This window comes from Anser anser (genome assembly GCF_964211835.1).
Source record: "Anser anser genome assembly, chromosome: 2".
Lineage (NCBI taxonomy): Eukaryota > Metazoa > Chordata > Aves > Anseriformes > Anatidae > Anser > Anser anser.
Window position 1 is genome coordinate 160253801 of NC_139721.1, and position 144179 is coordinate 160397979.

General features: G+C 44.7%; 1 protein-coding gene and 1 long non-coding RNA gene across 4 annotated transcripts in view; one reads left to right on the plus strand and one right to left on the minus strand.

The window, feature by feature from the left end:
* LOC310893809 overlaps positions 1 to 183 on the plus strand; it is a 4399-nt gene extending 4216 nt beyond the window's left edge. For all 3 annotated transcript variants that reach the window (XR_014579323.1, XR_014579324.1, XR_014579325.1), the window contains one exon: positions 1 to 183. This exon is cut by the window's left edge and continues 301 nt beyond it. This is a non-coding gene — a long non-coding RNA (uncharacterized lncRNA).
* Positions 184 to 25483: 25300 nt separating this feature from the next.
* On the minus strand, positions 25484 to 120518 carry WNT3A (Wnt family member 3A). The gene is made up of 4 exons (XM_083824702.1): positions 118958 to 120518; positions 70015 to 70256; positions 37369 to 37634; positions 25484 to 34118 (listed from the first exon to the last, which is right to left on the minus strand). Exons 1-4 carry the CDS (start codon positions 119026 to 119028, stop codon positions 33639 to 33641), a joined length of 1059 nt encoding a protein of 352 aa, XP_083680828.1. The 5' UTR covers positions 119029 to 120518; the 3' UTR covers positions 25484 to 33638.
* Positions 120519 to 144179: the final 23661 nt, after the last annotated feature.

The window sequence follows — 144179 nt, forward strand, 5'->3', positions numbered from 1 at the left end:
CCACCTTTCCCGAGGAAACTCCTGTTGATTTTCCAAAGGAAAGTGTTTAAAGGTGCCCTTGCTGCAGCTTTCCCAGGAGAGCGAGTGCTTCCTGCTCAAGGGCTCTTCGATCTGCTGGGGAAGCACCCAAAAAACAAGCAGTGGGGGATGAAAAACAGATTAATTCAGAGTAGAAATAAGGCAGAGTTGGTGTTTTTCAGACCACCTGCTTCTCTCTAGCAGCTCAGAAAAGCCTTGTCAGCTCAGATAAATGTCCAGTTTTTAAACAGGTGAGGTTTGGGATGTCCTTAAACAGACAGGTAAAAGATGCTGCAGTGAAGCCCAAGGACATCCAAAGACATAGCCTGACAGAGGGGTCCTTTGGCTTGTGTTGTGCTGGAGAGCAAAATAAATACACATTTCAGCCCCTCAGCCCCTTTCTGAACTTCATTGTTTTTTCTCTCAGCCATCACTGCCTGCTGAGTCCTCCTCTGCACCTATGGTGCAAACAATGGCAAAACAAATCAGTGCAAAGCAAGAATTATTTACTGAGAATCTTCCTACTGCCTTAGTTTCCTATTTACACTTCGTGTGCCTCTTTCTTGTATTATTTTTATTTCCTTTTTTCTCTCTCTTTTTTTTTTTTTTTTCCTTCCCCTAATGATAGTACCTTTAGGCCAAGTATCTTCACCTAGATCTATGTTCTGATGTATAACTCCTATTTAAGGCACCTAATTCCCATCTGCCCTTTGAGGGTCTGGAAATGTTTATGTGCCGGGTTGGTTTGTGCTCAGCATGGCCTGATCTTGCACAGGCAGGTCAGGAATACTGACACAGAAATAAATTTGGAGATGGGTATTACAGTCTTAGCATTGACTTTGCACCTTTCCAGGGGGAAATGCAGGTCTCCATCTCAGCAAAACTTTGCTGTGTCCTGACAGGCTGGTGGAATCAGGTGGTGGGGTTATTGCTACTAGCAGGTTGGCTAATATATATATATATATATATATATTTGATCTGGGCGGTGGGATCTCAAACCTTGGAAATAACAAGCATGTGAACTTCAGCTCATGAGCTTAACCCCGCTAGAGCAAGGAGGTGGCCAACAGGGTTTTATCCTGCACCACTTTTCCTGAGAACAAGCAAGTTTTTACAAAACAGCCATCTGATCACTACTTCTACACGGCAGGGATTTCCAAGGCAAGACTCTCCCTTACTCAGTGCTGCCTTTTGCCCTTTTGCCAGCAGGATACGATTCATACTTGAGGTTTCAAGCAGGAACAAGAGGCTAGATTAAGCCTTCACAGCAACTCGGATTAAAAAAGTTTGTTTTGTTTTGTTTTAAAGCGTACATCTACATTGCAAGGGAATTCCCTCGGCTTTTGATAAATGCTTTGAACTCCCAGCTGTTCTTAGGGAGAGAAGAAACATCAAAGACATGTCTGCAAAGGCTGTTTATGTACCTGAGAGGAGCAGAGCTCCATTCTTCTCCCAGGGTGCATCATGAGGCTGTGAGCCAAGTGCACCCAAGCACCTTCAGCCACTACAACGTGAATTTTCATATTAAGAAGGCGGTGTTGTTTCTGGGATTGCACAGAGCTACAGAGCAGGTCTTCAACCCCAGTCCCTGCTGGACATCTGAATAACAACCCCAGTAAACAGCTTTCCTGAGCATGCCCTGCTCGTTGAGAGGTCTACGTGTACAAATTGGGGTGGGTTTTGGTGAGTGACCTGCATGCAGAAGTCATGGCCTTGGTTAAAGAAGACCACAAGAGAAAGATGGGAACCACCTGGGTCACCTGGCTGTTGTGGCTTCTCCGGGGAACCCAGGAGAATTTTCTGTTTCCCGTGATGGACTGGCCTTTTTATCAGATTTACGGAAGATGTGAAGCACTATTCCTTTTATCACTGAACTTGAAAGCCCCACAACTCTGCCCCTGTTGTCTCAGATGCATGCAGGACCTCTGCTAGGTCCTTCCACAGACACTTGAATGTATAAATATTAATATTTTGAAATGCCACACAACAACCTTAAATTGCTGAGAAAGACAACCAAAGGATGGCTCTGAGTTTGGGGCAATACCTACGGGTGAAAATAACTCTACTTTCTGCCACAGATTTCTTGGATGGCCTTGGGCGGGTCACTTAAACTCAACCATTGATTTTAAACATTGGAGCTTGTTGGTTTCCTTGTCTCAGAGAGGCTGAATGGGAATAAGCAGGTGAGGCCAGAGGGTTCAGACAGGGAAGATGCTGGGCTGTGAGGGGGCTTGGGCTGGTGAGGAGCCATCTCACTGCTGCGTGAAGGCAGTGTTCCCCCTGTAGAGAACTGGCCACAGCTCCCGAGCCTTTGGTCCTGTGTTTTTTTGGGGAAGGAGAAGTTATTTCTGCAGCTAGGGAAACAGAAGTGCATGATTTATCATGGGGAAAATCCACAGCTTCTCCTGCTGTTGCTTAAATAATTGCTAAGGCTGTCGTGGCACAAGGTAGGAATGAGTTAGAAAACAGCATCTATTTCTTTTGAAATCAGAGCTTCAGCAAATGCTTCCTGCGTGTTGTGACTGGAGAGATGAGCTGCCCTTTTTCATTTTTGGTTCCTTTCATTTTCTCCTTTTTATTTTTCTTCATTTCGTGAGAAGAAAGTGTTGCTTGCAGACAATTAAGAGAAATCAAACTAGGGGATATGAAAGTTAAGGGATCTGATTATGCACGTGAATTACTTCCCAATTCCAGGGCTGAAATGACTGGGGAAAGGAGGAAAGTGGACAAGCATGTGGGGCTTATTGGGAAAGGAAAGGTGTTCAGGGATCTGGAGCAGGTCTGGGGAGAGATGCTAATACTGGGTTGAGACCCTCTGCTCAAAGAGCCATTGCAGAGCCATCTTGGTGTTTCCTGACACTTTTCTTTGTGCCCAGCCTCAGGGAGGGGAGTGCTGGGTAGCGTAGGGTTAATGCACAGCTTGGCAATGGGGTCTTGAGGAAAGCCTGGGGTGTGTTGAATTATTTTGCCCCTTTTCATAGGGAATGGAAGATGGAATGGTTGAAAATGAGGGGAAAGAGCAATAACCTTTGTGTTGGAAAAGGCTTAAAGACAAAAAATAAATTAAAAAAGCAAAAAAAAAAGCAAAGCAAAACAAAACAAAAAACAGGTGAAATATTCTGACTTGGAAAGGGGTTGAGGACAGGGAAAAAGAGGAAGAATGCAAGAGGTAGGGGATCCGGCCACCTGGCAGGACTTCCCAAAGCCCCGGTGACCTCTGAGATGTGTATCCACACCTGTGCTGTGCTGATGGGTGCTGACACCCACAGACTGCAGCTCGCGGCTGGGCAGCTATGCCCACCACCACTTAGCAGTAAAGAAAACAATTTTTTATTCTCCCTGCCAGAATGTCTGGGTTGGGCTGTCACCATCAGAGCAATTTTTCAGGAGCAGATGCACCAGGTGCAGTTCCTTATACCTTCCCCAATAAGGTTCTACCTAAATTTGGGGTGAAGGGGAAGGAGAAAGGGGTGGGAAAAGGGTGTCTGAGTTACTTGGGATGCCTGAGTCTTCACATAAAGCATATGAAGAACCCATGCGGATCCAGGAGGTTGGATCCCGGGTGGTGGATCTGACCTCCTGGGCTTTGTGCAATGATACATTTGTAAATTTGATGTCTTTAAATGATACATGGGGTTGCTTCATTTAGCAAAAGTCCACCCCCAAAATAAGATAAAAAACACTAACAAGGACTGTGGCTTTGAGAAAAACAAAAGCAACGTTTGTAATCAGCTAAATGAGTGGAAAGAAAAAAGCTCGAAACTGGTGGATATAAGGTTGGTTAGTTTTTCCAACCATTTTAGACCTTCATTATTTTAAAAAATATTTGTTTAAAACACTGAAAAAAAATATTTTTTATAACCAAAATGACATTGAGTCTTGTTAAAGATCAGAATCTATATCTCATTCATTGGAAATGCTGGAATGAAACATTTCCATTTTCCTGTGATCACCCACAAACAGATATTTTTTTCCATACAAAACATAATGAAAAAACAAACAAACAAACAACAACAACAACAACAAAAACACAAACAAACAGAAAACCCAGATATATTGACCCAACCTTGCGATGCATTTCAGGACCAGGGATACGGGTTGGAAAAGGATGTTGGCTGAAAAGAGATGAACTTTGCTGGGCTCTTGCTTTTGATGCAGGAATTACCGACTGTCTGCAGGAAAGCAAGAGGAATTTTGCTACAAAACTTTTGGGTTTGTTTTATTTGGGGACAGATATTTGGGGCAGCTGGCTGCTGTGCTCGGACATCCCCAGCCCCTGCGCGGCATCCAGCGATGCCCGCCAACATCAAAGGCCGAATTATTCGCCCCGGAGTGTGACATTTGGGAGGAACAGCCCCAGCTTGGGAAAACAGCTCCAATAACCCCTGCCGCAGCGGTGGGCATGTATAGATATGCAGGAACGCGGTCCCACCGGGCTGCCCGTTATGGCCGTGGGGTTTTGTGCACGGGGTGGGATGCGGCACAGGGAGCTTATTGCCGTGAAAGCCACCCTGGCCCTTTTATATGGTCATTAGGAGACCTGAATGGGGGAAGCTGATGGGGCTTCTCACGCCTCCAGCCCAATCCAGCCAGCAGCCCCTCTCTCAAGTACCTGCTAACAGGTCGACTGCCTTTGGTCTCAGTCAGGTCCCAGCGGAGACCCAGCACCATTTCCTAGGCTAATAGGTGTGAGGGGAGCCAAGAATTTCACTCTTTTTTTTTTCGGTCTTTTCAAGGAAGGCTATAAACCTCTTGTGTTCCTCCTCCTTCTCTAGGTTTGTTTTTCTGCTTCCCCCCCCCCCCACTTTTTTTTTTCTTTTTTTTTTTTTCTTTTCCCCCAGGTGGTGTTAAAAGCCAACAGGCTTCTTTATCTCCCGTTCTCTGGGGATGCTAGAGCAAATCCACATTGAGGGCAGTCTGGCCTCCTTTGGGTCTTCCCAGGTCCTCACAGGGACTTTCCCCACCTTTTACTACGGCAGATGATGCCCAGGCTTGGGACAGGGTCCCCGTTAGGACAATCCTCATTGTCCTTCGGGTTGCAGGAGGCTACTGTTGAACCACTGGTGGTTGGGAGGGAGGACTGGACTGGACTGGAGCCTAGTGCCTGGCTGTAAACTAAAGCAGCAAAACCAGGGCAGTGGACACCTGATGAGCAGCCTGGCATGGGGATGGTTCTGCTCTTCATCTGGTTATTCCCAAAGTGGTTGTGAGCTGTTTTCCCAGTGCATTAGGAGCAATGAGGACCCAGCCTCAAATTTGAGTGGCAAAGAGAAAAAATCCCTCTGTGGCACTTAGAAAAACTCAAAATGTCCTCCTAAGCAACTTTTGGAGACTTTTCCTACAGAAAGGCTTAGACCTTGTAGAAAAAAAGCCAGTCAAAAACTGCTGAAGAACTTAAAAAATGTATAGTATCAGGGAAGCCTAAAGGAGTGCCTTTCTGACCTGGGTAAGGCAGGTCTCGTGACAGCAAGGGACACTCTGGGGTTGAATAAAAATATAAAAATAAACTCCTCTAACTGCATCTCTCCCCCAGAAGAGAAATAAGCACTTTCCATTTGCCCTTGGCTTCCCTCATCCATTTAGACTGGAAGATCCTTCAAAGGGCTTAGATGCTGCCTGGTTAGGGCCATGCAAGATAACACCTTTGGGAACATGAAGCCAGGGACACTGTCCCTTAAAAAAAAATCAGAAAAAAAGAGGGTGGATTCTTAGTGGGGCTTTTAAATACCATTTTCCAGCAGATATTAATGTTTTTCTTGCTTGCTGCCTGCAGAGCAGCAGATCTCACCCCGGTTTTGCTCCATGGACTGGGTTTTGGTCACCTCCGTGGAGGTGAATGGGATGGGTGGTGGCTGGGGAGCTCTTGGGGAGGCGCTGTCTGGGGTGCGGTCTGCAGGGGGTTAAATGTATTAGGGTGAATACCTGAGGAATTAATAATGATTTGCTGCTCATCGGGCAGCCTTCCTTGAGAAATGTAATGCAAGAAAAAACACGTTGGGAAATGCCAGAAAAATGCAGTGAAAGAAGGAGCTGTGTGTTTGGGGGGTGTGAAGAAGCAGCCGGGGACCTCGGCTGGGCTTGGCCAAGAAGTCTCAGTGCCTGCTGGATGGGGCCGCCCAGCACCCCCAGGGCCTGACTCTGCCCTCGGTGCTGGGAAGGAGAGGCATGACCATGGTACAACAAGCATTCGTGCCAAGGATGGGTCATTGGTGTTCCCATCAGGGTGAAGGAGAACGATGCGAGCCCAATGCAAGCTGTGCACAGTCATCATGTAACCTTCCCATCTGGGGAACTCCTCGCTGCAAGATACTGCTGTGCTATTGGGGGAGGGGGGGGGGGGGGTGAAAAAGAAGAAAAAAAAAGAAAAAAAAAAGAAAAAAAAAAGAAAAAAGGAAAAAAAGTAAAAATGAAAAGAAAAAAGAAAGAAAGAAAAAAAAGCTTCAGAGAATTGATAAAAGCATCTGAAAGTTTGACAACCCTTTGGTTTCCACCAGTCCCACATCGTCCTCCTCAGGCCAACTTGGGTCCCACCACTGACTTTCCCTAAGGTGGGGCTCTTGTTAGCTTGGGACCTGCTTGCTAACATATTTCAGCCCCAAAAGACAGGACACTTATCGTGCACTTCCCAATGGGTAACTTGTAATGGCAGAGGGGTCCAGAATTGCATGATTTTTTATTTTTCCTCCCTTTCTGGATTTTTTTGAGTACCTTCCCTGATGGCTAGGCAATCCAGCAACACCAGCACAACCTGCTGCTTGCCTCTTGCTCTCTTCTTCCTCTTCTTCTCCCATGTGAAATGTGAGGTCTGTCTTGGGCAGGTTGGACACATCTGTCTGTCAGTGTTGAAGCATCCTCCTCGATAGGAGAATATCAGAATTAACTGAATTAACATCCAAGAACCTGCACTGACCTTAAAATGGAGAGATCAGACTTTAGCCCTTGGATTTGCAGAGCTGATATCCTTCCTATATGACTTTTCTTTCAACCACGGGTCCTGTGAGAGAAGCAGGGGAAAAAAAAAGCCAGGACAATTTGTGTCCATTTACAGATCTGCGGTTCAGCACTCCAGCTCATTCTCTCCTTTCTAATTGCTACTTTCTTCTCTCTGTTGGCTCCTTTGTTTCTCTCCGCAAGCAGCCGCAGCTTTCCGATGGGCCATTCCTCCATGTGCTGCAATGCTAATTATTCCTTCTGCCCTAATTGGGTTTCACATATCACTCCTGGCCACACAGGCCACGCAGCGCACAGGCGCGCGCTCTGCATTCCCACGATAAAACCTCCCCACGGACACACATGGGATAACACAAAGCCACAGGATCCGGGCGCCCAAGAGCAAAGCCTGGTCTCCGTCGTGCTGCCGTCGCTTCATAATCATGCCATCTTAATTAGAGGGCTTCCTGGTCTAGAGATCTGGTGCACCAAATTTGTCCCGCTCACGCTGGACCTAGCGCTTTTTAAATTGCGGAGATCGCAGTGGTAGCCATGTCCACCGCTGCCTTTCTTGATGTTTATTGTGTCCAAAATACGTTAAGTGGAAAATGCTCAAAAAGGCTTTCCTGTTAATGAATGATTTGCAAAAATCTCCCTCTTCCAAAAGTGACCGATATTCAGTGCTGATGTCATGCAACAGCTCCCATTCAGCCAAGCTATTGAAACCAGTCCAAATTCCTGCGAACTGTTAAATCTTCTTTAATTTCTCCTCTTTGTGTGTATATAAGCTGTGGGGGTTTTGTTTGTTTGTTTATTTCCCTCTTGCGGAGAGTGAGTTTTAATTTCATTTGCATGTTGGGTTGCTGCTCTTTTTGTATTGCATTTAATATATTCAGAGTGTTTGGGGAGCTTGAGGTTTGGAGAGTGAGATTGTTTCCATTGGTGAATGTGGCTTTCAGAAGAGAAATGAAAAAGATGGGGAAAATAAATTCCACAAGTACCAGCCCAGAAAGCTTTTTTTCTGTATTTTTACCAGACAAAATCAGTAAAAAGCCTGTCTTTCCCTCTTTTTATTATTTTATTTAAAATGTATTTGCTGAACAGCATTGGCTTTGATAAAAATAATTGTTATGATGGCAAAAAAAAAAAAAAGAATAAAAATCGAAGGGTGAACGTGGACAGGTCCCAAGGAAAGATTAAGCACAAGAATGCATGAAGGCATGCAGATCCCATCCACAAATAGGTTGGAAAACCTGTGCAGAGGGGCTCGTGCAAAGCTCTCCTTGCAGAGCATCGAGTCTTGTGTGTCCGGATGGTTTTGCAAACAGGGGGCTATCCATGAGGGTGAAGGTGCATGGGACTGGGACACATCTGACTACCACGTTTTCTGACATATACAGCATTTTCTTTCTGATTCCTCCTTCCCTCTCCCCTCCCCAAATGTAGTGCTTTACAATGTGGCAATTCTAATTTCACCTTTTGCAGAATGAAATGAGCAATATTTTAACAGTGCTTTCCTGCAGTTTGAGGAAAGAGGGAAGGAGGTGAGCATGTTGAGGATGCTCCTCTCTCCTAAAGAAGGACTTAGGTTTTTTTTTTTTTTTTTTTTTTAGAAAAAAAAAAAGCAGCTACAGGAAGGCTCATTGCTGGGCAGGACGGGGCTGTTTGACCTAACTGTATCCGGCCACCCTGAGCTGGTGTAGTTAAAAGACACGTCTTGCTCCCGTGGGAGCCTCTGCGATGGCATTTGGGAACGTGCAGCAAAATTCAGGCTTGTGGACAGCTACAAAACAAATGAGAAATATCCACAGAAGGAACCTTGAGGATTTATTTTTTTTTTAAATGTTTCTACCCCCCAAAAAAAGACCTGGGCGAAGAGCTCATCCACTACATGGCCACGGAGGACCGGAGGATGCTCGGGGCTGCCCGGCGCTGACACGGGACGAGGGCCAAATGCCCGCGTTCCCCACTGAGCCCCGGCCCCGCTCCGAGGTGAATTCCTGGGGACAATACGAGCCCCCCCCCCGGGGAGGATTGCGTCCCCTCCCCGCAACTTGTGTGTGTGGCACAATTAAGAATTGATATGCTCGATATGAATGGGGATGCTTCAAAAACGCCTGAATAGAGCCCCGAGCCCCCAAAAACATTGTTTCCAAAGTCCCCCACTCAGCCTGGGAGGGAAAGTTTGTGTATCAATCTAGTTTTATAATAGTGTAATTTAGTGTCTAGGCCCGGGCTCTGGTGGTGATATTGTGCTGGGATGAATGAGGCGGAGGGCTCCAGGCTGAGCAAGAGCTCGAGGACCCGGCTGCCTCTATTCAGGCCAAACTAATCGGCTTCAGCTCAGCTCTCCGCCAAAGCTCCCCTCTCAGTAGTGGGTTTTTCTCTGGGTTTTTGTTACTGTTTCTTAAAGAGCTCAGCTGGCTGCTGAGGCTGAAAAGAATCAAATTATTAAAGATTTTGTGGAAAATCCAGTGAGAATGGGCCCATGCAAGAATAATAGCATTGTGCCACCGTGGGCCATTCCCAGCTTCCAGTCGGGAGAAATTGTCAACTCTGTCTTTGTTTTCTTAACCCTTTCAATGGAAACAAAATAATATTTAGCTCAGCACAAAATACCTTCTTTTTCATTTCTAATCCTTTCAGTTTTTCTTTTTTTTTTTTTTTTTTACCCTCCTCCTCTTCCTCCCTCCCTCTCTCTCTTCCGCTCTCCTTCGTTTTGCTGCCTTTCCTCTCAAATAAATTTATATACCCCATATATTTGCCTTTGCCTTGCCAGTTGGCCAAAGGGGCATCTGTTATTGGGAAAGCCCCTTCCCTTTTAAACAGGATGTAAAATGGGTGATTAAATCCTTTATTAACAGTCACCACAAGAAAAAGGGAAGAGGAACGGGAAATGTTTTCTTTCAAGCTTCTATCTTTAACATTTCTTAATGGTTATTAAATCATTAATATGTCTTTCAAGGGGCTGGCTGTACAGCATGTCGTGTTTCTAGATGTCCATACATTTTAAATTTAGAAGAGGTTTTCATTGGGGTGTTGCAATGTGATTAAAGAACAAAAAGGAAACGTCTGTCTGTCTGTCCGTCCTCCATCCATCGGGGAGGCGCAGACAAGCAATTTAATCTCTCCCCTGCTCTTTTATTTAGGGGCTAAGCAGCTTTCCATTTTTGATTTTCTTGTCACTTTCTCTGCCGCGTGCGCCGATACTCTGTGTGTGGAGGAGCTGCATTGTGCCGGTGCCAGGAGGAGAAGCTCCCCGGCCGCGGTGGGGATGTTGGACCAGGGCTGGGCTGCAGGTCTCGCCAGGCATGGGAAGCTTGGCTGCACCCTGGCTCTGCAGCCTGTGGTCGTACGTGCAAGGAAGGCAGAGCTGTTGCCAGCTGCTCTCTTGGTGACTGAGCCCAAGAAGGAGGAGGAGAGAGAAAAAAATAATCAGAATAAACATTCTCCATACCAGCCTGCACCAGGTGACTCAAAACCCAAGGCTAGATATGCCCCAGTGTAAAAATTTGTTTTGAGATTCCAACAGTTAGGAGGAGGTGAACCGGACGAGGCTGTAACACACCCAATTATACATTGATAGCAAGCCTGGCATTAGGGTATGGGGGGAAAATTAAGGGACAAAAGGGTACTCACTGTTCTATTGTGGGAGATCCCCCTAATCAGGATATTCTGCCTCAACTTTGCTCCGCTCTAACCTATTGACAACAGAACTAGGTCATCTTGGTGAATAGGGTAGATTTTCTGCCGCCTCACTGTCTTTGAGGCTGGAAGGGATTGTGTGTTCAGTGTTACAAACAGACCTTCTGTCTTTATTTCCCGACCAGCAGCGCGCCGCTGAACAAGGAGAACTGGACCAGCCTTTTTCCCCCGTAACAAATGGAGGGTCCCATCCAAGCTGGCCTTGCCAGTTGGCTTTCGGACAGGGGAAGCTTATTCATGTTTTTAGCCCTCAGCCAAGTTCAGCCAGGAAGCCTGAGATGTTTTAAACTGGGGGGAGGGAGGGCGAGGGGATCCAGGGCTCACTTGCCAGCTAGGAGGAGGGAGGAGTTGCATTATTTTGGTATTTTCGTAAGTTGGGTCTTTTTTTTACACATTCCCAGGGATAGAGTTGTCTTTCTGTAGTGCTGGCATAAGGCTGGCTTGGGAAGGAGGTGCACAAGGGTTTTCTTTTTTCTTTTTCTTTTTTTTTTTTTAATTCTCAAGAAGATAAGTCCACCCCTGCTTGCTTGAATCACCTGCAATGGTGGGAGAAGAATGAAGGATGTGCATTGAGGTTGCTCGTGGTGAGGGAACTCGTAGGTGAGTCACCATCAGTGTAGGTGGATATCACACTATGGTCCAAAACACTAAAATGTCTTGTGATGAGCCAGGCACTGAGAAACTGTTGACTTGCCCTCCTTTGGGGAAGATGCTTTTTCCCCATCGAACCCTAGGATGTTTCTTCTCCATCTGTCTTCACTTCAGAAAAGAACTGAGGAAAATCATCATGCTTTCCATCTGGATGATGATGTGGTGTCTTTGAAAAAAAAACACTTGCACCACCTTTGTTGCTCCTGGCTCTTTTTAAAGCATGAAAACACCCTCATATCTTTCAGGGTAGATAGTATGAATATTCTTGTCTAAGGAATATCATTACCCCATCCTAGAGAGCCCATAGACATTGGATCATGGACTTAAACCCACATTCCTAATTAGCCAAACCTGATCTCCTTATTATGAACAAGAGGCTGGCATCCTGGATCCTTCTCTGCCCATTTTCAGGCATGATACAGATATATCAGCTGAAACCTCCCTAACAACCACCTCACGTGGATATTCAGGAGAGCCTGTGACTGGTCCTGTCCCACCATCAGGTGCCCCATGGCTTTCTCCACTGTGACTCCCACCACTGACCCCACAGCCACTCCTCTCCACTTCTTTTGGGCATGTCAGAGTTCAGGATGGAGGGGAAACACCTGGATGGAGCTAAGCATGGATGACTGGTCAAACAGCGTTTGAAGAAGCAAAACCTTCTTGAGGACAGGCCTCATCCAGATGGCACCCAACCTTCCTTTTCACCAGCCTGGGGCTTAGATGAGGAGGGTCAGCAGAAGAAGGGATCCTTCTCAGTCTATCCTGTTTCTTGTGGTCATCTCTAACCATCCTCGTCTGTCTGCTGTTGGAGACTGGTTTTGGGGCTCTGCAGACTCTTGGTTTGATCCATTAGAGCTTTCCTTGAACTCTGGGATACTCATAGAGCTGCTACAGCTGGTGTTTAGAATATTGTAATACAGGAGACAATGTGTCCTAAACTTGGCTATATGCCTGGATTAGAAATTAAAGGCAAATAAGGCAACCTAAGCTCTGGAACTGCATCAAAGGCAAAACCAGGCTAAATGGGAAGGATCCAATTTCACAGTTAAGTTTGTTAAAAAGGTGGGTGGTTGTTGCCGGTGGTGCACACGTCCCTTTATTAACAATTTAAAAATGAAAGGTCCCTGCCTGGAGATAAGTGGAGGATCAGACCTTTTCCTGGCTGCCTTGCGACAAGTAATGCTCACTCATGCTAGGTTCCTACTAAAATTGACAGATCTACTCTCACGCAGAAGGACTGTCCTGGATAAATAGAATATAATGGCAAAGATGATGGGAAAATTACAAGGATAGCAATTAATGTTTGGTAGACTCAGCACAGCAGAAAATAACGGATAAATCTATCTCTTTCTCTTTCACTTGTGAGTAGTCTGCGAATGAATAATTCCTAATCAGAAATTATTCATCTGCTTGTTCACACAAACATATTTTTCATTATGAGTAGCTTCTGAATTTCACTGTAATAAATTATACCTCAATATGAGCCTCTTGCACAGAGACTCTGCTCTCCCTGAAGCATGCACTGGAGCTTTTGCATCCTGGTTAAGGATGACTATTTGCAGAAGAGAATTTGATTGATTATTTTATTTTAGTTTATTTGGTAAAAATCAAAATGTCATCATTAAGGTGTAATTTGAGTTTGTAGGGCTTCCACTGTCACTGTTGTGATGTATATTTCACTTACAGCTTGTTCTTTGAAATGTAAAAAACTGCTCTGTAAATCCTTAGAAAAAATAATAGTTTTATTCAAAAAGACTTTTTAAGATTGTTTGCAGTGTTCACTGGACATGAATTATAACAGGTTCCTCCTCTATCTACATCAACATCAGGATGAACAAATATGACTACAAATAAGCCCCTTGTACCACATTTTGTATATATCTTTGTGTGCAATGTAGAATTATCAATACCTTCTGGCTGATTTTTTTTTTCTTGCTTATGGTAGTTTGTGATTATACTGCAAACCTTCTGTGTCTGGACTTTCCTGATGTTTCCATTGTCAGCCATGTGATAAATGAGTTGAAAAGAAAGAAGAAAATCTTTTCCCTGGAATTCTAGTTCTCAGAACTAGGCTTGAGAACAACTCCCACAAGGACTCGGAAATCAGAAAAAAAATGACATGAATCCAGCTTGAACTATTTCTAAAATCTCATGACTTTTAAATAGATCTTATAATTTTGGCGGGGAAATGATTGTAGAGGTTGGGCTGCTTGGCAAGGGCAGTACTGCGGTATGGTACATGAAATGGTCCTGTAAACAAAAGGAGGTAATTAAAATACATTTGCCAGAAAAGAGCCCAGATTTCCCATGCAACGTGCAATACTCTCTACACAGCAGAGCTTTTCCTTTCTGTGCTCCCCTCAGCTCCTTGGTTTTATCATCTCTCAGTCAGAGGCAAGCAAGACAATAGACATTCTTTGAGAAATTCACTACAGGGGATATGAAGCTAAGGTCTGTGGTGCCAGTTTTACATCTCCTTAGGACTTGTCTTCGTGGCAAATGTGACCGGAATAGCTATTTTTGAATTAGCTTTCTATGGTGCCACTATTCAAGGGGAAAGAGATTTTATTCCAGATGAATTACCCTGTTTAGGAAAGCCCTTGTTATTTCGCCGTTAAAATGTGTATGTGTAGAACAGCACATGATAACGTACAGAAATTGCTGATCTGATGAAGGTCAAGAGCAATGTGGCCATATTAATGCCATAGTCAGATTGTGCCCTTATCTGCAGCATCATGGTCATACACCCAGAAATAATAAGGCATTCCTCATTAAAATGTAGTTGCCTAAAAGTAAGTCATGCAGTGTGGGCTGGCCACCTTGCCTCTCTCTACAGCTAATGGGGTGAGAGGGGCTCCTCCAGGCAGCTGTTAATCTCACCTGTTTTGGAGAGGTAGCTTAGGGTGGGCAAACTGCTTTCTGTAGGCATTTGCCTCTCTGCTGGTTAGAAAGGAAGCCAGAGCTTAATTTGAACACAGACTTGCAAGAATGGTGATGAAACAAATCCTTCTTCAGGAGACTTCTATTCTGAAACAGGGGGTGGGACTCATCCTACTGATTCAGATCAGGGGACATATCAACTTTTCAGGGGCAACACACCTAAGACTAAAACTGTTGCAGTACCTGTGATAAAGGCTTGAAATGCCAGCGAGCCCTCTGAATCCAAACTCTTTGCACCTTAGTTCAGTTGCATAGCTGAGCTTCTTAGAAATCGCAACCTTCTTGTATATTTCAGCACACATTTACTTCTTGGCAAGCAGTGCCTTGTGTGGCTCAGCTCCCTCCGCCTGCATCCCTTGTGTTAGGTTTAACATGTGTTTCAAAGGATCAATTGTTTTTTGGCTCCGGTTGGCAAATTTGCCTCCATTGCTTGCTAGTGACCTGCCTTCATAATCACCCATCCTAACCCTGGTGGATGTTATCCTTCTGTTTCATCAGTCACATGTGACCATGTGAGTGATAAAACAATACATCATCAGCAGCATCAGGAAGCATCTCTGAACCATGGAACCTCCATGTCACCTGCCCCAGAGGACAGCTGCTTACCTAGCTTCCACCACTTACGCAGAAAATGAGGAATCCTAACAGTTTGTGTTGGGGAACAGAGGGCGAGGGATGCCCTCTAGTTGGGCCCTCAACATTGTGGTGAAAGATGCTCTATAAATAAAAGGGAAAACCAACACTACAATAGGATATAGGGCACTCAGAGTTTGCCAGGAGGGGGAATATCTTACATAGGCCATCTGATACCCCTGGAGCAGAGAGAAGTGCTTCTGGGTACACAAGATCTTCTCCTCATCTAGATTAGTCAAAATTAGGAGAGATCAGACAAATTAAATAGGCAGATTAGATTGTGCCCTGTGGTGGTAAATGGTTTTCAGCCTCCAAGCTGTGACGTAGACAGAGCCTTATCTCATCAAGCTATGCTCAGAATGAAGCTTGGGGCCTTTTCCAGCTACAATTATTTGTACCAGCTCACCTTATTTGAGAAAAAGTTCCTAAGGATGTCAAAGGACATTTCCAGAGAGAAGGGTCTGCAAGGTCAGTCTGTTGTAAGACCCATTCCCTACACAATATGTGGATTAAATGTTTTTCCTTGTTGCTGAAAGGCATCTTACGAGGATTAGATTGAAAGACTGGCCCTTGGGATGAGGGGACTCAATCCTTGTGATGCAATTCCTTGTGTAACATTGGGGAAGTTATCTGACGTGGGTTTCATCTCACATAACACTACCTATCAAAAATTAATGTCTAATTCAAGACAGTCTTTCACCTTCTACAGCTAAAGAGATCTGGTTGTCCAGAAAGTGATTTATCGCACCCATCTCAGAGGCAGGGCAAGACTGTAAGCTCAAGGTCTGGCAAGTCAAAGTCTCATTTCAGCAGGCTTTGTAGAGTGAGATGTGCCCATCTGTCTCTCCCGAGGGCAGCAGGAGATTGATACCTAATTTTGAGAGGAGCAAACTCAGGTGAAATTACTCCTCTCAGTTTCTTTGTGCCTCTGCTCTTCATTTATAAAATAAAGAGCACTTCACTGCATCATAGAGAAGATGTGGGGATAAATATGTTAAAGACGATGAGGTGCTCATATGCTGTGGCCATAAAGCTGGAATAGCAGTGTAGGTTAATTATCCCATCTTCTGGTTTGCTGATCAGTGGGTAAAGGCATGCAGTTCAGAAAATGGGATGTATGCAACAAACCTCATCCCTATTCCTGTATGCTCAGTCGTCAAAATCAGATGTCACCACTGGGAGGCATCACTGGCAGGAGAGAGTTTCAGCCACTCTCATGAGTTAGACTGGGGTTGGTGAAGAAGCCAGCTTGGTCTGGGATGAGGAGGTGTTCCAGCTTGCCTGAACCAAAACTGACTTGGGGAATTTTTGTAGGCATTGCTTCACTATCAAGAGAAATAGCAGGGCAAAGTGGTTGAGAACTGTTGTCATGGTTTTACTGTTGATGCCTTGTGTGACCTCATGGGTAGGTTGGCCTGTCCTTGTGCTCTCACTGGGTCCTCTGCATGCTCAGCCCCTTTGGCTGAAGTGGAAGGGCTGTGCTAAAGTGTTTTAACAGAGCTAAGACAGTGAGGGCTGTTGGTCTTTGCTAGGTCTGAAAAATCATGTTAGAGATTAATAGAGATGAGGAGCTGCTCTACTTTGTCAACATGCATGGTGCATTGTCAAATTTATTTGCTGATGCATTGTCCAGGCGCAGGTAAAGAGTGGATGAAATCTCCTGTTGCCTTGTTACTTGCTATTGCCCTCTGTTCATGGTCATGTGTGGTGGGGAGGATTTGCAAAAGGGAAATACTTGTTTACACAAAACAAGGTAATGATGACAAGAGGAGACAAAAAGTCTTTTCACTCTTTGAGAACTGGAGTTAGAGAAGGAATTTAACCACCTCCTTTGACTGTATTTTCCTCAATGTGCCTTCCTGAATCTGCCTGAAGTAATCATCTAAAAGCCTTCTCTGGCATGGAAGGGTAAAGAGTACGTCACTACTGGAGCACTTTTGACAGTTGGTATTTACAGCCTACAACACCTATTACAAATCCTGTACCTTAGTGAATCCCATAGCAAAATGGGGATAGTGATAGTCATCCAGCTCTGTGCAATAGTTCAGTTCTTGGGATGCCAAGAACCATGGGAAGATCATATAATGTGGTGCTACAGAGCAAACAGAAGCTCATTTTGGTCATATTCTTCTCACCTGTTATTTTATCCCATGAGTAGACAATTGCAGACCAAATTCCTAAGCTGGTGAGTCTTCAGGCTTAGAGTCTGGGGGTATTAACGATCAGTGAAGGTGCATCATCTCCAGCAATGCCTTGGGCCTAATACCTAAAGATCTTGAGAAGGTTTCTACATCAGTCCTGCAGTGGAGGATTAGGAGGAATTACTGACTGAGTGCCTCTTTTGGATTACTTTCTGGCTGCTGCTTTAAATGTTGTAGCTCTTCTTTTAAATCAGCTTTTGATTCGGAGTGTTGCATGCATTAACCGATCCCCTGCCTTGCTTGAACCTCCGCTGTAGAGTACAGAAGAGCTTCTTATGAAGACTGGTTGGAGAAAAAAATCCTTTTGCCAATGTTTTGTTAAGAAAAGAAGAAATCAAGACCTCACTGATCACCATGCTTTGGACGTTTTCAAGGTGAAATGAGAGAGAGCAGAGAGGGCTGGGGTGAGAGATACAGTCCTGAAGCCAGGACTGGAATTCGTAAGAATTTGCTTGTATTCCCTGATTCCCTGCAACTCCATGAGATAATTTTATTCTTCTGTAAATTGTTTTTCCATGGTTTATCCTTCCTATTTATGTTTCACATTTTGGCGGGGCAAAATACTTGTTATTAAATGCATGCCCAGTACCCAACAAGTGGTTTTGACATAATAAAAGTTAATAAAAAAAGCATTTTCTTGAGACTATTCTGGCAAAAAGACTCCTTAGTACCAACTACACCAAACAGCTTTGTTGCATTAACGGTGTGCAACATAGTTTTGAGATTTGAGCCCTTCTGTGTTTGCATAGTCCATAGCACAATGAAGACAATATAACTGTGGCATTCAAGCTCTATCTGAACAAAATGGTTGAACGCTGTGTCTGCTGTTGCAGTGTAGCGAACAATAGGGACCTGCTGGCTATTGTCTTCTACCAGGACAATGCTCACGCAACTGCTCACATGCAGTTCCCAGAATATTGATGTTTTTGCCCAAAGGGTAGGAAATAGAATCTTTAGACCAAAAGGAATTGAATCTGATGATTATAAGAGGTTGTTTATACAAAAGTCTCAGACCTAGACTTGCCCCTGTTCAAATCTATTTTCTGCCATTGTTTCAGCAGAGTAAGAGGTGAGAACTGTGCTCAGTTCATTTCAGATCTGTCAGCAACTTCCAGTGAAATCCACTGTTCAAGATATCAAGAGATCTGCTGTCTTGTCAGACACATTTTTGACATGTTTTTGCCCCACTGAACAGAAGGCAGATTTGTTATTGAGTTGGGATATGTGATGGTGTGTGATAGTGCTGCAGGTGAACTGAGTGGCATGATATCTGAAGATACACATTCTTTTTGGGACACCCACCTAGCAAAGACAAGTCCCAAGAGGATGTGCTTACTTGCAGAAAATTATTCAGCCACCAGATGTCTCTCCATGCTCCCCTGGTGAACAAGGAAGACAATACTGGAACTCCAGTCATATAAGAAAATGTTTATTTATGGTTTGTAACTTTTCTTTCTTAAACATCTTCTGCCAGAAGTTGGCTTTTCACCACCTCAAGAGATACTCTGCTTCAGGGGTGGGTTTTGATGCATCTCCCTAGGTTGAGGGGACTGGAACATATATTCTCTGGAGCTTTGTGAATCAAAAATTTTTGTCTGCCCGTGGCTAAACATGACAGCAGTGTTGAAAGATTAGCAATAAGAAGGTCACTTAGGAGGTCAGAAGTAGAGGAGCTTTATGTGGACTTTAATGAGAGATTTTAAGAACAAAGACCACAAGTCATTTGGTAACCCAGAACCTCTAAATAAATATGAAAGGGGAGGTACTGTAAAAGCATTGTCATTGCTCACAGTGTCTGAGATGGACTGGATGGGCAGCATGACATTTTAGAATATTCTAAATGAAGGGGGAAATTGCACTTTTCTGACACTAAGAGATCATAGACCAGGAATAAGTACACAGCCCCCTACATCCTCACAAGTTGTGAATGACTTTGTTCCCAAGGGGATAGGTTATTTTATCTTCCTTGGTAGTCAGCCTACAGCAAGTTTTTTCTCTTTCTTCTTGGTGTGGTCCACTCCACCTACCCCAACATATTCCTGTTTGTCTTTGAAAACTGCAGTAGGAGTGGAATTTGTGGCACTTGCAGACCCACAATTTGGATTTGCAACTAGCACCTGAATCTGTCGAGAATACCTCTCGTGGAAGCAAAAAGACAATGCTGCTTTTACGACTTTGGACCTGAAAGAGGAGTCCACTCACCACCTCTGGCATACTCTGAAAGACTCCTTGTGACAGGAAGGCTTAGCAAGACGAGCGCTGGGTTTGAACTACCTAGATTCCTTTCAACCGCAGAGTCAAAATCCGGCTGACTCAACTCAAACCTTTTGTGCTTCTTCAGCAGCTGAGTAGAGTCTGTTCAGAGCACTCCCATTAAGGATATATTGTTTCATGGTCTGGACAGACATTAAGGCCATTTGGGGGTCAGAAATGAAATTTGCTTTGGCATCTCCAGCTACAGGTTTCTCCCTAGTCAAAAGTGGACTTCACTCTGCATGTCCTGTGATTTTCAAGAGCTTTTCCTTCTTATGGAAAATATTGTAGATCTCTAAAATTCTCAAGGAAATCTATTGTTGGGCCAAGAGCTGGCATGTAAACCTGAGGGGTCCAAAATAAATTTGTGTATCAAAATTTAGTTACCCAATACAATGCTATTTTGAAAAATATATGCATTTTCTTTAGTGCTTAATATATATATATATAACTTTTTCTATGTTCTACCTTCTCTCCACAGTTGAGATTCCTGCAAATTTGAGGTGAGGCTTACAGTTCTGGGAGAGTTTCACTTGCCCTAACTTAGGCTTCTAAAAGTTAGATGCCTAGGTCCAAGTTAGTCAGCCAAGGATTGCTTTGTAGTGAAGGGAGAAGAGAGTCACCCCAGAGGGAGATTCATCTCACAGCAGACATCTAAGGTTGGTCATGCGAATCATCAGCTGGACATGTCCTGATCTCTCCCTTGGCTGTAAAGAGCTGTTAAACTTTAAAACTGTTTAAAGTTAGGTGAAATGAACCCAGTCTTTAGGTTCTTTAGTCAGACTGAAAGAATAAATCACCTTTTTCCTGAAAGCCATTCCCCCCTGAAGTGTAGGAAGAATATTACTGTCTCCCAAGTTTGTTTCATGGACATTTACATCTCAGTGAATATATGATCAGCTGAGTTGGATCAGACTGCAGGTTGTGTTGGCCCTGTCTCCTGTCTCTGACAGAGGCCAAGGGTAGTGCCTGGGGAAGAGCAGAAGAACAGGACAAACAGAGGGTGATACTTCCACTGGCATATGCCCAAGTTCCAGCAACCTCCTGCATAGAGATTTCTGATTGAGGAGTTACATCTGAGCTTAAAAAAATCCTCACACACTTTTCCTCAATGAATTTTGTCTAGCTGCTTTTCAAACTCAAGAAAATTTAAATATCCACAGACCCCTGCAGCAGAGTTCCACTATGTCAAGCTATGAGGCATAGCACCTTCTTCTGTTTCTTTTTGACCCTTTGATTGCAGTGGATGTCTCCTAGCTTTGTGAGAAATGGTGGGTAGATGTTCTATACTCACCACTCAGACATATTATCTTCCCATGCCTGGCTGCTTCTAGGATTATTTTTTTTTTGCAGTTCGCACGCTATGACCTCTGCTTACAGGCAGTTCCCACCTTCTTTACGCCAGCAAGTTATAACCATGTGCTTGGTGAGCTAGCAGAACTCTAGCTTTTTTTATTGACTTGCACAAATTCCAAGCCTCAAGTGAAAAAAATAATTTCTTTGACATCGCATGTCTGATAACTCTTGCTAAAAGGTGGACCTCATTTTCCTCTAGTTAAGCCAATGTCACTGTTACTATCTTAATGTTATTTTCGCATTCAGATGGTTTAAAAGACATCTGCTTGATGGGTACGGCTTTGTGCCTTCCTTGGATATGGCTGTTATGTGAACAGGCAAACTGGCTTAGGTAACCTACAGTAACGGCTAGGAGGTATTTTTATATGTCAGCGTCATTGATGGATGTAAACAGGGTTAGGTAAAAACTGATCACTTGGCCTTGGAAGTCCTTTAGAGCAAGGTCCATTTTCTCATCCTGTGTTTGTACATCTCCTAGCATGAGGGGTAGTCTTCAGGGGTGATGAGCACTGGAGACACCATCACAAGACAAGGAGTATGATTATGATTGAGACTATCATAATAACAATAACACCCAGATCTCATTGTGCTCTTCAGATATTGAACCCTCCTAATTAAAGGGGAGGAAAAAAATAGTTTAACAAAGTTGCTCAGCCAGCCTTTCAGTTGCAGTTTATTCCCTACGAATTTGGAGTGTCTGCTGCCTTTTAATGTGTAACCTTCCTCTTCCCTGCAGGAACAACATCTGCTGCTGAGACAAGGTGTGTCAAGCAGTCCCTGCCAGCCTGTAACAGCAGTTGGGCAGCCAGGGAACTTATTCAGAGCTCTCGAGGACCACTCAATTATCATTCATTAACAAGTCTAAAGGTTAGCTCCTTGCCAGCCCTCTATGTGCCAAACTCCTCCTGGGTGATACGGCCAGCAAGGAGAGCTTGGGGGATAGTGTTCCCAGTCCACATTTGAACCAGTAACAAGTGCGGTTATTGATTTAGCTGTTAGCATCAGCCAAAGTCTTTCACTTACTCGCTTGAGGGCTATTTACTTGTCCTGCCCACTCCACCTCGTTGAGACGCCCTACTGTCCCAACTGACAGGGCTGAAACCATGCTCATGAGAAATCTGCAGAGTCCAGCCTGCTATTCTGGCCTGAATTAGTAATTGTGGAAGATAAAACCATCTGCTGGCTGTTTGAAGGTGCTGTGTGTCATTTCAGTCTACCTGTGAAGGTGATAAGTCTTTGTCAAAAAACCCACCCATCTTCATTCACACAAACTAGCCAAAGGCTACTGTGCAATCTCAGCTGTGAATTTGAGTCTAAAGAGTGTGTGGGACTTGAATTACTTCTTTATTCTTGAAAGCACTTGGAATTCAAGTGTATTGCTCACCAGCTACCAGTATGAGAAACAGAGCAACAATTTCAGAGGAAATATTTTTCTTCTGGAAAGCAGCAGTTTGTTGAAACCAGAGTTCCAGTAAGGTTGCTCAAGACAAGGCTGGAGCTATCAGTCACTCAGGAATGGCTGGTGACTCAGCTGGGGTACTGGCTCCATGCTCAAGTCTCTCTTCTGTCTAATGGGGAGGGGAGCCTTGCACGTGGATTTCCATATGCTGCCTGTTGTCCTTGCTGCGTGGCTGTTCTGGGATAGTTTTCTCACTGAAGCTATCCTGTTTTGCATAAAGACCTTGATATTCTCTGGATGAAAGACATTGCCTGCATAACCCAACAGCATTGACTAGGACAGAAAAAACAGGTTCAAGACCTCAGATGCTTGCATGAAAGATATTCTCACTACAACAAGGTGGCACCACCACTGTTTCCCACCATAATCTTGCATATCCCAGGAAAAAAAAAATAATCACAGGACTAGTTCATTTCTCAGATATCAACTGCTGGGTGAGAGACACTCAACATGGCCTTGCTGTGCCTCTTCCATGACAAAAGGGCACGCAGTTTAGGGTGTTAGCAGATGCAGAAACCAGGGAGGATGGAACAAGGCTTCAAATGGTCAGGCTCAGAGCACAGATCTATTTTAGATGACTCTTAAAATCTCCCTAACCCTGATGTCCTTGCATGAAGCCAACTTGAAGAAAAACCGAGCTGACCTCTTCTTAACACTACCACCAAGTTCATTAGTTAACACTTCACCTGTTGACACTCGCAGGCAAATCCCAGACCGGATTGTAGCCCTGTGGAATGCAAATCTGGCTATGTGCCTCCAAATGACTGTACGATGAGGAAAAAAATTCCACACCTGCAAATAAAAGAGATCAGTAAGCAAATTCCAAAGCCAGGCTGGGTAGCAATGAGATGTCAAGGCTTTAAAACTACATTGGGTCACAGCTTCTTTCTTCATGGCCTGGTTAGCTACTGGTCAGGAATTGCTTTCAGCTGGTTTTAGCAGCTTCAAAGCATGCTGTGTTGTACAAGCAGGATTCAGCTTGCAGATTAAAACTTCTAAATTTAGGCAGAGACTCTAAACTCCCTTTACAACCAGTGGAGTCTGAAGTTTCAATGTGCTTTCCTAAACACAGGTGTCTGGTACCATCTAAGACAACTCCTGGGTCTGCACCTGCCAATCCAATAGGTATAGGTCTCCTAAGGGTCTGTAGCACTACCTGTGCCAAGACCAGGTGATGTTGCAGATGCCATAAGTGATCTAGGGCAGCTTTCAGCCATTATGCTGAAATTAAGCTTTCTCTAGGCTTTACAGACAAAAATAGAAACTTAAAGTTCACACTGGGGGACATTTGGCTCAATTCACTCGCCTGATCTTAATTGTCTGTTGCTTTTGGCACATCTTGGGCTATCTGAGACATCTTCCTGGAGCTGCCAGACATGACACGGATCTGCAGGAGATCCACGGTGGTTCTGGGAGAGCACCTGGAGGACAGGCAGGATCCTCCAGATTGAAATGCCTACAGGGCATTGATATGCCTCTTTGTGGTTCTGTGGGCACCTACATTTTTGTGTTTGAGTCTGTGAGCTGAATCCCACTCCTTATAATCAGTGAAGCCTGTGTGGCAAGTCTGCAACTTTGTGGAGGCTTTGGATACCTTGGTCATATGCAGATTTGTCTGACTGGAGGTGGCTGGTTTCCACCAGACTGGTGCACAGGCACAAGGACACTGGAGGCTCTCAGAAGCCTTGGGCTCTGCATGTAGAGACCAATTTGCACATGTGCTATGGATCTGGCACATCCCAGACTTGTTTGAGTTACTTTTTGTATGTGACTGGGATACCTGTGCATGGAGAGAAGTCATGAGAGGTGGTGTGGTACTGCCAGTAATGAGGCATGGTTTGGCTTAGGAGGAGAAGTCTCATCAGTCTAATACTGACTCCTTGCTGGAAGCCAAACCTTCACCCAAGTTCATTCTGCTGTTTATCAAAAAATTGTCAAGATCTCAATTCTGCTATTTACAAGGAAGCTAGGTACCTAACTCCCCCTGTGCATCAGTCCTTATATTATCCTTGGGGATAGGGTCAGACCCCTGGCTTTGAGTATCAAAGAGCTGCCACTTGGTAGTGGAACAGTCTTAGATGGCTTCTATGAGTTAGGCTGTCATGGCAAAGCCCTCTGACATGGCTAAATGTGACCATGGTTTGGCTGTGCTGCCCACCTGTGCAGAGGAAAGGGACTGTTCTGCAAAAGAGAGGACTTCCGCATTTCATCCCAAAAGGTGAAAATTCCAAGCCATGGGGCAGCAATGGGTTATTAACACCAGACTTTCTTCTTTAGTTCATAAAAGGGCCTGTAGGGGTTAAGAGCACATATGCCCCTCAAAGTAAGAATGACTGAGATGTCCACAAATTTCTTATTTTTTCCTATAGAAGCCAAAAGGGCTCTTGCTTGAACCAGGAGAAACAGGCAACACAGCTTGACAAACAAACTTATCTCAAGGGCTCTTTAATAAGAATGTTTATAATTTATTTCTGGAAAATATGCTGAGTCCGGTATGCTGAGAGTCCTCTGTGGTGTTTGACCTGTGTCATTTGAAACAAGGTATGGGTGTAGGTTTGGGGAGGATGTTATGTCTGGGGCATCACAGTATGCTACTTTTCTCCCAGAACCTTCCAACCTTCCCATTGGAAAAGTTCTTTTTTTTACTTTTTTTCTTTTTTGTTTTGTTTAGTTTTGTTTTATTTGTTTGTTTGTAGATATGCTCATTTAGAATCGCTGTAGAAAAATAGACATCTTTGGAAGGTGATTTATACCATCTCAGCTCTATGCTTTACATAAACGGCATAAATCTCCAGATGTGCTCAACTCCCTCCTTTGCCTATAAAGGGGTCATCAAGGGCTGGTTTGAAGAAGATGTCTGGTCTGTGAGGGCTGAAGCTGGGTGGCTTGAATGTCTCTTAAGTAGTAGCAGTAGTTCACCACGCACCAGCTCTCAGTCATCAGTAACCCCGTGGTTGCTCTTTGTCCTTCCCATGTTTGAAGCCAAATGCATGTCTTTTGGCCACCTTTCTTCATGTTATACGTGGACTCCTGGAAGGAAACTGGCTCCCTGTCCCAGTGATGCTCATCTGAGAAATGGGCTCATGGCAGTTTGAGAGTACACGTTTTATTCTCAGCTGAATTGACATTTACCACACAGCAGGGCATGGGTTAAATGGCACCAAATCAGATGGCATCTCTTCTTCCAAAGAACATGGCTTCTGTCCTACATGGACAAGATGTATATATTTCTTTCCTACCTCTCCCCAATTGCATTTCAGCCTATGATATGGAATACCATCCCATCAGAACTGCAGAACGGTTGGAAAAATATCCAAACACAGATTAAAATTAATGCTTTTTTTTTTTTTTTAATTTTCATTATAAAGTTAACACATCTATCAAACTTAACTGGTAACAAAAAACAGTTACAAGACATTGCTAGTGTGCTGTCAGTAGAAAATAGGGTAAAAGCCAATGAGGTCACAAGCACAACAGCAGAGCAACAACACTGTCCCGATGAGTTATTTCCGCAAATATATTCTCTTACTAATATATACATTTATTCATAAAATAAATAATCATAAAAAAATCATCAGACTTAACAAAATACTGAGGAAAAAAAAGGTGACGATCCTACTTTGTACAATAGCTTTGGAATTTCAGGTTGTATCATACATGCATTCTGTACAAAGGGGTGCTCAGGTGGGGTAACGGCAGGGGCAGGTTGGGGAAGGGTTACAGACAATGACATAGCTCTGAACAGGGCAGTGTAATCAGGCAGACAGTCTGTGGGAAGGGAAAGCAATAGTGAAAAACCCACCCGCAAGAAGATACTTGTCCTTGACTTCTGGACAAGCATGTTTCGTGCCATGGGGAAATCCCCTGTGGTACTATAGGGTTGTGTTTTATGCCTTCCACACCGCTAGTGGGCTTGTCAGGTAGTCCAAAGCAATGAGAGGTCCTGTTTGGGCAGGTTTTGGCCTGGGAGTGACAGAAATGATGCTGTAAGAGACAGAGATAGAGTGGGTCTGCACTGAGACGAAGAGGAGTAAGGCTGAGCTGCAGTCAGTAGGGGACAGGCAGGCAGTGGGGCAACTGGGTCTGGAGGAACGCGCATTGTTGGGAATGGAGGCTTCAGTGGGGAGGATTTGATCACATACAGGAGGATTTGGGAGGTTTTGGGAGCCTGCCTCGGGAAGGCTTGGGCCTCTTGTGCTTTGCATGTGGTAGCAGCAGGTGGCAAGTGCATGTTGGGAAGGGTCCCTGACAAAACGGTGCCTTCCCTCAAAAACATGGGTGATACTCAGCTGCTTGCTAGCCTATGTAGCAGATGTGCCTTCAGGCTTTTTGGTAGAGTGGAATGAGTGGTGAGAAATAAATAAATACTAATAAATAAGACGAAACTTGGAAAAAGAAAAGAAAATGAGGAAGGCATCTCCTCACACCTTCCCCACTCTCCATTTTCATGCAGGGCTGTCCAAGACCTCCCTTGGTCCACAGAACATGTATAAATAGAGCAAGGTCTGCAGAGACAAAGTTAGGTGGAGAAGATGCTTGTGACTGTTGTGTCTCAGGAGCTTTCTCTATGTGGATGGTATTCACGTAACAGCAAGATTTTGCCTGTAGATGACTTGGTGGGAGTTATCCATTTTCATTATGTGCTCACCAAGAGGAACAGCAGAGATGCTCCCTTGGGGTCAAACCCATCACATACCAGTCAGTAAGTTGGTTTCAAATAATTATTCTTCCAGAATACATCCACCTTCCCTTTGATATGCTTGTAAGTCTGGCATTATGGAAATGATGCCTCCTGATTTATGTCTAAGTGAGAGTAGAACTGGGCCCACAGACAGATTTCCATCTTAGAGTCTCCAAAGACATGAGTGTTAGGCACCTGGAGTGGGGTCCAGCTCAGAGACTAAGATACACAATTGTAGATGTCTGCACGCATGTGTCTCCATGTGAGTTAGATGTCTAAACGCCTGTATCTGATGGAAATTGTCAGCACGATCAGTGGGGCCTAAAGAATGGTTCAGCTTGCTCTACAGCGGACACTTACATTTGGCCAGATGAAGTGCTCGCTAGCCTCCATTGCCAACTCACTAGGAGATCAACTGAGTTGCTCATGCACACGCATCTAGTGCCATCTGGGATGCCCTGGGGTTTCTGAGACATCTGCATGTGGCTGGCAGATATGCCACAGGACTTAAAGGGAGACCACACTCTTCCAGAGCAGCTGCTAGAAGCCAGTGAGGTACCCTGGGGCATTCCAAATGACTCTAGATGCCTATCTTCAATGATTCAATTTAACCCTAGATGCTATGTTTAGGCAAATGGATCCCACCATCATTGCTTGCATGGAAGTTCAAGCACCGAGCTCACTTGTAGGTACCTACATTTAAGCCTCTCACTTTATGTTCTGAATCCCACCCCCTGATGCCAGGGAGCTAGATATAATGGCCTCATGTTTGTTCTTGAGAGGATCTCCCCCTCCAAGGTGGGGACACATCAAAGATGTCTCTGGAAACTGCAGGGAAGGGGGAGCAGAATGACTTGCCCAAGTCCACACAGCCACCATCAGCGTCAGGAATGAGGGCTAAACACCCATTTCTCTAAAAGGAAGCCATAGAAGCCTCTGTTTCCAACACAATGGACACATCTGCACCCAGCAGTGGCTAACAGAGACCTGAGGCAGCAGGGTCCTGTCCCCTGGCTGAGCAGCGATGAAGTGCAGATCAGCAGCTTTTGTTGGAGCACACAGGAGAGGGCAGGGAACATGAGCACTGGGGGTTAAGCCATGAAGAAAAACAATTGAGCAAAAAGCAAGACAGATCCCACTGCTGCTGCCCCGTGAGATAAGGGAAATCTAGAAGAGAGACTTTCCCATACTAAGAAGTCCCTACCATAACAGCCAAGTTTCAGCTTGGAGGGAAGGTGGAGAACAGAAGAAATACAGCAATGAAGAAGAGATGGGACCTTCTCCCACCCAGCCCGCTTTCTCTTCCATCGTCTAACACTCTCTCTACAGCTTTTCCCCAAATATCTGCCTGGACACATGACTGACAGACCCGGGCAAACCCCTCACCGTGCCATTGAGAGCAGAGCATCGCCTTCTCAGTAGCCTCAGCTCTCTGCAGGTCTCTGGCAGAGCCAGGAGTAATTTTCTGATGGGCAGCTGATACTGTTTGTGAGTTTTAACCAGGCACAGTGGCTGGTGTCTGCAGACCAGTTTGATTTGCTGTCTTTTTGTGGCCCTGTATTATCTTCCTGAAGCTTACTGTTAAGGCATCAAGGGAAGGCTAGGGTAATTTCCATAGCACAGGGCCCAGAACTCGATTCACAACTCCCAGCTCCTGCCGTGTGCTCATGCTGTAACCCAGAATATCCCCTGGAACATCAAAACCCAGATTTTCTGCACTGAAACCTCCCCTTGAAGCTAAAAATTGACCCAGAGCTTATAGAATGAGGAAGTGTTTCTTCTGTATTTGAAATTAGGGGTGGGGAAATTACAAGCGTATGAAAACACATGACAAATGTATTACAATCCATGGACATTTCTGTAGCAATAGAAATGAATGCACTGAAAACACCCAGAATATTTCAGATTGAATACCAGACAAAATTGCTCTATGAGGATTAGCTAACACAGAAATCCTGCAGTCCCCAGCTAAGACTACAGTACTTCTGTTTGCGGGGCTGGTGCGACTGGTGCAAACTTGGAGATTTTTGCACCAGGTTGCATTTTGTGATGTGGCTGTCCTTGCAGTGCCTTCCCAAGATTAAATCCTGACTGCTTTGGCTGTGCAAATAAAGCCCCTTGTAAGCAGTGGAGACAATTCTGGAGACTTCAAAAATATTTTGGAGAAGACAGTCAGTGCAATACATCAGGAGTCCAGTAACAGAAAAGTCATGCATTCCCCTCCCTGTGTTTTTATTTTCTCTGAGAAAGAGAAAACCCCAAATTCTAAAACTAAACCAAGACAACAAAAAGCTCCTAAACTTTCCATTTCTTTCACAGAAAGAAAAGAGGTGAGGCCAAATTCACCCCTTGCATATAACTCTGTTGACTTCAATGAGGTTGAATGCGGAACTGATGGGCCCATCAAACCCATCTGTTCAGCTAAAGGAAAATTTGGATAGCAGCATGTAAAACGAATTAAATTATGTTCCTTTTTATTTTTATTTTTTACATCTGTGTTACTTGGCTGGATGATACCCTTTCCCTTTTCCCTGGTACTGCCAGACACATCCCTGATACAAACCATCTGCTTGAGGACAAACCTCACCACATGTGAAGACTGAGGGAAAGGGTACCATGGAAAATAGAATATGAGTTGGAAATGAATGATCTTTTCCTTTTGTGGAAACTGCCACAACCTGATGTGGAGGGGAAGTTTTTACAGAAACCCACTGCCAGGCAATTGAACAATTCAACTGTCTACAACAGGCATCTTGTGTCCTTTTGGGTACCCATTGGTCTCTGACGTATCTGCCCAGATTTAGTACACATGACACAGGATTGTGGGAGTCCTGTGACATTGAAGCAACAGCTGTATCCCAATGGGATATTTTAGGGCACCTCAAATGTCACTAGATGCTTGTATTATTGAGTGAAACCCAAAGTCCTCTCTGTGAGGAAGGCCCTACCATTCTGAAAGACTTGGAGAATCTGAGGCAGAAGAAGACTTTGGGTTGTATTTAGACCGTTCCCTAAATGAGGCCCACCGTAGCCGAGATGATGGACAGGGAGGGACAGTACCTCACCCTTCATTGACTTTGTCTTTAAGATTATTGCAGTGGGAACCCTGACATGAGACACCAAGAGTAGGCAGTGGAGTGGGATCTTAGCTTTTCAAACACGTTCCCTGAATTCATGTGTATAAACTAGCAATGCCCCAAGTGACTTCTCCAAAGCCGTGGGGCCAGACGCAGGCCTGGCATGAGTACTCAGCATTCCCTTGCTCCCAGACTCCTGGCAGGCTCTCTCTTTCCCCTCCACATAAGTAGGTGGAGACAAACCAGGGACTAGGACCCTCAGATGTACCTGGGTTCATTAGCAGAATTCACACATATTTTTCATTGACTTCTGTAGCAGCTGCTCAATCCCTTACACTATACAACCCCTTACTACTATTAGTAGATGACTAATTACATAATAACACCTAACAAATATGCATAGGTTTTGTTAAAAATCCCTTGAATGGGCTAGAAGTCTCCAAGCACTGAGCCTGACCCCAGTTTTGAATGAAGGAGTACAATTTCCAGCCCATTTCAGCTGATAATCAGATTGTAGCTTCACCTTCTTGACTCATGGTGGACTTCACATCATCAGACTGTACCCAGTCTGAAAGTTCATCATCTAGTATGAGCTCATCAGCTAAAGCTTTCCTCCAGGAAAGACAGAGGTTCATCCAGAAGGCAATTTACCAAACCTAGCTTAGATACCATCCTAGGCTATGATGAATCACCTTCTGCACTTATTTGTGTCTTGCCTTTGATCCTAGTACAAAAGTAGAGAGTAGAAATAAATTCTACTGCTGCAGTCAAAATCTATTTGTTCACCTTAAGAAGCAATTGCTCAGGAGATGCCTAGTTGTTGTTGTTTCCATGCTTCTCAAAGAGCTTCACATGCTAGTGATATTGAGCTTGGTTCTGGTGAAAATGCAAAAATTGTGAATGTTAGCATGCTGTGGATGGGTTGGGGTTAAAATTCAACTCCCGCATGCAAGGAAGCCAAATCCTTCAACCCATTTCTTCACTGGCATGTTGTAAAACAAGGAGTTTGAAATCACTCTGTTTAAAGATATCAGGGTAAAATTAGTTGCGGGTGTGGTCCTGCTGAAGTCAATGGACCGACACAGAACATGATCTGCAGTGATTTGCATCCTCACTCTTGGGGCAGAAATCACTGACACAAGTCCTTGGCACGACATGTCTAACATCTCTCACTGTGACTGCTAGCACTACATTATATTAAGTAAACCAGACTTAACTTCCCTTGTCTATTTTTTTTTCAGTTAATGCCTTCCACATTCTATGTCTTTTCCTTTAGTGTTTTTTTTCTTGACAGCTTGTGTTTGAATATTGGTTACTGTGGCAATTTTCCCCTGCAGTGGCCTCCTTCTCTATTTGCTCTAATGATCAGATTTTCCTTTTCACCAAGATAGTATTATAAAAATCAGCCATATTTCTATTCATTGGTTCATCTTTGTCTCAATTTTTAGTGACCTATTGCTTTCCATCAGCTGATGTGTGATCACCCACTGCACGCAATATTTACATGTACAGATCAATCGGTTTTCTCCCCATTTCTTTCTTTGTCTCTCTTGATCTTTCCTTCTCTCCTTCCCTCCCTCCTGTATCTCTCCTCTCATTTCATTGCAGCTTTTTTGCAGAGCATTAACAGAAGTGCCTCCATCAACACGCAAACCTTCCTTGTGTCCTTGGGCACAGCCCTGAGACATAGGGTGATGCATAAACTGTACCAGCCTAGGAGTAGTCCCGGGAGACGCCATGACTCATGGAGTCAACCCTTGGAGGCATCATTTCCCCTGTTTTCTCTCTGATGGGATTAAGTTCTATTCGCTCCCTGTCTCTTCTGCATACTCTCTCTTGAGTATGACTGGGAATAAGCTGACTCGTTGGGAGAGAAGAGCCCTCTGATTTCTCTACACAGATATCCAGGTGTGAACTAGCTAACAACCATCATTACATTGCCATGCTCTCCATGAAAAGACTCTTATGGGTCTCTGGGAGTTAGATCACAACCCGTCTCCCTCTCTCAATGAAAAGAAAGAAAAAATGCCCGTCCTTAGTCCCTTTCCCAAGATAGGAACTCAAGGGTACGAGTAAGTCAAGGAGTTCGTAGGGCAACTGCATCAGAGGCTAAACAGGCTACCACTCCATGCTTGATTCACCACTCGTTTATGCCGGTATTGACCATGAATAACTCAAGCAAAGAGCAGAATTACAGTGCTGTAAATACCAAGGAGATGGGCTGAGATTCAGGCCTGATACCCACATGGCTGTAGGAAGCCCTGATGCCTGCAGAAGAAGTGAGAGGTGTTTCTGTAAACTGGCAATCCTGATCTGATATCTGAAGTAGAGCAGCGTGCAAAGAAGGGCAGTTGGAAGTGAACAGCGGAGACAGGGCAGCACTGCACAGTTGGGATTTGGCTCTGCGTCCAACCTCTGGGCTCATTCAGAGTCTGGATTCCATGCATTTTAATCTGGGCCACTTTTAGATATGGGAATGGCTGTAGAAATTAGGCGAGGAACCAAATTTGTCTAGAGTCTGAAACTGTTCCAACTTGCGGGGGGTGAGGGTTGGCTCACCATCACGTAAATTACTGGGTGACAAACAGTCCTTCAAAGTCATGTTCCTGACAGACTTGTGGTCTAAGGGTTTTGCTAAGTGCCCGGGGGAAGCCTGCATGGGGTGCGGAGGGTGGATGGACTAAGTGCACTTTCCACTGTTGGTGATGGTGTTCTGTAATGAGGTGGGAGGAATAAACACTTTCCCTCTCCTCCTCTACTGGAACAAGCTGGGGTGCTCAGGAGTCAGATATCTCACTCCCAGCTGCCCAAGGAGAATCACCCTGCACCGCTTGTTTTTTCCGAGGAAGACTCGTTGGCTGAGCCACAGCTGGAGCACCACGTCCATTATGGGACTGTCTCCTTCTCAATGCACAGATCGAGTCCTCTTCACTTCACTTACCAGGCACTGAAATTTTTTGTACCATGCACATCACCTGTGTGCCAACAGGGCATTTGCAGGAAACCATCGGCAGTCCTCTCTCTTTCTCTCCTTTTCCCTTTCCTTCTCCCTCCCTCCCACTCTATAGGTGTCACTGCATCCTATGTCGAATCTGGCAGAAGCTACTTTGCTAAAAAGTTCATGTGAAGAGCCTGTCCACTCTACAGCTCTATAATATATTGGTAGACTTCTCTGGTTCCAGGGCAAAAGCAAAGGAAAATTTGCATTTTTTTAAAAAAATCATTAACTTATCTGCTTTTATTTCTTTTGCTGCTGTTGTTGTTGCTCATATTATGCACAGAGTCTGGCCATTTGGGTATGTAGATAGATCTCAGAAAGCTTAGTGCTGTTGTCCAACACAGCCTCTCCCTGGCTGAGGGAAAAGGAGATACATAGGAAGATGCAAGTCTTTCAGAGGACACTTAATCACACAAGTCACTTCAAGTGGGCGAGAGCAGAGCAAATCCATGCTTTTGCTGATGCTCTTCTTTCCGGCTCTGTGTCGTCAGCTAGTTAAAAAGCCGCTGTCTCCTATAGGATGCATCATTGTGGCGTAACTTGTGTGACTGCCAGATGTACCTCGGGATAGCCCAGAAGTCATTAGACCTATTCTATCCAACCAGTTTTAGCCTTTATTTTTTTTTTATTCTTTTAATATCAAAAAGTAGACTCCTCTCATGTCTGCAACCTCAGAGGAAGTAGGCTCAAATCTGTTTCTCCACTTGGAGCCCAGCAAAGGGTTTTGCCCAATTTATTTGCATGTGTGGACATCGTAGACTCGTATGCACTCCTGGCAACGGACATAGCAGCACCAGTGAAAGATACAGTGGCACTTCTCTTTCCGTTTCTCAGTCCTCGTGTTGTGCCCACGGCCGCAGCACAAAAGATCGCAACCATCAATCCCGTGGGAAGTGACATTACAGATCCTGTCACGGGTCCCGAAGGAACCTGTCTCAGGGTTGGGCTCACAAAAGTTTGGTGAGTTCTCGTAGTAAACCAGGTCCTTCTCAGTTGGAGCCTTGAAGAAGTTGTATTTGGGCCTGAGGGTCTCGACCCAGCCACGGGATTCCCGATGTTTTTCCACCACCATTTCAGAAGCACTATCGTACTTGTCCTTGAGGTAGTCACCGATGACCCTGAAGTCTGGCTGAGACCACCAGCAGGTCTTCACTTCGCAGCTGCCTGAGAGGCCATGACATTTGCACTTCAGATGCATGAGCTCAATGATAGACTGGAAAAGAGAAGGAGAGGAAAGGCAAAGAAGAGGGAAGACGTTAGTCTGTAATCAAAACACAAATCATTTTGCTATTTAGCCAGGATTTCCTAAAGAACTTGGAGTGTTTTCATTGTTATACTTGCACACTTGTGAACAAGAATCACCTTATCCCCCAGTCAGTGCAGTGCACAGATACTGGGTCTGAGGCAAATAAAACTTTCACAACTTTATTATTTTCAGTGGCTATCTCTGATTGCCACCCCAACTTTAAGCATCTATTGAGTGTTTTCACTAAGGGCTGAAGTGATCTGTACACTCTAATTTTTATCTTATTGATGTTCATGTGTGAGTATTACAGTATTGTCACCTAAGAATACAGTTCAGATGCGTCTAGGCAGAAAAGCAAAGAACACAAAAACCTACTAAAACAAATGTTTTCATAAGTGGAATATATAGCTATTCCACTGGAAATTAAATAAATGAGAAATGGCCTGAGCATCCAGCCCAGAGTTCCATCTTTTATGTATGTTTTCACGTTTACTTAAGCAAACAATGTTCTAGCCTCTAGGCTATGTTCAGAAACCTGAAAAGTAATTTATTTTTTATTTTTAAGCCAAACGCACGATGTTTTTAAAAACATTTCAAAGATTCTGAAAAAAATTCTGATTCAGAATTTTTTCATTTCAGAAAAAATTCTGATTTTGAAAGACTCAGACTTCAATATAAAGAACTGTCCTTGAGTAAATGGAAAGGTGATTGTTGAGCTTAGAGGTTTGCTGTGTGCTCTCACTACTCATGAAATTATTCTAAAGGTTTTTAGAGGTGTTGCCCTCCAGTATTCTGAGGTGGGAGACAAGCCTTATGCAACTTACTTGATAATCTGCATTTTCAGACTGATCAGCAAATTTCAGGGTACGTGAACAGACTAGTGCCAGCCTGAGTCCAAAAGATTTGCCATGAATCAGCACCTTGATGTTTACCAGGTGCTTTCCTGTGTTATTTACGGAGTATCACACGCCGCAAAGGAGGTTGTAATTAGCGATGAGAGAGAACCACAAAATGTTTGGTTCATATAATCATGCTGAACTTAATCAAAGCTTCTGGCCTGGTGGTAGGGTTTGAGTTCATAACATGAAACATTGCCTATGGCTCAGGTTTAGCTGGAAACACTTGAGCATGGAGGCCTGGAACAGCTACTCCATGAGTGCTGGCATGGTGAGAATGACAAACACTAGTGCTTTATAAAAGAAAGGATTTCAGATGGGACATTTGCTCCCTAATTTTTGAAATTTGTAAAATGTCCAAAAATAACCCAATGCCAACATCCTGTCTAAGCCTGAGATCACAGGGATGTTTGTTCACAGCTCAATTTTTCCAAGGATTCTCACTTTAAGGCAAATCCCTCCTTTCCACAGCTTCTCCACAGTCCTCTTTATCTCATTAGCTCTCCCAGTAACTACCACCAGCAATGAACTTTGAGGTACCTGGAATAATTTGGGCCATTGCTTGAGGAAACCACATTATTTCTTGTATTCATCTTCATTATGGACAAGTTTTGTTTCTGGTGGTATTTTATTTTGAAAGATTGTACTCCCTATTTCAGACCAGCTGTCCTGTGGTGTGAGGTGGGATAACAGCGGTTTGGCCACCCGAGGAGCTCACACTAAAGTCCTAGTAAGGACAGAGGTTTCCTAGCCCTGTGCAACTGTGCTTGCTTTGTTATGGTTCATGGCACAGTCCTCCTAGGCACATGTAAGGTCTGCTCCTGAGGGAACAAGACCACATTAACCTCTTTTGATTGCAGTGAGGTATCGTTTCTTCCACTGCAGGATGAACTAATTCAAGTTTACTGCATGAGGAAAAAAAGCAGTTATATTACAGGTGCTGTGGAATGGCCTCCATTAGCAAGAGCTTTGTGATTTAATTTCACAAATTGTTTCTCATAGATTAAGTTCTTCAGGCATTTATGGGGTATTCTTGAGATGAAAAAGAGAATGTCCTGTCATTGGGATTTTCCCACCTTACAAAGAAAATTCACTGCTTGTGGGTCAGTCACTGTGATGAGGACAAGACTTAGTACTTTCAGTTCCCTTATATACTTTTTGAGTCTATACTTATATGCTTTTTGAGTCTGAAGTGAAAACACATTAGTTGGCTTTGTGGTATGGTCAATGTTTAATCAGGAGGCATCAGAGTCACATTCTCACTCATTTTCTTTAAATACTCTCTGGGAAAGAAAGCATTGAGAAGAGGGGCGGTGGAAAATGCTTCCCTGCTCTACCTTACTCTCAAGTCTACAGGGCAGGGTGGTGGTCCCAGGGGAAAGGACCCCAAACCACTGGGCTCTCTGCAAGGGATCCTGCAGGATCTCACCCCATGGACACCAGTGATTCAGCCTTCTCCGTCCTAATGGGACTCTCTAGACAATGTGTCCAGAGTGGTACAAATACTGGGGACTTCTGGGGCACAAGCTGAGATGTCTGTAGATTTTATAGGTCCACAGTATAAAGCAATAGGTCTGCAGTTGTACATTTGGGTACCTAAATCTCACTTTAGACGGCAAAGTCCTTTCATAGGTAGGCCTGGTTGAACATTGTCTGCCTGACAGTTGCACTCAGACTTGGATTCAGTTGCCTAAACACAAGTACCTAATGCCATTTGTGAGCTCCATGGGTGGCCAAGGCATCAGATCAAGGCGGGCAGAGGACCTGCAGACCCACAGTCTTTCCCAGTAGCTACCCACAGACAAGCTGGATGCTTCAGAATACCTTTCTCAGGTTATACTTAAATGCCTTCACATAACCAGCTGAATCTTGCCCATAAACTGTGGTCCATCTCTCTTAATTTCAGATGCCTACAGTACGAACATCTCAGAGCTCTCCTTCCTGAAGCCAAGGGAGGGAGACAGGCATCATTCAGCTGAGATATTTCAAATGTCTACTTTCAGCTGAGATGAAATTCCACCCTAGCACTGCCTGTTTTCATCCATTCACTACAGAGACGTCTGTACAACTGACTCCAAGGTAGGCATTTACTCTGAGTGGGTGAATTTACTTTTAGCTTCCATAGACTAGGCATAGAGAACCGTTGACCACCTCCCTGAAAGAACTTTTGTGGGGCTCATATCACCACTTCAGAATGTAAACCAACCCAGATGAGGTATGATTATTCCCTCAGTTCCCTCTGGATGTTCAGTGCAGGTTTCTAATGTGGCAGGTAAGAAATCAGTAAAGGAGATCGAGAAAGTGAAAATAAATGTCCTTACGGTCCTTCCAGCTTCGTTGTTGTGCCTGTTCATGGCTGACCGAGCATCTGGTCTGTTCTCCCGGGCATCAGCAAACTCCCGAGACACCATGCTCCCAAACTCCACGTCCTCGCTGCAGCCTCCCCATTTCCAGCCTTCCCCTGGAGAGCCTTTGTGGCGAGTGTCACAGCCGCAGATGGTGGCCGAGCCCTCGGCGCAGGATCTGGTCACTGCGAAAGCCACTCCAGCAGAGGCAATGGCATGGACAAAGGCTGATTCTCTGGTAGCTGTGAAAGAAAGAAATCAAGGAATAGTGGTCAGTGAAAGGGCTATGTGTGGCTGTGACCAGAGCTGTGAACGCCTTTTCTCGAGGGCATAGCAGAAGGCCAGGAAACTCTCCTCTGTGGTCCACAGATATTGCCTTATGGAAATGAGCTCCTGTGCAGAGAGGACCAGGCTTGATGCAAACTCACTGAGGTCAAACAATGCATTTTTGACTAAGATCTTAGGATGGGTCCACGGCAAGACAAAAAGCAGTGGAAAAATGAGTTTCACAGGGCATACAAACTATATTATACAGTCCTTTGCTGGCAATGCACCAAGTAGCCATACACAGAGCTGCAATGTTGGCTTCGGATGTGTAGAAGCTGGGCCATGAATGCATATCTGTGCTTAATGCCTGCAGTCACCCTTCATGGTGGGACCAGCACCCACTGACTGGGATTGCTGCTGACGGCTGGAAGGTGGAAAAATGTCAGGGTGCTTTGATACTTCTCTACCCTGACTGTTATGTAAACTAAATATTGTCCCCACACTCCACCTTCATTTTCCTAGCCTGGCAAGCTCACCCTGGGACAATGTTCAAAATATAGCAACTTGCTTGCACCAAAAGCTTGGTTCACTAGCCTAATGAAGACTGCTAAGGGGACTGAGAATGAACTTTCCTTTTCGGCCCATTGCCGCAGATGTGGGATGGGATCAGCCAAAAGATTTCATAGTTAGGGACTGATGAGTCTTAGTCTCTGTGGAGACCTTCCTTCACAGACTTTTGTCATAGCTAGAGCTGGGAGGAGGAGGGCAGCTCAGTTTTAGTATGGCTTTCTTGGTTTCCAATGCTTTTTCCACAATGTGCTGAAATGAAAACCAAAATACTTTGAAAAACGGGAATATACAAAATTATCACCGTTTTTTTTTCTTCCAATTTTCATCTCATTCTGTTTCTTCACTCACTTGAAAATGACCTTGGAGTTCAACGCTACACCTCAGAAAACACCACTGCAATGTTTCTTGGCTTCAGCAAAATGACGTTTTTATCACAAAAATGGCTAGTCTCAAATCCTTGAGTTTGATATAGTTCTAAGGAGACAACTTTTCTGATAACTTGCCTACCTTAACCTCATATACCCTTACCCACAAGAGCTATAGGTCTTGCCTATAGACCAGGTAGCCAAGAAAGAGTGCTGTCTGACGCCTTTTGAATGATTAGGATAGTACAGTGAATGGACCCAAGAAGGCAGGTCAAGTTTTCAGCTGATGCAGCTTCACCAACTTCCACTGAGCTTTGCATCATCTTACGAGGTACCTCCATAAATCCTCTAAAACCTTCATTGGACCACATTTTGCTGATCTGAGCTTTCCCTGGGCATTTTGGCTTAATATTTACCTTCTAGATGCTTCCAGGTTTTACTAACACATGGACAATTTAATATGCCAAGCCCCAAATCCAACATGTTCTTGGGGGGAAATCAAAACTGCATGCTTGCAGAGAAGTCTCGGCTGGATTGAAGGCTTAAGCAAGACCTTTTGCAGTGCTTCTTTGCTTTGGGAAGACTACCAAACACAACAATATGCAAATCAAATAATGTGCATGAACTTACAAGCCGAAGGTATGAGCAATGTCCTGGAACACGATGTCAGTGCGCACTGTGAGGTTAGTAAGTCACTGAGGGCTGGAACCAAAAAAAGGAAAAGACAGGAACCCTCAGTTCCACAATGTGATTTTGAAAAATCCTTGTTCAGCATCTGTCCAGCCTCGAGGATCTCAGCTACCCACAGCTGTGACCGTACAGCTCCTGAGCTGTGTGAAAACTTGGCTTTTGAGTATGACTTGGCGAGTCCAGTTCTAACTGGACTGGGGACCTGGCTTCTTGCCCTTGCTAAAGCCCAGCTGGGATCCAGAAACCAGAACTCTGGGGTGGAGGTTTGACATAGTGTCTCTGAGGACACTGATGGCCAGTGCCTGGGTTTGTGAAAGACAAAGGCTTCTCATAGCATCCAGTCAGATAAGCTGGTGGGACGAATCCCATCACCCTCCAGCAGAGAGGTGGAGGATATAGCTACCAGGGAACAGCTGAAACACCTACTTCCTCCAACCGTGGCCTAGCTCATCTCGAAAGCTTTTGATATGATGTTATACCACAGACAGGAGAGGAAGATGATATTTCACCCCTTCTGCCCGATAGCTGTGGTGGCTAAAGCACATTGTTTGTGCAGGCTAGCTCTCGTGGCTCGAGAATCACTCTTTTTCCTCTGCTCAGTGGGAGAGGCCTGATCCAGGCCTTTGGTTACTTGGGAAGGAGCTGCAGGCGCTGAACTGGTGTCTGCAAATCCCCTGGGCCTCACCATGCTAGGACTGAAAAGAAAGCAGCTGCAGTCACAGTGTTGGTACAGAAAGCCTTGTTCTGTGTGGGTTTGAGAGGGGTGGCCCTAGGTTAGGAGCCCACAGGTCCTGGATTCTACTCAGGCTTCGGCAGCAGCCATGGGCTCAGAACGGAGCAATGCAGAGGGTCTGCAGTACTTCTGCATTTATCAGGACTTGGGCATGGCTGAACATGGGGTTACAGGAGCACAGCTTTGGTTGTAGGTACCCAGTTCTGCCCAAATTGCAGGTCCGTTACCTCAGCTTTCCACTGGTGCTGGCCCTTACAGAAAGCCTTCAACTCCAGGAGGGTATTGATAGGATTTGCCTTAAGAAGTGCCGATTATACTTGTCTCTCCTCTTCCCAGAAAGAGCCCAATGCCTTTTACAGCCTGTATATGCGGTAATCACTCCCCTGCTTTTGAAATGCAGCCACCCCTGGGGTGGAGTGCAGCCACCACTTAACAGCACACAACAGGAAGCAAATAGCATTGTATCTGATCGTAACTACCTGGGGAATGTAGGCAGGCAGAGCAAAGCTGAAATCTGGCCCCGGGCACTGGGGTTAGGAGTTTGTCTCTTGAGAAAGTTGCAGCCGATCTCTTAATGACTGCATGAAATTAGGGCACTGGGTTTACTTCTCCTACCCCTAACTTAAGGCAGCGAGTTCAATATTGACGCAGATGGAGGAGCGCCATTGCGTGAATCATGTCCTGCCACCTACCAAGTTATGGGACTGTCCTCCCATTACTAAGCAGACCTGACCCTGTTGAGCTCTGGAGAGCTCCCCAGGTTGTAGCCGGAGGCGGTGTGGCTGCAGGAATGGAGAAGGAGTGTATAGAGATACAGATAAGCAGAAGGAAAGCATGCACTTGTAATGGAAATGAGGGGTTATTAAGGTGCCATATAAAAATGCAAGAGACTTAGCAAAGATAACAGGAAAGTGCAGTATATTTGTCAGGTCGCCTCATTCCTCTCTGGGTGGTTCTGGTAGCAGGAGACAAGCATCTCGTTATGACTTGAAGAGAGCTTCTGGAAAGTCATCTGGCAAGAGAAGGTTAATAGGGACTAATACCTCACGGAGATGTTGACTTAAGAGCATTTTAACCATTTTGTTTTCAGTGCAGCACAAGGTCACCAAAGCTCTGGCTTCAGCTTGTTTAATTCCTGCCTGCTCTTGAGTTTCCCTGGAGGGCTTAGAGACTTGGATAGCTGTAAGGTGCCCCATTTTGGACCCTTTTAGACTGGGTTGCCGACTGGGGAAAAGAGTGCTGAGGCTTACAGAGGGCCTTGTGGGATGCTTTACGTGTACCCCCACAAAGAGACCTCTCAAGTCACTGGTCACTTCTGGAAATTGCTTCCTAAGAAGCCCAGTCTATGAAGCTGAGAGTGAATGGTCCATGTAGAACACCTCTGACTGCCCTCTTTCAGGATGCAGAGAGAAATGGTTGGGCAGTTTCATTATGAGAATTCAGAGGTCTGAGGATGAGGTGAGCTAAGATTTGATTTCCTGCTTTCACACAACTTTCTTACATGACTTAGTCAGTCTGTGCTTCTGCTTCCTTATCTGTACACCTGAGAACAATCCTGCTTATCTCCCCAGAAGCCTGCAATGCTAAATTCAGTGATGTCTTCAGAATTGTGGGCAGAAGGTGTTGGAGCCAAACAAAGGGTCATCAAGATGTGGAGTGAGGAAGGCAAATGAATAACCACATAAATATTTGGACTGTCTATTATACGAAACTTGGTCTCATAGGTTCTGCTGCCCAGACAGTGACTTATTTTTCCTGAACCTTTCTCTCAGTGACTAAATGATTAACCCCAGGTCAGGCGGATATCCCAGATCTGAGGCAGGAAAGACTGTGATGAAGCAGAGGGTTGAACACAATGGTTCATTTTGTCTTAAAAAACCTACAGTCCATTTTTACCACCTTTGTACAGTAGCACTGAACCCTGTTCTCCCTACTGTTGACACCCTAAATCTTTCCTTCCTCTCTGCACGGTTGTCTGGCGGTAACAGCAAGTTCCTGGGAGAGGGCAACACAACCACTGTCATATGTGTTAGGAGCTGAAGTTGCAAGTTCTGTGTCCTGGATCACAGCTTGAGCTAGGCCATTTCTAAGAAAGGGGGCACTACTGCTTCTGCTGACTTCTCTTTAACAGAAAGCAATGAGATCTCTGTGATCTTAGAAAGAAAGACAAGAAAGGAAGGTGTCTTGCTTGAGGTGGTTCTGGGCTGCACATCTTGCAGGGAAGGAAGCAGGTCTCCGCAGCTTGGAGAACAGGTAGTCAAGCACTAGGGATGGACCCTGCTCCAAGGGCTTCCCACTCAGCACCTCACTTTTTGGGATAGTCTTCCTGAAGGTGCGGAAGCTCCTTAGCACCGGGAACATTCATGTCTCCAGGACAGCTGCTCACTGTGCTCTGGGGAGCTAAACCTCCCATGCCAGCAACTCTCTACTCCCCTTCTGGGACCTAGCCACCATGCCTTTTAAAATATGGCCCTTTGAGTGAAATACTGACCTGGTGCCTTTTTGGGATGAACGACCTATAAACAGCATGAAAAAGAATAGAATTGTCACAGATTGCCTCTGGAAATGTATGACAGTGAAGGAAAGAGTCTCTAGATCTTAGACACTCCTCCCAGCGATCATTAGTGTCCCTGCTCTTGAACAGAGGATCCTTCCCCTAGGCCCCCACCAGAAGAGGATCTGCAGTGGTGTGGCTGAATACCTTGAAGTTATGACACCATAGACTTAAGCGATCTTGGAAGAGTCCTTTAGTAAGCAGGGTAACATGGAGAAAAAGTGGCATCTGCTCTACTGACTGCAGGGAGGAGGCATGCTGCTTTCTCTCTGCTTTGTTTTTCAAAGCTAAAAGAGTAGAGAAAGCTACATGTTGTGTCAGCTATTTTAGACATCCAGGCAACTTGTTTCAGAAACCCATCTCTGAGGGGTGGAAAGTGTAAAGTGTTTCCAACATTTGTCTGGTAGGGCATGCACCCAGGGAGTGTGAGAAAGGGTTTATATTCCCTCCTTGGCCTGAGGGGATACAAACCCACAGCTCTCATGCTAGGATTTGCACAACAGTTGACACTACATTGACTCTGGATTAAAAAATTAATCTAAATAAGAGACTAGTGCTTCTGGTGTTTGGAGTCAGCACAGCCCCACCTCTTACACTGGGAGCCTGTGCTAATGGCTCCATCTCATTACTGTGGCTGGGGGTCCTTCTTGCAAGTTAGACATCATGGGGACTACAGAGGAGAAAAGAGTTGTCCAATGCAGGAAGACAGTGAGGAATTTGTGAAGTGAGCTTTGAGAGATTTGGAAGCCCAGTATTTGTCTCAAGCTAAGGTGGATTTTGTTTGGCTGTGGTAGCAAGAGGACTGTCCAGCTGCTGTCAACACACCATGGGTTCCTTCTCAAATCCATCAAGAGAGCAACCTTACCTAGCGGTGGGAGAAGAGCTGTGTCATTCCCTTGTGGAGAGCGTCACCCATAAACGCCTCGATGGTAAAAGCTAAACCAAAAGGGATTGAATAAATGGCCATGTTGTACAACTTTGGATGGAGACAGAGGATGCCAGAAGAGATTAATACCAATGGATGTTTTGAATCTGGATGCAGGAGCTGAAGTACTGATGGAGTAAATGTCACTGCCTGTTACTTGTTTGCAACTACATTGAAGCCAAGGCTGGACATGGTCTCATCTCTGAATGAGATGAATTCTTCTCAGAGGTACTTTCAGCCAGATCCTCATCAGATATTAATAAGAAGGTGACACTCAGGAGAGCTGGGGTTTCTTTAGGCTCACATCAACAAATACAGCAATGCAGCTACCTTCTGAACAGCAGAAGTGAAATCCAACAGGACTGGTGAGCTCACAAGATCTGCAAAAACAGATGCAGAGATTGATATTGGCTTATACTAACATTAATGTCCTGCTTGCCCTGAAATCTGTGTGCAGAACAGGCAAGACCACCTGCAGCAATGCAGCCTTTCTTGCCCCATGTACCAGGAGAAAATTCTCCAGTCCTCTCAGCCCAGCCAGCCTCTGTGCAAAACCTGCCAACCAGCAGGTCCCTCCGAGCCAAGAACCAAGGGTTCAGGACGTGGGGATGATGTCCCCCACCTTATGATGCTCTCTTTGCACTAGACCAATCCCTTCCTCAAAGTCTGATAAGGAAAGACGTGAAGGGTCATATCTCAGATCATAGGACATGTTTTTCCCCAGGGAAAGGAGGAGGAAAGGTGAAAAAAATGTTTGAAATCTCTCTCTCTTTTTTTTTTTTTTAATGATGATGACAAAGAAGCAAATGGTTTGCCAATCAGAACTATTAAATATTGGCACTGCACCAGGTGAAAGCAGAGAACAGGGAACCCCTTGGCACATGTTGGCTGACAGATCCATCCATGCTGCCTGCTGCCCAAGTGCTGGAGGGGAACAAGCATTGTTCCCATAGTAAAGGAGGAGGAGGAGGATCACAGAGGTGTCACGGCTGCTGTGAGCCTGACATTGCTTGTGGGGAAAATACTGGGAACGTTGGAAACAAAATATTGGCTCTCACAGCCTCGGAGGCAGGCGAGCTTCAGTTTCACTACATTCCTCCCGATTGTAGCAATAGAGGATCCTATCTCAGATAAACCAACTGAAAGGGTTTTACATAAGCTGGATGGCTCAGCCTCAAGCTTCCTTTTGCTTTTCTCCAGAGAGGCCCCTGTTTCCAGCATTCATGTCCCCCAAACCAGTCCTGCCAACCTCAACGCGTTGATGTCCTGCTACAGATTCTCCAGCCCTGCCACTGAAGTCTCTTCAATTATCCCCTTAACTGAAAGGGGATGCTTTTACCAAGCCTTCTGCTTGTTTTTCAAGATGCGCCTTCCATCCTGAAAGGTGTTGAGCAAGCAGAGGCCTTGGACATTGGCCTTGGCTCAACACAAAGATTAGGGCGGAGGTTTAGGTTGGATATTAGGTGAAATTTCTTTGCTGAAAGGGTTGTGCAGCATTAGATTAGGTTGCTCAGGGAAGTGGTTGAATCACCGTCCCTGGAGGTCTTCAAGAAATGTGTTGATTTAGAACTTAGTAGCATGGTATAGTGGTGGACTTTAGTACTAGGTTGGACTAGATGATCTTAGAGGTCTTTTCCAACCTGAATGATTCTGATTTTATGATTCTATGATTATAAAAGCAGGGGGGCAAGCCAGGCTTTTTGGAGGGAGGGTGAAGCAGAGCACATTCCCAAATTCAACAGCATGTGCTGTATTCATACTGGTTAAACTTATACTGACTATAAAAGGTTTTTCAAAGTCAAAACAGTAGGAAGAGATCCTGAGCTTGCTTAAAGCTTTAGTTTCTTTACTTGGTGTCCCTCCAAATCTAAGTGCCAAGTAGCCAAGTGCCTTGGTTCTGACTTTCTGCTTAATCACATCAGTGCCAGTCAGGAAGGTGGCTGTTGAAGTCCTTGTTGTTACTCTGAGATGGCTCTGGAGGCTTCAAGAAGACTACAGAAAGATCAGAGCCCTGTGACTGCATCACCGAGTAGGTTACAAATGCTGAACAAAGTTCCTCTCTGTACACGAGCAACTCTGTAACTTTTCCTCAGTTTCCTCATTTGCAAAAATATACAAAATTAATATCTCATGCCACATAATGAAACGCTCAGGGATTCATTCAAGTGGTGTTCTTTATTGGCTAACACCTCAGACCAGATCTGACAAACTGTCCATGTGAGACAGAAAGTTCAATTTATACCCTACAGTTGTATCGTTGAGTATTCTTTCAGCCTACAATATTACGGAGGAGAAGGGCAAAAGAGAAGACTTTTCTCTTCACCCTGCATGATGCCTGGTTACCCTAGGAGTGGTGCTCATGCTTGGATCACTCCTCTTGCATAAGGCCTTGCAGGAAAACATCAGTACCTCAACCTGCCGGTGTGCTGAGCTGTGTAGGCCTTCTTATGAGCACCTTGTCTGGGCTTATAGCTGCTGCAGGTCTTGGCAGTAGCTCTAGGACTTTGCAGAGCAGCTCTGTGTTGCACAGGGATGATGTGTCTAGAGCCATGCAAACCCTTATCAGTCTTCTGCAGAAGAGCATGATTGCATGGGATCCCTTGGGCAAGAGGAATCTGAATGACAGCAGATCTAAAGGGATGCAGGAGGATCACCGAGTCCATTCCCCTACCATTTCTTTGTAAGATGACAGTCTCAGCATAGATTTACAGACTGATTTGAATGGTTTGGAGCCATATGCTGGTAAAATCCAAATACCTGCTGCATTTGTTAGGTTTATCTTGGGTCCCTTAGTTGTTAGCAGCATTTCCCAAGTGGGATTCTCTCTGAGTCTAGAGAAGGCTGCTTTGCAAAAACCCCAGTCCTTGGGGGCTGCAGGTAATCAAGACTTTCAGGTCTAACCCCAAAATGGGGTGAAAGAAATGCAGCTCTCCCATGCCGGGCTTTGGAGCACCCACGAGTGGAGCAGATCCCACAGCCCATGCTGGGGATCTATGTGACACCACAGTATCTGCCCTTTTTCCCAAAAAGTCATGCCAACTCTATGCCCAGCTGATTCTGCGCCGTTTCTCATCAAAATCCAGCTCCAGGGTTTGTTTGACTTTTTTATCCTTTTAAAAATCAGGCCTCAAAATGCAAAGACTTATGCAAATGCGAAGCATAATAACAAGAAGCTAACCACACTTTTGCATATCTTAAAGGAAAGGTTAGGTTTGGGTCCCATCTGTGTTTTGAACAAAGTTCTGATTGAGTTCTTGTTTCCTCTGAACCAGCATGCTAGTGTCAACACATCCCTGGGAAGATGAAAGGCCCTAAAAAGACATTTGATCAGATTAGCTGTGATTCAGATCATTGGAGGGAAATTATTAAATGGGCAATTCCTGCCAGGGAACATGAAGGCGATACAGATAAGAGGGAACGCTGGATTGAAGGAGGTCGGATGAACACAGTTTGTAAAATCCTGAAGGCCAAGTTCCCCTAAAACATGTGAACAGTGTTTTTTTTTTTTTTTTTTTTTCCTGCTGGTTGCTTATGGCTGCCCTTGCACCCAGCACACTGGGGCTGCAACCTGCAATCCCAAACAGGTAGAGGCAGATCGTGGACAGCCCGGGAGCGGGGCTGGTGCGTGCTGCCCGCCTGAGCGGGTCGGGGTCTGGAATGCTCCCGACAATTAGCCGCTGTCAAAATAACCCCAGGTGATCGCAGGTAACCAGACCCCCAAGATAGGCAAATCAGCAGGATGGCCTGGTATCAGTAAGCCACGTCTGATAGCTGCAAAGCAAACATCCCCTATCGCTCTCCCTATCGCCCTATCTCTCTGTCGATCTAATCGTTACCGTGTATGTCTCCCTACCTACCCTGCTCAACCCAAGCACATTTTATCTGTCTTTCTGTTGGCTTGGTCATGTGTGAAACGCTGGGCGGCTGATCCCCCCCACCTCCCTAGATGCCTTCTTCTGAATATTTCATCTCCGTCTCGAGTCCTGAAACAGCGCGCTCCTCTCAGCCCCTTGAATTACCCTGAGCACTTGTCTCCCAAACGGCCTGATGTCCCTGGAAGGCTTTAGACAAAAGGAAGCCGTGTGCCAATTGGGGGTTATTAGCAGAGATACACCTCGCTCATTGTGGCAGGACCGAGTCCTTAATGAAAGGGGAAGGCAGAAAAGGAGTGGGGAAGGACTGGGCTGAAATTCTCTGAGGCGCCTTCCAGGTTAAAGGGATCACCGGGGTCCCTCCTGGCCTGGAAAAAAAAAGGCAAGAAAAAAAGGCGAGCCCCAAAGACCACTATGCAAAACAGCCCCGCTGGTCAATAGGATATGGGGAAGAAAAAAAAAATAATTGTATTCTGTTATCAGAAGCAACATGGTCCAACAAAAGGATTGCCTTCGCCCACCTGAGAATGGAATGCGAGGCTCCATTTCGCTGCTCTGATCGTATTTGACAGCCCCCCTCGAGACTGCCTGGTTGGTATGGCAAATCGTCCTTATTACCTGCTGGGGTGAATGAATCCCCCTTTGTGCTGGCACTGTCACGCTGCATTAGGTTGACAATGGCCCCAGATATTTTATATGAAATTTGCCCTCACTTGTGATTAGCCAGCACCAACTAAGTCATAGCAACCTAGAACTATGCATTGGCCGGGCCCCGTTGTCGGCCGAAAGGGAAATCCCTATTCAAATGGTTTAATAAAACAATCTAAAGGGCGTGTGAATCGTGAAAAGCATTTTCACTTTTCTCTTTAGCTTAATCTCATGGTCGCTGGGATATTGTGCTCTGAGCAGACCCCAGCAGGGTGTGGGCTAAGGTCCCCCATCAACTTCTTTTACAGCCTCCTTTTCTGCGAGTTAATGATATACCGGTGTGATTGCCTCCCGCAGCAAGAAGAAACACGCATTTGATGAAAAGGATGGACCTCCTAACACATCCTAAATGGCAACAATTTCTCATCCAAAGGTCACAGGTCATAACCTGGATTTTGAATCACCACCCAGATCTTTTTCAAAGCCTTGCTAAAGCTGGGGGATTCTGCAAGGCCATTTTACACACAGACACACACACACAGAGACACCGAGTTATCTCTGGAGCTTCCCGCTCTGCTTGAGGCTTGAGCTTAGTGTTTGGAAACAATTGGATTTTCCCATTTTTTTTGCCTACAGTTTGCTGTCTTTCAAGTCCTCTCAAACCTGGATTGCAACACAGAGAAAAGTACAGGAAAGGGATGGGCAATGCAAGGTGCTTCCTAAGCAGCCCTGAGCTGCACCCGGAGCTTGAGCAGCACCCGGGATGCAAAAAGAGGAGGGGGAAGGAGAAGCATAGGGTTCCCCTTTGTGCTTTAGCTCCTCTTTCTTGCCCTGGCTGGGGAGCAGACGAAGGCGTGGGGTCTCTGCAAGGCTGGGTGAGAGCTGTGTGCTCCTCTTAGCAGTCACCTAAACAGAGGAACGTGTTGCGTCTGTGGAATGAGGCTGGAAATCCCCAGGGAAACAAGCTCCCTCATGAACCTCCCACAGCTGAGCATCTAAGCCCAGAGCCTAGGGATGCATGGAAACAAAAAGCAAAAGGAAAAACTGCACAGGAACTTGTTTTTTCCCCTTTTTTCTTTCCTCTATTTCCCCCCATCCCACCACGAAGCCCAGGGCTGGAGGGGGTTCCTCCGTTGGGCTATATTCTCCCTCGATTTTTCCCACCAGCGCTCAGCAAGAAAAGAGGAGCTGCAGCGAGCATACAAAATAAGAACAGCCCATGCTCTCACCGGGGTCCCTTTTGGCTTTGGAAATCCATGTTAGCCTCTCCCAGAAGGTGTTCACACCAGCTGTGGTATGTTTCCACTGCAGCTATCCACCTAATTGTAAGCTATCTGGGGCAAGGAGTGATTTTGTTATTATGTGCTTGTACAGTATTTAGCACAATGGGTCCCTGATCTCTGCTTGGGGCCTCAGAGTCTACTGTAATACAAATAATTAACCATAATAGAGCTGGGCAAATATCTTAATAAAACCATGGAATCAATTTGAGGCAATTAAGCAATTTTTTTAGCTTGCAGAAGTTTTTGCTTTGCAGGCTCAATTTGGAGAAGGGAGTGGGTTTGGGTGCTGGTGGAACTGCAGGGGAGCTGCTCACCCCCCAGCAAGCTTTGGCAATATTTTTTTTTTTTTTTTTTTTGTGGGTTTCAGTTTCACCCTGTTGGGGAGGCAGAAATGTTTTGTGCAGCTCCCAGAGCACAACAAAAGCCATTTTATAAATAGCTCGTGAGAGGAAGCATGGTTTGGAGGCCGGATCTGTGGTTCCTGAGGAATAAGGGTCTCAGTTTTAAAAAAAAACACATGATTTCAGAGCAGCTCATGTGCCCTGCCCCTGCCTCAGTTGCCCACCTGTGAAATGGAGAGCAATCAGCCTCTTCCTGCTTTCTAATCCCAAGCACTTGAGGACACAGCTAGTTGTTGAAGCAATGGGGCTGCAACCCTATTTAGACAGAGAGGAATAAGAAAATTGCAAAGCCCGGGACACAGACTGGATGATTTACAAGCTATTATAAGCCAGGACATAAGCTCTGGATGACAGATATTCTGATTATAGTTGAAGCTCTCGTACAATTTGCAAGCGGAAAAGGGAGCTAAATATATTGAACACTTGTCTAAAGTTGTATTCAGTCTGTACTTGTCCATCACAGGGGAGTGCATGTGAGGACATTAAGGCACGGAGCACATCTTCTGAGGGTGTGCAAATGAACAAATCTAGCAGCTCTCCCGGCCAGAGCAGTAACCTCAAGAATGGAACTACACTACCCTTCTCTGAAGGAAATAGCTGTGCTCCTCCATGAACACCTCTGCTGGCCAAGCAGGTGCAGACCTTGAACTTTGTCACCCACAAATCTTATGGCAATACACTGCTGTGCTATGGCAGTTTGGCTAAGAAAAGTCTGTGAAATATGATCATAGAATCCTAGAATCACAGAATCATTTAGGTTGGAAAAGACCTCTAAGATCATGTACTCCAACCTTTGACCTAGCACTGCCAAGTCCACCATCAAACCATGTCTCTAAACTCTTCATCTACACATTTTATGAAGACCTCCAGGGATGGTGACTCAAACACTTCCCTGGGCAGCCTGTTCTGATACTTCACAATCCTTTCAATGAAGAAATTTTTCCTAATATCCAACCTAAACCTCCTCTTGTGCAACTTAAGGACATTTCTTCTTCTCTTATCACTTGGCATTTGGGAGAAGAGACCGATCCCAAATTAACCTGGTCTTGGGCCTGGACACGGAGAAATGGGTCCTAGTACTTAAACAATGAAGAAAAAGATCTGCACCACAGTGCTTTCAAACTACAGCTCACCCTGTACTGTGCGCATGTCCTAATAATGGTTCATTTTAGCTGTTGTGAGAGTTAGCCTATTATTGCCCAGAGAAATTTTGGATACCTCATCCCTGGAGGTGTTCAAGACCAGGTTGGATGAGGCCCTGGGCAACTTGATCTAGTGGATGGCATCCCTGCCCATGGCAGGGGGGTGGAACTGGGTGATCTTTAAGGTCACTTCCATGATTCTATTCTGGTGAACTGAAAATGTCATCACATTGACTGGGGAAGCTGAGCAAGAACATGCAAGGATACTTGGCTAGGAGACCACCTGGCAATCTGACATATTCATCATAAAGCAAAGAACTCTTGGTGAATATAAGTGCACAGAAATGAGATAAATGGAAGTTCTTCTTCAGCTTCACTGTTGAGTGATAGGCAGGAGTTAGACAGTAATAATATCAAGAATAGAAACCTCATAGCTTGTATCTATTTGTGATTTAAACCACTGAAGCTCTCACACAAACAGTGTCTAGCTTGGCTCCACCAGTGTGAGTGGGCTACTTGTCACGGGCAGCTGTCCACCCACGCTCCTGTGCCTACAGTGAACATCCTGCCTGAACATCCAGCCTGGGTTGGGAGAATGGTGTGGGTTTTCTGATGCCCACCAAGAAGCTTGCAGAGATGACAATTTCTGTTCCTCACTGCGTCACACAGATATTTGAGCTGGTGACCCCAAAACAATTTCAGAATTGTGGACAGCTGTTGGTAGTGCCAAGCCTCAGTCTCTTGCTACATGATCCTTCCCATAATCAAAACTGTAGCAGAGTTGTTGCAGCATGAGATAACTACCTGACCTAAAAAAAAAAAAAAAACACACAAAAAAAACCCTGCTGTTGAAGCAAAGGATACCAAACACCTCCAGAAAACTCTTTCTCAACCATCATTTGTATTCATAAGACAAGCCAATTTCATTAATCTTGTGCTTACATTATTTTGCCCAGGTTTCTTAAGCTCAAATAACACCCACCTACCTAATTAGAGAGAAGCAGTTTTCTCGCCCAGCCCCGTGTCATACGCTTGCCAGCCCTCGTGGTGAGTGGAGCTGGAAGTGTGCAGACTATGGAGATGCTCTCTCCTATGGAGATGATCTCTTAGCCTGAACTGCACATGGGTTTTACCCTCCCAGGCAAGGAAAACGATGGGCACCCAGAGTGTGCATAACCGCCAGGTGGTGATGGAGGGCTCTTTGAAAAGGGTTGTGAGTGAGTGGGAAGAAGAGGCAGGTGCTGTGGGTTTGCTTTCACAGGAGAGATGTAGGGTTCCAGCTTCCATCTCTGTCTCTGGGTTTGTCTATGTTAACCCGTCTCAAGCCAAATGATAATATTTGCTTTGATGAAGCATTCTCTTCCTCGGGCTATACATCACTGCTATAGTTTCTTCTTCTCTTTTGCATTGCAAGTCTGGTCCAGAACTTTGCCAAGCAAGAAAACTTGCAACTCCCAGCTTCTACTTCTTATCCTCATTGCTTTTAATTCACTGAGTGCCTGTTTGCTCATGTGTCACCCCTGCCTTCATATCTGACAACTGGTCACGATGTTATTCCAGATTTTGCATTATAAATGCTCCTGAAACTCTGCTACAGGTTGTCAAAGGGCATCCACACCCCACAGCTATGGGTGTGGGCACTCCAGAGCTGGTGGGAACGACGCATGACCCCTCACCCAGCACATTAACTTGGATGGGAAGGAAGGGTGATGACCTGTTCTGCTTACATGGTCTTTGGTGACTTCAGTGGGAGCGGAAGGCATTTACCAAACTGCTGGAGGAACCCAGTACCTCAAGGGTTTACTGGCAATGCACATCGCTTTCATCCCTGCCTGTCTTGCAGCAACAAATCAAAGTCACGCATCCTGTGGCCTCTTGGGATGGGAGCTGCTAAAGATTCCTCTCTTTCTATTAAATGTAAGCTCCCTTGGTGGCAACGCTGCTACCGCCCTATGTAATGAGTGGAGGTAGATGAGATGTGAAGTGTGAAAAAAAATAAAAGAACAACCAAGAACCCTCAGGAAATGTCTTTGAAAATCAGTTACTGAATAAATCTGGTAAAGTAAAAAATATAGTTTGGCCATCAGCAAAACAATACAGGGCATGATTCTTCTCTTGGCCTGGTGTAAATCAGAGAAACCTTTACATAATGTCATGGAAATGGCAGAAAAGTTAAGCCAATGTTATCGGGGGTGCCTCTTGTTATAGAAGTCATAACATTTTCTACAGAAAAGCTTATTTTTTCTACTGAGACACCTCACTTCCTGTAATTTTGCATGATGCTGATGTCTAGAAGCCCCTGCTGAAGTCAGGTCTTTGCTCTGAAAGGCAGGCACCTTACAGTTAGACTGGCAGGCTCAGCCCTTGCTCCTGAAAACCTCAAAATCATCAAAATCAGACCTGGACCTTGCACCTCTCTGCCCAAAGGCAGGATCCAGTCTGCCTAAACTATCCCTGACAGATGTTTGTCTAACCTGTTCTCAAAAACCTCCCAGGTTGGAGCTCCCACCCCTTCCCCAGGCAATCTGTTCTCGTGCTTCGCTGCCCTCACCGTTAGACTGCTCTTCCCAAGGCTGAACCCCATCCCCGGCTTCGATTTCAGTGGACATGGAGGAGAACTCATCAAACTAACATGGGCAAAGCAAAGAAGTTGGAAATGGAAGAAAGAGAGGAAGAGGATGGGATGCTGTGAAGTTGTGCAGCATCGGTGGCAGAGCTGGGAGCAGAGCTCAGGTCCTTTCACTCTGTGACTTGTGCCTGAGTCACGGCGTAAGCGAGGGAGCCCTTACCTTATTAATCCCAGTGGGTTCCCCTCTTTTCTCCTGGCCTTTTCTTATGCTCCCTCTTCTCACTCGTTTCCGTCTCTCATGGTAATTTCCTTTGCATTTCAGCATCTTACATGTGCCCTCGGAGGGAGAGGGTGTTGTAATGTACGCAGTCTTCGGCTGATTCATCCCTTTACTTACACATGACTAACACTCGTGCTATTTGTCTAACTATTTCAATTGATGCACATTTAATACGTAAAAATTTAATTAAAGTGTTATTCATAAAAAAAAATCTGGGCCAATTTATTTTATTTTATTTTTTGTTTTAAATACCCAAAGGGGATATTCTAATTAGGGACTAGATGCCAGAAAACAGTGTCAGATTCCACCTCCCCTCTCCCCACCTCTAATCAAAGCAGTAGGTTTTGATATTATAAAGAAAAAGCCACCAAACCCACAACAATATTTACAGGCATTCGCTCTGCAGGTGCAGAGATCAATGCTGAGAGAAGCTGAGAACTTCCAGCTCTCGGTGGAAACCCATGGAAGTTGCTCCGTGTCTCTGAGGAGAAGCCAGCTATGTACCCAGAGCCAGCTCCTCACCTAATGGATCTGTGCTAGTGCTTTGATTGGAGAATTTGCTGAATCTTTCTAATCAGCTTGGTCCTGCAACCTTTAATCATGCAAATGGCTCACATCTTCAGTGCAGCTCCAGACTTGCCAGTAAAAAGGCTTGCTGCAGAACTGAGTATGGAAACGGGAACTGGGATTTGTGCTGGCACAACAAAGTTTCCGACGACTATGGGCCTGAAAATGCATCCTTCCAAGTGGATATGTCTCCAGAGTTAGCTGGGAGGTGTAAAAACTCTTGGGCTTGCATATTGCATGGCCCAACAAGTCTCTTTAGTGGACAACGTAATTCAGGAGTCTAGCAGGTATATTAGTATTTCCTGCTTCCAGGTAGGCAGGGACAAGGCAAAAAAAAGAAGGCAAAAACTGGCCCAAATAGCACAGCAAAAGGCATCAGGATTTGCTTATCCTAAGAGGACCAACTCGGTTTGGGTCTTGGGAAAAGGCTGAGATCAAACCACTCAGTCTACAGTTTAGCATCATCCAGATCTGATTCACAGCCTTGTTCAGAAAATCCGGTCTCCAGCAATTTCATGTAACTGTGTAATAGAGGTTTAGTTCAAAAGCCTGCCCAGGACAACTCCTCACAGGAAGGCTGGGTGTGCTGTGCTGTGCTCAGGGTGTGTGGTATAACAGCGTGGTATATCACTGTGGTATAACAGAGTGGTATAACAGCGGGGACACAAAACGCTGTGTGGCTCAGAAGGGGCTGCTACACCAGCCAGTGCCGGTGGTGGTCTGTGGCCTCTCTATCCCTTCCCAGCCTCGTGCTGTCCATCAAAAACCACAAAAACACCACCCAGAGCTCTCTAACAAACCTAAGACTTCCATCATGAAACAGCAAAGCCTCAAAAACAGCGAGAAATGTTCAGTCACTGACATCCCAAGCAGTCACCTTCACCCTGAGCCTTCATCTGCTCAGTGGATGACATCTGCCCACAGGTTTTTGAGACCTTTTCAAGGCTTCTCAGGACTTGTGGAAGTCTTGAAAGGCCTCACTGTCATTCCAGATGCAGAAATATCTCTTTTCCTCCAGCTGGAATGCAGGTTCCCGACCCACCCCGAGGAAGTCACTGCTGCCACGCTGAAAACGAGGCCTGTGGCAATGCCGTGTGTCACCACACATAAGGAGCAGTCCCCAAACCCTCTAGCAGCAGGCTGCGGATGAATCATGACATTCATTCCTCAGGGAGATCTCCAAGCCCATTTAACTCAATTAGTTCAGGCATTTTTATGAATTTGTTGCAAAGGCTCAGCCATTTGTGTCTCCAGAGAGAGATAGCAGGGCACCTGAAGTATGTGCCGGTACGTGATTTACCTCTGTGCCTTGCAGTACACACGTAGGAGCTGTTAGAAATGCTAATACAGGAACACAGGCCTCATCTTGAAATCTGAAGGGGGGATTACAGCCGATGAGTCCTCATTTACTTTTCCAGAAGACCAGCAGAGATAAATCTGGCTGCTCCTTTGCAGGGTGTTAAAGGGGGATTTCCTGGTGGGTGGGTCTCCTCAGTGGGGCATTATTGTATTGGCAGTGGGGCGGGAAGGAATGGATTAAGAAACTGGCGAGGGGATATGGAGCCTTTGCATGTGTTCACAATGGATGTGAGCTGGGGAGGGTGGAAAGCTGTCAGTGGCCTAAAGGAAATCAGGTCTGGGTCCTGGCTTAGGACTGACCACACGGTTGTTCCTCAGCTGAACGGTGCTCTTCAGAAATTCAGCTCCCATGCTGGGTCTGTCACTGGTCACCAGTGTTGTGGAGGCTGCTGGATGCCCTGCTGTGGGAGGAAGTCAGCCAGATGGAGATGCTGACGTTGGGTCACCCAGCATACTCTGTCCCATACTATCCAGCAGTGGAGCACTGCCAGTGCTGGAAATAAATGTTATCTGCTGCCCTTAAATCACTTCTGTTTCTCCCCATCCTCTTGCCTTTCTTGAACATGTGCACTTTTTCTGGTGTGTTTCTTGATTATGGTGTGGATTTTGGTATGCTTTTCTTCTAGTCAGTATATTTGGTATCCTGGGTAAGTATAAGCACTATGGGCAGCACCATAAACTTTGGTGCTGATTTTAGGGGTTGGTGCAAGCCTGCAGAGAGCTCAGGGACTGAGAACAGAGCTGAGCAAAGCAGAGCTGAGAATAGGTTTCCACTCCTCCCTGGAGATGGGATCTCCTCTAGAGAGCAGAGATTTTGGTGAGGGCTCACAGGGATTCTTCAAGTTTCAGAGCCTGTATTTGCCCTCGTTTTAATGCTAAGTGCAACATGTCAGTCTCTGAAGCTCCAAGTCCTGTTCAGTAAATACATTTAACTTAAGAAGCAAAATGCCCACCCACCATTTGCAGATTCCTGTAGTAAGAAAAGCTGCTTAGAGATCAAGTATGAAAAGAAAGAGCTCTCATCCACTAAGCCGTACACACAGGAGGCACATACTTCACCCAGGCTGGCTAGTCTCAGTTAGCTAAGGTAGGTTAAAACAGTATTTAAGCCAAGGCAGTTTGGGTGAGTAACTTAAGTTCAAGGCAGTTTTGGATACTAGTCTGGCTGAGTAGCCAAAGTTCAAGCTGGCAGGGCAGGAGTGGCTGGCCAGCAGCTCCTGAATCACTTGTGGCTCTCCAAGATTTTGCATACGTTTTTTGCCCCAGCTACAACGTGTGGTTAGCAGCAGGGCTATGCTGTGTAGGGGCTAGAGAGCCCAGTATTGCCGTTAGCCTGGGATGTGGCTTGCGTGCCCAGGCCAGCTCCAGAGGAGCCACCGTCATCATCTGAGGTAGCCCTGGCGCAGCACTATCCTAGACTTCCTGATGTACGTCACACGCGGCTCACAGAGTGAAGAAGATCCGCTATCACGTGTTGGGATTCATCCCAAGCTGTCTGATCCCAATCAGGACCAAGCCTAGCTCTCCTGGCATTTTAAGCCAGGTTACCTGGTTCAGTTGCCCAGTCTGAACGAAGAACACCTTCCTCACTCTAGAAGGGCTGAGGGATTCAAAGAAAACTCTAAAACAGCAGTGGGCAAAATCCTCTTGAGAGGATGACAAAGCAGCAGTCAGCTCCACAGCCTCTCAAACAGCACAATACCCACCCCTAGCAAGAGAAGCCTGATATGCTTTCGGCTTTTGGTCAAACACAGTAGTGATCAACCTCATAAAATAGGCAAATATGTGCAGGTAATAATTCAGAGTGCTTGATGCAGTGATCTCACTGAGTTGCAACACTGATGATTACAGCTTCCCTGCCAGTGGAGCTGTAATGCTGATACATATATTTTTAAATTGCATCTTTCCTCCTCTGACAACTGCCTAACTATTATTTTGCAGCCAACAACAGTTGTATGAGGCTCATGCCAGAGCTGTAATGGTGAGTGTGCTAGAACACAGTATCATCCATTTCTAAAATATCTACTGGGAAAGTCAGGTTAAGCACAGAGATATGTTGGGATCCCTTTAAAGAAGCACAAAGCAAACACTTTTCACTCTTCCTTCTCTGTACTTTCTGAAAACACTGGCCTTATGTTAGGTTGTTTTAATGATTTTAGAGAAGTCACGGTAGCCTTAACATGAATAATGAACAAAAATATTAATGACTGGTGGGACAAAAATTCTCTGAAGGTTAATGGTTGTAGGGTTGAAGTGACAGGGTTTTGGGGAGAGTTTTTAATTCTTACGTTTGATTATTAGCTCCTTTGTTTGGAGAAGCACAAGAAACATGGTCCTGGCTGAGCAGTTCAAAAGCTCCAGTGTCCATTTGCCGTCCTGAAAACCAGCACAAGAAGGCATGATGCCATTTGCTTGATCAATGGAGCTACACAGTATTTTGTGATATGATATTTGTATTCTCTCAACTCTTTCCTGGTCCACAGGGACCAATAGCATGATATAGGGATGTGTTGGACCGAGGTTATAAATAATAAAGTCACACACAGAACTTTTCAAACCCTGTTATTTGTAGGCGTCTTGCTTTCAGTGAACACACTTGATGTGTTCAGGCACAAGTGACGTGTGCAGTAACTTCTGAGTGAGAAGACACTGTGCTCAGAAGAGCTAAATATAGAAAATATTCTTCATTTCAGATGTAATAAGTGCTACCGCTATTACAAATCTCATCATAGTGCCGCTGTGTGGGGCAGTGACTGAACATCTATCAGAGACTGGATGTGCCCCACAGAGCTCCCACCTGCCCCTCTCAGGGCTCTCAGTTCCAGCTGTGGAACAGTCTATATCTGAAACGCAGTTAGGAAAGCAGACTGAAAATGCTGCATGAACACAAACATCTATCTCTACCAAGAATCAACAGCACTAAAATACTTTGCCACCTTTTGTTACTTCTCCAAGAAGAATCTGTGCAATTTCCTGCTGGAGCATCTTCTTGGTGGAACTCTGTGTTTTATAACAGGGGAGAATGAGCCATGGATTTGGGGCCTATCTATTACAGCCCCAGTTTTACAGAGCTGTAAGGCTGCTTTATGAATTTAGAGGGTCCTTAGGAGAGCACTGCTGTTAATTCACTCCCAGTGAATTTGGATTTAGGCAGCTTGTCAGAATGAAGGAGTTATCTGAAGAGTATGTCATGCCTCAGGCTAGCAATGAGGGCCAAAAAATCAGATTTCCATACTATGGGAAATTCTAGTGGTGGTTTTATTTATTTTTTTATTTTGAGAGAGTGTTGAAAATCAGACAGAAAATATAACAGTCTGAATTTTTCCATGTGATAAAAGGCTGAAAAAAAATGGGCTCTTGAAGCATTTTATCTTGTTAATGTTGGAATTTTGTTTGACAAGATGAAATCATTCAGCTTCAATAATATCAAAACACTTCAATATTCTATAAAATATTAAATGTACAGCAATGTGCTTCTTTGATAATTTAATGACTTGCTATTGTGACATAAGGTCATGTTCAAACCAAAAAGAAGTAAAATTAGTTCTGTTCAAGAACTCAGATGAAACTCTCTGAAATGTACAAAACAAAACAAGAAAGTCAAAGCCGTGCATTTTTGCCTTGAAATTTTTGGGGTTTTGCAAAACATCTTAATTTTTATGTAGCTGACTTTTCTGATGGAAAACTGGCCCAGTAAATAAACAAATACATCTGTGACAAGATATAATATCTCCTGTGCTGGATTCTGAGTGCCTAGCCTAAGGGGTCTCCAACTTTTTTATGTCTCCGGGTGAACAGAAATATCTCCTTGTGCCCTCCCCACCCATTCATACTCCCACAACATCCCTGTGGCAACAGCTTCCCTGGGAAAGTAGCATGATTAGGAAAGGATAAACCATAATTATTAGCTATCATTTAATGTGATTTAGCACCTGGAAATAATGGAAAGGAAATTGTGCCAGATGCTTAGTCAACAAACTGCAGCCTACCAGGAAACGTTCCGTGAAGCATTACTGCCCCGTCGATCAAACCTGAGAGCAACAGCTATAAGCAGCCCAATAAAACTACCCAAATTATGTTGCAAGAGCTGCAGGGCCCTGCGTATGACCTACTTTGGTATCACTCTCTTTGAAGTGTCCTGTCATTTCTGCGGTGTGCTCCGTGGGAAATGGAGATGATGAGGAGCAAGGACCTGCTTCACTGTCTGTATCAAATCCAAAACCAGAGACAGAACCAAAACTTTTCTGCCTTGTTCCCTGTCATTGGCCCAGGGTGAGTCTGGAGCAGACAGCCAAATAACACCTATGCTTTATAAACTGTTTTTTCTTCTCCAGAAAGGGCCAGGTGACCCTTTATGGGTCTCCCCAATATGAAATAAAAGGAGAAGATACTCTCCATTCCTGCACTCGTGACCTGTATTCATTGCTGAGTTCCACCTCAAGCCTTGTGGATGGCTCTGTATTGCCCAGGATATTTTGCTGGGCCCTGGATTTCTGGCTATGTTTTGCCTTCAGGTTCTACGGCCACCTACAGCCGAAGCTCCAGAGCCTCCCTGATGTTCACCATGCTGCCTTCTACTTCTTAAGGCCCTCCGTGCCTCCAGCTTCAGTCAAAACAAGGCCACGACAGCTTCCTTCAAGCTTTTCCCTAAAGCATATCCATATTATGTTCTATTTATAGTCCTCTTTTTTTGGCTCTCTTAGTGATCTGCAGTGAGCAACACTCCCTAGAAGCACCTCAGTGAGCCATGGGAGCATGCTGAGGGTGAGCCGGAGATAGTACACTGGACACTTCCCTGCTTAATACCTTTGGGTCCACTTTACATAATCCTCAGGTACCTAAGCTTCACCCATTGCATGCTCTTTGTCCAAAAAAATGCCTCTTCTTTGTAGCACCCCTGCTCTCCTCTCATTCCTGCATTGTCCTCACTTCTCAGTCTTAAATCAACTGCACAGCAGCCCATGCAATATGGCCCTAATTGCTCCTATGAGCAGATCATTCACAGGTACAACTAAAATACGGAGTCATAACAGTCCCTTTTAACAATTCCCTCTCCCTGATGCCTGACCCTTGCCTCTTTGTTAATCCTATGCATCTTGGATGACAAGTCCTTCCTTTGAAGAATGTCCTCCCTGAAAGATGAGGCTGAGGGAGCAGGGAACCGCAGAAGTTAATCTATCAAGGAGCATCTAGCAGGCCTTTGCAGTGACCATGCTAACCTATCCCTTGCTGAGAAGTGCCTGGGCTTTCTCCTGCTCTGTAGCCCCTTGCACTGGATGTGCCAAGGAGGTTTGTGAAGTGTGTGTGAGTGGAAGACAGGCCATGGACACGACTGCGGTGCTCTGAGAAAGCCCTGACAGGCAGGCATTGCATCTGTTCCCCTGCCGTACAGAAAGGAGTGTGCAGGGCAGTGTTACATGTTGTTTTTCTCCTCTTGCTGCCCATCCATATCTGCTCATATAGAAACAGGAGGAAATGCTCTATAGGGATCTGACCTGATGATCCTGCAGCCCCTTCTGGACTTAAAACCCCTGCATCCATTCAGCACTGCCAGCTCATAACACATCTCCCAGGGTTAAAAAAAAAAAAAAAAAATCCACATTCACTGGCTTGGCTCCCTCTTTGTCAGCAGACTTTGCTTGTTTTGGCTGTTTGGTACATATCAGCAGACACATGGCTAGCTCCTCAGCCAGAGAAAGCACACTCGCGGACCTTAGCTCAGGACCCATCCCATGGCACCGTCGGGACACGGTGCTCGGGGTTGAAGCCCACCACATCCCCTTCCCCCTGTGCCTGCCGTGGTGGCCTCTGCGGGTGAAGACGACCGAGCCTCCGCCTCCCCCTTCTCCCTCCTGGCTCCCGTCCATGCGTGTGCGTGTCTGTGCCGCCCGTTGCGCGCGGAGGGCCCATTTGGGGTCGGGATTCTCGCAGGACAAAGGGATGCTAATCAGCTCCCTCTACTGTTGCCTTTTGTCTAGGACTAGCTCCCACGCTTGGACTTGGCACTCTGGGATGCGGCAGAGGGAGCTCCTTGTTGCAACCAGCCTGAGCCCAGTTGGGGAATGCAATGTACCCAGCAGGGAAAGGGGAAGGAGGGGGGAGGAAATAAATCTATAACTGCGCAGCCCGCTCGCTGCCAGCCCATCGCATTGTGCACGCCGCCTGAGGCAGAAGTTTCCAGTGCCTCCCGCCGCCGGGAGAGATGCCACCGGTTTTGTAGCCACAGGCTGTCTTGTTCCTGCTCCCCTCCCAGATCCCCCGTCTAATGTTTTAGTCGCCAGAAAAAATCTCCATGTCAGGGCTGACAGCTGAAGGCTGGTGGAGTGGGAGGTAGGAGGAAGCGCAGCGAGCAAACAGGATTGGCTCCTGGTGTTGCTGCTGTTTCACCATCAGCGCTCTCCCAAGTTTGCAGCCTCTGTCTGTTGGCTGCAGAAGGGAGCTGTTTATATGGGCTCAGAGGGCTCTGCAGAGGCACAAGAGCCAGATCTTTATCCCAGGATCACTTCACAGGTGGAGAGGTGATAAGGTCAGGACCTCTTGCTAAGAAACCCTAACTACACTTAAGCCCACCGAACACAGACCAAGGGCAGTCTCCAGCTGGCTCACCTATTCACATTGGGGTTGGAGAGACAAATGCAGCCAGACGTGATGATAACCGTAGTCTGCTGGGTGCTATCCTGTGGTACCAGATGGCTGCCCGGTGCTTGTCCTTGAACACCACTCAAGTCACAAAAGGCTGAAGTGATCCCTTCGGATGCTGACCAGGCCCTACCGGCAGCCCCAGCAGTAAGACAAGGACCTCCTTGGCCACGTCATGGGTATCCCGCTCCCAAAGGCCCTCATTAGTCCTTCACATTGTGTTAGTCCAACACATTGGCAAGTTCCCTTGGCATCTCCATTTGCTTTTATTGCAACTTTATTCTTGCCAAGGCTCTGTGGAAGCTGCTAATCTCCCAGTATGGACATGGGCTACAAACCAGAGGGTTGACTACCGCCCATACAGACCTCCCTAAAACCCAATTCCTCTCCAGAGCTGCTGCTGCTATTGAGCAAGTGAGAAAAGTCAGTTCAGAAATGCTGCAGCCATGGATATGAGCTGTTCTATACCTGTGGGCTGAAACATGGGATCAGGCAGTGCTATGATATACTGGCACTTATTACTGTCTCGTCTCCTGAAGTAATCCCCAGCTCCACGCTCAATTTATACTGACACTGAGCACAACTGATGCTTCTGTCCTGAGCCAGGAGCTGCCAGTCTTTTTCTCAGCAGCACTGGCAAATCTCTGGCCTACAGTATTTATGCATCTTGATGGCTGAGTGGAGCTTGCATAGTCACATTTTCAATCCTGATCCTTCCAGTTTCCTTCCCCATAGTTACAGGGTAGAGTTTGTAGATCTCCGTTGTTGATACCAGGGCAGCTGCCCAAATTGCCATTAGCGGAGAGGTAGACGGGGTGTGGTTGGAAATCAGATCCTCTTGGGAAGAGTTTCATGAGAGAGCAGAGAGTACCTCCTACATGTAACTAACCTCCTGGATGGATCAGTATCTTGTGGCTTTCTGCTCATGCCTTACTTTATTGCAGAAGTGGAGAAGTCTGATCTAGAGCAGGGGAAGGTGGGGGGGGGGGTAAGTATTTGGCACAGAGACAACTGAGATGCCAGAATGCCATCAGGAAAATATGATGAGGTCTGCTAAACATCTTAATTTTAAATCATGCAAGACATTATGGGATGGGATTATGCCTGAAATAACAAGGGACTGCCTGTACTCAGTGGTCCAGGAGATCCTTTTCAGTGCCATGTTCTTACATTACTAAAATGGCCTCTCCAACACGGGCTGGATGTCAGGACTGCTTTCTAGCAGGAGAGAGGCAGGGGTGGGAGCTACTTGCCCCCAAAAGTGGGCCTCTAAGAAGCGCACATGGAAGTCTGAGCCTGTAGCCCTAGGCTCCCTCTATAGTCAATGGAGAGAAATAAACATCTTGGTATGATTCATGTTATCCTGAGATAGGTGTCTAAGATAGGTCAGATGAATAGCTTTCTGGAGATACCAACTGCTCTCCACTGACTACAAAGGGAGCCTGGGGTGACTAGCTCAGACTTCGACATCTAACTTTGGTAGATGAGATTAGCTCTGAGAGCCCGTGGAGTGGTATTGTTACGACACAACGAGAAAAAAAAATATGGAGACTTGTGTCTCCAAGGTATTATAACTGAATTTAGAAGTCTTGTTCTGTTCCTGCTAAACCTTGGGGAAGAACTCACATGGCACAAGTTGAGCTGTCTCCTCCACAGGGAGTAACAGGGACAAAAGAGTGAACACATAAACATAGCTACATCTTGGCATTCTTGAGAGAGAAGAGACATGGGGCTTATCTCCAGAAGATCAAGAATCCAAATTAAGCCTAGCTTCAAAGGTAACAGCAGCCAGCATCCCATAAAATACTAGATGCGACTTGAATCCCACATCCCTAATGAGCTAGACGAACGCCTGTTCTGCCCCTCATGTGGTCCATGGGAGCAGGAGTCTTCTCACCAGAGAGCCGGATTCCCTGGATTCCCTCCCTGGATTGATGGAGAGATGTAGAAACTTCAGGGTGTGAATAATTTCATTGTAGATGTCTACAGAGAGTCGAATGAATCATGCCCAGAGGACCCCAGCATCAGATGGAACTCCCTTGACCTGTCTCACTGTCTGACATAACGCACCCAACTTTGCTGACTCACGGCTCTTCTGCAGGCCTCAGTTTCAACCTTTTAATTTCTTGTGGTGGAGAGCAACGTCAGAAGTTCTCCCAAGCAACATGTTTAGCTTAGCAGGATATTGATGACTGACCTGTTTACGAAGTGTAAATCACAAAGAGAATGCCCTGTTCTAGGAGAGTTATCCTGAATCTAGCAAGGAAAAATATAGTGAGTGGTTGTCAACGCCAGGGTAGCAGTGCACATGAAATGAGGAAACTACTAAAAGGAGTGCTAGATCCTCTATCTTTTGGTGTTATGTCAAGACAAGACATCTTTTGGGAAGAGATGTCCCAGTCAAATTCAGATTTTGGTTTCGTTCCAGAAGTCTTGAGGTGAAATACTCCAGTCTGCATCCTGAAAGAAATTTGGATAGTCTGACGGTCCTGACAGGCCTTAAACATTCAATGAACGTGTTACTAAGGGAAGGAGGGAAATGGAAGGAGAGTAGAGGCATTTGGGATCCAGTAATTTCATATCTGTATCAATCACACGCTATTATTGCTGCCCCGTTCCTTTGCCAGATGTCCTTCAAGGAAATGATTTGCTATCGTTTTCTGAAGGACACTCTGCTGTATCTATAGGGCCTTGTCCTCTGCAGGGACATCATGAGTAGAGGTAACAGCAATTCTTCATGGTCGCCTTGGATGACATCCCATCCCACCTTGATTTGTGCTGGAAGGCAAGATATCTACCCAGCTAAAGCAATTCTGTGGTCTCAAATACACTGTATTTCATGCCATACCCATCCTGGTAACTGCTCAGGCAGGAGCTGTACCAAAAAGGCTGTCTCTTTGCTGGGCAGGAAGGGGGCTATGCCAGGAGGGCATGAACCTGGGCACTCCACCAGTTTTGTGGCTCTGGTCATTTCCATTCTCGCAGGGGTGATGGCCAACAATTATTTCCAGAATTAATTTATGTCCCCAAGCCTCCGCATCACCTATTAGACTCTCATTTGTCCAGCAGGGAATTTGATTTATGTCCTCAGAGGGCACATCCGACGGGCGCAGACGCTTGACAAAGCCACACGCCCTGGCTCATCCAAGCCCCATCGCATGCCGGCAAATGCCCCGACGTACGAAAAAAGGGACGGAGTGGCTTCCAAAGGTTGCATGAGTGTTAAACTCTAATAAACAAGCCCCGTCGGTGAAAGCTGAAAGAATCCGAGCCCTCCCCAACAAAGCATTTAATCCAGTTTGGCGTAACCTTTGACATTATTAGGGATCGCAGTGACCCTAATCCAATCAGATTGATTAACTAAAGCAGAGACCCCATAAGCTGACCCCCCTCTGGCCTCTGCTATTTAGCCCTGACCAAACAGTGGGAGAGACGTGCCGTATTTACACCACAATGGGTCCGCGCTGAGAACCTGTTTCATTACAGAGCGACTTAAACTCCCATTACTCCATCAATGTATCATTCTTCAATAGTTCATTAAAAGCTGCTCCTCCACAACGACGATTAACCATTTCTCAGCCCAACTGGCAGGTTTAGAGCCCCAGCCAGTCTTTAGCAGAAGGAGGTGGGAGTGAGTGAAAGAAATAGATAGACAAGGGCTCCCTTTTTAAATTTAAACGAACTGGGGGGCTTAAATAGTTTGAGGTAATTTACTTTTATTGAAAGGAGGAGGAGAGGGAGGAAACTTTTATTTTGACTTAATTATGTGCCGAGGTCCTTTAAAGAGACAGGGCTACGATAAGCTTTTATTGTGTTAGCTCTCTTGAGATTGGTTCATATTTCTGCCCAGAGGAGTTTCAAAGAGAGCTCTCACTGTGCGGAGAGGCTAGAAAATGCACCACAACTTGTCTTTAGTCCATAAATGTTAAAAATGTGGCAAATGACACAACTCCTAATAGCCACTTAGTTTTGAGATGGAAAACTCCTTCTGGGTTGCGCAGTTCACTTTCTGTTATTGGTGAAGGCATGTCTCTCGACTACATCCTCCAGAATCTTATCCTGTATATTTTTAAAGACAACTTAAAAATCTTTCCTTGATCTTTAGGGAACTGAAAGATATGGAAACTACCTTACAAACTGCCACCCAGGTAAGCAGCTGGGCATGAGCTGTGGCTAATGTGATCTCTTAATATCGCATGGCTGTGGCCACACTCTGCTCCACTACTTCACACAATACAGATGAAAAAACATTATGAGCCCCAAAGAAATAAATAAGAACATATTTTTTTTCCTGTATAATTCATTCTGTTAGAAAATTTCAAGTGCTTTTGTCTCCACAGTAGCTGAGATTTGAACTTCTGGGAGACCAGAAGCAACGTGAACTGTGGCCCCTTATATATGTTTGATAGACAGACAGATCGGCTTAGGTAGGAGGGAGATCAGGCTCACTTCTCTTCCTATAAAGACATGCTGGTCTTTGAATTCCCAACAACTTAGGGTACCTGAGACACCTATTTCATAGCATTTTACAAGGAAGGCCCATATATATATATATACACACTATGTATACTACTGTATATATATATATTATATATAGTATATATATACACTATATATATACACTATAAGATATATAGTATTCCATTTTCCATTCCATTTGATTTTCCATTCCATATTCCATGTTACAAGGAAGACTCATATATTTATATACTATATATACTACTATATATATATACTATAAGATATATATATACTACCTATATAATACATATATGTATACATAGTTATGACTAATACAGATGGGATTTCTTTCCACAGACAGGCTTGTGAGGAAAAAAGAGTCCGGTTCCAGATGAGATATCAGAATATGGCTCTTAAGGGGCCTGGTCTGGTGACAGCTTGGCACGGCTGAATCACAGCGCGAGCCTAGCCCTGAATTAGCAATGAGATGCCAAAGCAACACGGGCAGCCCAGACAGTGAGGCAGCCTCAGAGAGATTTGGGCCTAGGAAGTATTTCCTGAAGGCATTAAAATCAATCCTTTTCAATCAAAAAGTCCAGATAGTCGTGCAAGGCAAAAGGGAATTGCTTTAGTGACTACGCTGGTGTGTGCTGAGGGAAGACAGGGCCCCTATTGACAGAGATGAGAGGCTGAAGTTGGATCTTGGGTGACTTAAAATTCAGGGCACAATACAGAGTTTTTCTTTTCTTTCTTTCCTTCTTTCTTTCTTTCCTTCTTTCCTTCTTTCTTTCTTTCTTTCTTTCTTTCTTTCTTTCTTTCTTTCTTTCTTTCTTTCTCTTTTCTTTCTTTCTTTCTTTCTTTCTTTCTTTCTTTCTTTCTTTCTTTCTTTCTTTCTCTTTCTTTCTTTCTTTCTTTCTTTCTTTCTTTCTTTCTTTCTTTCTTTCTCTTTCTTTCTTTCTTTCTTTCTTTCTTTCTTTCTTTCTTTCTTTCTTTCTTTCTTTCTTTCCTCTTTCTTTCTTTCCTTTTTCTTTCTTTCTTTCTTTCTTTCTTTCTTTCTTTCTTTCTTTCTTTCTTTCTTTCTTTCTTTCTTTCTTTCTTTCTTTCTTTTTCTTTCTTTCTTTCTCTTTCTTTCTTTTCCTTCCTTCCTTCCTTCCTTCCTTCCTTCCTTCCTTCCTTCCTTCCTTCCTTCCTTCCTTCCTTCCTTCCTCTCTCTTTCTCTCTCTCTTTCTTTCTTTCTCTCTTTCTCTCCTTCTCTCCTTCTCTCTCTTTCTTTTTTTTCTTTCTCTCTTTCTCTTTCTCTCTCTCTTTCTCTCTCTCCCTTTCTTTCTCCCTTTCTCTTTCTTCTTCTTCCTCTCTTCCTCTCTTCCTCTCTTCCTCTCTTTCTCTCTTTCTCTCTTTCTCTCTTTCTCTCTTTCTCTCTTTCTCTCTTTCTCTCTCTCTTTCTCTTTTTCTTTTTTCTCCTTCTCTCTTTCTGGGTAGGAGCTCAAATATGTTCCTACCCTGGGGGATCTGCCGCACAAGAATGTGACTGAGCTGTTTTTTCTCCCCCCTCCTGCTGTAGGTGAAGCAAAACTGAAGGGTGGTTTGATTCTCCCTCAAGGAACAACATTCTTCAGTTATGAAATCGTCCCAGCCTTCTCTCCCTCTTTGAGCCTGGCTACTGAAAGCCTGCAGTCTCAAGCAGGGACAGACCATTCATGTTGACATGGTTGTGAGATAAGGCTTGTGGGATCGGGGCCCCTTTGGTCAGCCAGGAGGTGAAGATCTCTTTCCTCCTGCTGTCATTGCTACAGGAGACACCAAGTATCTAATCCAAGAGCTTCTGTAGTGCGAGGAGATCCACGTGTCCTTGAGGAGATCCAGCCTTGTGACAAAGCAAAGGCATTGATTTATCTGGTTCACTTACTCCCTGCGCCCAGTGGACGCTCTTGGGCGAGTTACCTTGGGCAAGTTGCCGATGGGAAAAATGTTTTGCTGTGCTGGCCTAATTCAAACGCTATAGTCACCCGGGAGTGATGCACCCAGAATAGGTACTTTAATTACATGCCAAAAATTGTGATATGACACCTTGATATGGCTGTAAGTGCAGCACACTGCGGCTCTTACAGGTGTAATTGTTTTGGGATGATCTCTCCCTGATAAACCCTGATGGTGACACCAGCATAAGCGCAGAGCCTCAGCTCCTAGCGGGGTAACGGTACCCACCCAGGGCTGAAATCACCTCTGCTGGGTGCGTGTGAGATGCCTGTTCTGGCTGGTGGAGGCCCCGCCATGATACAAATCAAGGCTTTGTTCTCTGCTGGCTGCCGCCATGCTCTCTGGCGTATTTTTAAAAATCCACGCAGGAAGAAATGCCCGAGCCTCTTCTGAGTCACACAGCAGGGGAAAAACAAATGAAAGCCTGTAAAATCCCCTCTTTCCTGACAGCGAATCCTGGAAGGACGTACCCTGAGATGAAGAGCTACATACACTGGATCAGAAGGGTTCCCTGAAACATATCCAGGATGCTCCCTCCTCTCCTTATACAAGATCAAATAGTGCTGCCTGTTATTCCAGAGAAAGTAATTCCAACTGCCAGACTATCAGGAATATATAACTGTTTCCGTTTTGCTAAACCAAGAGAAGAGAGGAAAAGGGGGAAAAAAAAAAAAAAAAGGGGGAAGGTTTTCCATTCCTCTTCTGGTGCTCTCCTATTCCTCTGTAGCTCTGCACAGGGCAACTGGATTTACCATCTCAGCAGGACCCAAATGCAAAGCAAGTCTGCCTCGTGGACAAACCCCTTTGTGCTCAAGGGAAAGACAGAGCCTGACCCAGCAATTCAGCAAGTTAGGATAAAATATTTCTAATAGTTCCCACTTACATCAGCTGGAGCTTATATCAGGGGGAGCTGGGTCAGAATTAGCTGCCTGAATTACTGTACTGTCTTAATTTGCCATGTTCAAAACCAATGAAAGCAGAACCATTAGCAGTAAGATTTCTGCAGGCCTTTGAACTTCATTGTATCCCATTACAGCACCAACACTGAAGGTGTCTGATAAGTCACACCCTTAGGAACCATCCCCAAAGGGACTGCATTCAGACGCTGCCATGCAGCCCATCATTTCCCCTCTGCAATCACTGGGAGAGATGCGAAAGTGGCATGAAGTGCCATGGGGTCAGAAAAGGACAGGCATTTGGGCATGTGTTTTACATGGAAATTGATCACACGTAAACAAGTTCGCAGCAGGTTTCTCAAAATTTTTTGCTGCTACTCCACCATGGACACTGCTGTCACAAAACCCATAGCACCAGGCTCACCTTTATCTAGCACGGGCCCGAAGATGGCTAGGCTGTCATTGACAGTTGTGCAGTTCCACCTCCTCCCTCGAAATTGGTGCTGGCACTCCTGGATCCCAATCTTCACCCCTTCTGCTACGCTGGGCATGATCTCCACATAGTTCCGACAGAAGCGTAGCTGCTTGGGGACCAGTCCTGGGATGCTCCCGCAGAGGATGGGCTGAGTCCCCAGGGAGGAATACTGGTGACCAATTGCCAAGGACCTGGAAAAAGCACAAGGAAAAAGAGATGCTGTCAGACTGGCTTTCACCTTTTTACCTGAATCCAAGAATGGGAAGAGAAAACCAATATTTTCAGTTCCTCTGTGCATTCCCCTCTCCTGAAGACGTCCTTTCCACTGTCTTCTCTCCAAAACAACATAATCTCTCTGCTGAGGTTCTCTATAGGTCCAACAGGGCAAGAAACTCTACCTTTCTTATCTTCCTTCCCATTCCTTCATCCTCTCAAAGTTATCATTGAGCTTCTTCCCAAAGATTCTCATCTCATACAGTTAGTTTCTTTTGCAACCAGCAGATCAAACCATATTTCTTTCTTTGAGAGCCACATGTACATGTACAACAGCAGGTGGGTTTTACAGGAAATTTGGGCAGCTGCAGAAGCCCAGGGATTAGAGAGTCAAAAGCACTTTCAGAGCTACACAAGGTAATAACACAAACTGTAGAAGATACCACGCTCCAGGTCTTTGGAAGGGAAACACGAAAAACTGATGATCACACAGTTCATCAGTGTGCCCTGTATGTTTGAACCTTATCAGGTAGCTTGTGTGCACTGAAACTGAATGTAAAAATTTGAGCAGATTGGACCACGAAAACTTTAAAAACCTGACTCTGAGCTAAATGCCATGGGAGCGCTACATAAACTCACTACACCATGACATTTTCATAAGGAGCTAAATTTCCTGTGCTATAGGGAAATGGGAATGGAAATGTAGACCCAATGGAATGAAGGTAAGCTGAGAAAAAAACACTCCCATGGCTTAATAAGGGTCCAATATCAATGTTATTCCCCCGTGTGAAAAAAGGGGCTCATGTCAGTAGAGACATTCATGCAAGTGTGCGTGCAAGTTTGGTGCCATGGCTGGCGTATTGGTAACCTCCCTAAAAATATGGTCTGGGAAAGATTTTGTACTCCTTAGTAAAGTATTTCCAGTAACACCTGCTTCATTTGGGCATGTGCTTTGCAAAGATTTATGGTGGGGCTTTCTAATCAGTTTGAAGTGTTTAACAAATAAATTATTCAAATAACTGCCAGTGTCTTTCTGGATATTAGTTTAGCAGATTTTCACTTTACTCTCGCACCAATTTTAATCCGGGAAACTTCAAAAGCAGGGTTGTATTTTCACAAAACAATGCCAGCTTTGCTGTACTGACACAAGGATATGGAGATCCTACTTTGACCATCAGTCTGTGAATTGTTTTGGTTAAAATGTGGAGATTAAAATGAAAATTGAAAACAACAACCACAACAACAGCTTGAGTGCAGCTTCTGTGCTGAGCCAAATGGAAGCCTGCTGAAAGGAGTGTCCATGAACCATTTTGTTGGTTGAAGCCTTCGAGACAAACAAGTCAGCTATGCAGAGAGATCAGCAGATATGTAGCTAATTAGATAGATTTTTAAAGTGTTTTTACTGGTGCTTCTAATAATAACCTTGATTACTAAAAGTGAAGGGATTTTTACAGTATAATTTCCTTTTCTTCTAATTAAATCTCTTGATTGACTTTTCTGCTTGGAATTAATGACAAACAGAAACCTGCCTGGGCAGTGTGTATTTCTGTTTACATTCGTTTTTGCTATGTGGTTTTCATTTGGGAACAGCCTGGTGTGTTTGTATTATCAACAGGCAGACAGGGAATATGTCTCCACTCTCTGTTGCTCTAAATAAAATAAATAAAATAAAATAAATAAAATAAAATATTACAAAAATATTTCGTTTTGGGGGTTCACAAGAAAATTAGCTTGACATTATAGCTTTTCCAGACTTGGATAAAAATTGTTTGACATTGTCTGTCCTTTATACGGGAGAAGAGTATTTGCAGTCAGTAAGATGCCATCCTAGTGGGTACCCAGTCAAGAGAAGATAGAGGTGAAAAGGAAGTGGACATTTAGATTGTCAGGTACCAAGGCATTTTAGGCTCAACTCAGCAACTTTGCCAAGTGTGAATAGACTATGCTTCAGAAATTTGTCCTTTCCAGGCAGGTGAGATATCCCTCTGTCATGACATTCATTTCTCAATCCCAAAGATTTCCCTAGGTAAGACTCTGGCACTAAGATAATCAGCCTGGCCAAGATGGAGGCCTCCAAGACATTGCCGAGTAAATTAAATTTAGATGGACAAGGCAGGAGTTGCCTGAGAAAGTAAAGGATTTTCAACCGATTTCCTAAATTTAGGTGCCTCTTTCCACCTCAGCTGCATTATTAGCAGAAGATTAATCTCACCTAGCATTGACAGTTCTTCCTACCCCAGGACTGGAGTATGAGACAAGTATGAACTGCCATCCAGAAGTGCCTGTCTTTTTCCAGCAAGTTAAAAGGGTAAGGAAGGCAGCTTACATGGACTAGGAATTGTGTTCATCTCACCTACCTTCTTATGTCACAGCATGGACATCTCCATCTGATCTACACACCCCGGGCTGCTTTAGTAATCAGTTAGTGGAGGGAAACCAGCACTTCTAGGGCACAATTCATCTGCCCCATTTTAGATGTCTGCTTAGGATGAGGTGAATCATGGCCTTGCCAACACATTGACTGTGTTGACTAGACTATCAAGACACCCTGGGTGACTGGCTGAGTGGGATATGTCTGCACTGTAAGAATCTCCAGATGAATCATGATAGCTAACATATGGGATGGCTAAGTTCCTTGAAAAAGTCCAGCCCAGGAAAGCTAAGAGCTGTGTTGAAGTCCATGCAAAGAGCTAAGCTGTAGGACGAAGACATGTTCTTGCAGGAGTGGTCAAGAGCAGACCAAGGAAAGGACTGAGCTAACTAGTTTTCCCTATCTTTGTGGCTTGATGGGGATTTTCTTGAGCTTTTGATTAATTCAGGGAACAACTAGTGGCCTAAAAACACCAGTGAAGTGGAGCCCATGCCAGGTGTTTTCACTGTGACTTTGCTGTGTACATTTTCATTTCACTGTTAAGCTACATACGAAACACTGGATCATAGTTCCTGGACTAAAGACACCTTCTAAAACATTGTTTCAGGATTCATAGGATTTGGTTGGTGTGTTCCCTCTGTAGCCTTGTTGAGCATATGGAGTTTTAGAGTGCTACATCTCCAAATCAAACCCCATTCAGTCCCCAAACACCTGTGAGATGAAGTATTTCCAGAAGCTAAATTTAGACACTTTAAACTCAAAAGATACATGCTCCTTATCTCTATAAACACTGGGGAGAAACATGTTTTCACTGAAGCTTACAGCCTCCAGAGAAGAGCATAAGCTTAGTTGGTCTGATTCATCTTTGAGAGAGTAATTCCTCCACTGACTATGGAGAGTCTAGGATGGCTGCTTCCAGTGCCTAAGGTTAACTTTGGTTAAAATATCTATAAAGCTTGTTCCCACATCAACCAAAGTCACCAATAACCTTCCCAAAGCTTTTGTAAGTGCCTCATTCAGTTCTTAACAAAGACAATATATCCACTGAGATAGAATCAACCTGTTGTTGGCTCCATATGTCATGTTGTGAAGCCAGAAGGACATTCTTCAGCTATTTCAACAGGACCTGGATGAAACGTTAGGTTTCCAACTAAACTTGAATTTATGTGAACATCCAAACTCATTCCTCTCTCTACATTTTTGGGAAGTTACTGCAGTGGTACAGTGAAAACACCAGTTACAGGAAGAGGAGTTTATAGGTTGGTGCCCTCAACTATTCGTTTCCGTTGCTGGGAAGATCATCTAAGATTAAAAAAAATAAAAACATGTAGAAATACTTTTAATTGCTTTTCACACTGCTCCCTTCTCAATACAGTAGGGAAACAGTCACACCTTGCTTTGATCTGTGTTACAGTCTGGAAAGTTTAATCTGCAAAAGACAATCTCTAGCAAGAGTCTTGTTCTCAAGGCGTCATCAGGCACTGAGACAGTGAAATGTAAATTTGGCATTTCATGGAGGAGTGTGTAGTCACTTCATTTCCAGCTGAAGATACAGGGTGGAATCTCAACATCCCTCCATGTGCAGTGTCTCCGCACAGCTAAGTATTGTCCTTGTCCTAGCTCACTTGCAGACTCTGGAGTATGATAACATCAATCGGAGCACCCCCTTTTGGTCTCTACTTTGCTACCAGCATCCAGATGTAAACACTTTCTCCCTCTCTATGGTCAGTTCTTTGTTAGGAGAGCTACATTCTTTCAGCTTCCTGTCATTTTTATTGATCATGAGATATGGACCTTATGAACTTTCCACTCCACCCACCCCAAACAAAGAAACAAACAAAAAATCCACCACCACCACCAACACCGTCAAACAAACAAACAAACAAAAAAAAAACAACAAAAAAAAACCACAACTAAAACTTTTAGAAAAGACTGGGAAAGCCTATGAAGATCAGAATCTCATTTCAGTGTTACTCAACATTCTGGTAGCTCTCATTGTTGATTCTTCTCATTGTTTCCAATGATCAAATCTGTCTTTTGCATTTTCCACTCTCCTGCGATTTGCTTCTGAACTGTTTTCCACGTGGTGGTTATCTTGAAAATGCCATGTCAAGAAATGGGCCAAGTGGTGAATATTGTGGTCTAACCAGTTATCATCAAATTTCTTAAGCACCAACGCTTTCTGAATGCATTGACACTGACCTGTTTTTTTTTTATTACTGAAGAATTCATGAAGCACCCAGTTTTAGAAAAAAGCTCATCCCCAGAACAGGACCTGCTTAAGTTTGACCCAAGGGAAAGGGTCAGAGACATTTTTTTTCAAACCAATTTGCTTTCTCTTGCCATTAGCTCAGGAGGAGCCATGAAAACACTATTCTGTATGTCCACAGCCAAAGTTCTTCGCTTATCTTTAAGCTTTGCATGCCCTGAAGTGTTTAATTCAACCTTCAGTGAGCATTTTTCTTTGCCAACACACCTAGAGAGCTCTTCATTTCCCTTATCTCAATCTATCTGCTCCTTCAGCAGAGCGGTTGTAGATAAGTACCCAGGCACCTTCTTAATAAATTACATGTACCCTCCCTCTTGGAATGGACACCCCATCCAGTTTATGAGGAAGAAATATGCAGGAAATATATTCTCATAGGTTCTTCAGGAAAAAGGAGAAGGCTTCAGTTCTGGATGACCTTGCTGTACAGCACCACTTTACCGAGTTTTCAAGGTCACTACCTTCTCAGTATTGGCTGTCAAAAGTCCTTGAAACATCAGTTGCAGCATGTAGAGGCACGTACATTTACTTGCCTCTTCCTGAATTCTGTTATTCTTGAATTCTGTAGGAGCTCTGTTTTGCTATTCACCTTGGAGAGGCCTTTTGCTGGCTCCAAGTGCTGCTGAGAGCTTCCTTAGTGGAGGTCCTTCTGGGGTTCCCGTCATAGGTAAAATAACTGTGTTTATTAATGCTGTACAGCAAGAGTGTAATGTCTGTGCAGTGACCCAACGTAAGATCCAGAGAGCACTTAACTCCCCCTGAATACTGAGAACTGAGCACCAGCAATGACACTGCTCCTTTTGTCTTACACAGATCCCAGGTGGCAGCCAGTCCCAGTGCAGAAATTATATAAAAAATGTCCATCGCCTTATACTAGCAGGGATTTATGTTCACTTGCAGATGCCCTAGGTTTTCTTCCACCCTGCTCCCTTTGCATGGGCTCTCCTAACAGCAGGAGGTCATGCCTCCTCCAAATCCTTTCTCATAATCCATTCAGATTTCCAGAGATTCACCTCAGCCTCTTTTCCTTTCTCCCTCATTTTTGCTAACACCCCATGGCACCACATCTAATGATTTGGAGGTGAATCTCAGCCACACCGGGAAGAAGGGGAAAGGTTGTACAAAGCTTTCTGTTTAAAACAATGAATATTTGCAATGCACTCAGCATCATGAGGCTAAAAGATTGAAATGAAGAAGGTGGTGGGAGAGGTATTCATAGGTCCTGTTAAGCTGTAAAGAAAACCCAGCACATTGTCTCACATTTGGTACTAAGCAAGAAGGGCTCACAGAAAATCTGCTTGCAGGTGGTGATTGGGCACAGCCCTTACTCCATCCTACAGCATCAGAATTAGGCCCACAGTGGTGCCCTAGCCATAATCCCCCACATGTTGCTAAGGCTGAGAAACTCGAACTTAATGCATCTGAATATGCCTTCAAGCATTTTTGAGGACTGAGATACTAGGAGGCTGTGAAGTTTCCAAAAAATACTGCCAATGAAAGGCCAATGGCACACAAATATTCAAGAGAGTCATGGGGTAGGATCTGTAAGTCAGCCTTGATTCAGATCTCACAAACCCAGGATGCCACAGAGGGCTGGCAAGCATGACAGAAGAGCTCTAGTGCCCTCCAATATGCGTGGCTGGAAGCTGGGTTGGATACACCAGAGCATCTCAACCAGAGACAGGGACCAGGTGTAGGAGGTGTAGCTGAGCCTACTATGTCTTTTTTTCCACTCCTAATGCATACACCAATTCCCGCAAAACACTTCTGGAGATGTGAGTCACCAGCTCAAAGGTCATGTGCACATACAAACAGAAAAAATTAAGAGATCTGCTTAAAAATTAAGATATTTTCACACTAAGCCATCAATATTCTAGTTTTCTAAGAAAATGAAAATGAAGCCTGGAGAAATTTTATAGGAAAGCAAGGAAGGGAGGATGCCAAACCTCATCATTTTAAATGGGAAAAGAAATAATTCTGTTAGCTAATTTCCATCCTGGATGGATTTCCATCCTGGATGGACTTTCTTCTAGGCAAGAACACAGTTCTGGACCCAAGCAATTAAAAATGTGAATTATAATGAAAATTTTAATTTTCGTTATTTTAAAATGTTTGGTTAAAATTTTCAAATTTGAAAACCACCTTGACATAGATGAATAAAGAAATTTATGAATGTCTGCAACATTGATTTCAGTGGTGTCTTCACCTTCTGGTCTCTGAGCACCTTTATATTGACAGAGTATTCCTAAGAGGTCCACAGAAAGATCTAAGAAACCTAAGCCGGTTGTTAGACAGCTAAAATTCACTGTGCACGTGTCTATCCTTCCATATTCTTATTTTTTATTTTTTTCCAGTCTGGAAAGAAAAAGACTGAAAACTACTGGATTAACTGTTTTTTTCACTTCTGTTGTTACTATACCTCTTCTTTCATCCTTAAATAGAGCACAAGAGCTATATTTATTTTATTATTTTTTTTTCCAGTTCTAGCCCTGAAAGTATGTACATAATTGTACAGCTGGGTCTGATCCTGCAAACAGGCAGGCATGGAGGTAACTTTTCTCCCATGAATAATTCCCTCACCCTTACCCTGCATTAATAATAATGATGGTGATGATGATGCAGCATTGTATTTCTCTTGCACCTTTCATCAGAGGATCTTGAAGCGTGGGACTCATCTCACCCGACTTTGACCATTTAAAAGTTAGGCATCTCGGCCAAGTTAGCTGTCTACTAGAGTCCATAGAGCAAGATCAGCACCTCCAGAGGGCAATTCAGCCCATCCTAAGATAGGTACCTCAGATAGGTGGGCTGAATCACTGGAGATGCCTAGGAGGCAGGACTGGCTGTGGAAAAGCTTGGGTGATGAGCATAAACTAGACACCTTGTTTTTAGCAAGATAAAGTTAGAGACCAGGAATCTCACCCATTTTTGCTGAACCTCAGAAATGCCTGGAAGGCTGTTAAGAGGACACCAAGTCTTTGCTGAGTGATAGATGGCAGCTATCTCTAATGTGGAGCACAACAACTTATTTATAATGTGCAGCAACAGTTTGGGTCTGGAACTGGAAAATAGCAGACTCAATGGCAACTTCAAGTGGATACTAAGAAAGCTGTGTGTAATTATCTGAGTTGAGGTTTGGCCAGGACAGTAAATTCCCACAGGAACTAAGGCACACCACAACACTCAGCACCTTCCACTCTGAGTGCAAGAGATGTTTCTTTGACTTTGTCTTCCCTTAGGATCTAGAGAATAGAAGAGAACGGGAGAGAATACGAGTATTAACAACCCAGTTCCTTGCAAAAAGTCTCAGGAACTCTTTAATTACCCTAGGCAATTAACTCCTCTGTTGTACATGTCATCTGAAAAACAACCCATCCAGAAGAATAATGGCCCCTCAAACCATGTTTTCAGGCCTGGCTCCAGGACATGGGGACCCTGATATTGGTTCCACAACACATCCCACATTTGGGGCTCCTCCCTGGAGGTCTCCCTGTTGAGATCTACCTCCATCCAGCTCCGTTTATCTCAAAAGATTTGCCAGGATTGCAGTGCAGGGTATTAGAGATGTATAAGCCTTAACATTTTAATCTGCCACCTACACTGCAGTTTATGAGAGCTGTAAATCTCGTGGTTACAATGAACTCATCTAATGATATTGCTGATGGATAAATTTACCTGGGATGAGGAACAACAGTTACTTGCAAATGAAAGAAGAGTAATTTAAAGTTTCATGTAAACACCTTTGCTGCCTTACTTCTAGACTTCTCCCAGCCTAAAACCTATCAGGGTTTCATGACAAATGGAAAGTATGTATGCGTGTCTGTTTGCGATGCAATGACTGGCTGGCCTGAAAGAGAACCTGCCTCTTTCTACCCAGTGTAACACTGATATATCCTGGGCACTGGGATAAAGTTTTACATGAAAAAAAGACCAGATTTTCTGGGTCAGGTGTGCTAAATTAGAGTAATGGAGGGAAGAGAGAAGGCAACATATTAGGCAAATACTTGAAAAATGCCTACAGTATTTAAGGAAATTTAGACTCCTACTATGAATTTCAGTAGTAATTAGGAGTGTGGCTAGTCATCCCTCCGAGTTTCCCCCCTCCCCCAAAGCATCCTAACTTGAACCTTTTTTAAATGATCAACAATATAAATTATATGTTGTGGTTTCAAACCTCTCATTAACGCTCATCCCCCTGAATTGAGGTCTGTTCTGGGCTATGTCAGTGCTAAATACCTTGGAGGACTGGGCTCAAAGACCTCAGATGCTTGTGAAGATTGGATTTGGACTTCAAATTGCTTAAGTGCTTAAGTGCTTGGGGGAATTTTATCCTGAAACTCCTTAGTGATGAAGCCAATTTTGAAATGAGAACCGTGGACGGAAAGCTCTGTCATTCTGGTGTTTAGGTAACCCTATATGAACAACACAATTTTTGCTGTCCTATCCACTTTTCTAATACACCGAGTTACTTTTATTTCTCACCCTTTCCTCCAAAGATGCCTTTTGAATATGCATTTGGCCACGGTGAACACACACGCACATACCCTCGCCCAGTTGTGCGCGCGCACACACGCACACGTCTGCGAGTTCCTTCTTTGGGTTTAACTGAGTCATCAGGCTCACCAAATGTGTGAACTCACGCTATAATGTTCTCCCAGAAAAATAACAAATTGATTTCATTTTTACAGGCTACAGCATGCTATATAATTGGAGACACTGCCTTGTCAACTCAGACCGGTCTGACCCGACCAGAGACATTGCTTACAGCTGTTTACGGAGCCATAAAGTTTCCTCCTCTTTGTTTTTCCTTCCTTTTGCACTCTCCCTCTCTTTCTCTCTCTCTCTCTCTTTTTTTTTTTGTCTCTTTTCCCTTCTCCCTCTAATGAATCCTACAGCTACTTTTTGTTCTGGTCATAAAATACTGCTAAGGAAAATGCCAGGAAGCCTTGATTTAGAAAAGCACTTTAGTCTGTGCTTCAAGTTAACACTGTAATCAATGGGATTTAAGCATATATTTAAAACTGAGCACACGTTTAAGCACTTTTACTGCACCAAGGCATAGAGTAAGGGACTTTCTGTTACACTTGAGTGTGCTTTTTTTTTTTTTCTTTAATTATCGATACTAAATTTGAGGTTTTGATTGAGCAATTTCAGGGACTGCTTCCTTTTTAGACCCACAGAAGAGCCCCAGTTGCATCAGGAATTTCGACACTTCTTATAGTCACTTCTAGTCACTGTGTCCAAGTTCTGAGGAAGAGCAGAAGACTGGCTCTCCTGGACTAGTTTACCTACTCTGCTGAGACTGCCAGTTAGAACCGGGTGCTTTTTTTTTCTTTTTTTATTTTTTTTCTTTTTTCTTTTTTTTTTTCTTTTAATGAATCCATTTCCCAATAAAAACATATGTACTTAAAATACAACCCTGAAATCTTCTGAGCACATCTATGTAGTTTGTCACATTTGCTAAGCGCTCAGGAAGTTACATTTTCCTGATCTTCTCTAAAAACATTTTTATAGGGTTTTGTTTGCATACAATTGTACTTCGTGTAAAAAGCTCTTATGTTTCTTTTAAAATACTCAAAAACTTAAAACTAAACGAAATATTTTGATTTCTGTTGGAAAAGATCTAGATGCTAGTCTTGTTGTACTAACCATCAAAATTCCATACAACTACTTCACAATAAATTTTTGTTGTGCTTCCTTTCTCTTCCTTATCATCTGTTCATGATGGACTCATCACAGAATCTGTTCCTCCTTTGGTCTAAAATGTCACAAGACTCATTTCATTCAATACCTCTAATAATGACAAGCTCAACAACTGATCAATACAGAAATCAGCAGTTCCGAGGTCACAACATAGGTGTGAGTGCACTTTACACTCTCTTTGAGGGCCATTTCTGTACAAAGGATAGAATTAGGACTAAGGAGAATACTGATCTGGATCTTGGTCCAAACATACATGGGAAAGGGCCATGAGAGCTGGACACTTCTTTCCTCAAAAAAATACATGGCAGCTTTCCAGGTCTGTATTTGTCTTTTTAGGACAAAATGGAAAACACCAGAAAGCAGAGACCTGAATTTTCCTTAACTCTATATTCAAAAGGCTGCAGCAAAAGACAATCCATTGTTAGATAACAGAGAATCTACACCATGAAGGCCATGACAAGCACCCCAATCTAAGGGAAGGTCAACCCTGGTTTAGAGCTCAACTCAACTCTTGCAAGACTCCAGAATTTCTAGCCATGAAACATAGCCTCTGATTATTTATTATTTTTTATTTTTTTTGCAAAGAAACTATTTTGCATTGGAAAAAATCCTCATGGCTCTTTGACATGTTTCAGCTAGATCTCAGTAAAATTAGGGAGGCACAGACTGATGAGTCGCTCAAAGGTACAGGAAAAATGCCAGTGTATGTCCTGGCATTTGTATATACTTTGAGAGAGAAAAATTCTCTCTCAAAGATCTTCTCTGGCAACAGAAAGAATAGCAAGAGTAATAAAACCTCATGCAGAGAAAGAAGAGAAGGATTTTGTTCACTTTGCAGAACTGACTTCTACCACTGCTTGTGGATAAAACTTGTCTGCTGAAATGAGTGTACTGGATCACCTTCATTTTCCCAAATTTATTCAGATGTGAATGGAACAGGCAGGGACATTTCAGTCATAAGGCATCTTAATTTTCTTGGTCTGGTAAACAAAGCACCCAAACTGTCTATGTTGATGCCAACAGCCCAACATTAAACCAAAGTTTTATAATCTTTTCTGAGATGGAAAGCCCTGTGTATATGCAATGTGATCCTAGTCATAAATAGCTTGCTTTTCTTGGCCATCTTCCTTGGACCCTTAAGAAGGAGGCCTCTCTCTCCAAGGGCCTCCAAATCTATCAGTCAAAAAAGGGTGATTTGAATGAAAAGCTCTTCCAATCTGTTGAGTGACTAAGCAACCGACCTGGCCTGGTTCTCTGTAATGCATCTGGGCACAGAGGGCTGAGCTTTCTTCCCAAACTTGCTGGCGTTTGGTGTTCACACACCAGGAGCCACAGTTCAAAGAGCTTCTCCAAGTGACTCGGCAGACACGGTGCCATGATATTACTCAGAAAAACATAACTGTTCTCCATCCTAGTCAATTCCCAGCAGGACTTGTGACTCAGTGCCTGGCTGAAAGAAGGCTGGCAGTGGTCAGGCTGATGAATGAATGGGGAAGAAACTCAGGTGAGAGAGGAAGCGTGTAGGATGGGCAGGATTTAGAGGCGAGAAAGTGGATAGGGGAGAAACTAACCCAAAATCTCTGACTGGGAGGGTGAAATCAAATGCTGGGTGACAAGCAATGACCATAGCAGTGGGCTCATTTTCCCTGTCTGTTAAAGGGAAAATTCCCCCTCAGTGCTTGGGGTCAGGAGCCTCCTGCAGAAGGACTCTCGCAGGGAGGCATCGGCCAGGAGCACATCTGCAGACCTCTGCAAAGCACCACTGCCATAATGATTTCTTTCGGAAAGTGGCTGGGGCAATACAGACAGGCTGCCAGATAGTGATCAGCTCGCGGAGGGGCGATCACTATTAGGCAAAGATACCAGCTTTGACATGCAGTGAGGGAAGCAGCCAAGAATTTGGGAAAGCAATCCCAGCTCTCTGCTGCACGTTCCCCTGCCAAGATACCTCCTATGTTTACTTTAGAAACCAGAGATGAGCCCTCCTCTTCATAATAATAATAATAAAGCTGCAGGGTCACTCAGCTTAGCAGATGGATTCCTTCCAGCCTGGATTTCTCCTCGTTACCTGCAGAACCGAAGCAGTGATGTTGCTGGGGGATTATGCAATGCTATTAATTAGGTTTCACAGGAGATCTGAACAGTGACAATGGGAAGCTGTGGGAAGGAAGCTGCACTGGGGAAAATCAAATCGACCCACAGATCTCGTGTTGAACCTGTGGACATTGACCAGGTCTGAGGAGCCTCAGGGACCATAAAGCAGGAGCTCGTTGCTCTCCTCCATGCAACAGAAGCAGTTCTGTCTTGTCAAAGAGCTTCAGGAGCAACGAACAAGACTGCTCATTCCTCCACGTTCTGGCAGTCCCATGCTCATGGAGCAGAGCCTAAAAATCAGATGGTGCCTTCTGTAGAAGGGACAGAGACAGAAAGTGTGCAGGAATATTTCCTTCCATTTCTTTTCTGTTAGCACTGAACTGAAAGTTGAAGCTCTGGATGAGATTGTGCCCAAATCCTCAAAAGTCTAAATCCCCTAAAGCTTTCTGTGTGCATTTGCAATTTTCTTCTGTGATGCACAGAACACTAAACCTGCACCATGGTTGTTTTTTTTCCTTCCCATTGGAACAATCTTACACCTGATTTTTTTTCCTAGGAAAGGTTAAGTTAAAATATCTATTTCTTTAAGGTTTTATGTTTAACTTTCAAAACATTAAATGTTTTGTTGCAGTACAAGTAGCTTATTCTTTGCATTTTCTACAGTGCATTTTCAGCTTCTAGCCTTATAATTATTTACTGTCATCCTGCATGCATTAGAACATTGAAAAGTAGAAATCTAAAGGAGGTGTTTTGACTGGCCTGAAATATTTAGTTGAACAAATCACTCAGAATTGTAGTAACTCATTTTGGTTAAGAAATAAAGAAATCTCCAACTGTCCATGTTGCTTGGAAAATAAAAAGTTCAGTTTTCAAAGATTTTTACAAGAGTAACATATTAAGAGATACACAGATGTTACAACTATTACCTTAAAAGGCCCTGCACAACTCAGGGTTTTACTATTTGCTATGATGTATTGTGTACTATGCTCAATTAATTAATGGAACTCATTATCACTGAGGGCCAGAGCTTAGCAGGAATAAGAAGGGAGCAGCTATACTACATTATACAGGAATGTCTGGAGATTTGACAGCACAAAGATGCCTGGGTTTTAAGGGTTTCTACGCACTTCAGCTACAGGACATTAGCCGATTTGTAACTAATTCGGAGGGCAAAGAGAAAATTTTTTTTTTGGAAGGAACAGCCTCTTCCTTTACTGTTGGACTGCAAGGATGAACACAGCAATGGGAGCAAAATCATGAACATAAGCACATAAACATCCTTGATGCCACCATCAGATGTTTCTGCCTTCTGTTCCCTTCCCTTTCTGTACCCACGCAGAGACACACCTATTGACACATCCCTGTCCATGAAGGCATGATTTAAAAATCTCTCTTCTAGTGCACCCAAGCATTGCCAGAAACATTGACTGTCCCCAAGGAGATCTTTCTTACATATATATATATATATACACATACATATATATATATACATATACATATATATATATTTTCTTTCTAATATTAATAATGTTTGGAAATCAGAAGCTCAGAACAAGGTGGATTAAATGTCCAAAACCAGGGGAGACACTTCAAGATGTGGGAGGGTCAGCTTGGATGATTGCACATGGACATCTCATGCCCTTCCAGCTACCCATGGGGATCCTACCTGCCTCCCAGGTACCACAGCCTGGTGCCACCAAAGGGCAGGGGTGTTCTTCTGTAGGACATGGATGGTAGCTACCTTGGGCACTGCCAGGAGCCTATGGCAAACCTGAGTGCCTTGATGTGGATCACTGAGCTGCGTGGGGTTCACCTCAGTGCCATGGAGAAGTCTACAGTAGAGGCCTGAACTACCAACCTATGTTTCCCGCACATAGAGAAAAGGGCATAATTAGGACACGAGTCATCTGTCCTACTTTGGATGTTTGTTTCAAGCTGAAGTCATGTGCTGGACTCTGCTGGCTGTAAGAGTTGGAGCTTAGACGTGAATTACTGATACTGTGGGTATTTAGTGAGGTGAATCCCCCCTTGAATTCAGGGTAATGTGGTCAAGTCATAAACAGGGGGTTTGTATTCACCCACCACCAAACCCTTGGGCTGAGCAAAGACCTGGTTCTGGAGGTGATCCAGAGACTTGCTGAGAGGGGAAGCGGGTTTCCAGAGGGGTAGGAGGCCCCTCTGTGGGAAGCGTAATAAATACAGGAACAGGCATCCAAAGACAGCGATTCCCACTGCAGTCCAAGACAGGACTCTCTCTGAGACTTGGAATTTTGAAGGTTCAGGACCATTCCCTTCACTGGTTACCGTGCAAGACAGTCTTCCTGAACCAGTAGAGGGAAACTGGTGAGAGACAATCCCAAAGGTCTAGAATCTCTTCAGAAATTCTTAAAGAAAGAAATAACAAAGCAAACAATCAAAAAAAAGAAAAAAACAAAAAACCCAAACAGGCTCTTTCTCACAAGTTTCACTTCAACAGCCCAGTCATCTTACTGACTCACCAATTTATCTACTTTCCAGGCTAGACCACACATTTGCTCTTCTCTTCTATACCACTGGCCATCGCTTTTCAGGCACCAGATTCACCCCCAGCAAACCCAGGAACTTTTGTTCGGCTGAGTCACCTCCTCTAGTAGGGTACCCGGTCTTGACTCAAAGATATCCAGAGATGTGGAATCTACCATGTCCCCTGGCGATGTGCTCCAGTGCCTAACCACCTGCCCTGGTAAGAGCTGCTAGTGCTGCTGAAGCCAGTTGCTTGTGGCAGGGGTGGCAATTATGGACTGCGGTGTAGATGCTTGTGGAAGAGGAATATGTCTATCTATACATGGGTTCTGCAGGTGCTAATGTGACTCCTCTGAAATGGATCAGACGTGTAGTTTGCCTAGAATAGGAGGCAAGAAAGGGAAAGCACTCTGTCTCCCCAACTCCTGTAATTTTTAATATGGGTTTGGTCTGCTTCCTTAAAAATAGTAATTAGAGGTTTCACCCACTCTTTGCAAGAGATACTTATTCCTTCTGCTGAAAATGAGTTTGCAAGCAAGCATGCTGGATCTCTCCTGGAAGTGCTTCTGCTGGGTGGTGAGGGTGATCTCACCAACTAGAGCAGGATTTGGTGGCAGGGAGGGAGGGGAAGATTGCAGGGTTTAAGGTGGCTGGCAGGGCAGGATGGGGGACCTACCTCCCCCCACCCCGATGCTGCTTTCCCCTCAGCTCCCTGCAACGCCAACCTCCTTTTGCTCTCTGAGCAGCAAGCTGCTGCTGCTTCTGGTGTTATTGACACATATTTCAAACAAGCCCGTGCAAGGGACTCGAGACACATTACATTGCACATGGTGCCCCGGGCCACAGATTCGCCTCCTTACACCGACAGCACGTTTTGCTTCATAAAGAATGTGCAGGCCTTCACCTCGAGCTATTTATCTGGTGTGCTCAGAAGAAACAAGGGAGAGGGAGAAAGCCTTACATGCCCACGTTGGCTGTTAACCCCGTGCTACGTACCCTGCAAGTGGCCAAAGACTGACCTCTCTCTGCATGAAGTCTAGGCCACCCTCTGCAGATGAACCTGGCCGGATGCCTGCAGTCCGTTCCCCTGCTTTCATGCACCTGCATTTAGGTAAAGTGGCTTCCTGCACCTCTTTGTAACTGCACCTAATTGTTCATAGAGCCCCTAGTACGTGTTCCATCACAGAGTCATGGAGCAGGACTGGAGCTCCCAGCCTCCCATGACATCCCACACGGGAGAAAGAAGACTATCTGGTGAATAAAGCTGCTGATGCACACCTCTTTCCAGGATCAGGCTAATCTCTCCTTGCTGGTAGCAATAGATTTTTTTTTTTTTTTGGTTTCTCTCAATCTTTCCATCATTGTTATTATAATGATAATTATGACTATTATGCCTTGAACTTGAGTCTAAGATTAGGGCTCCCATTGTGCTAAGAGCTTTATGGAGAAATGTCAAGGAGCTGATTCCAGCCATAGAAAGCTTATTGTCTGCATTCAGGCAGGACATGAAGGGGTGAACGAAAAAGAGAAAAGAGGCCAGGAATGAGGTAGGATGAGAGGCAGCAGTAAGTAGAAAATGAAGTTAGCAGTTAGCAGAATAGCAGGAGTCAGCACTGGTGTCTTGCCTAAGCAAACCCTGCTCTTTGTCTGTGTCCACACATGTCAAATCTCAGCAGGGAGAAGGGGAAAGCTCCCTTGAATTTCCCGGCTGCAGAAATATGGATATTTTGATGTGGCAGTGGGAGAAACTCCAGCAGCTGCAGGCAGGTCTGATGCTGCCATTGCTGTATGGAGCTGCCTCTTCCTTGCACTGACAGAGCTCTGCTCCAAATATGTCAAATTCCGCCCCCCCCCCCCCCCCCCCCAAATCCCTCCTTGGTGGCAAAATCAGGGTGGAAAGCATTCCACCACAAAGCCCACATTGCTCTTGCCTCGTTGGTGACCTTGGGAAGAGATACTTGCAGTCATGTCCCTTTTGGGGGCTGGAAGGCTGCCAGGGATCTGGGGTAAGGAGTTGCTAACATTGTGGCATACTAATAATTCTTCGCTTCACCCACCTTTTTTCCTGTCTCTTTAGATTAGATTTGAAATGCTGCAGGGCAGGGACTGTCTCTCACTGTATGCGCATAAGGTGCTTAGGACAATGAGCCTTTCGACTTCCTTGGAACTGGCAACTGCTAACGTATTGCAATTAATAAATAATTGCAAAGATCTTGAAAGGTGAGATGTGAAATGACAAAGATGGGCTGAGAGGGGCTGGGAGGGGGTCTGAAATTTTTTCAAAGCATTTTTTGTGGAAAATTGTAAAAAGTGCACACATATCCTTACTGCACACAGGAAAAAGGAATTAATCCATCTACCTTGACTGTGAGACATGAACACTGAACTATGGCTTAGGACAGGAAAGGTAAAAGACAAGTCTGTCCAAGTGGAGTGGCATGAAAAGTTTAGGTAAAGAGAAGGTAATTCCCCAAAGTAAACACCTCTGCTCTTACCAAAAAGTGACAGTAGAGGTGAAATCTCATGGGAAGTTTTAAAAACCGTCCATCAGCTCATAGCTTAGGGCCCATGAATCTCAGACTGGCTTCGTTTTTACACACACTTAGGCACAATGTAAGAAGAGTGGGAAATTGGGACTATGGCAAATATAAATGAGGACTAAGTAAGGCAGATAAGTGATAAGGGAAGCTGAAGTCATCAGTGAATAATCCACAACTAGCAGTGTTAAGAACATGAGAAAGACCAGTAAGTAATTGTTTAATGTGTTATTAGGGAATATACAAATATATTCACACACTCACACTCATACATAAACATGCACTTATAGTCCCTAATAACGTATTAACCATATACGGATAAACAAGGAGATAAAGAATGGATATTTCTGGACAACTACTGCTAACATTTGTAATAAATCTCAAAGTGATGATGGAATACAAGAGAATGCCAAACAAGTTAGGAATCTACAGTATTGTTAGACAGAAAATGGTAACTGTAAATCTGTTATCTGGCCCAAAAAGGAATGGATGATCAAAGATTGAATCCACAGGGAATGAAAGAATTGTAATAAAAATAATGGTAGAAACCACAGTTATATGGAAAATTAATTTCATGGAATTTTGAGATGTGATCGTTAAACATAAGTGATAAATGTAACTCTGTTGATGTAATACTTTTGTCAGAATATAAAGGATATGAATGAAGAACTCAAAATGGTAATATGTAGGTTGAATATAGTGCATAATAAATATATGCACAGCTGACAGCTCTCTAGTATCATTCTGCTAGGCAATTATCATCAGGTGGGGCTGTTTCTAACACAAACTCTCTGAGATCATCTCAGTACTACTTAACTCTCTTACCAATGATCCAAAAAATCCTCCATAACATCATCACTGAAAAAATCTGTAGGATGTTAAAGCCCTGGGGGAGTACGAGTGGGATTATATATATTGAGAGGGCAGCAGAACAAAATGAGAGATTAGGATGTGCCCACATGAAGCCACTGTTGTGCCTCAAATGCCAAGTCAGGCTTGCAGAAGTGCTATAAACTGTGCTGAGACCCCAAGAGGATTCAGGGATTTGTGTGACTGTCCCCCCTGATGTGAACACTGAGTACAACAAGCTGGCTCAGAGAGTGGGGACAGAGGAGGAGAGTACAACCTCTGCATACAGCACTGGTGAGGACATTACCAAACTGCCATACCGACAGGTCCTGAAAAGCTGGAGAAATCCCAGGACTACCTCATTTTACTTTATAAGGGAACAAGAACTTATTGATCTGATTAAAAAGTCTTTCTTGCAGTCTGAGAACGCTGAAAAGGATAATTTCTGATGCCAGAAGTCTCTTTAATGTATCAGACAAAGCAGTAATGAGATTCATCTACCCAGAGTAGGAATTTGGCAACCCATGCTGGAGATACTTGAGCAAGTTTGTGCCAGCAAGATTAGTACCTTATGAAGGCTGATTGTTAATGGGTGTAGTGGATTCTTCATGGCTTTACCCCCTTTCTCAAGGAGGAAGAGCAAAACACCCTAAACAATCATGCAAGCGGGACTGAAATGTGGGATATGTATGCCCAAGTCACACAGGTTGTATTTAGATAATTTACTGCAGTGCCCTGCGTGGACCAAATTTCATTACTATGGGATCTAAGTTTGAGAAAGCAATTATGAAGTTTGAGAGAGCAGGGGTGGATTCATACCATCTCCAGTCCAAAGCTGCTACGTCGTTCCTCCCTTTACAGACAATGAAGGAAGTGGACAAAAGATTGATGCTAGTCACATACAGGAGATGCTTTGAATATTACCTGAGCTTCTTTCTGGAAACTTAGAGATAACTAGCATTTTGACTCGAGTTATTCATTACTTTCTTGTTCTCAATTGCTACAGTATGCCTCTATAAGTTCTTCTGAGGTCTAAGAATAGTGGTCTGAATGCAGACTACAGAAATTTTAGAAAATGCCTCCCAGAACGTATTCCTAAATGCTGTAGCTCAAGCACAAGTTACTAGACCTGATGAAGGAGTGACCAGGTGTAACTCAGACATCATGGTCATAATGGTCCTGAAGAGACAGCATCATACTTTCTTTCCTTGAAGGCTTCCCACCCAAGTAGTGACTCAACCTCCTTATTGTTTTAGGTAAAGAAGTTGACGCGATCAGACCCAAGATGGTCCATGGCTTCAGGCCATAAAGTCCCCTATCACCAAGTGCTATAAAATTCTCTGATCAGAGGAACATTCACCACAAGCCCTCAAAGGGCTGAGCACCAAGATCTGCCTTAGACAATGGGATGTAATATATCTGCAACCATATAAATAGTTGGATGGGTGAGAGGTGGATAAGATCATGGCTTTACAATGCTGCTCCTCCTGCTTTCAACCCATCCCAGCATTGGTTGAAACCAGGATGTGGCAAGCCTTAAAGGGATTTTTATGCCTTGGAATTACTAGCCTTCTTCAGCCTTACAGGAATAAGGATGTTGATTCTCACCAGCAAATTGCTTCCACTCAACACTGACTTTCCTTGCTGATCCTTTTAACACCACCTTTTTGTTTAGAGCACCTAATCACTTATCAGCCAAGGCCATAAACTAAAAACGCTGTTTGGAAACATCTCAGTTGTGGCCCCTTCTTTCCATTGTCCTGTGACATCCTGCCTTTTGCACCCCAGACTCTCCCTGCAGGTGATACTCTACTAGTTTGGGTCACCATTGTGAAAGACACCCAGTGCTAGCAGCAGCAGAAGAATCGCCCTGCTGCAATTTATATGCTGCTTGCTGTGACAGGACAGAATTGTGTCTTCGGTACCCAGAATTTGGTTGGCGCCAGAGCTCTGGGAACAGACTAAAAGGCGTGGGTTGTTTTTGAATGAATCATGTTTTTAATCATCAAACACTGCCAATCAGAACTGCAGCAGATTTTCTCCAGTTTTTTGTTTTACCTTAAGAGTGATAATTTCAGGCTCCCACCTCTGGATTAATCACAGATAGGAACTTCACAAGCACCGCCTAATGAAGCCTTGTAACCCTCTTGTTTTGGATGGAGAATCTTCAACACCAAAAGATTACATGATTTATGAACCTGTCCGTAATGCAGCTGATATTAGATTTGAGATAGTAATCTTTCCAGAGTGCACACGGATCAATTATATCAGTAACTAACTTTAATTAGGAGGGAAGATAGCATGGACTGGGGACTCGGGTACTGTGGGTTCAATACCTCAGTGCACAAAATATTCTTTGCGGGACTTGAGGTAAATCAGGCATTTTGGTTTCCCTCAATTTCCCATCTGTAAAGTGGGAATAATATTACCATACCCATTCATGAAAATAGCCAGGTATTAAAGGAATTAAAGACAAAGGCCATTAACACTTAGACGACGGGTTATTAATGAATGAGGTATATTGCAGTGGTAAACTGAGGCTCACAAAATTTTTTGTCAACTACAGAAACATAGCAACGTCACTGAATTTATTGTCTTCTGGAGGGGCTGGGATGATGCCTATCATGTCTCTACCTATAATCAGCTGTTTAACAGCATGGATGATACAGTATGCAAACCTGACTTCCCACTCAGATGAACTCATTGTAGTATCTATGAATATGACGTTGGGTGTGAGAGGCTTCATTTCTGTTTCTGCATAAGAATCCCCCTATCTTCTCAAAAAAGTTTTCTCCTTGCAATCTTCAGAGCAACACCAAATAGTTTTCTGCTGCTCCATTAAAGCCTTCTCTGACCACTGGTGTATTTTTTACTTTCAAGCATTCAACCCACTTAACTAGAGAGGCCAAATGGTGGGAAACTGGAAATTTCCTTCTCTGACTCCTAGGTAAATTAAATTTATTCCTGATTTACCAGACAACCCAGCCAGGCTATGGATCAGTGAAACACAGGCAAGTACGTAAAGACAGGATGTCTCAGGTGCTTAAACATGTGGTGAAGTGTTTGGCTGAACAAAAGTTTTCATGGGGATTAGACTTAGTGAAATAAAAATGAGTAACCAACCCCATGCATGATCCAGGTTTTCCTGTTAGGTGCTGTAACATTGGACACTACCCAGAAGAAATTGCTATTGTTTGAAATCAAGACTTTCATAGTTTAAAAACATGAGAAATCTCCATTTTTTTTTTAAATAATGAAAAAAAATGGCTTAAGTGAAATTTCCAATAAATCTATGTTCATCTCTGCTTTACTAACAGTAATTATTCACTTCACAGATTTAATTCAGAATTTGTTTACTGAGGGTATTGTTTCTTCCTATCAGTTACTAAACTGGCAAATATATTTGAGGTTGCTTTAGCAGTCCTAGACTAAAGGAGGCACATCATGTACTTCTATTAGATTTAATAGAAGGTTTAATCCATAGCCTGATCCATGTAGTCCAACTGATGAGTAGTGTCTAAACTGTAACTTGATTTATTTTAAAGCACACATATATAAGGAACCTACTGGGGCAGTCAAGTCAAGAAACTTAATTCTGGGGAATGCCAATCTTGAGGTTGTCTTTTCTGCTGTTTCGTCTCTTTTTTTTTTTTCTCTTCTTTTTTTTTTTTCCCCCTTTTTTTTTTTTCACAAAAAAAAAACAGCTGAGGAATCATGTGGTCAGACTGTCCCTTGGGAGAAAGGCTGGATTCTGGTGGCCCCAACTGTCTCATGCACTGCCCCAGGAGAAACAAGTCCAGAGCAGGCTGTTCTCATCTTACCCAAGGGAGCCAGGAGCTCAGCTCCCAAAGAATTGAAATTCAAAGTTATTTTGCATGTTCCCTTCTTTGTATGAGCATCACTTCAATCTGCTTTTAGTGAAAGCAATATTTCATGGCTAGAGTTGGCTTCAGAGCTTTGCCAGGGTTTTGGACAAAATAAAGCAGGATCTGGTTATTTTTTTGCATGCCGAGTCTCATTGCATGGGTTCTGCCCATTGCATGGGTTCTGCCCATTGCATGGGTTCTGCCCATTCAAGTTCTCTTGGGTACCTACACAGTGCAGACAAGATCAACCTAGTGCTCTATCAAGATTTAGGGATTTGATCAAAGTGAGGAGATAGGAATCACAAAGACCCACTTTATGGCTCTATTACTGATAAGGTGACAGAGCAGGGACTAATCTAGATGATAGAATAATTGATAATAACCTTGGAGCTTCTCGGAGATGTTTAATGGCCCAAGAATCTGGGGAATGCAGGTGCATGGCAGAATTCCTTCCATACACCTAACACAATCTCTACCTTGGGCTGTGAGAGGAGGCATTAAGTCAGTTAGATTGGATTGATAGGTCAGTACTGAGCAAAAGGATTACTTCAGACCCAAATGATGGGTGTCTGAGGTCTTGTCTCTTGGTGCATCCCAGATCCTGGAATAAAACATTGCAAAGGTGCGGAAGAAATGTATATGTGTTGGATAATTCGGCATCTGGGAGACAATCCAAATTCACTAGGCAAATCTGCTTACATGAGCTAGGAACCTGCATGTCACGCCTCAGCCTGGAATCAATCATATTTCAGTAGCTCTGGTAAAATATGCAGTCCCTTCCAGCTGAGACAAGTTCAGCACAGCTCGACCAACGGGGTGGAGGCTCCATTTTTGACTCATCTAATAGAGTTACTGCCTAAAGACCATGAGGGTCTCCATGCAATCTGCACATGAGCCATGAAGTCCAGCCAATGCTGGGAGAAGGGGTGGGGAGGATCTGTTCTTGTACTTGGCCGCCAGCGGGGTGGGAAGTGTGAAATTCTGCTCCTAAGCTTGCCTCAGCTGGAAGGAACTCACTGCAGACATAATTCATCCAGACTCTGTCCTCTGCAGCTTTCTGTATAAATCTCATCCCAAGGCATTTTGGAGCAGTACATAACGTAACATGACAACACTGCTGAAATCCAGTGATCTCTATCAGCACCGAGGGAAGACAGATCCTCAGGTGGTGTCAAACAGGAGCAGCACTCCTGGACTCTCAGAAAATGAGGACATCAGGTCTCATAAAAGACATTTAGCACCGAGTCTGTCTCTTAAGATACTTACGCTATTACAACTGTGCTGAGAAAACCCTTCCTCCTTCTACCAGCTGCATACCTGTGCATTTACACAGTGGTCTAAGCACTGATGGCAACGCCACAGCTTCCAGGATATTGGAACTTCAGCACAGACTTGGGAAACCTAAAGATAAGTTTGCAAGTTACATATTCCCTTCATCTGTCTACCTCATTGTCAATATTTGAATTGTGCTTCTTTGCCCATATATATGCATTCCTTTGGCCATTTTAAGTGAGTTGTGAGAAGCCTCTTCTTTAAAGCTAACTCTCTGATTGCACGAGTATGCTGGTTGCCCAGCTTTTCATCAGGGTGCTAAAGAAAGAAGCAACACAGTGCTTAAATGGTGTTGATCCTGAGGGTCTATTTACATCTGCTTTAGATGCAGCCCTTGCACACACCATAAGATGGGGAAGTTGAGAAAATGACCATCTCATACTGAGGGTGAAACCCAAAAGAGGAGAGTATATAGGTCCTACTTTAACAAGGAGCAGGAGATCCCTCCTTCACTTCATATTCACTTATGAAAATACAAAGTAAAGCATTGACCTCAGTATCTCTGACAAATTAAAGCCTATTCTCATGTACTCTGTAACTTCCCAAATGCCCATCTGCTGTTCAGGTTCATTCTGCCTAACTTAATGTTTGCCATCCAAAGAGCGGATGTCTAGTCTCAACTAATCAGCCAGTTCTTGCTAGATTTGATGGAAGGAAAGGAACTTCCAGGAGGCAATTCAACCTACCATATCTGAGTTATTATAACATAAATCAGAAAAATCCTATTTGTGGAATACAGTTACTTATCAGGTGCATGAATAACACCACGAAGGCATACAAATCTGCTCACAGCACATTACTGGAATCAGCGGGAAACTATGAGTTTACATAGCTTGTTGTTATTTGGTACACAAAATAAATGATTGGCAATTGTATCATTTTATATCTAAATAAGTGAATGTCCAAGTCCTCAGGTTGAGTACACAGATTAATGTGTAGGGAGTCCACACAGTCATATCCTGAATTCCAGTTCTTTATCAGCCTCTTCTATGTCTTAGGATATCTGGAAAAGCACCACTAGTTAGTGGTGCTATATTGATTTACACCAACTGAAGATAAGCCCTCACTGAATTGCACAAAAAAATTGCTTATTTACCCTGGAACCACCCAGCCTCTTCATAAAACGGAGATCTGTGCAACTTCTCCATGGTCTTGCCGTGGTCGATGCTGGCTAAATCACATTTTGATACTTCCACCATTTAAAAAAACTCTACATTCTGACATTCTAGGAAATCAGACAAGTTGCTTTCCCTGATATTTAATTGATATTTCTTTCTTTCCTATACCCAGTTATGTCCACTGGTACCCTGTGGAACGATTCCTCGTCACTTTCCTTTACTATATACACCTGACAAAAGTTTGAGAGCTATTATCATGTCATTATTTGGCCTGGAGTAGTGCTTGCTAATCTTTGCTCATCAGCATCAGTCCTTCCAGCCCTCTGGCTCTTTGAACACCCTCCAGTCTGTCAAGATCTTCCTGGCATGAGCAGGGGATGAAATACAGCAGTCCAGGTGCGTGCACTCTGGAGCCATATCACCATATCAACTCAATTCAAGGGCTCAGTGCACTGGATCATGCGGATTCTTTTTTCCTGTCACCTTGCATTTCACATTTGGGATGAAGGATGCATGTCTGTACATAGCTGATCTATTCACTCGTGTCTGTGTGAAGTTGTGCATGTTGACATGGCAACACTTTTCATAAATGTAGAGGTAGGGGCTCTACCTCCCTCTGTTTACTCACCAAGGTGACGAGAAGCAAGGTATTGGCACACAGTGAATGAGATCAAGTAATTGACAAGTTCCTGCCTGCCAGCAGAGCTGCTGCAACTGTCCATGCAAGTGTTCTTAGCCTACACCAACCGGGAGGGGGGACTTAAAAGCTTAAGTCTCTTCCTTTCAACTTGAAATTAGAATAAGTTGACCTCACGTGTACCAGGAGGTGCTGCAGTGCTACTGATGGCTGGTAACTTGTTGAACCACAGCAACTATACTGCATTGTCACCTGAAGATAATGCTCTTTTTTTTTTTTTTTTTTTTTAAATAATAAATGATGTTAAATGCTCTGATAACCCACCTATCTTTAATTTTAGTACAGCTGTTGTGGCAGTAAATTCAAGATTATCCCATGCAACACCATAGCTTATCCTTCTAGATAAGACTAACTGATTTTAAAATACTTCAACAGTAATCAGACACAGGTCTAAACCAGTAATACTGGGTGACTCTTCAAAGTCAAAAGAATTTAGAGTGAATTTAAAATTGGTGACTAGTTCTAGATTACTAGTTTCTGGTAACTGCAGTCTTACTTCGTCACCACACATCTGCACACACTGGTAGTATGAACTTCCACTTGCCTGAACCTGATCCAAAGGAACTGAACCAAAACACAGGAATATGGTAAATTCTTCCCTCTTGTATTTCTTCCCACTGATTCCATGATCAGTGAATTCCCAGGACATCCTGCTATAGCCAAAGGCTCCATGTCCAGGCTAGCAGAATTCTCAACTATCATTACCATTACCAGGATAAATGTTCATTGCTGTACATAACTTAGATAACATTGTTTTACATAATATTGCCTTCAGTTGGGAAACAGACATTCTGTTTTTTTTTTTTTGGGGGGGGGGGGGGGGAGAAATTGTATGTGCTTGCTTGAATTCTCAGGGAGGAATTCTATTGCTTAAGCATAGGTGTGTTGAGTACCTTTTGAGGTACTTTACATATCCACCTGGCTCCAGCCTGCCTTTCTGAAGCATGTGGATACCTCAGATGACACAGAGCATACCAAATGGCACTACAGACTTCTGTGTACATAGTTATATTGAACATTCAATCTCCACTGACTGTAGTGGGAGTCAGACAATGAGATTAGGCACTAATGTCTATATTGTAGAAACCCAAGTTAAAATACCTGGATATGAAACTCAGGAATGAATTCAATTGCCTAAATAATTCCACAGCATAGACCCTACGTGAGAAACCTATACAAGGATTGCAGATATAACATGGGAACTATCGCAGGCCTGTATCTTTCTGAAGCAGCGTGTGAACCCCAGGGAAAGCTCAAATGGCTTTAGATATACCTGTATTCAGACAAGTATCAAACTCTCAGTGAAGATTATTACAGTTCAATTTGAAAATTCACTACATGAAGCATAGGGCTAATCTTTTTTTTTTTTTTTTTTTTCTGTGCTGAGGATTGTACCAGAAATAAGGAATCACTCAACTGAGATTACAAAAAGGGCTATCTGTGTTAGGAGAAGGAAACCTGCAGTGTTATGCAAGCTATCAAAAGATACTGATTTAAAAATTTGTTTGGTTGGTTCATTATGTCTACGACATTCAACCTCTCTGTTCATATCTTGAGGGCTCAGCTACCCAGCTACCTTGGAATTTGACCAATTCTCCTATTATTTTGGCTCAAGTGAAGACAGGAATTGCATTCTGCAGGAAATCTCCTGTTCTCTGAGTCATCATCTACGTCTATAGAACAGGTATTGAAATCACTAATGATTTACCTACATGAGAAGTCATTGCATAGCAACCTGGATTTTAAGTATGTTAAGTACTACCCATTTCTCACTAAACCTGAAATATAGATGATCAAAAGGACATACATTTGAATAATCTACGTTAAATTGTTTCAAAAGTAACTTATTCTCCTTTGAAAAGGGGCAAGTCAGGTTTAGGTTTCAATTCATCTGAGACAGCACAGTTTCTGAAACATGCTTATGGGACTGGCAGTTACGAGGCAGGACCTTTGGGAGACCTGAGCCCTTTTGGAGGGGCAGGTGGAGACCCTTTGGATGGCACTAGACCCTTAAATGCCTGCAAAAAAATTACACTGGGAGGTGGGCTTCACTTTTCTAGCTGATGACCTCAGCAATGTAGAGGTCTACCTCAAGTCATCCAGATTTCCTTTTCAGCAATAAAGAGAAATACACCGTTTTAGAGAACAGCTCAGTAGGCTTTTTAAAAAATATCTTTATGATGAGAAAAATTCTTCGTACCATCCATTTCTCCTCTCTATTGACAGTGAAGGAGTCAGAAGGAGATGTCTGTTGCAGATGTCTGAACAAGGATGTCCTAGAGTGCCTCCTGAAGGAGTCAGTGCATAGACATTGCTGCATGATAAATCCAGATCTCTGCTTAGGGCTCAATCTCATGGTCAAGCTAGTCAAGCTCAAATTACAACATGCTAGTTGACCCACAGCAATCCTACATATGTGGATTCCTAGCCTACAGCAAATGGTAGCGAATGTGATTTAAATTAACCCTTTTTTATTGTGGGTAAGCAAAGTCTAATTACCTCACTTGCTGCAGGCTAGCAGTGAGCACACAGACAGTTACCAAGGGTCAGCTGATGTGTGGTAACTTGTTACACCGCAGAAACTTGATCATGAGTTTAATTTGCTATAGCTTCCACACACAGGCAAACCTTTAGACCTGGATTCTAATTTCTGCTAGAGCCTCGGGCAGTACAAAATTGACTAAAAGTTGTATTAAGGAGAGGGAGCAGTCACACCGATACCCCTCTCAGCTGGGAAGTACTGCGACACGGTGGGCATGAGAAAATGTTCCTCAAAATCTTCTGTTTTGCTCAAATGGAAGTATCTAACAATGGCAAAAGTCAAAAATAAAAAATAAAAAAAATAAAAAAAAAACAACAAATCCTGAATGCTTGTCCAGATTAAAACACCAAGAGATACTTGTGTCACATAGCTAGAAATCTCATTCATTAGAGGCAGCCAGCATCCACAGTAAAACATCTATCTGTAACTAATAGAAAACAATAAAATGCATGAATTTCGTACAAATTAGTTATAAATAACCTAATAGTACTCTTGCTTCTGAGCCAGGAGAATAGGAAGTAAAGGTCACCAATGTCCTTAGTCATTGCTGCAGTGATAGTCCTGCTAGCTCCAAGTCAGAAATGCCACTTCTTTACTGTTTGCTGTTAGAAATAACATCTTTCAAGAGAAACACTGACCATTTTACCCTATCTCATCTAAGTTGTCTGCAGCCAAGGTAGAAGACAGACACATTCAATGGCAATCTCAGCGTAAGGAGAGACCTGCTCAGCTCACCAAGCCCAGGACAGATTATGGGGCCTGGAATAAACTCCAGCAGACCTGAAGCATAGTGATGGTGACTAATTCCCTACTGATAACATTCATCAAGGGAAAGAATGGGTTCTCCCTCCTTCTTGACAGCTTCATATCACAACTGAAAGCTCTTCCTGTAAATGCCTTTCCATCCAATACAACTTGTTTGGATGAGTAGTGAAAAATATGAAGTCCTCCTCATCATCTTAATGAGAGCCCACAGAGCCTTGTATTCCAGACCCATTCTCAAGTGGGTTGAAAAATCAGTCACCTAATGCTGAAGTTTCTCAGGATGGGACTCAGTTCACAGACTGAAACATACACACTTAGATGTCTGCATACAAAAATGCCAAGTCCAATAGGCTTAATTCTGGCTTTGCTGAATGCATTGCACGCAGTTTTTTGCAAATGTACCTTATTTATCCAGGACTGCAGGGGTCCCCAGTCACCTCTGGGACCAAGCTCTCAGTATTTGCAAGAAAACTCTGGAAATGCTGGACCTGTGTTATGCTAAAGAGCTGAGCTGTCTGCTCTCACCTTTCCCTCTGACTTCCTAAGCAGCAACGCATACGTGTGGACTGCACTATACAAACAACTGAAAGTTTCTTAAAAGGTAGGTGAAATACAGTGCAAAGAGCAAGAAATAAGTGAAGGGAAAGGTGTTCAGACATCATGGAATTAGAGGAAAGTAGGTGAATGTTTCAAGGTGAGAAAAATTAGGTCAATTTTGTTTAAATTTTGCAAAGTTGAGGCTTTGCATTTACTTAGAAATTAAATCTTAACTCTTTTGCTCCACACTATGAATGGGAGAATCATAAAAAAAATTGCCATAGGACTGTGAAGGTCAGTGTAGATCAAGCCCATATTCTGCAAAGCCATGTTAGTTGCGATGACACCTCTCATTTGCTCAGGATGTTCTGAGGAAACCTCACAGTTTCCATGTGGCCTCGACCGAATGCATATCCACAAAAAACTAATGAAAAGCCAAGGTTTATGCTTATGAAATCAGTCGAGAGACAGAGACTTTCTCACTGTAGAGGTTTGAAGCAAAACAAGAAGGAAGCTTCCAGAGATTCATAGCTTGGTTAAAAACTTCCCTGGAGTCAGGGTTGCTGTAGAGTTGGCACAATTAGAGTTTGAAAAGACGTGTAGGTACTAGTAAACTTCTCAAGCCATAACACTGTGCAAGCAGCTTCCGTAGCTTCCTTAGCCACAACGACCTCATGTTTCATCTCTGCACTGTAATTGCATTGGTGTGATATTTGTCAGCTGTGGTCCCCATCCTCTAGGCTATTCAGCTGTGCCAGGTCACACCATTTCAGCTTTAAACAGGTTCTCAAGGCTGCAGGACTTCAACAGATTTGCCAAAACCTCTCCATTCACCAGGGCTGAATTCTCACACATTCTCATGGCAGAAACCAATGCTCATGCCAAAGCTGGTTGCCTTGAACAGATTTGATTTCACCTCTCTTTAGCCATCTAAAATTTAGGAATCCAGTTGATGATATCATCTAAGACCTGTCTGTCATCATTACAGAGAGATCAGTGCCTTGGAAGGGTAAGTTGCTCTGTCGTAAGATAGGTGTCTTGGACAGGTGGGCTGACTTGCCTTCTGGAGGATTTAGTCCCTACAAAGTAAACTTACACAAAAGCTACAAACTGGTTGTTTAATTTTGAAATGGCAGAAGTTTGTTGAAATTAACTCTACACCTCTGTGCTCTATATGTTTCTATTTCCACTACAAAGATAATACCGTCCCCACTACAGCCCTAAACGAATTAGCACTTTGCACACCAGGCTGGTAACAATGTTTCAGGTCTACAGAAACATGGAAATTACCATACTTGAGGCCAGTAACCTTTCTGAGAGAGGCCAGATCCAGCTGCCCTAGAAGAAAATGTAAGTACCCTGCACAGAACATTGGTGGAATATTATTTCCTTGCATGAATCTCATTCTGATCTTCCATAGCCAGAAGTCACCTTAAACCCAGAAATAAAAGGTTTTAGTTCTCTCTAAATAAATAAATAAATAAATAAATAAATAATTGTTGTCAGTCCTGAATATCAGCAATATCTCTGTAAATATTCTCTTGAAAAAATCTCTTGAAAAGTCCTGTTGAATCTTAAGTTTTTGGACTGATTAACATCCTCTTGTTTACCACAAAGCTAAAATCTGGCAGATTCTGCTTCTACCTCGGACAGATTATAAAGCTCACTTTCCCTGGGAAAGGAGTTCATTTTCAATTCTTTCCAAGAATAGACCTGCCTTCCCATTCAGTTTTCATTTTTTAATGTCAGGCTTTCTCTTTCCTGAAAGTAACTTCACAAAGCAGTACCTAGTTAAGTTTCTGTATGCACCTAAATTGGAAGAATTCTGCTCTTTGCACCAGAGAGGATTTGGGTCTTTTACCTCCTATATTGGTCAATATCACCAAGGATGTTCAAGGACTACACAAGCACTTAAGACTTCTCATCAGCCACTCTTAAAAATGGCATAAAAACCTTCTGGACACCAACTGGCATCACATCAATGACATCTGTCGGGCGTTCAGGCACTCAGTCATACCTCCCAACTTTAGCTGTCTAAACGCTGTGTGTTTAGGCTGTTTCTAGAGTGGATGGAGAAAGATAGGCAACTCCAGACAGTGATTCATCACATCCACCAAAGATACCTATCTCAGGAAGGATGAATCTCCCTCAGAAGATGCCCATCTTTCTAGAGGGAGGTAAGATGATTTGCTCAGATATTTAAGCATTACATAGCTAAAATTAAGTAAGTGAATTCCATCCACAGAGGTCTGTTAGGGGAGTGTGCTGTTCACCCAATGGAGAGTATGGATACAACTCTTTGTGTGCTTGGAAGCAGAAGGTGTCCTCATACTTTCTCAGCAAGCCCTATTTTCAAACAAGGGTGTCCCATGCTGGTGGAATGCTACCTCAAAGATGAATTGAAACTTCCTAATTTAACTTGAAAGGAGATGCCTCAAGACAGCTTGAGTCAGCCTGCCTTTGGGGTCATCATGAGACAAGGTCCCACCCTATAAGCAAGTGTTTTTTCACTGGAATTTTGGGACCAGTTCATGGAACATTTTAAGAGTATTTTCTCTTGTTCCCTCAGTTGTACCCATGCACGGTTATACTCAGCCTGCTCTCAAGCCCTGCTATATATCTCTGTAACCTTGTAAGGCTCCCAGACCAGTATGCCAGTGACTGAAATCAAGGTCTTCTCTATGGAGCTGCTGCTATCCTTTGTGGCAATTTCCCAGACCTTTGGGAAGTGCATGAAAAAGTGCTGAGCTCCCACTGACCTCAAGGCAACCTGCAAGCTCTGCTCATCTCCCAACCACAACACCTTTTCTTCACAGGGCTAAATAGTGTTTTATAAGCCTAGCTTCATATCTCCACATGTTCAAACTTCTTCAGGGCTCAGGGGCTGGCTGTGAGAAATGGGGATATTAACATTATGTCAGTGCCCAGAAGGTCTCTGACTATGAGGCAGGCAGAGCTCGTGAGGCGTCAGTAGACTATCTGCCCGTGTTGGTTAAAGCTGGCTGCAGGGCTCTCAGGTGGAGCTGCTCTTTGCCAAAAGAGTGCAACGGATTCAAACTCGGCAAATCATTTCTGGCAAACCAAAAATACATTAAAATAATTACAAATGGAAATGTCGAAATGGAAGATTTGGGGGTTTGGTAAAACAGAAGAATTTGATTTATTTATTTATTTATTTATTTTCCAGGATGAATTCTCAAGGGTGCTGAGATTGACACAGAACCAAGTTATTGGGAATCAAAGCAGGGTGTAAGCTATGTGAACATCTATGCGAATGTTCTTACCCCCTGGTATATATGAACCACCTTGCGCTTATTGCAGGGTAAGAACATTCACACGGGCAGTTACCACAGAAAAACTGGCATCTCATTAGATCACACCCTAACTTACCTCGTGGTAATTTGTTCATGTGCCCATCCCCTAAGGTGCCATTCCCAAAGTGAAGTTAGAGGACGCAATGTCCCCTTTATACTCATAGTCAGCAGCTTAGTGGTTAGGGCACTCATCTACAGTATGGGAAAATGAGCTTCGTAAGTTTCCTCTGCTTGATTTGAAGCAGGATTTTGAACCCAAGTTTCTTAAATCTCAGTAGCACGCTCTAGCCAACAGATTATTCTGTTCCACAGAGCTACCAAATCAATTATTCACATTGATTGAGTCTTGGCCAACAATGGAGACTCAGCCAGAGACCTGTGGAGCTCAGAGCAGGAGCTCTCAGCTTAACACCCATAGTATATGAGACCTGGGTGCAGACCAGGACAGGTACTATATAGAAGGATTCTGAAAATGCTGAAGCCCTTTAGGTTACACACAAAAGTTCTTGCAATGCTGCCTTTGCATGCCCCAAAACCCCGTCCAGCTCTTAGCCAAGTTTTGCTACATGTTGTCAGATATATACAAGCCTTAACTGGGATCCTTCTCTCTCCTGCAATGGGATAGGAGATGGGACTGAGAGATATGCCTATAATTTACATACATTATTAATGTATGTCCCTGATAACATGTATAATAATGTGCTATGTATCAGCCCAACACAGGAACGATTCTCCTTGCTCTCGGGCTTGATCTCAACCTGTGTGACCCAGCTTGGTGCCTGTGCATAGAAAATGAACCAAAATGCTCAGATATTTAGGATAAATACAAGGCTAAGCAGCACCCCCCTGGCCCAGAATCAAAGTATGATGCAATTTGCAGGATTAAGACATAAATGAGTTAAGAGCCTAAGACACAAGACAAAAAGATTGCTCCAAAGTCTGTTAAAGAGAAGACATGATTTCCCTTGAGTTCAACGTGTCTTTGGATTGGAAGCTAAGACTGGGGAGAGGGACATATGCATGTATTTTTATATATATACATATGTATGTAATATATATTATACCTGTGTATACCTGTTCTGACCAAAAAAATAAAAATCCTCCAAGTAGTTGTTAACTGGACTTTCTGGGAGATGTCACCGCTAATACCTTCCCACCAGAGAGGTGGGTGAATCTCTGTGGCTGTCCTGCTCCTGTGCTCACAACACACGATCTGGCTGTTCACTTCACACAAACTCTTTTAGAATCTCACTACTGTATCCTCTGACCCTGTGTGGTCAGGTTCCTCCTTGGAAAGAGACAAGTGGTACATGCTGTCCTGCTGTGGGGGACCAGAGGTGGCTGGGAAGCATGGGACTTCAAAAAGTGGAACCCTCCACTCTCCTTGAACCTTATGAGAAAGTTCCTTCACTTCATCTCTTCCTCAGTCATATGGTGTAAGACATCTATTGAGAAACTGATGGTATAACCCACTTCATTTTCTCCTTCCTCCCCAAAACTGCACGGTCAAAATGAGAAGGAAAGGAGAAGATGGATGGATGAAAAAAAAAATACAGAGCAAAGAATCATTCTGCGGGCAGTAAAACATGAGAGCATTGACTTCTCTGTCTGCCTGTCTGGATGTCCAGGGAAAATTGCATGCACACATGTATGCATACATACTCACAGACATGAGCATGCACACACACTGCAGCCTCTCCCTCTGCAAGTCACATCTCTCCTCCTGTTAGCTGCTCATTTCTCTGAGACTCGTACTTATCCAGTATCTCCTAGAACCTCTGCCAAGCAAAGCTCACTTGGCTGATGGGTTCAAGTGACATTAGGGGGACAAGCAGACAGGCAGGAGGACTGCTTAACCCTTGACTCCTGTAGAAACCAGTTGTAAGAGATGGAGCAGAGGAACAAGGTGTCTGAGAGCCCTTCCATGAGTCCCTCCCTGATCCCAGCCTGCCAGCCCTTCCAGCACCATGAAGCTCATGCCCTGAAGGATGTCAGTCCCCTTGCACAAGTTCTCCCATTACGATTACAATTCTGCATTTTAAACAAACTTTGGAAGGGCCTGAATTTCACAGAGGAAGGGGCCAACATTGACTGAAAAGCACACAAATTACACCTGAGGTGTCTATTCTCTCCTAATATTAATAATAAAGTCTAACTTAGCATAGTAGTGCCCAAGGCTAAGATCATGCCTAACTTAAAAAACAGACAGTTTTAATAGCAAAACCTATACACAGACCTGAAATGTAGGCAGTTTACAGGGATGTTCACAACACTTCTATCACTATTCCATTATATCGATGCCACCATATCCTTTTGGGATCAAAGAAAATCCCAGGTATCTTTTCTGACATCTTTAAGATAAAGGAAATTTAAGATAAGCCAAACTCTTCTGCATTCACAGTAACAAAAACAGTCTGGGAATTTGAGTTCTAGACCGCAGAAGTGTGCGAAGAAATTTGTACAGATCTCCTTAGCAAGGTCAGCAGAACCATAGAAATCTCAAACTCTCTTAAAAAGTGCATGTAATCTCTCTCTCTCTCTTTTTTTTTTCCTAATAAAACTTTAGTAATTTTCCATGTTCTCAAGATGGAGGGTTCATGTGTTTAAGCTCTTACAAATATGACACTCTCTAATGCATTTAAAAGGAAAATATGTTAAGAAAATCAAAGTCAGTTCCTAATCACCAGGTATCCACAGGCTCGGGAGAAGGCAACATTAGCTGATGACTTGTTGTAGTCATTTCAGAATTGGGATTGGCCTTGAGGATAGTATCTGTCACAGTACCTCCAGGTGGCAATTCTTTACCGGTTCCAAACGTCAGTCCAAATGACTATGTCTCTGACCTATGTCTTTGACCGATGATACTTCTGCAAGAGTGCCTTTTTTGAATCAGCTCTTGCCTCATAAGCTAACACCACAGAAACCCCAAAAGGACAGAATTTAACACAAACACAAACTCCTTGTCCATGGGGGCCAACAGCAGTGGTCCATAGGAATTGAGAATGATGGATCTTGGGCATTTGGCCTAACCATATTCATTTAAAATCAGGCTCTCGGGTATTCATCTTGGTTCTCTTGATCACCAACATAGAGACTGGCTGCTACAGAGAGTCATTGCATCCTAAGATTGGCATCACAGATAGGTCTGATGAGTCATGGTGAGGAAGTGTCAGTTTTCATTCATTGACTAGAGAGGGAACCTAGATGACTACTTCAGATGAGATGTCCAGCTCTGAGATGGAGTATGACGAATCCTGCTCAGGATGGCTGCAGTGTGTAAGCATTGTGTACATCTCTACAGTACTGTGAACAAACCTAAGCTCTTCGCTCATGGTCTCTGTTGTACTGACTCACGAGTGTCCAGCTGTCCTGGCTGTTATCCTCACTCCAATGTTTTTGGAAACAGTGAGTCAAAGGCAAGTCCAGCACAGCTCTTCTTCCCATACCTCAGGCTCTGCTCAATGACCCCATGCTGTACATTGAAATGGGATATGTGCAGCCTGCCTCTGCTAGAGACTATAGGAAATGGCCTTTTTTTTTTTTTTTTTTTCTCCTCCAGCTTATTCTCATCCATCCAGGTCACCAAGCTATTGGTTTAAGCTTGTGTAGTGCAGAGAAGGAATATGACCAGAGATCTCATGTCCTAAGGACGTGCTTTATCCCCAGGGTCATATTTTTCCCCTGGTTTATCACAGCCTACAACTCATTAGATATTCAAGGTCTTCCATGCTGTCCTAACCTTCTTGTACTAAAGATGGCAAAACTGGGCTCTTCCATGCCAGGATTGAAAGAGAAGCCTGTACTAGCTTGCATTCAGTCTGTTCCTGGAAATAGAGTGCAGGTCAGAATTTCTCAAATTATTCCGGATGAGTACCAATGTCAGAGGCAATAGGAACTACCACTAGCAGCACTGTTGGTGGCAGACACAACAGCTAGGTTAGCTGAGATGTGTTTGCGGCTGTAAATATATGCCAGACTATATAACCCTTGAATTAGTTTCCATACCACAGTTTGGAGAGTCTTCTGGTAGACATTGCAGTTTACTTGTAATTTCAGTGGAGTTGTTAGAAAACTGTGCTGACAAAACACTGCCTTATTTTATGACTGAGCTTGAACATTTCCTTCACCAGGGACTGAGACTATACATTGCATCAGCAGGACAGATGGACTCACTGCTCGTTTCTATCACAGACTTCCCATATGCCTGTGGGCAAGTTGCACCAAGGGTTTCAGCAACCACTGAATTAGCATTTCCCTGTCTGATTCCCAATCTTCTGCTAATGTGTCTTATCTATTCTCTTTCAAGTCAGTTGTTTGCCCCATCTGTCTGGACCATATTACTCTTTCAGGCAAAAACTCATTCCCACTGCGCCCTTGGTCTCCTGTTGTTAGTGACTTCTAAGTTTTGCAATCAAACTGCTAATATCCATGACCTGTCTTGTTAGAAAAACACTGTGATCCAGCAAGCTCCTTCCTCATCCAGTTGATATTATTGTTAGTAATGACTCAGTGCTAACTACCTCTTATATCCACTGCTTCTTTACAACTGTGATTTAGGTACATTTAATCCAGCCTGTGGCACGTGAGGACGGATGAGATGATTTCTTGTTTGAATGAGTTAATGATGGTACAAGTTGTGTCTATTATTGCAAACCCATGGTAGGATGCATCTCAACTAACCTAAGGTGCCTAATAATTAGTTAAATCTCTGTTGCTCACCCTCTGTTCTCTCTATGGCATGTGATGCTCATGTTGCAGCAAAACAGATTCAGATCTTGGCAATCAGGCAGCCACTTTCTCTCTCTAGAGATTTACACTGTTTGTAAATGAGAGTGTATCAAGGCCTTGAAAAATATCAATACACTTTGTTCTAGCCAGATGGTAAATGGGCTAGGCTGGACTGGCCTTCCTAGTCCCTCAGAAGGCAGGATCCCTTACTACTAGAGAAGAAAAGAAAAAAAAAAAAAGAGAGAAAAAAAAGGAGAAACAAAAAGAGAGAGAAAAAAAAGACTATATCAGCACAAAGCACACACATCAAAACACCTTTAGACCATATTCCTAGCATCTGCACATCAGAAAGCAATGTTTCCAGAGACTCCAGAATGGCTCTTGACCACCACTACAAAACCAACCTACAAGGACAGGCAGCATCCCTATGGTATGCAGGGTCAAGTGAAGCTCTCCTGGTCTGGATTGGTAAGGCAAAGTCATTCACAACAAATGCATCAGGTCTGCTTTTCCCACTGAAAAACATGCTGGAAAAATAAGAAATTCTTTCATTTCTTCATAAGAAATTATTTCAAATGCCCTTCCAACATATGGGAATTTTTCTCAGCTCTTTTGTACATATGTGGAACGCAACACCAGGACTTCAAGTGACAGATTTTTAAAGATATTTCAGTCTCTAAAGATGTAAAGAAATGCCTACTGGGATTTTCAAAAGGCTCTGCTAATGGAAGCATCCTCTTAATAATCTACAGGGCAAGGTGGATCATTAATTGCCTAGATGCTCCTAGCTTTTTGGAGTGTATTGAAAGGGAAAAAAAAAAAAAAAAAGGATCTGAATTCATCTATCCAAAATGAGATATGTTTGTCTGACCTTGTCATCCAGGATCCTATTGCAGGCAATGGTGAGAAAACTGGCACAGCTGGGGAGTGATTCATCCCATCTGAAAGAAAATGTCTAACATACTTCAGATGAGTTGCATCTTATTTCTAGCCAATAACTCTAAAGAAGACTTGGCTAAAGACTGCTGACGTGGAAAGATGGTTCTCCCTCCAGAAGGGATAGGAATCAGATCTGGATCCCCCAGAAACCAACATTAACCAGATTTTAGGCCTCTAAAGGAGCCATGGGTCTCCCAGTAAATTCTCCAAACCTCATCTGACACCCGGTGGTATTTCCCTACTCTTCACTAGGCTTTGGAGAAGACCTTGCCTGTCCAGCAAGAGCTTAAACTGCCCCGCTTCTTCACAGTTACTATAGTCTTGTAAAAAAATGGAAATGCTCCCTTAAGCCTGTGAGGATTTCGAGATGCTTTCTGTCATGCCACACAACACCGTCTAGCAACAGGCTCTATTGTTGTTCTTCTGGGGGCAGAGGGACAAATTGAATAGTAGGCTTGGCAACTGTTCAAGGAGTTTCATTCCTGCCTTCCCACCCCTTAGCAGATATCTCTATTAGACAAGGTGCACTCTTCTGGTAGCAGAAGAAAGCCCTGCTCTGCTCAGTGCTGCTTGGCTTCGTCTCACAAGTTTGGCTACAGCAGAGTTGGTTTCTGCCTTTTCTCAATGCTCTGTCCCACAGTGGGAATTCTGCCAAATAACAGCAAATTCCTTGGAAGCCTGAGTGTGCCAAACCTCTGCCATCAAAACCTGCATCTTCCAAAAGGGATGTAGAGGGAATATGAAACTAGAAAAGCAGAATTTGGAGACATATACTGGAAAAGAGAAAGGATTTTATTTCAGGGAACTGAAAGTAAAACAAAGTCAGAGAAACTCTTTGAAATGCAGATATAATTCTTGAATCTTTAGGAGTGACGATGTCCTCTGCTAAGTCACCCGTCATGATGGGGAAGCAAGAAAGCTATTTTGAGTATTATTTTGTAAGTTTTGAGTTGGTTTTCTATTACAAGCTTGTATCAATGACTTGTGGATGTGGTTGGAGGATGGTGGGAGACTGTGTTTGGCAGCTGAGGATAAGGAGGATGAGGAAGATATATTTGTGCTCTGGAGTGTGCTGGATTAGAGGAAGGGTTAAATGTGTTACAGAGAAAGCTGCAAAACTCTCAAGCTGCTTAGGCTTTCAGCAATGATGCTGAGACATGACAAAATAGAAGATGGTGTGAATTTGCTGAGGAGAGGGGTGGTTTAGAGAATTTTAGCACATTTTGATGGATGGCATATAGTGACAGCTAGGAAATAGGTAAATGAGCAAACTCTCAAAATGCAATCCCTGTCTTGGGAATAATCTGACAAAACCTGTATGCCAGTGGTGGAGATGTCTCTGAGCTGACTGCCTCAGCTCCTCCATAGTCACAGAGGGTTTAACCATCAGAAAGTGCCCATTTCTCCCCATCAACAAATGGACCCAAGAGCACCTGTCTTGGATGGAGACATCTAAACTACAGAAATATAATGGGTAAAATGAATTCCACCCTGAGGCCTCACACATTTTTTTGCAGATGCGCATCAAGAGACACTGAGATTGTTTAGGGGTTTCTTGACCAGTTTCCATCTGATGCTCGAAAAGAAGCATGTCATCAGTGGACCTTATATGATCCCCACCAGGCCAGTGAGGACAGCCAGGTTGCCATCAGGCATCTTAACTGGCAGTAGATGTCTACCTATGCATGCTCACCTGATGGAAATCCAGGTATCTTCATTTTGAAATTAGTTGCCTTTCCTGCAAGATGCGCTTAAACTGAACACCAGGATTGATGCACGGGGACAAAGTGAGGTTACATAACTTGTAATAGACTCAAGGTCAGGCCAGAAATGTGGGGTTCTCCCATGATGCAAGCTCAAGGAGTGCCTGAGGCACTCTATGAGCCCCCTAGGCAAACCTGACTTCCCCAATGAAAAGAAGTGGCAACCCCCAATGGCTGGGCCTGTGATGTGAGGCCTGTGATGTGAGAGGGGACCCAGCCCCACATTATGACATGACCTTGCTGGTGATGCTATAATTCTGTGATTCTATGATGCTGTACCTCAGGGTGTGGAAAGATGCAATGAGAGTAAAGCATTTTACATCAGTATGATGTAGGAAGTGGAAAAAGCATGTTGGAAAGGTAACAGCATCCCTGCTAAGAATTATCACTATACCATAAAAAGCATAACTGACTCATATTGATACCAGAACAGAAACTGATGGGGAGACCAAAGGCACCTTGAACTCCTTTGATGGCCCAGGCTCTACAAATGCAAAGTGCTCTCTGGGTATCAGCAGCACCCAAGTGGGAAGGGGACTGCTAATATGCAGGTGACAAGCAAGGAAGAGACAAACAACGTCTTTGTGATGCGTAACGCTCTCCCCTGGTTTAAAGGCCATTTTTAAAAGCAGTGCCCTATGTTAAGAGTTCAGAACAAGGGAGTTAATGTATTGGTTCTCTTTCCCCTCCCCTTGCTTTTTGCAAGCACTGGTAGAATTTGGAGTGAGCTGGTGATCTGCTGAATTTTTACATGTTGTGCTAAGATTATAATAGGATTCAGAGAAAACCTTGACACTTTTAAAGAGACAGAAGGGAAGAAAATCATTATAAGTGACCCAGGCTAAACAGAAACATTTAGCACAGACAGCATCAGGACACAGTGTGGCTTTTCTGCAAGACTCACCCTGGGCCTAACACAGCAAAGCCCTGGTATGCAATGGGGGCTCCTTACAGACTTCCCTGGGTGCTCACCTCCCTTCAGGATGAAGCCCCACTGAATCTTATGGACCCTGGGCCCCCATTTGGTTGTGTCAGCAAAGTAGAGGTGAGTTCAGTGAGATGGGATGGGAACAGCTCTTGCTGCAGCCTTGGGGCTGTGCCCCATCAGGCCTTACGTGAGCACGTGGATGAGACATGCATGCTCAGGCCCATACTCCTCCCTCTCTTATTTCTTCTTCCTATACACTATATTTCATTTTTTTTTTTCCCTGGCACTGTCACCTTGGCAGCAGCCCCACCTGACTGGGCAGAAAGCACCAAGCTCCACATCACCCGAAGACATCGGATGCCGATTCTGGGCCTAGAAACCTCTTCTCTGTCTTTGCAGTGAAGGTCTCCAGACCTCCTGCACACTTCTCCTCTCCTCTTCCAGGCTCTGTAGGGTTTCTTTTGGGAACCAGAGCAAGCCCATGAGCTCAGTCCTGCTCCAGCAAGGAAATTTTGACATGGATTTTGGTGGAAGCAAGACTGGTCCACCCCTGCTCACAGAAGGCCCTGGGGATGGGACTGTGTGCTCAGCACAGTCACTGCATAAAACCCAGCTGTCCAAATGGAGCGCTTGTGACTCAGAGCCCGGAGGATTCCCCCTGTGACACACTTGTGCAATGCTTGTTAAATGCTGTCATTATGCCCAATAAAGCCCTTTGAAATGTGGCTAGGTTATTTGAATCATGCTCTCGAGGAACGCAAGCATGGGCTCCTTTCCCCAAGGAGGGCAGTGCTGAATGAGGGGGAAGCGTGTGCTTTGACACATGGTTGTCTTGTTGGGCTTTTCTCACCCTCCTGCAAATGCAAAGCAAGAACATCTGCTCTTGGAGAGGTCTAGCACAGAACATCATCCTTCCTCTGCTGCTTTGATAAGCGGCAAAGCACCGGTGGTGCAGTAAGAGGTGCACAGACTGAGCCCCTGGCTCATCCCAGCTGTAGGAAGAGGGTTGTGAGGAGGAAGGGCATCCCATGGGTTTGGGATGGAGACACCAGCCCTGTTTCTCTTGGTACCTCCAGGGTAAGAACAGCAATCTATAGTTTTTCTTTCCTAAGAGACACCACAGATTCAAAGCAAAAGCCAAGGTTCCTCCAGCATGACCCTTTAGAGGGAGCAGTTAAAATGAATTTTTTTATTTTTTTTTTCAAATAAAGCAGGGGCAATGGATATTTCCCGGGCCTAGCTTTACAGCTGAGTATGGAAAAAGAAATGCCATGTGCACAGGTGAAAAGTTCCATCAAAGCAGCACAGGAGCTCAGAGAGGAGAATAAGACCCACCTATTTCATTAACGTCTGCCTCCCTGAAGCAATCACCTCTTTATCCTGCCTAGTGCTGTGCACTGCAATAGCACCCATGGACATGGAACCTGTGTAGAAAGGTCTTTAGAAAGAAGAAGAAAAGACCTGCCTTCTCTTGGTGAACCAGAAAACCAAGTGTCTTGGTGCTACAACCAACCGTACTGCAGGGCTCATCGTATGGCCCAGGACAAGGCCTTTAAAGTCTTCTACCTCCGCTTATCCATCTGTAAAATGGGAATAAAAATCATCGTCCTCCTTCCTGGGTACTTAACAGTGCTTAAGCCATGTTAGTAAGTGCTCCATGGTTTTCAGGTGAGATGTCTTAGAGGTGTTCAAAGGTATGCAAAGGTATGTTTTGCCTCTGGAGCTATCTGAAAAGAGCTGAGTAGCAAAATAATTCACTTTTCTTTATTCTTTGTTAGAAAAGGCTTGTTTGTTTGAGCCAATGCTTTGGTTCAATTCTCTGAATATCAAGTTGCCGGGTTTTAGGTTGCCAACTAATAAAATCCTCTTACAATGAAAACAAATAATTAAATAATTATATAAAAATCAATGAGTGTATCAGAACAACATTGTTTACTAAAATTAGACTAAAATCTGAGTAGATAAGGGCTCTCATTTAGCACACTCTGTGCTCTCTGGGTGTATCTCAGCCATCCCCATATTTGAAACAGGGGTAACACTCTTGTTAAACACTCTTGCAAAGTTTACTGTTCTTGCCATGACAGAGACTTGTATGACCTTGGTCCAGCCACTCAGTCTCATTGCACAATTCCTCCATCCCTGGACTGTGCTAGAGACAACATTAGAGTCTGCTTCTCCAGTACCACCATGAAAAAATGGAGATGGTAAGATATTTGCTTTACACTTTGCACAATACATGCCAAGTATAGACCCCACAAGAGGTCCTACTGCTTATGCTGATGCAGCATGATCCCCTCACCCAGCAGCCCTCTATCCCCATTGCAGCTTGGGTGCAATTGCCCACGCTGTGCTGAGGAAAATCCAAGCTGGTGGGAGACTTGGTATTTGAGAGCAGGCTAAAGCATCCTTCTGCGATTACACACTGCCTGGCAAAACAAGGCCATGTAAGATAGTGTTGTAACATAGATATTATATATATAAAGGTAATTCCCAAGCCTTGGGGCAAGGGTGGGAGAGGGCTGCATGTACAGGGATTGCACCGCATACAGCTGAAGTGCAGCCACCTCTGCAGAGGAGCATGACAGCTGCTTAACATCATACTGCAAACAGTAGCAGAGGAAATTAAGATGAATGCTATTGCCTCAGAAATGTCAAAATCCCCAGCTCAGGTTAGTCAAGCAGGGGAGGAACAGGTACATGTAATTCATGTTTTTGAGCTCTAGAGATTGCTTTAGGAGCTCTGATGTCAATGTGCATGGCTCACACTGTCCCTTGGGTGACCTTCCATGGCTCTGCCTTCCTCCTGGCTAACGAGGAAGGATCACCTCTCACTTAACCTACACACTCGCTGCCAAACCTAAGCTTCGGTTTCTCAAGTGCAGAGCCTGCCAAGACTCAGCTTGGTTCTCTAGAATTTGCAACGAAAGGAGAATCGGGTTTCTCATGGGCTCCAGAACCCCGCTTGGCTTTCATCTACCCCAGTGCAAATCAGGGGCTGTTCCCCCCACCCCAAGGTGCACAGATGCCATGAGACACCTGAACCATGGCACAGGCCAGGACTTCATCTGCACATGGCTTTTATTGCAGTGATGCCATCAAACTCTGACAGGGACACATACAGCTGTTGAACCTGCATACTGCTGGAGTAATGCCTCTGGGTCACTTGTCTTTCTATTAGCAAGGCTGTCATCCCACCCTGCTCCCATGCACTTACATTTCCTGAATCACAAGAAATTTGGATGGATAGATCCATTAGATCACTTTTTCCAGCGTTTGTGGGCTGTAAAGTGGCTACTGCAGAACATCAACAACTTTGGCCAAACTCATCCCACATGGATGATTCAACCAATAGTGCTTCTGTTACTAGTCTCGGAGAACAAACAGTAAGAACCTAAAATCAGTGCAAAACAAGGTCATAGACAGGAAAATATTTCTAACACACACTCTTCACAGCCCTTTCCTGATGCTGGCCTGGCATCTTCAGTGACACTGCTTTTACTCTGCCACCAGCAGTTATTGCTCATCTCGTTACCCAGTTTGTAATGGGGCCAATCTCATCCCTCCCCACTTAGGATGTGACACAGGTCTTACAGAGAGCAGCAGATTGGACAGGAGCTCCACCAGCTCTCACTCTTCAAGCCCTCATGTTACTTTTTCCTTTCCTTGTGCCACTTCTGACATGGAGCACCTGCAGTGCACCTTGACCAGACCACACCGCATCATCTGCATCCTACCAAACCTTCAGGTATGGGTGCAAGAGCAGCATAAACCACAGCGACTACTTCTACATCAAGTCACACAGGAGCAGCTATGTCTTCTGCCTGTTTCCACCACATCCTGTCCTTCTCCACATTGCACAACCCATTGGGGTGAAGCAGACAAGCTATGAGGGGTGAAGGTGGCTTAGGGTCCCTTAGGGACAAGGGAAGGGATTTCACCTGCTTCCGTGCAGCCTTGCTCCAGTGCAGAGTAGCCAGGCGTCAGCCCAAGATCAAGACCTTGCAGCTGGCTCTCAGGACTGGATCTCACGTGCTGCTACCCTTTCCTTGGCTACCCCCAGCTGTGAAACATCACACAAGGCTCCTTGGGGACCAGTGGGACAGAGGAAGGGATACACATCACTGACCAAAAGGGTGTTGCCACACAAAGCCCCCAACAGTGACCATCTCCTCCGCCAAGGTGTCCCCCTCCAGCCCTTCCCCAGGCACGTGCTGTAACCACTCAGTATGCACCAAGCTGCCTCGCACCCCAGGAAGAACAAGATCTGAGAAGCCAGCTGGCAGGTTCCTGCTGTGGTGGTGAGGTCTGCCCATATTTCTGATTCTGCTCAGCCACCTCCTCCCACAGGCACCACCTCCCAGGCTGCGTGGGGACAGATCCCCAGCACCGCAGCTCATCTTTTAGTGCTGGTTTTTCTTCCTAAATCAAACCCTTCTCCCTCCTGAACCACTTCTACACTCCCTGACTATCCTCAGACCAAGTCCGGCATCATGCCACTGATTAAAAAATAAAATAAAATGTTTTTCCACTGCGTGTGCAACGAGACAACCAGCCAAGGCAGTGCAAGTCAGCTGGGAAAAGTTGTAATTCTGTTCATGCTGCCAGCATGACACTGCTTGTGCCCCATACCCCAACAGGACAGGAGACATCTAATCCCCTCTGCTCATGAATTCTGCTTTTGGTTTTCCTAATTTTCCTTCATTCACTCACTCTGGTCTCTCTTATATTTAAAAAATAAACAAACAAAAAGAAAACAAATGAACAGCACTAACATTTGGAAAAAAAAATATATATATAATATATATTTGCTGCTAATCTGGCCCACTGGATGCAGAAGAGCCTGCTGCTGCTACCAGTGCCTGCTTTAGGTCGCAGGGTGCAATGCTGCGCTGTACTGGGGAAGGTCCCGTGGGGTTACTGTGCCGCAATAAATCACACCAACTTGTCCCTGCAGACTTGCCACATCGGTCCCAATAGGAACCAGCACCCTCTTCTCTTATTACTTTAAATAATTATTTTCAAAGCCTATTTCATCCCTTTCTGTAAATTCTTTATTTGGAGATTTTTGTCTCCAAGACTCTCCCTTCACTTTTCCCCCCATTGCTGCTGAAAGGATGAGGACAGAGCACAAGAGCTCCGGGGGATCTTTCATTTTTTTTTTCTCCATGTTTTCTTTACCGTTATTCTATTTTTTTATTTATTTTTATTTTTATTTTTATTTTTTTTTTAACTTACCATGCATCTGGGGCTGTGCAGAGCCCACCCAGCACTGCACAGCTCGATTTTAAACAGGTGCCCCTATGCCATGGTGGGAACAGCAACTTAAAGAGCACAGCCAAGCCAGGCGCTCTGTGTGGAGGCAATTACAGTAACAGATACATGCCCACTTGCTCACCCTGACAAATACACACTTGGTGTTTCCCCTAATTTCTTTCCTTTGGGAGAATAATTAACCAAGCCCTGCAGGAAAGTATCGTTTCTTAGTCCCTGCTTTTGCTCAGATTGTTTGGAAGCTGAAAGCAGAGTAGGTATCTATAGCTCTGTGTGCATTAGGGGGAGTTTACGTTTTCATTAGAAACTATTATTCATGGGGGGGCACAATTTGTGTATGGTAAATTACAGATTTGCTGCTCCAAGCAGTCAAGCAGCTATGAGCAGACGTTCAGGAGGCTTTAAACAGGGAGGTTTGGGATGAGATGTTTGTTGCTTGCACTATCCGACTAAAAAATTTCTGGCCCTGCCTCCCTCCCTGCAGTACAAAAAAAAAAAAAAAAAAAAAAGGACAAAATACAATTAAAATAAAATAAAGAAGTGTGATCGATTTGCTAAATCACCTAGTTTGGGAGTAAGCTGTCCTTGCAGAGCGTGATCTGGCCAGGAGAAAAGAAGCTGAAAGAAGCTGCACTGCCGTGGTTGTGGTCTCCGAGGGACCCCCGTGCTGCCCCTGTGGCCTCCGGGTGTCCGGGGCTCCGGCCAGGGGGTGCCTCTGGGTTTATATCTTGCTTAGGGATAAATAAAGAGGGAAAGGGATGTGTACGGGGGAGGGGGGGGAATTTAGGCAGCACACGTAACAGCACCCGGCTTCTCCTCCGGCTCCCCCACCCCAATCAAAACCTCCTTTGCATTTCCATGGCCTAAGGGGGCTCGCTCTCTTTGCAAAATAAACGTCTAAAACCGCTGGTTGGCACCAAGGGAAAGAGGGAAAGGGGGAAAAAGAGGAAAATAAAATCCAAAAAAGCATTTCCCCCCGACATCCCTGGCACACCTGCAGCCCCGGCTGGAAGCTGAGCTGCCCTCCCCAGCGCCGGGCACCTCTGCGGGTCGGGGGCGCGGAGCCGCCCTGCCCTCCTCTCCCCTCGGTGGGTGACAAGGGAATATTTATGTTGGTATTGGAGGAATGCGCTTCCTTCTCCAATCAGGAATGCAAGCGGAGTTTCTAATTATAAGTTAGATCGTGGCTGGGAATAAAAGATTGCTTTTTAATGACTCCCGTCCAGGTGCTCTTGCTGCCTGTCTTCCCAAGCGCGCATTTGCATTTTATTGCCTTTCTCCCATCCCAACGAATTCCCTGCTTTCAGACATACCTGACATAGTTGGAGAGGCTGCCTTCAACACCCTCACCTCTGCACCGCCGGGCAGCGCGGAGCGGGCCCCCAGCTCCTCCGCCACCCTGCTGTTGCCACCTGCACCCCGCTCCCCCTTCCCGGCCGGGGGCCGTGCACTTTTCCAACGATAATACATATTTTTAGCATTTTTTTTTTTTTTTTAGGGGGGTGGTTGGGGTGATTATTCACAGCACCGCCCCGGCACCCCCGCAGCAAGCGACTCCTTCTCCGAGATTTGGGGAGCCTCCGCTCCAAAGCCTTGGGGTGTCCCCGCAGCCTTGGAGTGTCCTGCAGCCTTGGGGTGTCCCCGCGGTCCTGGGGTGTCCCCGCGGTCCTGAGGTGTCCCTACAGCTCTCGGGTGTCCCCGCAGCCCTGGGGTGCCCCCGTTCCTCCTGCACCGCTCCGCACCAGCCGGAGAAGCGCGGAGCTGGAGCCTTCCTAGGGCTTCCCTCAGCCCAATTACCTCCGCGGGGTAATTAGAGCAGATCGTGCAGTTACATGCCTTTGCCCAGCACCATTTGCTTGTTGTGGGGGAGAGCGAAAAGCCTCTTAAAGGCGTAGGGGGAGAGCGCGGAGAAGCAGCGGCGGCCCGGCCCCAAATGCGCGGAGCTTGGGGGCGCGCAGGGCTCCGCGCATCCCCGGGCGCATCTCCCCCGGCCCCTGCTCTGCCCCTGCACAGCCAGCCCAGGTTGCTCTGCCTCGCCTCACCTCCCTGCTCTTTCTTCCCTCGCACACTCTCCTTCCCTAAATATTCCTCAAAGCGAAGGGGAAAAAAAAATTAAAAAAAAAAAAAAAGTTTTCATCCTTTTTCCCCCTCCTTCCTTCCACCTGACTAGCTCGAAATCACCTTGAAATGCTCATGTCAACTTGTATCATTATCTCTTTAATTCAGGCAGTGCCTTTTGTTCTTCACAGGAGAGGATCAAAGCACTTTAAAAAAAATAATAACTTTCCGATCGCTCTCGCTCTCTCTCTCTCTTTTACAGTAGGAGAAGGAGAGATCAGGTATAACCCAGTCAAAATAAACAAAGTGAATGCATAAATAAAAGAGGTGAAATGCAGGTTCTAAGAACTTGCTGGCGCTGGAACAATCCCACCTCTTTAGCTGAGTGGCAACGAAAGGAGAATTTCAAGTCATCTTAAGCGCAGGGGTTGCAGAGAAAACAGAGGAGGGGAAAAATAAATGAAAATGAGAGGAAAAAAAAAAGAAGAATAAAACTTACCACCAGATTGGGTAACTTGACAGAGCCTGACTCAACCCACAAAGAAACAGGAAATATCCAAAAGAGGCCATTGATGAAAAGTTGTCTTTCTTTTTTTTTTTTTTTAACCAGAGTTGCCAAAACCTTCCTTTCTTCTGAGGCAGGATGATTATTTTAATAATAATAATAACAATAATTTAAAAAAAAAAAGTCAAATGAAGTGAACTCAACCCGACCAGGTAAATCCTCTCTTGCTTCCTCTACTACTCTCAAGGAAAAAAAAAAATCTCAGAGAGGTAAAAAACTCTTCTCTCAGCCAAGACACTGAAGGCAAATATTAAAAAAAAAAAAAAAAAAAAAAAAAAGTTTGAAGTAGCTCTCTTAAAAAGGACCCAATCAGCACTTATTGCCAAAGGGAGAATTCTGATGCTTTGGCTTGTTCTGTCAATCAGGAGCGCGAAGTCAGGAATGAGCTAATTGCAAGGAGATAGTGTTTTAATACTCATTAGGGGGCACGTTGGCCCACAAGCCAAGGGATAAAATGTAGTTTTAAAAAGGGGAAGGAAGATTTAGGGGGTTTAAATAGACAGGGGGGACCCCTGTGGATTTGGGTAGCTATAACAACCTGCCCGGATTTCACTCCCTGGGTCGAAGCTACTAAAATGCAAAAAAAAAAAAAAAAAAAAAGTGTGAAGTTTTTTTTTTTCTTTAAATTATTATTTTCTCAATCTGCTCCTTCTTGCCATTCAGCCGTCTTCTCAAATCCCCTTTTCCTCACAGTGATGGTCGGGATGCATTTGAAGTAACTTTCTAGAAACTTTTGGTTGGCTCCTTTTTTCTTTTTTTCCTCCTTTTTTCATTAAAAAGAAAAAGAGGGCTTACACCCAGACATGCACACACGCACACCGCCACGCATCCCCTGCCGCCACGCAGCCCCCGTCTCCACCAGTCCAACCAGCCAGAGATCCAAGGGCTCCAGTGAAGATATCTGCTAAGAAATCAACTTCTTCCATGCAAATCTCACCAAGGCTCATCCAGATCATCTCCATTTGCGGGAGTCCCAGCCCGGACCCTGCAAACGCGCTGCTGCAAACGACTTCATCCACCAGATCCACCCCACGGGGCACTAGTAATTGATCTCTTTTTTAATTTCTCTCTCTACATATTGCAACAATTTCTCTCCTTTCAGTGGCGGTGGTGGGGGGTGAGTCGGGGTGGATCGCATGGTTCCAAAATCGGCAGGTTTTCAGCGGGGTGGAAATAAGAAAAGCGATCATAATTAGTATTATTATAAAGATGTAGCTCCTCGAGCCTGGGTGCACGGGTAGATTTGCTGCTCCTCTGGAACATATTGTTTGAAGCTTGCTGTGTCCGCGAGCAAGTGTCACCCAGCTGACAGGCTTTCCCCTTACTCTGGGTCGTTTGAAAGGGGGCTGGAGAAGAGGAACCGAGGGGATGGAGGCGCTGGACGAGCCTGGAGATATTTTCTCCCCAGAATAACAACAACGATTCTGTTTCACGTGATTTTTTTTTTCTTTGGTTGTTGTGGCTGCTGCCTGTTGGGTGTTTGCTTTTTTTTTTTTTTTTTTTAATTATTATTATTAAGCAGAGAGAACTGGGTGCAATTTTATTTATTTATTTGACTTTATTTCATTTTATCTGTGAATCAGAAAATTTCTGTGGCTCGCACGGAACAAAGAGAGGTACGGTTTTTAATGACTTTGTTGGAGGAAGGCTTGTAACCCTGCATTTGCTCAAATCAAAATGCGTTTTCTTTCTCATTAAGAACTGCATATATATTTTCCCTTAGTAGGGAATATTCCTATTTACACACACAGAGCTTTATATGCATATATATAAAGATATGTTTGTGTTTAGCTAGATGGAGAGATATATTCATTCTAGTGAAATTATACTGGAAATGCAGTTCATTCGGGGATATTTAAATCATTGGGAATTTGGCAGGGGTCGGGCCCTGATTATTTTCTTTAGGGTTGGATGACAAGTGATTGCAAATGTGAGCGCTGGCAAGTGCTCTGAGATCTAATCGCCCCATGTAGCCGAGCTCCAGTCGACCTGAGCAGCTCCTCGCTGCTTCCAGAGGAGGAATTGATGCTCTCCCTGCCTCTCCCGGCAGATCCCCGTGGTGTTGATGCCGCAGTTGTACCGAGGGCATGAAATCGCCCCCCTCCATCAGCAGCTCCCCTCCCCAGAGCAGCCAGAGAGGCTGGAGAGGGAGAATGGAGTTTCATTGCATAAGGTAGGATGAGGAAGAAAGGAGGAGGGTGGTGGTGGTGGTGTGTGAAAAATCATCTTAAGGACTTTCCCTCTGTATTAGAGAAAATCCCATCCAATTATAGCATTACTGGAAAGAACCAAACGCTGAGACTTTCAAAGGAGGGGATTTCTCTGTCTTTTCAAGTGAAATTGCTCACACTGCAGACGGGAACACACACACACACACACACACACACACGCACACGCAGACCCTGAGACACCAGCCCAGGCGCGGGGGTCCCGGCGAGGCGCAAAGCGGGGAGGGGGCGGGAGGCAGGGGCAGGACACCCGGCCCTCCTGGGGGGGTCCAGCTAATCTCCCCTCCTTTTGTTCCTGGGGAGAGCTTTAAACATCCCCCAGAGCTGCTGCCCCTCCCACCAGGAAGCACCAGGCAACTTCACCTGGAGGTACAAATTCAGCCACTCTCCCTTTTCCTCTTAGGCAGCAGCTGCTGGCTGGGGAGGATGGAGATAATCCACTTTGTCGTAGGCGCACACGCAGGCAGGCAGGAGCGTATCGATTCCTTCGGCTGGCAGCACTGCTACTTGCTCTGATGCCAACGGCTTTCATTTAACTGATTAAAAGGCAGTCGGGAGTATGGTAGCTGTTCCCAGGGCTTGGGACGCTACTATATATTGGTTATCTATGATCAATGCTACCTTTGAACCGGTACCCTTTAAGGGGAAGATTTTGCAGGCTGTTAGAGTCAGGAATAAGGCTGCCACGGGCTGTAAGCATGTGGGACTGCTCACATTTGGTTGCTCCAATCAGCAACGTTTTCTCCCAACAGTTGGTTTCAGGGCCTTTTGTCAGACCCTGGCTAAGCTCACCCATGTTGGTCTGCTGGGCTCCAGCCTTTTCACACCTCTCCCAAACATTTGGATCAGCCTTCAGACACATGTGTCACGATGGGCAGGATCAGGCCATCAGTTGGGTGACCGCAGCATCGCCTTGGCTTCTTTACTCTTGGCATTGCTCATTGGTGCCTGTGGAGAAGTTTTGAGTGGAGGGTTGTGGATCCTCAGTGGTAGACACCAAGTCTTAGTCCTGGTGGAGCTGAGACCTGCCTTGCACAGCCCTGCCACGGTGCCCAGCCTTACACCAGCAAAACTACCACCAGTTTTGCTTCCTGACTTCCCAGGGAAGTGAAGATCCATCACCCTGACCATGAAATGGGAGGATAAAACCTTGACCATGCTTGCAGCTGTGGCACTGAATCCTCTAGCCCATAAGCCTGCTGCAAAAGGGGAAGGGTATCTTCAGTTGAAGAGCTGGCATGGGGAAAAGGGGACGGGAGGACATGAAGCTGTCCCCAAAGTCAGGGGTTGGAGTGCCTTATGAAGCCATGGCAAGCTGCTCTGGCCTTGCTTACTCACGGGGATAGCCCAGCTGGCATCTTCAGGGCCCACTTGAGTGTGAAAATAGAGCTGCATTTAGAAACATGACTGCTTCGCTCTGCAGTTAGTCACAAGTGGGAACAGCTGTGCTCTTCTGTATTCAAAAAAAGGCATGTCCACGGTGCTTCCACCCCAAAGACATCTATGTAAAGAAATCAGCGGTAAGGAGAGGAGGTTTGGAGGGATCCAGGCAGACGGGAAGGCGGGCAGAATGTTGCAGCACAGTCCTCAAATGTCTTAAATGCCCTGTGTGTTACTTGTCTTGCTATTCATCCCCTTCTTCCCTCTTCCCTACATGGAGAAGATTTGTTAGGGCTGCAAATGGGAGAGGTTATCTTCACTGGGAGCAAACACAGAGCCAAGGAAGGCTTCTCTTAAGGAGGGAGGCTTTGCTTATTTTTGGTGGAGGACAGAAGTGCATTCTTGCCCTTCCCTCTTTGATTTTTGAATTTCCACTTGTAAAATCTGATTCATAATCTGCTTTTGCAAACTGCCTCTGTGGATAGTTCTTGCGGGGAGATAGCAGGCTGTCCCATTTTCGGTTAAATCACTGGCTGCCCCAAACAACCCTCTCTGGACAAAGCGGTCCCCATGGTTGGCTATAACCACTGAAGCAGCGTTAGAAAGCCATGGCCTGTTTTTTCTTCCACAACAAGAGTCCCATGATGCAGAACCTTGCTGTAATAGAAGAACCAGTAAATCGCCACCAGGCAGCTTTGTCCCCCAGCCTAAAACCAGCCCTGGTGAGGGTCCCTAATAGGAGTTGTTTTTTTTTCAAATTCATGCTGCCCTCTGTGATAGAGATTGGGAACCCACCCATAGGACTGCTTCCTTCCCTTTCTCTTCCCAGACACAGCTATCAAAACATGCTGTAAGGACTAAACCTTCTCCCTCCATTGATGAACAGGAAATATCATGTAAGTGTTGGGATCCTGGAAGCCTGGATGTTGTGTTCCTGGAGGCCCAGCTTTTTCACAGGCCTGCTGACTTGTGATAAATCATTCGCTTCCCTATGCCACTTTGCCTCTATGTCTTTAAGGTCCTTAAATGCTGAGTTCTTCCATCATCTGTGTCATCTGTACATTTTGACCAGGAGTCACAGCAATGCAAATAGGGACAAGGTAGGTTAGTTAATATTGATCTCATCAGATTTGAAGAAGGAGGCAGAAGATGGATAAGAGCTAGCTTACAGTGTGATTCAGTGGCAGAACTAGTGAAAGAATGCATTTTGCTGCTGGATTCATGACCCCATTTCAAGACAGATCTCTCTATGACCAGCTGGATTTACTGTAGAAACTTCAAGGTGGCTGCTGCCCAGAAGTGAAGGTTGGTCTAATGTTAGAGAGGGAGAGGATATCTAGAATTGTGCCAAATATACTAACAGCATGGGTTCCACCTCACCTGACTGTAGCTTTCTGAATCCTGCTTAGATAACCTTGGGTGCTTCATGGTCAATGGAGCAACAGAGACCTCAGCCCACAGATAATGGTAGTCAATGGTAGGTGTGGTGAATTACTTCTGGAAATACATTGCTCTCTCTTTGGTATCTAGTTTCAACTTTGTGCCTAATCTCCAGGTGGCTGAAGTTAAGTGAGATGCCACAGGCTATTGCCTCTTCTCTGGGCTCTGAAGAGGCACTGATAGCAGTGAACAGACCAGGAGCACATTCAGGGTGGGATTCTCAGCTCTGGAGGCTGCAAGTTGTCCCCATCTACAGGTGGAGAGCATACATCTGGCAATGCCTAAAACATCTTTGGCTATGGCTGCCATCTGGACAGGTTATTCTATGCCAATGGCAGACTGGGAGGTTGGGTGTTCCTGGTTTTCCATCAAAGCATTTCTATACAAAGGTGTTGATGATGCTGTCTTCTAATCACAGTGCTCATGAGAGACATGCAGGATGGTTGAAAGCATAAGGTGCAGAACTGGTATGTCCCTGAGATGATGGGAAGGATTAGGTATAGGGCATGGTTTTCTGCTTAAAGGAAGCAGAGCACCCAAAAAGCTGCAATGCACCGTGCCAGACCTTCTGCAGAGTGCAACAGATCTGTCCTGGCTGATGCTCCTTCCCTTTGGACTTTTATATACAGGAGCTTCTGTCACCTTACCTTGGGTGAAGAAAAATGTTATTTGGAGGTGGTTTCCTCTCTCATGTCCTGTGTGCCTCCAGGTGTACCTGCTGGCACTCGTGCTGACTCTGTTTCTTCTGTGCCAGACTCTGAAGAGCATCAAGGAACTCCTTCAGAAAGGCAGTAGGTGGCAAGGCCAGGCCTCGGGTTGGTGATGGGGGCTCTGCTCTTACCTTTGCCACCATTCTGTGAGGTCATTTTTTTCAAACAATTCCACTGGCACATGTCACCTCCCAAGGGGGTTTGTGTCCCTGAGGTGGTCGCTTTAGGACAGGAGAGCTCTCCTGCTAGGGCTGAGTGAGGGGGAGGCTCAGGGTGGAACTCGAGGCTCCCTGACACCTTCCCCTACTCCCTTCCTGCATCTCCTGTCCCTCAAATGGCTGTCCCCTGGCTGTCTGGGATCAGGCAGCCACCTGCAGGGCCTCCCTGCAGGAGATGTAGGCTTCTCACCGGCGTGGCTTTGGCCCACCTAGTGGTACTGCAGGAGAACAAACCTGCTGAGAAAACAAGAGGGCGCAAAAATGCAGCTGCTGCACGGGGCTCTGTGGGTCTCCTTTCCCCACCTCAGATGTGTCTGAAGAGCCCGAAGTGGTGAGGGGCCTGTCCCCATGCCCTTGGTGGGCTGTCTTTGTGATGGGCCTGGTGGGCAGAAGGCACGAAGGTCTTGCTTTGGAAGGCAGGAGGATGAGCTGTGGGGTTTTTCCCTTCTCCAGCCTCTTCCCTTCAGTTCTCAGGAGGGATTGGGGCTCTGGGACAGTGCCACCAAGCTGTTATTTCTTGTCACCTCCAACTTGGTGGCATCGGCTGGGTGGGGATGCCAACACCCCCAGCCCTGGCCTTCTGCCCCACTGAAAAGTAGGTAGTGCAGCAGGGAAAATGTCTTGTGAGAGTGATGGTAGCTGTTAGAAATAGCATGGGCTGCGCCCAGATCTCCCCTGATAGACGGCAACAGAAGGGAACAAACCATGTATTCAGGTCTCTGTCGATATTTGATTTATCAGACAGCAGTAGCAGCCAAGAAATTAGTGCCTTGTCTCATTTCAGATAATCATTTCATTTTGTTGCCACTTCCTCCTAAACCTGCCAAGTTTGTCACCTTTAACCATCTCCTCCAGAGCCTCTCACAGCCCCTCTGGGTTGCACAAGAGCAGTCAGAGCTCTGCTTGCCAGGTCCATCCATGACAGAGAGGAAGACTCCTGCAGACAGCCTCCACCAGCAAAGGCTCTCAGTGGAGATCGTCCTCTGAGAAATGAGTGCTGTGAAGGATGGGTTGGGATCTTCCTTACGTGATGTGGTTTGGAGAAAAGCAATTTGTTTTGAAGGCAAGCTGCCCACTTGAAGGCAACCTTAACTCCCCGAGTACCTAAGGAGCAGTCCTGCATTTCTGTCACATTGCAAACTTCAGATTCATAGAGGAAAGAATCACAAACAGTGACTGAAGAATCTGGTCAGTGAAAGTTTGCCCTTAAGGAATTGAATTCAATAAATGTATACATAACCCGAGCCCTGAGCGTGTAACGTGTGTTTACTTATGTGGAATTTCTCTAGGCCGGATTCAGATAAAAGACTAATAATCAGCAGTGGAAGCTGATAATCTCTGAGGGCCCGAACCTGCTATTATGTGTACAAATAACCATTCATAGGGCGATGCAGGCTTAGACGCTAATAACTGAACACAACAAAATCGTTCCAAGAGAGTAATAGTAATAAACCACATTCATTGACAGAACATTTTGGGGTCTTGGGGTGGAGTGGAGTGGTCCTGCTTCCCTTTCTGGAGGCATCCATCTCCCCAAGTCTCAGCATCTAAGAGGGGGACCACAACTTGTTAATAGAACTTACCCAAAGGGAGCTTGTGCCTGTGGAAGTGAAGTGTCTTTCAAGGGTAAAATCAAATGTCCTTTGGGTGTCCTTGTTTCCTGCAGCCACCATTCGTTAACTACAGAGACAGCCTAGACAGCTACCTTCAGATACGTGCCCAAACGTAGAAAGTTAAAGTCAAGCAAAGTGGTTCTCACAGTTAACAATCAGTACTGCAATAAGCGTTACTACAAATGCAGTAATAGATCTCTCAGAGGGAAGCCATAGGAGCAGAGCAGGGCTTTTGGGGAAGTTTCCCTCCAAAACCAATGAAAACTAAGTGTTTGTGAAACAGAAAGATCAATAAAAGAAACAGTTAGTTACGAAAGCATCAAAACATTGAAGTTGTAATTTTCTAATAGCACCCCTACAAACCATTCAAACAACCTCTTTTCACAGGGCTAAGACACACTCCTCACTCCCGCCACAGGTGAAAATAAAAAAAAGAAACTAAAATTGAAAACAGAGTTTCTTCCCTTTTTGAATTCACTCCTAACACCACTCTTTGAAACCCAATGATGTTATCCATCCAGATGAAGTCTTTTGCTCCCAAATCAATACACATTGTAAACAGGCATTACTCTATGCTGCTGAGAAGCAACGGACTGAAAAACTACCCAAACTGGAGTGTCTCCTCTTCGGGCCCAGAGCAAAGCTAATTAAGATACATTAAAAGCAGTAACTGGGAACCTAGAATACAATGTGAAATCGTAGGAGCATCTGCTGGACTGGCACTCATGTTACTGCCCAGTATTGCATAGAGACCTTGTTGAGGTCTCCAAATCCTTTTTTCAACGCGTTTTATAAGTGAAGAACATCAAGGTTGTTAGATTATCTGCTTGTTTGGAATTGAGTTTATTTTAAATCAGCTTGATATGAAACGTCATGAATGCAAAGTTGTCATGAAAATGATTAGCTGCATTGCACTGGTTACCAGACCTCTGCAGAGTGTGGGAGGGGAGGATATGGGGCTGAGGAGTGGGGCCAGAGCTTCATCATGTGGTGGGAAATAATGAAATAAGCAACAATCTTTCTCAGGAATGCCAAAAATCAGTTTCATTGGCAACAGGTAGATAGAGAAATTGCCTGGGATTGTTGCAGTAAGACACATGGATGCCACAAGAAAAAACATTCTTGCAAATTGACAGGGAGAAAAGATCTGCCTGAGCCCAGGGAAGGAAAAAAAAATAAAAATAACAGGCTGATTTGGCTGAGCAAGTTAAAAAAAAAAAAGGCAAAAATAAAAAGCACCAAAACCCCCTAAAACCCCACCAAGGTGCTAAAACCTCAGCCAAGTGAAGTGTTGACAAGGGATGCAAGTTGATAAATAAACAGAAAGGAGCTCTCCCTTGCAAAGTCTGAATGACAAAGAGAGCAAACCAGGCGCTGGAGAGTGTCTCCTACCATTTTCATCACAAAAGCTGATGGTGGGGGGGAGGTTTTAACACGGCAACAAGTCTGACTTTCTCTCTCTTTCTCCCTCCTTTCTTTTTTTCCTCTCTCTTATAAACAGAGAGGACAAGAGGTCATATCCCCAGGGCTTAAAGAGACACTTCTTCCCCTTCGAGGGAGGGTGGATGTTCTTTCAGCCTGTTTACAAATTAGTCAAAGTTATGATGTCTTAATGTAGTTGCTGGGTGGCCACCTGTCCCGGACTGTCTCCTGGTGCGTTTACTCCATGTGCAGGAGTGACACCTGCAGATGGTTTCTTGCCCAGAGTCCATGGCTACCTATCAATATAGGGCAAAGTGCCAGGAGTTGGAGCTGTGGTGAGATGCTCGCTCCCATTTTGTTCTGGCATAAGCATTAGTGATGACTGGAGATCGGTGCATGGGTCTGCAAAGCCCGTGGGATGTTTTAGGTGAGGAAGGGCTGTGGTCGTGGCTGGGGCGGTGGTGTGCTGGGGGCTGTATGGACCCCAGCAGCAACACAGGTGGGGATTTTTGCAGGGCAATGTACAGGAGTAAAAGCAGGGACTGCATCACTCTGTTTTTCTCTCAGCTTCTTGTTTGCAGGATGAGGATCAAGCCTGGATTCTCCCATTCTTCACACCACTCTGAAAGGTTGTTTCCAAGCCCTGGACATGACGTGAAGTGGCTTAAGCAACCAGTAGTTCAGTGGGAAATGGTCCTAGTGATGCTTGCTGTCTGCTGAGCCTTCCCACTTCCTATGTGGGCTCTCAGGTGGCTAATAAAGGTTGAGCTCTCATTGCAGCCCGTTTCTCCCAGGGGGAAAGGAGGGGAAACACAGTAATAAGGTCTTTCTTCCCTACCTGTACACTTATTTTCATACAACTTAATCTCCCTGAAACTTTTATCTTTCTGCCAAATTTGACTGGGATTGGCCGAGGGGTTCAGGAGTTGGAGGGGAGGAAATGAGTGGATAGAGACATACAACATAATCAGTTAAACCAAGTTTCCCAAGGAAACCAGACTTCAAATGCATTGCAGCCCTTTGCAAGTCTTGCAGGAGCACTTACAAACCCCAGTCATGAGCCAGAACCCCCCAGTGCCAGGCACTGTATGAACATATTCCTCAACACAATCCTTTCCCCAGGCCAGTGCTCAGGAGTTTAAAACAAGGAGTTGAAGGCACGTAAGGTTGGCAAGCACCAGCTTTTCAATATGAATGTAGAGCAACTCCCTTAATGTGGGTTGTATTTGGCTGGATTCAACAAGAGAGCAGAGACGGGCCCTGCTGGAGTTGTTTTTTTCATGGGAATGGCAGCGAAATCGCAGAGCTTGGAGAACTTTGCCTCCTAACAGCCCTCCTTGGCTTCAATCCTACCCAGAAATCCCATTGGCTCTATGGAGTAAGAAGGGTGTAAAAACTGCAGGGCTTGGCCCCATTGGCAGCTGTGCAATTTTTTTTTTCCTCCAAGAAAAAGGGTTTATATTCTTTCTCTGCAGCCACATCAGGTAGAAAAAGTGGCTAGGTCTCCACAGGGTGCTGGGTCACCCATGCGCCATTGCCCTTCTGGAGTCACACCAGGGACGAGCTGGTCCAGTATCTGGACGAATGCCCTTACCTATAAGCATGTGCTAAAATCTGGAACCTGCTCTGGTTCCACTACACGTCATTTCTCTTTTTAGGGAGCTGTGGAGCTCCCACTGGTTCCTCAGAGCCCTGACTTATTGGCTTCATGTGGGACTTCCCAGGGACCAGTGGACGGGAGGGAGAGGTACTTTGTGGTCATGTCCCTGTGGTAGGTGAGGTCTGTACAGTTTTGGGGAGATTTGGTTTGGTTTAGAAGTCACGGCTTTCCTGGAAGCATTTGGCCTATAATTTCCCAACACTACAGTTCCCAGAAAAGAAAATGTTCTGCTTCTAGCTCTGGGACGTGGTGGCAATATTGCATTGCATCAGAACCTGCCTGGAGAAGCACCAGAGAGGCCTGAGATCTTCAGCTACCACCTAGAAAAGTCCTGCAGATGGTTCATGACTGCCACGTCCTCTCTTGAGATCCTTCCTCATCCTCTCCTCACCTTTTCTCTCCCTTAGTGGACTCCTCAGAGCTAAAGCCGCACAAGTCTGAGCCTGCAAATTCAGAAGACATCGAGCAATAAACCATTGGCACTTCAGACATCAGGAGTCAGCTCTTTCTGCCTCTGTTTCCTCCTCCCAAACCCCGTAAGGTTTGAAGGAATCAAAGGCATTTGGAGTCATGATTTTTTTTTCTAGTTTCTGAACTTTCATAAAAAGTGGAAAAGATGGTTTATGAAATACTTTGCACATCAAGAAACTTAGTGTATGTTTGCACAAAATGACATGGCTCCAGAAGCCAGTCTGTTGAGAAGAAAATAATAAAAAAAATCCCCACTAAGGTCTGAGATATTTGCTAACTTAATTTAGAGATGTAGATACTTGGAGTAGTGCAAGAGATGGAGAAAGTCACAACTATATTTGGAAGAGGTAGGCAGGACTGGTCATAAAGAAAACAAAATTTTGGAAGTATTTTTATTTTTGAAGAAAATTCTATTTGCTTACAGCTCCTATCATTTCTTTGCAGTTCTAAGTGATGTTTTTATGCAGAGGTGGGGGTGGGAGGCAACTGGAACAAGACCCCGCTGGCCAGCTCAGTGTGGCCAGTTAAGGAAAGGTGGGGAGGGAGCCGCTGGTGGGAGAGGACAAGCAGTGTCCAAACTGGTTTTCAGCCATACCACTGGTCCAAAATGCTGACATTTTCTGCACTGTCTTGAAACATGACAAACTCTGGAGCTCCCTTGGATACAAGGGACAGTGAGTTTTAGGATGGTTGACACAATGAAGCTAAGCAGCTGGAAAATGCCCTGAAGCAAAGGACCCACTGGCCTTGTTTAAAGCCACCGAGGGCATTTCACAGTGTAAGGTTACAGCTGAAGAATGGGCATAGGCAGCTTCTTAAGTGAGAGTTAGGTGGCAAAAGGTTAACACCTTCCTCCTTTACCAGTACAGGGGTTGCAGGAAAGTAGAGGTCTCTTGGACTTGTGTGGGTTTGGAAATGTGTCATTGCCTTGGATAGTTGGACGAAATATGCTCTCATGAGCTTTGCACCATCAGACACCACAGCTCTTCATTTGAACCTACTTTAAACTCATCCTTTTAGAGTTTGATTGATAACCTTAATGCTGCTGTCCATCATGAACAGCATGACGGAGGGGGCCAACATGGCTTAGTTCCTGCAGTTATTCAGTGGTGGCATCCTTGAACAGATGCAACACCACATCAGCCGACAAGGGATAAAAAAAAACATTTTCAGGCTTTCTGCATCATCCTGGATGTAAAGTAGTGGCCTGTCACTCCCTTTAGACTGGCGGTTACTACGACATCATGGACCATGAAATATGGGATAGATTTCTCAGGATCCAGGAGGAGCTTTGCTCATGGAAAAACTATGTAGCAGCTCAGCCTGGAAGAAAAACCTAGTAAAATCAGAAAGAAAATGCTGAACTCCACTGAGGGAGATGGAAAATGAAGAGACAGGAAGAACAAGAAAGAGGAAAGGTAAAAACATCTGGGCAGGAGAGAAAACACTATTTGCTGTTAAAGGAGAAGAAGAAGGAGGAGGAACCGTCTAAGTCAAAATTTTTTATTTAAATATAGGTTATGGATGTGGCAAGAAAGTATTAAAAATCTACTGACAGTTTAGTCTAAATGGGGTTTGATGGACATTAAGAAAGAGAGGAAATTAGCTTGCAGGCTGGTGAACAGCACCCAAAGCAAGTAGCAGGTGATGCTGCCTTTTAAGAACCTAGACTCATGGCCACCACACAGGTCGTCTCCATGGACTGTCACCGCTCTGAAGAAAGCTGTTGTCCTAGAAGGAGAGATGTTTATGCAGGAAAGATTTAAAAAATATAAATAAATAAATAAAAAATAAAGAAACAGTAGAAAAACAGAGAAAGAGAATCAGAATATATCTAGGAAGGAAGCAAAAGTGATATTTGAAGCACTCATGTTCTAGTTACCCCCTGTCAAAATTAAAAAAAAAGAATGAAAGAGAGAGAAAAAGAGGTGCAGATTAAAAATATCAGGGTTTCATTGCCAAGAAGTGGTGAGTAAGAGATGTACAACATAATGAACAGGATAGGAATCAGTCAAGAAGCTATAATTTGTTCTGACTCATGATACCAACCCAATGGAACTAAAAGCAACAAAATTAAAACCAGCAAATGCAGATGCATTTACATGCATTTAAATGCAGATACATTGCTAGTGATTAAACTGAGGAACTCACTGCCACAAGACAGCACAGGTATTTAGCAGGATTAAAATAAAATTAAAAAAAAAAAATCATTTCTGAGCAGAAATGAAAAAGCAGTTTTATACTCTGATAAGTCAGATAATTCCAGATTAAGTTTTGAAGAAATGTTGTATTAACATCCCTAGCACAGCTCAGAGTCTCTGTTTTGGGCCTTGCTAGAGCCTTCTCAAGGATTTTTAGCTGTGGCTTGTATTGGATATAGTTTCTTGCAACTGTGAGGTTTCTTTGTGGTTCCCAAAGTGATGGCACTTGATCACAGACACAGTTTAAATGGAGATGAGTTTGCAAATAAATTTCTCTTTCATTCCCCTACACTCACCAGTACATGTACATTCACTGAATACATAGGATAATTGTAGAATATTAGTGGATATTATGTCCAAAATTAAAAATTCCCATTGTAGACGAGTTCCTGTTGTCCTATGTCCATCTGCAATGTCAATATTTTAATCAGCTAAAAAATTGACAAAACCAAATCAATTAATCCCATTTGTGTTTGTTTTTAAGAATTGTATTCCTTGGTCAGATTTGGAGAAGAAAATATGCTACTGTCTTGACAATCACAGTGAGACACATCTTGAGAAGCAATTTTTCTTATTATTAGAGTAGGCCCCTAAAGTTCCAGACACAATGACAGCCTTACTCTGTGGGACACCTAACGTGTGTTTTTGTAATAGTTATTTGGATTCTGATGACTTTTTAAAACTTGGATTGTTTCATGTTTCTCAAGAACAAATGGAGAATGAAATATATTTTCCTTAACCATACAAAAAAAAAAATATTTTGAAGATGCACTTTTCATTCCCCAGTGTTTTCTGCATGGCACTGACCACCTCCATGGGCTCATGGTGCTCATGTGGTCGGTCCCCTGGAAGAGCAGAGGGCAGTGCCATCACTTGGGGAGCAGACCCCTTCTTCCCCCACCTTCTCTCCGTCTGTCAGGGCCCTTTAGACAACACTATGGACAACATTTTCTGTCCTCCTGGCCCCTTGCTCCATCAGGGGCACGGTGATGTCCACCTGAAGTCATTGAAGAAAGCCACCCCTTGTAGAGCTGGAAAAACCTGTGAAGACCACCAGGCTGAGGACTAAGCTGGGAAGGAACATGCATCTCCACCCATGCTCTGTATTCAGACAGAAAGGCAAAATGTCACGTTCAGATGTGGCTTCAACATCTCAGAGCCAGCTCTTCAGAGATGTCAGAGCAGTGGTTAACCAACGAGAGATAGGTTCCTCCGTGTCCTGAGGCCCAGATTCTCAAAGGTTTCCTTATTTCACCCAAGGCTTTTCTACCTCAGGAGATAAATATAAGTGGTGAAAATGCAACCATTGGGCCAACCATAATTGATCAGATTAGTTGCCTACTTCATTTAATAGCTAACTACAAACTGTGCCCAATTAAGTGTTCTCCTTGGGAATGATCTTGTGGGAGATCACTCACATGCAGAAGTAATGAGTTGCTTTCTGCCCTGGAATGGGAACACTTTTCTCCTTGTCACAATGCTGGTTTTATTTATTATTTATTTCATTATTTTATTTTATTTATTTTATTTTATTTTATTTTATTTTATTTTATTATTTTATTTTATTTTATTTTATTTTATTTTATTTTATTTTATTTTATTTTATTTTATTTTATTTTATTTTATTTTATTTTATTTTTTTATTTTATTTTATTTTATTTTATTTATTTTATTTTATTTTATTTTATTTTATTTTATTATTTAATTTAATTTAATTTAATTTCATTTCATTTCAATTCAATTTATTTTATTTTAATTTCATTGTATTGCATTGCACTGCATTGCATTTGCTGTTACACCTCCTATGCTTTTGTAACGAGCAGAAATGTGTAATCCATTTTGGTATTGGAATAAATTATTGGCTGTCATCTTGCCTCAGTATCTTGCAGTGCTGACTTCCAATGGTGAAAAAATCCCCTTACAGGCTTCAGAAATGTAGGTGCATTTTAAAGAGTGCCTGGATCAGCACTGCAAACTTTTTGCCAATGATTCCCAAATTGTTATCCACAACCATGTCCAGAATGTGCCTGTAATGTGGGATTTATGGAGGGAAAGAAGGGTCACCATCGAAATACTCTGCTTAATCCTTGTAAGGCAAGGACCGAGGGATTCCCAGCGTGGTTTTTGGGCAGCACCAGCAGTTGGGACACTGACCAAAATTTGCTCTTAGCCTCTGAAGGAGCTTCACTGCCTCGCTGAGTAGGTTTTCCCGCTGGGTTGCCAGTCATCGTCCGTCTCCGCACCCCACCGAAATGTCCTCGCTGAGAAGGGTTTCTCCAAGTTGCTGTGATTTCTTCCCACCCTCAGATGCCCCTCAGAGCTCAAGATTTGCCAAATGTAAACAGTCACTGCCATCTAGTGACCGTGACGGAGCTCACAGCGTCTGGAAATCTGGCTTCTTTAGGGTCCATCTCAAGGGATGTGGGAACGGAGGACACCATTGTGCCTCAAAGACCCTAATCCTAGGTACTTTAGAGTATCATCTGGAGCAAGTGTTTCACTGTCCATTGGTTTGCCTTTTCTTGGGCAGGTAGGAAGGGAACAGGAGCTTCACCAAAGCATCCTTAAGGGTAGAGTCTGTGGGGTTAGTAGCCCAGATCCTCAGGAAAAACTGGGCTGAGATTCAACTCTTCAGATTCTAGTGTGACAAAATATATGAGCACATCTGAATGGCCCCTGCAAGACCCTCTGTAGGAAGCAATGTGCGTTTCTGAGCTGAGATTTGTCCGACTGGTTGTAGTTGTCTGCCACTGGGTGACTGAATCATGCCCTGCACTTCAGCAGCAGCACGGACTCGCTCTCTACCAATGCTCAGAAATGTCTGGATGCTTATGCAGTCAATATCTGCGCTCAGCTGGAGGTGTCTTATCCATAGAGAGGGTGTTTTAGTGGATGTGGGCACCTATTGCCTGTTCAGCTCCTACAGTTGTCCTTGAGCTACGGGTTAGTAACATAGGTTGCATCCAATGGTTTCAATTAGTAGACCGTTAAAGTCATTAAATTAATTGATAGCTCCACCTTCTGCAGTGTAAGCAGGACCCACGGCTAGGAAGGACTGTGATTTGAAGGGGCTCTTTCCCAGCTGTTCATCCTCAGCATCCCGTGAGATGTGTTCCTTTAGGATGGTCCCAAGCCACTTCCCAGAACCAAATTTCTGTCTCATTCTCAAAACCCTGTGGGACACTGGGTTAGCAAAATGGAACCAAAAGTGCTACCACATCCTGGCTCGTTCATGGTGAAAGCTGAAGTGAGTCTGTGTTAATCTGCCTCCATTGCATTGTCTCTGAGAAGCCAAAAACTGAGATAGCATCTCATGGTATAATCATATAATACTGCACAGATGAGGAAAAGGGTTCGATTTCCAGCTCTTCTGGGCAGGGATAAGCTTTTATTCTACACAAATGCGCATTAAAAACCAGTGTCCTGCATTGACCATCAGGCAATGACCAGGCTGTGTGCTGCCTGCCTGCTGGAGCTGGGCTGGGAAAGGTCTCATCTGCCAGAAGATGGCAGTGGTTTGCCAGAAGATGGCACTGGTTCTCCATGGAGCACGGTGTGGGAACAGGTGCATCGCCCCCATACCAGCAGCTTGTGCTCCTCAGCTTGGGGTAAAGCCCCTCTTCAGGGTGTTCCCAGGGACCTTGTGGGTTGCTGCTTGTTAGAAACGTAAATGTAGCTTTGTCCCCACCTAGCTGGAGCCCAGGTTCTGGAGATCCACGTCTCCAACGTAAGAAATGCCTTGCATCCCAGATCCATTCTTTGCAGACAGTCCCAAAATCTAGACAAAGGACAATTACGCTGGGGTGAGCATGAGAAAAGCAGGAGACTAAGGACTGTTATCCAGTGATAGCTGAGCATTTCAGTTTGGTTTGACCATCTCTGTGCTTGGGATCTATTCTGTGGCCAATAGATGGGGCCATTTTCCCACACACCACCTTCAGGTTCACCAGAGAAGGTTCGCCCAGTACTCACAGATGTGGTTCCTGAGTACCTGGCATGAAGGCTTCGCATGAGTGTGGTTATGAAATGCAGTCATGGGGGAAGGTCTGTGCTTAGAGTCTCCTTCATACCTTTGCAAAAGACCAGAAGACAGGCAGGAGCAAATCTCCTGTTGCTGCACTTCTTTTCCGTTGTAAAAGCCTCTTGGATCTCCTCCCAGTATAGTCTGGAGCTACCTGAGGGCAGCACTGGTTCCTCAGGCTGAGGCTTTCCTATGTCCCCAGGAGTGAACAGCACTGAGCTTTCCCCAGCACTTTCCACACCCCCCCCCCCCCCCCCCAGTGCCAAGGGTGACCCATTCGTTTCCCTGAACTCTTCACCTTCAGAGATACTACAGCTCTGGTCTGTGCCCCGAGAAAATTAAGCTATTAATACTTGGGTGACTCAAGGCACTTGGAAGAGGTCATCAGCTGCTCTTCCTCTCTGCATCGGTGAATCACAGGACTCCCAGAGCAGCATCCAAGAGCAGCAGTGGATCTGTCAGAATGGTGGAAGATCCCAGTTCTCCCACCTCTGGGGGAAATAGAGAAACACTCGTTAGAGAGGAAGGCAGGAACTCCTCTTTTGTTCCAGTTTCAGCAGTCATTTTCACTCCCACGGGCACTAAGACCTCAACACGCAGAAAACTGAAATAAAGACACCCACAGCAGATTTTTCCTGCTGATTAACTGCCCTTAGACATGATGAAGTGGCCAAGTTGAAAAGAGTGGTGCTCTGACTTGCTTTGGCCTGCTAGCTACCATTTGGTGGGTGGATTTCATTGTCTGAACTTTTGAATTATTGCTTATGTCCTATGAAAAAAAGGCATCAAAGACTATCCCTGTCAGCCTCACTTTTAATCTGGGGCATGTCTCAGTCACCCAGCCATAATTCAGCATAGGTGACCACTTGTCCTATAATTTTGCAAGGCTACAGCCAGTCACAGTTGGGGAGGTGCTTCTGTTTCCAGCCTTGTGTCCGCTAACAACATCACTCTTGGTCAGAAATCATCACAAGACAGGGGTGTATGGCTCTGGTGTCCATCAGAAAGGAAAGTTCATCAGGACAATATGGTCCAGGACATCTCCATTGGCTACAGAGCAACGGGGTGGTGTTGCTTGAGAGCTAACACCAGGCTTCCATTCATCAAGTGCAGGACTCTAAAATGATTTTGAATCGCTTAGTCCATGCAGTTTAACTCTCACTAATAATATTTTCAATGTGACTTTGCTCAGACCTGCACAGACACCAATCCTGCCCTAAAACATCCAGACACATATAACCAAGAGGAGAAAAGATTTACACCATTTGGGAATACATCATTCATATATGTGCCAGATGCAGATCAGACATCCCATCAACGTCTCTGTGAACTTATGCACACCACAGACTTAGTTAAATGCTCAGCTGAGGGATCCTCCCTTCCTAGAGGACTACACTGCATTCGTTTCTCCAGAGTAGGGAAAGGTGAAGTTTCAATGGTCCCCTTCCACCATCTGGAAATAAAAGTCTTCCTGGCTGCCAAAAATAAGGAGAAACTATTCTCACTCTCTGGATATTTAAGCCTTGGGTTTCTCAGGGTGAAAATACCCATTTTTTTTCACTGCAATTAATGCTGTTGTATCCTAGTTCTTCTCTTCCATGTTCTGCATCCTCTCTCAAGGCCAATTAGTTCATCCTGAAGCCTCTTCCCAGGCTTTAGGCTCCTGTTGTCCAGGACTACAGGACTAGATCCTTTCAGCACGAAGGCTGCCCTCAGCAGCTAAACCTTCATTCCTTGTAACAGCTGGACCTGCCAGTCCCAGATTTGCTGTAACTTGCAATTGCACGAGCCCTTACACATTTCAGGATGGCTTTGCTTCAAGACAGGACCTGAAGAAGGATGGACTAGGTCCAGCCTGTGCGAAAAGTGCCAGCAAACCTTGGCCAACTCACACATACCTCTGAGGATTTGAGGCAGGTGGGTAAAACACAAGAGAATTGCTTTTACCTGCCCAGCAGCAAGGGCTGGCAGAAACACGCATTTGGAGGCTGCACATGCCTTTGACTTTTTAAAATGCCATGGTGAAGGGAACGAAAGGCACACAGATACTTTTTTTTTTTCTTTTTTTTTTCTTTTTTTCTTTTGGCAGGAAGCCACTGCTGCACCCTCTCCCTGAACATGGGGTAGCAAAGACTTAGCAGGACACTCATTCCAGCCCCTTTCTGCCACCGTCCTGGTGGAAACCCTACCATAGCCCCATTCAAACCAGGCCAAGCTCCCTATTAATTGTGGGATGTCAGAATAATTTGGATTGGGAAAGGTCTCAGGAGGTGTCTGGTCGAGTGAGGGGTGAGGAGAGATGTGGGGAGATGGCTGGGAGGCACTTGTTTGTCGTGGAGGTGGGATGCAGAAAGAATGTAGGGTTGGAGAAAAGAATACCTGGGCTGATAAAAAGGTTAAGAAGGGGATTAAGAGCGGCTTATGCAAGCTGATCATGGTGATCTTTGTGTTTTCCATCCACATTGCTGTTTGCCTGGCTCCAGCTGACATTAACCATCAACATTGTGCTTAGGAACCACGAAATCTCTCAGCAGATAACCCGGAGGAGACTCTTGGCACACGGCCGATGGACTGCGGTGTTCTGAGCCTTGCCATGGCTCATCCACACAAATCACAAGCCTGAAAGTGTGGTCACAGAGTGGCCAAATGCTCAAGTGGGTGCCGACAACTGACTTGGTCTCACTCCTGGTTGATGCTGTAGGTGTGGTCTGTCACTTTGGCCACCGGGAAATCAGCATCGTCCATGTGCAAGGCACCCCGACGTGACAAGGCTGCATTTCAACCCAATGGTTTTATTCCCCGCAGCCCAACACCCCTCTGAGCATGAGGAACCACCCCGGGAGCGCTGTGCTGGGACTGCTGGTAAATCAGGGGTGCAATGGCATGTTTGGGAGTGGATGCTTCATTGGTTAGTCCCTGAACTATGGCCTAATATGTGTGAATGTTGACAATGATTTACAGGCCAGGAGCGCTTTGCATGCTCACACACACACACTCGCAGGTGCTGAAATGTCCCATGTGTGCTGACAGCTCTCCATCCTGGCACGGGACAGGCAGGCTCTGCCTCTTCAGTGCCACCAGCTGTGCAAGGCAAGGGGGACAAGCAGATTGCTTCCCTCTTGCTCTGCTTTGAGGTTTGTCGGCACGGCAGGGGAGGGGATGGCAGGCAGGTAACGGGGAGCAGGCTGCAGGAGGAACTTGGGGTGAGCCCTGCACCCCAGAGAGAGGCCACCACATTACATATGTAATCCCACAGTCATAAACGCCATGTCCCCTTCTGAATTCATGGACCAGGATGGCTGGATGCTGATGGTGTTTACCCCAAATCCTGAAGCCATCTCAAGAACCCTGTGGCAAAATCTCTGCCACTAAGTAGAATGAGCTGGAGTGGGTAGTCTTCATCTAAAGGCAGGCAGAGTGGCGCAAAACACAGCCTGATACCTGCATGGCATCCACACTCCGAACAGGGTGGCTGCCCCAAGCTGATCAGACCCGGGGAAACTACATTTTCCCTCCAAGTTGGCTGGAAGTTAAAAGTCCCCATCAATTGCATACTGGTATATATACACATATATAATCTGATCCCTTTCTCATTTACGTGCACTATTTTTATACAAAAATGAAAAGCTTGGGCAAATGTTTCTGGGCAAAGCACCTGACCTGTGACTCGTACACATGGTCGCGTGCTGTGGTGTGACTATTTCTGAGCAACACACAGAAACAGGACTGAGTGTTCAGTGCCTGCAGGGCACACCGCTGAACATTTTCCTACTAGCTCATCCTTGGAAATCCAGCACTGGTCTACGAAAGATGGACAGGAAAAGTAAACTGGAGATAAAGTAAACTGGAAATTAGTGATCAGGGCTCCCATAACATCCCTGGCAGGAAGGATGCAAATGCAGAACCACAAGGAGGCTGTTTTGTGGCTCCTTCCAAGGTCAAAATTTGCTTCTCACACCAGGTCAAAGGTGAGGACGTTAGGCAGTGATGTGCAAGTTACATGCCACTTGTGGAAAAAAGCATCCCCAAAAAAGGCAGCGATGAATCCAGTGAATTTAAGTGATATTTCCTTGCATTCAGGCAATTCCACTCGGCTCCGTCGGGTCCGGCACGTGAGCAGAAGATAAGCAGTCGCTGCGTGTTTGCCCAGATCAGCTGGTGATTGCCCGTGTCCTTCATGACGGTGGCAAATGCCATGGTATCTGAGTCCCTGAGCTGACATCAATCCCTGGCAGGAGCAAGAGACCCAGAGACACCAGCACGTGGATGGCTAAAGCACTCCACAGTCCCCAGTGACCAGATCTCCGCTGGTTATAATGGGAGCTCAGATATCCACTCAGATGGAGACCTCAAAGCTTGATTCAATTGCCTTGATGTGGGAATCTGCTGCTATCTGAGGACCCCCAGGGCATTCAGGACATCTTGAGGACACAGGGATGTTCGGATGCCTGCATTCAGATGGAGTGGCAGCTGGAGGCTGGTGGGATATGATGCAGGACATCTTAGGTGGCAGCACGTATTTATGATTAGGCAACTGAACTGTGCCTCGAGAAGCACATAGCAAAATTCAGGCTCTTTTGTGAATAACCAAATCCAGCCTCTACTGCTCCTGCAAGGTAGAGGTTAATCCAAAAGCATCCTATTGTCAGCAGGGCCTTAACCAGCAGTGGCAAATGTCAGAAGACCAGCCAAGCTGGTGAATATCTGGTAACCGGGGGCTGGAGGCAGGTCTCCACCATCAGCATCATTTTGTTGGCTACAAGCTCTGTGACCAGCAGTCAGCTACGAATGAGCTGTGCTGGGCTGTAGCCAGCCTTGCCTCTGGCCATGCAGATCCAGAGCTCACGTGGAGCACTTAGGAAGAAGGTGTAAAGTAAAATGGTTTGCTATGGGAAAGTGGCTGACGTTCAGAAGGGGAATCACCGAAAACCAACATCCAGGTAGCTTTACCGACAAGCTTTTTTTTTTTTTTTTACAGCAATGACATTGACATTGTAAAGAGAAATCACACTATAAAGAAATGGAAGTTTGAACTATGGTTTTCTTTTTCCTATTTTGTTTGTTTGTTTGTTTGTTTTTAGCAGACAGTTACAGTGACAAACACCTTGCATCTGTAAGACGGAGAAATGTGGGTGAGGAGAGACCTGGTTATTTGCATTGCGTTGCAGTGCTCTGTGGTGGGTACTTTCGGAAGGAATACCAGCCTCTATCTTCCCTGGCCTATCCAGGAATTTCAGTTCCTGCCCTTTTCTAAAAGTGCAAAGAAGAGAACAAGCTTTGAAAGAGTGAGACAGGGGAGCTGCTGACTAGCTGCAAGAAGCAGCAGAAAGATCTGAAGGCAGGTATGCTGTTAAAAATGACTGAGGCATGACTCCATTGAATATTTTTTCTATACATTGCAGACTTTTTTTTACAGCAAATGAGGTGGGATTTGGATTTGTGTTGGATTTTAAGAATTGCCGGGGTTGCCTTTTCTCCCTTGGTTAAAATATTGTTTGTTGAACTGATTTATTCACTTTGGTAAAAGGTGGAGTTTTAGCTCCCTGGGCACCAGAATATTTTCCTGGATGTCCTCAGGTCCCTTGGGTGGGAGGCCCAAGCTGCTGTTTTATGAGTGACCCCTTCACACTTGAGCCCGGTCTGTGCTGGTCAGCCTGCAGATGGGTCACACTAATGTTTAACTCCAGCCTGTGTCACTGCATTCAGAGTTTGTTCCCATCCAGATGAGCAAGCAGTTTATTCCCTCACTTTCCCAGCAGTGCATGTGGATACTCTGACCTCATCTGCCTTTGGCCTCCCCTGTACCAACAAGTCTATTGCCCTTCACTGGTCCTTTTTTTGATCTCTTTTTTCCTCTTGGTTGCTTTCTCCTCTCTAGAGGATCCACATGAAACAATGGAAAGCCTGAGACAGGTCAAGGCTTGTTTTTGCTAGGAAGCACGCGAGGATTCCTGCCTTGGGATGAGTAGAGGGTCCTGAGCTTTCGTATGTGCTAACAGGCCAAATCTGGGACTACAGGGCGAGAGGGCTCTGCTTCATGCAAGAGGGAGGTCAGTGTCCTTGTTGTGCTTTACCCACAGTAGAGTTAGTTATTTTGGCCAAGGCAGTGGGCTCACCTGGGAGAAGCAGGGCTCCATCCCACAGGCTCCTCTGGAAGTGCTGAAACCTCTGGCACAAGGACAAGGGGAGGAACTCATGTCTGAAACCAGGGCATAAGGATCCATGCCAGCTCAGACTGTAAGTATTATCTCAACCTGCTTCCTTGCAGAGAAACTATAGCCTGCCTCATTCCTCCCGTTTTTAGGATGTGAGTTAAGCACATTTTGTCTCTGGAGACAGGAACTAACTTCTACTGCTGATTCTCCTCTTTATCCTCGTGGCCATGACCTCTCCCCATCATTCATCAAAATGTTCACTGCTTGGCGACAAAAAAAGCTGATGAGGCTGAGGTGTCGGTCTGCCTCTCAGGATGGGAAGGGGATCTTTACTTCAAAGGTTACCCATCCGTGACCTGGAAGGCTTGAAGTACTTCCCAAGTGAAAAGTGTGCCCCGGGAAGGAACAAACACTGCAAGTGTTTGTAGACTGCTCTCCTATTTCCTCTTACCACCCTGGATGATGACATGAAGTCAAAGCTGTTGTTCCTAAGTGGCCTTGAAGAGTATTGACTGTATTGAGTCACAGGCATTTTGAGACTGCTGTGGGGAGCCCTTTGTCTGGCCTGTAAGGTGTTATTGTCTGAGAGGTGTCTTTTTCATCTAGGGTAAGAGCCATTTCCCCCAGCCTCAGGTTGCCAGGCTGTGTGACTTACCAGACAGGCAAGTCACCACATCCTATCGAGGGAGATGGGAACGTGTTGTTGGCAGTTGTAAAAGACATCTCCCCGGTGTGCTGGTGGTTGGTGATTCCTCCCATCGCCTCCTAGAGACACTCTGGACAGACACAGGTCGTGCTCTGGAAGTGATCTTCTGGAGAAAGTGGGGCTAAGATGCTCAGCTTAGGCTACTGTCAAATTAGGGGAGCTTGGAGTGAAATCACCATTGCCTTCAACCACATAAAGACAGAGACTTTTAGGTCAAGACATAATTATGCACTTTGATTGCCTGAATACAGTAAATCAGAAAACTGAACCCAGTGACTCCTGTCTTGACCTTGGCAACCTGTGAATTCTCATCTGGATGCCTCCAGGTGCTCCCAGGACTCGAAGTAGCTGTGTAGTCACTGTTTTAGAGATGTCCAAAGAAGAGACGCTTCCAAAATGACACCAGGAAATCAGAGACAGCTTGGTAACCTGAATCTGAGGTCCAAAGCATCTTTGCTGGGTCTATGCAGACAACGCAGGGCCTAGAGATAGGATTTGTGAATTTGGGATCCAGGAGTTGTATGATTTTTAAACAACCAGGAGAGATACAACTGAGACTCTGAAATCCTAAATGGTGATGGCCCTCGACCGGAGCTGGTGCTTAAGAGAGGTTGGACTGAGTTCTGCGTGTCAATTTGCAGCCATTTATGTGGTATCTGATAGTCGTAAAATGGTGTGGGGCTGGCACATTAATTTCACATGGATCAGTGTCTGTTCATACACATATTACTGAATGTACACACATGGTTTTGTACAGACACATCTATGTATTTATGTGCTACTGCTCCAGATGTTTCCACTAAGCTGGAATCAGAGCCCCACGGCTCCACATTTCTCCTCTCTCCCATTATCCCAGTGTCGAATACTTTCCCTGCTCACAGCTGGGAAGTCGGCCTGTCACATGTGCTGGAGGCAAGGAGCACTATCTGCG

Bases quoted from the DNA above. Each gene is read 5' to 3' on its own strand.
- WNT3A (XM_083824702.1), bottom strand. From the start codon at position 119,028: ATGGCCTCTTTTGGATATTTCCTGTTTCTTTGTGGGTTGAGTCAGGCT. The intron at 70,257-118,957 runs GTAAGTTTTATT...TGCTTTTTCCAG, and splicing joins TCAAGTTACCCAATCTGGTG to GTCCTTGGCAATTGGTCACC. The intron at 34,119-37,368 runs GTAAGGACATTT...TCTCTTTTCCAG, and splicing joins ACAACGAAGCTGGAAGGACC to TCTATCATTGAGCTCATGCA.